This window comes from Triticum aestivum, chromosome 3B (assembly GCF_018294505.1).
Source record: "Triticum aestivum cultivar Chinese Spring chromosome 3B, IWGSC CS RefSeq v2.1, whole genome shotgun sequence".
Taxonomy (NCBI): domain Eukaryota; kingdom Viridiplantae; phylum Streptophyta; class Magnoliopsida; order Poales; family Poaceae; genus Triticum; species Triticum aestivum.
In genome coordinates this window covers 248,029,500-248,173,678 of record NC_057801.1, presented here as the reverse complement: position 1 = coordinate 248,173,678, position 144,179 = coordinate 248,029,500, and positions in this window count along the sequence as shown.

The following is a 144,179-nucleotide window of genomic DNA, read 5'->3' as shown; positions in this document are numbered from 1 at the left end:
GAAGGACCCCCCTATCGCCCACACTCACTTGGCGATGGTTCCAAATGCCGTCACGGAAAGGGGTTGAAAACCGTTTGTATAGCACCGACGCATACCAGTGGTGGCCTTTTAAATTATCCAGAATATATAAGACAATTATTATCTGCGCCATTGTAAATTTGTCGTCGCACTATCCATTGCCATTTTATTTGTCGTCGTATTATCTGTTGCCCTATGTGGCAATTTAAATTAGGCTGGAATACGAGTTGAAAACACAAACAAAGCAAATGCTGCCATGGGATCACAAGCTAACACCGGATGCAGGCACTTTAATTAACCCACTAATGGAGAAGTTGTGAGCGAGGTAGGCGGCGGCTGGTGCATGGAGGTCAAAGAGCTTGCTTCCCGGTGAGCATGGGCGGCCTTGCTGCTCGTACGTGTCCCGTCCAGCCTGCGAGGTGGACAGGATGCACGCGTCCCGTCAAGCCTGCGCGAAGGACTGCTCGCACGTGTCCCGTCGAGCCTGCACGGCGGACTTCTTGTGATCATCCCATCTAATCAAACAACTACACGCACGCCACTGAGTATGGTTAAATTTTGACACAGTTCATATAATACAACCGTTTGCGACATTAACGTGTCAACTTTTTGTTTCAAAAAGGACTCCGCTGGCTACTAATGTGTGTGCCTCTTCTCAAACTGGATGAATTTTTTACCACGGCATATATGTGCCATGTCATGAAACCATGCCAATTTTCATGTTTTTTGGGTGAGTTTTTATTACTAGGATTTAAAAACCAAGATTCTCAATGTTTCAGGACGACGACAAGTTTGTAATTCATGCTCCTTCCTTAAATGAGACCTAAACATGCACCCGATGACACATGTACGATTTCCCACCCATTTTACTTCACTTGAGCATGTGCTTGTAGTTCAAATTTGAATTATGGACTACATTAAATGCATAAAAATTTAATTATTGGTAATAATATATACAATGGCCAAACGAACCTTAAACAGTTTCAAATTTTGGCACAACACTCCTGTTATTCTATGTTACCGGTAGAAATCAAAGTTCAAGGTTTGAAGAGGCAACGATTATCATTTCGCCCACCGAAACCACGAGGGTTGCGAGAAGCTTCGGTTTATAAGAGGCTTGTAATATAGCTTCGCCCAAATTGTACAATTATATGTACCATGTAGTGACACCCTGCCAAGTTTCATGATTTCCTGGTAAGTTTTGGATATATATAGAGATTTATAAACCAAGATTCTCAATGTTTGTGGCCAAGGCAGGATGGCGAGACGGTTGAATTCATTCCCATTTTGTTCCATGGGACCTAAACATGCATCCCAGTGACACATGTACATTTTTCTAGCCATTTTGGTGCACTGGAGCATGTATTTGTAGTTCGGATTTGAATTATGGACATTAAATGCCTACAAAACTCAATTAATGAATAAAAAGGGTCAAATGAACCCTGAATAATTTCAAAGTTCAGCGCGAATCTCCCGTTGTTCCGTGTTGCATGTAGAAAAAAATATGAGGCTAGAAGAGGGAGCAGTTATCATTTGGCCCAAAAGGGGACACGTTTCCCTATTGAAACCACGAGGGTTCTTGCGACAGGCTCCGGTTTGTAAGAGGTTTGTAATAAAGCTTGGCCCAAATTGGCAATGTTTTTACCACAACATATATGTGCCATGATGTGACACCATGCCACCTTTAGTGACTTTCTGGTGAGTTTTGGAATTATATGAGGATTTAAAAACCGAGATTCCAAATGTTTGAGGACGAGCCAGGACACCGGCCAGGTTGTAATTCGTTCCCATTCCTTGCATGGAACCTACGCTTGCACCCAAGCTCGAATGCATGTATAATTTTTCTAGCCATTTTCTTGAACTGGAGCATGTATTTGTCGTTCAGATTTGAATTATGGACATTAAAAGCCAACCTAGGAAACTCAATTAGTGTATAAAAGGCCAAATGAACCGTGAATAAGTATAAATCTTAGCATAGATATGATGTCGTTCCATGTTGCCCGTAGAAGAAAATAAAAGGCGAAAAGAGGGAGCGACTACGTTTCGCCACAAGGGGAACACGTTTCCCTATCGGAACCATCAGGCTTCCTTGAGAGAAGCTCTGGTTTGTAAGAGGTTTATAATAAAGCTTGGCCAGAATTGCCAATGTTTTTACCATGACATATATGTGCCATGACGTGACACCATGCCACCTTTGATGACTTTCTGGTGAGTTTTGGATTTTATGGGGATTTAAAAACTGAGATTCCAAATGTTGGAGGACGAGCCAGGACGCCGGTACAGTTGTAATTCGTTCCCAGTCCTCGCATGGGACCTAATTAAACATGCACCCAAGGACACATGCATGTACAATTTTTCTAGCCACTTTAGTGAACTTGAGCTTGTATTTGTAGTTCATATTTGAATTATGGACATTAAATGCCTAGGAAACTCAATTAGTGTATAAAAAGGCCAAATGAATCCTGAATAAGTTTAAATTTCAGCATGGATATCATGTCGTACCATGTTGCCCGTAGAAGAAAATACAAGGCGAAAAGAGGCAGTGATTATGTTTCGACAGCAAGCGGAACATGTTTCCCTATCGGGGCCAGAAGGCTTCTTATTGAGAGAAGCTTCGGTGTGTAAGAGGTTTGTAATAAAGCTTGGCCCAAATTGGACAATGTTTTTACCACGACATATATGCACCATGACGTGACACCATGCCAACTTTCAAGACTTTTTGGTGAGTTTTGGATTTACGGAAATTTAAAAACCGAGATTCCAAATGTTTGAGGACGAGCCAGGACGCTGGTACGGTTGTAATTCGTTACCATTCCTGGCATGCATGGGACCTAAACATACACCCACGGACACATGCATGTATATTTTTTCTAGCCATTATGGTGAACTGGAGCATGTATTTGAGGTTCAGATTTGAATTACGGACATTGAATGCTTACGAAACTCAATTAGTGTATAAAAAGGCCAAACGAACCTTGAATAACTTTAGATTTCTTCACAGATAGCATGTCGTTCCATGTTGCCCGTAGAAGAAAATACAAGGCGAAAAGACGCAGTGATTACGTTTCGCCACGAGGGGAACACATTTCCCTATCGGAACCACGAGGCTTCTTTGAGAGAAGCTCCGGTTTGTAAGAGGTTTGCGATAATGCTTGGCCCAAATTGGACAATGTTTTTACCATGACATATATGTGCCATGACGTGACACCATGCCAACTTTCATGACTTTTTGGTGAGTTTTAGATTTACGGGAATTTAAAAACCGAGATTCCAAATGTTTGAGGACGAGCCAGGACGCTGGTATGGTTCTAATTCGTTCCCATTCCTGGCATGCATGGGACCTAAACATGCGTCCATGGACACATGCATGTATATTTTTTCTAGCCATTTTTGTGAATTGGAGCATGTATTTGAGGTTTAGATTTGAATTATGGACATTAAATGCCTATGAAACTCAATTAGTGTATAAAAAGGCCAGATGAACCCTAACTAAGTTTAAATTTCAACATGGATCCCGTCGTTCCATGTTACCCGTAGAAGAAAATACAAGGCGAAAAGAGGCAGTGATTATGTTTCGCCACAAGGGGGACACGTTTCCCTATCAGAACCACGAGGCTTCTTTGAGAGAAGCTCCGGTTTGTAAGAGGTTTGTAATAAAGCTTGGCCCAAATTGGACAATCTTTTTACCACGACATATATGTGCCATGATGTGACACCATGCCAACTTTCATGACTTTCTGGTTAGTTTATGAAATAAGTGAATTCCTACTTTCAAATTCAAAACATTTGATTTTTAAATTAGGGATTAATTAGGGATTACACTACACACGGTTTGCAAAAGCGAAACATCTGCGATAGACGTGAAGATCAAACACGTTTCTAGGATTCGCTACGTGTGCGATCAATCTCCACCGCACACATGATGAGCCAGGAAAAAATGTGTGCGATCAATCTCCATTGCACACACGATCTGCCAAGAAAAAACATGTGCGACTAACAACAGCATCTCACACAGTTCTTTCTTATTAAATGTTTCCGATAGTCACTTTATCACACACGCTTCAAAATTATTGACTGTTTGTGATGTTGTGCACATCGCAAATGTTTGGTACTTCTTGGATTAACTGTGTGGGATGTACATACTAACGGAAATGTATTCCTTGGATGGACTGTGTGGAATGTACATACGAACGGAAACGTTTAGCGGGGGCTGACTGTGTGGGATGTACAACGACCGGTAACGATTTCGCCTGTATAATTGTACTTTTTTAGCACTAATGTATGTATAACCGTATTTGAGCGCTCGCCGGTTGCACACGACCTCATTTGCCAAGCATTTGTGCCAGGAGGGAATATCACAAATGGTTTCTGGGTCGTGTGGGAAGGACCCCCCTATCGCAGTCACTCACTTGGCGACAGTTCCAAACACCGTCACGGAAAGGGGTTAAAAACCGTTTGTATAGCACCGACGCGTACCAATGTTACCACCTTACGTTCCGCAAGTTCGGCTAAGGTAGTAAAGGGAGAACTACTGTGATTGTATTTCTGGTTCGTCTGGTCAATTACCTCAGTAGATAAAGCCAAAACCGATTGTCATGATATGCGAGAGCTGGTCAGCGATCTGGTGACTTATACGAGGGGCTGGGACTTGACCAAGCCGTGTTGCAAAGGCGCGTACTCCGGATTGTCGTTCATGGAACAGGGGCTAGTACTTAGCCCCATCGATAGACTCCTATGGCTAAGTGGGGATAATAAAGCTGTATAGTCTGATTGCCTAGTTCATCTAGTGGACGCCTCCTCCACGGACCAAGACGTTGGATAAAGAGCAGACACGCGTTTGTGAACATCCCAGACATAATTTCACGGGCGCAGAAGCCGACGACTGGCAATCTTCAGAAATAAAACGGCCAAATAGGACGATATTGACATAAGTATAAATATGTCATAAGGCGCAAGCATAAATATTTAACATCATGAGTTCATTACATGGTCTTTACAAACCGAACTCCACTACTCAATATGATATCTGATACGTCTGCAACGTATCTATAATTTTTGATTGTTCCACGCTATTATATTACCCGTTTTGGATGTTTATGGGCTTTACTATACACTTTTATATCATTTTTGGGACTAACCTACTAACCAGAGGCCCAGCCCAAATTGCTGTTTTTTTGCCTATTTTAGTGTTTCGAAGAAAAGGAATAACAAACGGAGTCCAAACGGAATGAAACCTTTGGGAGCGATATTTTTGGAACAAACGCAATCCAGGAGACTTGGAGTGGACGTCAAGAAGCACCCGAGGCGGCCACGAGGGTGCTAGGCGCGCCCCAGGGGAGGGCCTGCCTCGTGGGCCCCACGTGGCTCCCCTGACCGACCTCCTTCGCCTATATATATCTACGTACCCCGAAAACATCCAGGAGCACGACGAAACTCTATTTCCACCGCCGCAACCTTCTGTTCTCGTGAGATCCCATCTTGGAGCCTTTTCTGGCGCTCTGCTGTAGGGGGAATCGATCACGTAGGGCTTCTACATCATCGCCAAGGCCTCTCCGATGAGTTGTGAGTAGTTTACCACAGACCTTTGGGTCCATAGTTATTAGCTAGATGTCTTCTTCTCTCTCTTTGGATCTCAATACAATGTTCTCCTCGATCTTCTTGGAGATCTATTTGATGTAACTCTTTTTGCGGTGTGTTTGTCGAGATCCGATGAATTGTGGGTTTATGATCAAGTTTATCTATGAGAAATATTTGAATCTCCTCTGAATTCTTTTATGTATGATTGGTTATCTTTGCAAGTCTTTTCGAATTATCAGTTTGGTTTGGTCTACTAGATTGATCTTTCTTGCAATGGGAGAAGTGCTTAGCTTTGGGTTCAATCTTGCGGTGTCCTTTCCCAGTGACAGTAGGGGCAGCAAGGCACGTATTGTATTGTTGCCATCGAGGATAAAAAGACGGGATTTATATCATATTGTTTGAGTTTATCCCTCTACATCATGTCATCTTGCTTAATGCGTTACTATGTTCTTGTGAACTTAATACTCTAGATGCATGCTGGATAGCGGTCGATATGTGGAGTAATAGTAGTAGATGCAGAATCATTTCGATCTACTTGTCGCGGACGTGATGCCTATATACATGATAATGCCTAGATATTCTCATAACTATGCACTTTTCTATCAATTGCTCGACAGTAATTTGTTCACCCACCGTAATACTTATGCTATCTTGAGAGAAGCCACTAGTGAAACCTATGGCCCCCGGGTCTATTTTCCATCATATAAGTTTCCTATCTACTTTATTTTGCAATCTTTACTTTTCAATATATATCATAAAAATACCAAAAATATTTATCTTATCTTATTATCTCTATTAGATCTCACTTTCGCAAGTGGCCGTGAAGGGATTGACAACCCCTTTATCGTGTTGTTCATGAGGTTCTTGTTTGTTTGTGTAGGTACGTGGGACTTGCGTGGAGCCTCCTACTGGATTGATACCTTGGTTCTCAAAAATTGAGGGAAATACTTACGCTACTTTGCTGCATCACCCTTTCCTCTTCAAGGGAAAAACCAACACATGCTCAAGAGGTAGCAAGAAGGATTTTTGGCGCCGTTGCCGGGGAGGTCTTCGCTCAAGTCAAGACATACCAAGTACCCATCACAAACTCATCTCCCTCGCATTACATTATCTGCCATTTGCCTCTCGTTTTCCTCTCCCCACTTCACCCTTGCCATTTTATTCGCCCTCTCTTTTCCGTTCGCCTCTTTTTTGCTTGTCTCTTGTGTGCTTGTAGGTTGGATTGCTTGCGATGGCTCAAGATAATACTAAATTGTGTGACTTTTCCAATACCAATAATAATGATTTACTTAGCACTCCGATTACTCCTCTTAATGATGTTGAATCTTGTGAAATCACTGCTGCTTTGTTGAATCTTGTTATGAAAGATCAATTCTCCGGCCTTCCTAGTGAAGATGCCGCTACTCATCTAAACAACTTTGTTGATTTGTGTGATATGCAAAAGAAAAAAGACATGGATAATGATATTTTTAAATTGAAGTTATTTTCATTTTCGCTTAGAGATCATGCTAAAACTTGGTTTTCTTCTTTGCCTAAAAATAGTACTGATTCATGGAATAAGTGTGAAGATTCTTTTATCTCTAAGTATTTTCCTCCCACTAAGATCATATGTCTTAGAAACGATATTATGAATTTTAAGCAACTTGATCATGAACATGTTGCACAATCTTGGGAGAGGATGAAATTAATGATACGTAATTGCCCTACACATGGTTTGAATTTATGGATGATCATACAAAATTTTTATGCCAGATTGAATTTTGCTTGAAGAAATCTTTTAGATTCGGCCGCGGGAGGCACTTTTATGGAAATCACTTTAGGAGAAGCTACTGAACTCCTAGATAATATTATGGTTAATTATTCTCAATGGCACACCGAAAGATCTACTAGTAAAAAGGTTCATGCGATAGAAGAAATTAATGTTTTGAGTTGAAAGATGGATGAACTTATGTAATTGTTCGCTACTAATAGTGCTCCTATTGATCCTAATGATATGCCTTTTTCTACTTTTATTGAGAATAATAATGAATCTATGGATGTGAATTTTGTAGGTAGGAATAATTTTGGTAACAACGCGTATAGAGGAAACTTTAATCCTAGGCCGTTTCCTAGTAATTCCTCTAATAATTATGGTAATTCCTACAACAACTCTTATGGAAATTTTAATAAGATGCTCTCTGATTTTGAGATTAGTGTTAAAGAATTTATGAATTCTCAAAAGAATTTCAATGCTTTGCTTGAAGAAAAATTGCTTAAAGTTGATGAATTGGCTAGGAACATGGATAGAATTTCTCTTTATGTTGATTCTTTGAAACTTAGATCTATTCAACCTAAGCATGATATCAATAAGTCTCTCAAAGCCATGAGAATTTCCATTGATGAGTGCAAAGAAAGAACCGCTAGGATGCGTGCTAAGAAAGATTGCTTTGTAAGAGCATGTTCTTCTAGTTTTCATGAAAATAATGATGAAGATCTGAAAGTGATTGATGTGTCTCCTATTAAATCTTTGTTTTGCAATATGAATTTTGATAATTATGGGACTGGAGATGAGTCAACTTTATTTAAAAGGCGTCCCAATGATTAGGAGTTTTTAGATCTTGATGCTAAAATTGGTAAAAGTGGGATTGGAGAAGTCAAAACTTTACATAGCAATGAACCCACTATTTTGGATATCAAGGAATTTAATTATGATAATAGCTCTTTAATAGATTGTATTTCCTTGTTGCAATCCGTGTTGAATTCTCCTCATGCTTATAGCCAAATTAAAGCTTTTACTAAACATACCGTTGATGCTTTGATGCAATCTTATGAAGAAAAACTTGAATTAGAAGTTTCTATCCCTAGAAAACTTTATGATGAGTGGGAACCTACTATTAAAATTAAAATTAAAGATCGTGAATGCTATGCTTTGTGTGATTTGGGTGCTAGTGTTTCCACGATTGCAAAAACTTTATGTAATGTGCTAGGTTTCCATGAATTTGATGATTGCTCTTTAAACTTGCGCCTTGCGGATTCCACCATTAAGAAACCTATGGGAAGGATTAATGATGTTCTTATTGTTGCAAATAGGAATTATGTGCCCGTAGATTTTATCGTTGTTGATATAGATTGCAATCTTTCATGTCCTATTATTCTTGGTAGACCTTTCTTTAGAACGATTGGTGCAATTATTGATATGAAGGAAAGGAAATATTAGATTCCAATTTACAATAAGGAAAGGCATGGAACACTTTCCTACAAAGAAAATCAAATTACCTTACGAATCTATAATTAGAGCCACTTATGAATTGAATACCAAAGATGGCAAGACTTAGATCTATTCTCGCTTTTATGCCTAGCTAGGGGCGTTAAACGATAGCGCTTGTTGGGAGGCAACCCAATTTTATTTTTGTTCCTTGCTTTTTGTTCCTGTTTAGTAATAAATAATTAATATAGCTTCTGTTTAGATGTGGTTTTATGTTTTAATTAGTGTTTGTGCCAAGTAGAACCTATAGGATCATCTTGGGTGATAGTTGATTTGATCTTGCAGAAAAACAGAAACTTTTGCACGCACGAGAATAATTTTATTAAATCACAGAAACGTGATTTTGAGTTGATTCGTTTTGAAGTTGATCAATAGACAAATTTCCTAGGACTTCCTATTTTGGTAGGATTTTTAGAGTTCCAGAAGTATTAGGAAGTTATAGATTGCTACAGACAGTTCTGTTTTTGACAGATTCTGTTTTTCGTGTGTTGTTTGCTTATTTTGGTGAATCTATGACTAGTATCGGGGGGTATGAACCATAGAGAAGTTGGAATACAGTAGGTTTAACACCAATATAAATAAATAATGAGTTCATTACAGTACCTTGAGTGGTGGTTTTTCTTTCTTGCACTAACGGAGCTCACGAGATTTCCTGTTGAGTTTTGTGTTGTGAAGTTTTCAAGTTTTGGGTAAAGATTTGATGGACTATGGAATAAGGTGTGGCAAGAGCCTAAGCTTGGGGATGCCCATGGCACCCCAAGATAATTCAAGGACAACCAAAAGCCTAAGCTTGGATATGCCCTGGAAGGCATCCCCTCTTTCGTCTTCGTCTATCTGTAACTTTACTTGGAGCTATATTTTTATTCACCACATGATATGTGTTTTGCTTGGAGCGTCTTGTATAATATGAGTCTTTTGTTTTTAGTTTACCACAATCATCCTTGTTGTACACACGTTTTGGGAGAGACAGACATGATTCGGAATTTATTAGAATACTCTATGTGCTTCACTTATACCTTTTGAGCTAGACAGTTTTGCTCTATGTGCTTCACTTATATCTTTTAGAGCACGGCGGTGGTTTTATTTTGTAGGAAGTATTGATCTCTCATGCTTCACTTATATTATTTTGAGAGCCTTTTAGAACAACATGGTATTTGCTATGGTTATAAAATTGGTCCTAGAATAATGAGCATCCAAGTTGGGTATAATAAAAACTATCATATAGAGTGCATTAAACACTGTGATCAAATTGATGCTTGATAATTGTTGTGAGATATAAAGGTGGTAATGTTAGAGTCATGCTAGTTGGGTAATTATGAAATTGAGAAATACTTGTGTTAAAGTTGGGAAGTCCCGTAGCATGCACATATGGTAAAAGTTATGTAACAAATTTGTTGCATGGGGTGCTCTTTTGATTGCCTTCCTTATGTGTGGAGGTCGGGATCGCGCGATGGTTAACTCCTACCAAACCTTCCCCTAGGAGCATGCATAGTAGTACTTTGCTTCGAGGGCTAATAAACTTTTGCAATAAGTATATGAGTTCTTTATGACTAATGTGAGTTCATGGATTATACGCACTCTTACCCTTCCATCATTGCCAGCCTCTACGGTACCGTGCATTGCCCTTTCTCACCTTGAGAGTTGGTGCAAACTTCGCCGGTGCATCCAAACCCCGTTATACGATACGCTCTATCACACATAAACCTCCTTATATCTTCCTCAAAACAGCCACCATACCTACCTATTATGGCATTTCCATAGCCATTCCGAGATATATTGCCATGCAACTTTCCACCGTTCCATTTATTATGACACGCTCCATCATTGTCATATTGCTTTTTGCATGATCATGTAGTTGACATCGTATTTGTGGCAAAGCCACCATGCATAATTCTTTCATACATGTCACTCTTGATTCATTACATATCCCGGTACACTGCCAGAGGCATTCACATAGAGTCATATTTTGTTCTAAGTATTGAGTTGTAATTGTTGAGTTGTAAATCAATAGAAGTGTGATGATCTTCATTATTAGAGCATTGTACCAAGTGAGGAAAGGATGATGAAGACTATGATTCCCCCACAAGTCGGGATGAGACTTCGGACTTTATGAAAAATAAAAGAGGCCAAATAAGCCCAAATGAAAAAAAGAGGCCAAAGAAGCCCACCAAAAAAATAAAAAATAAAAAAAGAGATATGGGACAATGTTACTATCCTTTTTCCACACATGTGCTTCAAAGTAGCACCATGATCTTCATGATAGAGAGTCTCCCATGTTGTCATACGAGTGGGAATTTTTCATTATAGAACTTCGCTGTATATTCGACGGGCTTCCTCAAAATGCCCTAGGTCTTCATGAGCAAGCAAGTTGGATGCACACCCACTTAGTTTCTTTTGTTGAGCTTTCATATATTGATAGCTCTAGTGCATCCGTTGCATGGCAATCCCTACTCCTCATGTTGGCATCAATTGATGGGCATCTCCATAGCCCGTTGATTAGCCTCGTCAATCTGAGACTTTCTCCTTTTTTGTCTTCTCCACACAACCTCCATCATCATATTCTATTCCACCCATAGTGCTATATCCATTGCTTACGCTCATGTATTGCATAAGAGTTGAAAAAAAAGCTGAAGCGCATTAAAAAGTATGAACCAATTGCTTGGCTGAAACCGGGGTTGTGTATGATGGGAGTATTTTGTGTGATGAAAATGAAGCATAGCCTAACTATATGATTTTGTAGGGATAAGCTTTCTTTGGCTATGTTATTTTGATAAGATATGATTACTTGTTAGTATGCTTGAATCATTTGGATCTGAACATTCATGCCACAATAAAGAAAATTACATTGAGAAATATGCTAGGTAGCATTCCACATCAAAAATTCTGTTTTTATCATTTACCTACTCGAGGACGAGCAGGAATTAAGCTTGGGGATGCTTGATACGTCTCCAACGTATCTATCATTTTTTATTGTTCCATGCTATTATATTACCCATTTTGGATGTTTATGGGCTTTACTATACACTTTTATATCATTTTTGGGACTAACCTACTAACCGGAGGCCCAGCCCAAATTGCTGTTTTTTTGCCTATTTCATTGTTTCGAAGAAAAGGAATATCAAACGGAGTCCAAACGGAATGAAACCTTCGGGAGCGATCTTTTTGGATCAAACGCAATCCAGGAGACTTGGAGTGGACGCCAAGAAGCAGTCGAGGCAGCCACGAGGGTGCTAGGCGCGCCCCAGGGGAGGGCCTGCCTCGTGGGCCCCACGTGGCTCCCCTGACCGACCTCCTTCGCCTATATATATCTACGTACCCCGAAAACATCCAGGAGCACGACGAAACCCTATTTCCACCGCCGCAACCTTCTGTTCTCGTGAGATCCCATCTTGGAGCCTTTTCTGGCGCTCTGCTGTAGGGGGAATCGATCACTTAGGGCTTCTACATCATCGCCAAGGCCTCTCCGATGAGTTGTTAGTAGTTTACCACAGACCTTTGGGTCCATAGTTATTAGCTAGATGTCTTCTTCTCTCTCTTTGGATCTCAATACAATGTTCTCCTCAATCTTCTTTGAGATCTATTTGATGTAACTCTTTTTGCGGTGTGTTTGTCGAGATCTGATGAATTGTGGGTTTATGATCAAGTTTATCTATGAGAAATATTTGAATCTCCTCTGAATTCTTTTATGTATGATTGGTTATCTTTGCAGGTCTCTTTGAATTATCAGTTTGGTTTGGCCTACTAGATTGATGTTTCTTTCAATGGGAGAAGTGCTTAGCTTTGGGTTCAATCTTGCGGTCTCCTTTCCTAGTGACAGCAGGGGTAGCATGGCACGTATTGTATTGTTGCCATCAAGGATAAAAAGATGGGGTTTATATCATATTGCTTGAGTTTATCCCTCTACATCATGTCATCTTGCTTAATGCGTTACTCTGTTGTTATGAACTTAATACACTAGATGCATGCTAGATAGCGGTCGATGTGTGGAGTAATTGTAGTAGATGCAGAATCATTTCGATCTACTTGTCGTGGATGTGATGCCTATATACATTATCATGCCTAGATATTCTCATAACTATGCACTTTTCTATCAATTGCTCGACAGTAATTTGTTCACCTATCATAATACCTATGCTATCTTGAGAGAAGCCTAGTGAAACCTATGGCCCCCGGGTCTATTTTCCAGCATATAAGTTTCCTATCTACTTTATTTTGCAATCTGTACTTTTCAATCTATATCACAAAAATACCAAAAATATTTATCTTATCTTATTATCTCTATCAGATATGACTTTCGCAAGTGGCCGTGAAGGGATTGACAACCCCTTTATCGCGTTGGTTGCGAGGTTCTTGTTTGTTTGTGTAGGTACGTGGGACTTGCATGGAGCCTCCTACTGGATTGATACCTTGGTTCTCAAAAACTTAGGGAAATACTTATGCTACTTTGCTGCATCACCCTTTGCTCTTCAAGGGAAAAACCAACGCATGCTCAAGAGGTAGCAATATCCTCTAAGCACTGACCCTGTACAATCCCGGCTCCCTCGAGGACCTCGCTGAAGTACCTCTCCGGCCTCCGGTAATCCTTGCCTTCGGGCGGCTCTGCAGTGGCAATTTCGATGGCTTTCATGTTCACCCATTGCACCTTGACGCGGGCGAAGGCCATCTGGGCACCTTCTATGCATGCTGACCGCTTTATGGTGTCGATCCGAGGACGCGCATCGACCAAACGCTTGACGAGTATGAAGTAGCTACAGGGTATGGGCTCGGCTAGCCAAAGACGGACTATTACATCCTTCATGGCCAATCCAGCCACCCTATGTAGCTCGGTTAGCTGCTTCAGCTGATCAGTGAGGGGCGTCGGATGCTCTGGCGCAAGGTACTACAACCAGAACAGCTTCTCAATCGATCTCCCCTCTTGGGCTTGGAAGAACTCTGCAGCATCAGAAACACTCCTCGGTAGATCCGCAAACGTGCCTGAAGAACTCCAAATCCGGGTCAGCAAGATGTACCTTCTACTAGTAAATTTACTCTGCAGAAGAAAGGCCTTACCAGCTGCTATCTGCCTTGCCTCTTGGATCTCCTGGCGAGCGCCCTGGGCCTCAACCTGGGCCTCCTTCACGTTTTGGAGAGCTTTGGCGAGTTCGGAGGCTTGATCCAAAGTCTTCTGCTCGAAGGACTCGCACTTGGTAAGGGCGTCCTTGAGCTCTTGCTCGACTTCACCCACCCATGCCTCATGTTTTCGATGGGTAGTCTGCTCCGCCTCAGCTCCTTCACTGCCTTGTCAGCGGCCGCCCTGCTCACCTCCGCCTCTTTTTATGCTTGGGCAAGCGCGCTCTTGAGGGACTCAGCCTCGGCTGCGCCCACTATAAGTATAACCATAAAACTCAATAAATTAAAAGAATTCGCACATATATCACTTACGGTATGTAAAAGTGCCGCATAACTTGCGTTTCGTCAAACCTCTTGTTGACGCAGTCGGGCTCCTCATCGACTAGTCGAAGCTTTCGGTTGAGCTCGTAAAGCTCTGCGGCCTGAGCAGTAGCCGCCAACATGGATGCCTGTCTCACACATTAACACAATATGTTAATAATTTGACTGGGGTTCCTCTGTCCGGATTGTTCTAATCTAGATAGCGTCTCAGGGGCTACTATCTATACATGGGTTCAACCTTTTATATTAAAAACTTGTTAGAGAATTATATCGCATACTTAAAATCCCGTCAGTAGGCTGTTGAAGGCACCGTTCGGTCCGCTTTTCGCATACTGAATCTTTTCCATAACCGCACCTTGTAGGTGTGGTGCTCTTCCACAATGGAAGCACGTTGCAGCGCTTCCTCCAGAGCATGAGCGGCATTCGGATTGATGGAGGCTGCCAATGAAGCTTCCGCACCTCCCCCTCTGTTGAAAGGGAATGCTGATTGCTACGTCTTGAGCTTGTGTTGGTTTTCCTTGAAGAGGAAAGGGTGATGCAACAATAGTAGCGTAAGTATTTCCCTCAGTTTTTGAGAACCAAGGTATCAATCCAGTAGGAGGCTCCTCAAAAGTCCCACACACCTACACAAACAAACAAGCAACCAACGCAATAAAGGGGTTGTCAATCCCTTCAAGGCCACTTGCAAAAGTGAGATCTGATAGAGATAATATGATAAGATAAATATTTTTGGTATTTTTATGATATAAATAGGAAAAGTAAAGGTGCAAATAAAAGTAGATTGAAAGCTTATATGATAAGAGATAGACCCGGGGGCCGTAGGTTTCACTAGTGGCTTCTCTCAAGATAGCATAAGTATTACGGTGGGTGAACAAATTACTGTCGAGCAATTGATAGAAAAGTGAATAATTATGAGATTATCTAGGCATTATCATGTATATAGGCATCACGTCCGTGACGAGTAGACCGACTCCTGCCTGCATCTACTACCATTACTCCACACATCGACCGCTATCCATCATGCATCTACAGTATTAAGTTCATGAAGAATAGAGTAACGCATTAAGAAAGATGACATGATGTAGAGGGATAAACTCATGCAATATGATATAAACCCCATCTTTTGTTCCTCGATGGCAACAATACAATACTTGCCTTGCTGCCCCTGCTGTCACTGGGAAAGGTCACCGCTAGATTGAACCCAAAGCTAAGCACTTCTCCCATTGCAAGAAAGATCAATCTAGTAGGCCAAACCAAACTGATAATTCGAAGAGACTTGCAAAGCTAACTTAATCACACATAAGAGAATTCAGAGGAGATTCAAATATTTCACATAGATAAACTTGATCATAAACCCACAATTCATCGGATCTCGACAAACACACCGCAAAAAGAGTTACATCGAATAGATCTCCAAGAAGATCGAGGAGAACTTGGTATTGAGATTCAAAGAGAGAGAAGAAACCATCTAGCTAATAACTATGGACCCGAAGGTCTGTGGTAAACTACTCACAACTCATCAGAGAGGCCATGGTGTTGATGTAGAAGCCCTCCATGGTCGATTCCCCCTCCGGCGGAGCGCCGGCGAAGGCTCCAAGATGGGATCTCGCGGATACAGAAGGTTATGGTGGTGGAAATAGTTTTTCGTGGTCGCTCCTGATGTTTTCGGGGTACATGGGTATATATAGGAGGAAGAAGTAGGCCGGTGGACGCTCGAGGGGCCCAGGAGGGTGGGGGCGCGCCCAGCCCTAGGGGGCGCGCCGGGCACCCTCGTGGCCGCCTTGCTTGTTTCTTGACTTCCACTCCAAGTCCTCTGGATCACGTTTGTTGCAAAAAGATCGCTCCCGAAGGTTTCATTCCGTTTGGACTCCCTTTGATATTCCTTTTCTTAGAAACACTGAAATTGGGAAAAAAATAGCAATTCGGGCTGGGCTTCCGGTTAGTAGGTTAGTCCCAAAAATGATAAAAATGTGTAAAGTAAAGCCCATAAACATCCAAAACGGGTAATATAATAGCATGGAAAAATCAAAAATTATAGATACATTGGAGACGTATCACTGATCCGAACCCGGAGCCACATTGGTCTTTGGGACGGTGTTTGGCGGGGGGCCGAACTATTGAGACACTCCACCCTCGATGTTCGTGGGGCTCGCCATCCCCCGGTGTGCGGCGTCTGAGGTGTTAACCTCGGGCGCCTTTTGGACAGCCTCGTCCGCCCCTCCTCGTCCAGGAGAGGTCCTTTGGGACGACACCTTGGTGTCCTCCATGGTGATGGGGGAGGGGGTGAGGGAGTCATGGATTAGGGGGTCCTCGGACAGCCGGACTATATACTTTAGCCGGACTATTGGACTGTGAAGATACAAGATTGAAGACTTCGTCCCATGTCCGGGTGGGACTCTCCTTTGTGTGGAAGGCAAGCTTGGCAATTCGGATATGTAGATCTCCTTCTCTGTAACCGACTCTGTGTAACCCTAGCCCCTCCGGTGTCTATATAAACCGGAGGGTTAGTCCGTAGGACAACAACAATCATAATCATAGGCTAGCTTCTAGGGTTTAGCCTCTATGATCTCGTGCCGGATCAACTCTTGTAATACTCATATCATCAAGATCAATCAAGCACGAAGTAGGGTATTACCACCATCGAGAGGGCCTGAACCTGGGTAAACATCGTGTCCCCCGCCTCCTGTTACCATTAGCCTTAGACGCACAGTTTGGGACCCCCTACCCGAGATCCGTCGGGTTTGACACCGACATTGGTACTTTCATTGAGAGTTCTATTGTGTCGTCACGATAAGGCTTGATGGCTCCTTCAATCATCTTCAACGATGCGGTCCAGGGTGAGGTTTTCCTCCCCGGACAGATCTTCGTATTCGGCAAATTCATACTGCGGGCCAACTCGCTTGGCTATCTGGAGCATATCGATAGCTACGCCCCTGGCCATCAGGTCAGATTTGGAAGCTTGAACCATACTGCCAACATCCGCAGAGACTTGGTCTTCGACGGATTCGAGCCCATGTCAGGTGCACCGAACAGTCACGACGAGCATGACTTAGATCTGCCATCGGACAGTGTTCGGGAGATCGCGCCTGGGGCGGCCCCGGGAATCAATCCGGAGCAGACCGTGCCATCCGAGGACGGGTGGATGGACCCAGCCAAGGAGGCCGCACCCTCAGCGGCGCTAGAGCCGAACACTGACCTCACCTCCTATGAGGCCGGTGCCATCGGACCCCCGGACTCGTCTCCGGCTACAGGCTCCGAACCGCGCGCATCCGTGCCTATCGAATCAGATTGGGCACCGATCATGGAGTTCACCTCCGCGGATATCTTTCAGCACTCATCCTTGGGCGACATGCTAAATTCATTAAGGTCTCTCTATTTAGCGGGAGACTCCTGGCCGAACTATGTCTGGCTTGAGTGGGAAGCGGACGACGAAGAAATTCGTTCCCCACCCACCACCCACTTCATAGCCACTGTCGATGACTTAACCGACACGCTCGACTTCGATTCCGAAGACATCGACGGTATGGACGACGATGCATAAGAACAAGAACCACTGCCTAAAGGGCGTTGGACAGCCACCTCATCATACGATATATACATGGTGGACACCCCAAAAGAAAGAAATGGAGGACAATCCCAGCAAGCAGCAACCAAAGCGACGACGTAGGCGCCGCTCTAAATCCCGCCACAGTAAAAACAGCGATAATAGCGCAAGAAAGAACAACACCCCGGTCGACTCCAAAGGAAACGACGACCCCATGGACCCAGCGATGGAGCAGGATGAGCCAGGGGACAGTGAACATAGTCCGGAGCAGATGTCCGATGACAGCGATCCCGAGGGTAAAATTCATCAACCTGTCTCCGAAGAGGAGAACTGTCCGGACGACGATGCACTCATCATCCCGAAAAAACACTTGGAGCAAGAGAACCTCTAGAGAAGGTGTATTGCCACCGTGAGGAGCTTGAAGAATCAGAAGCAAAGGCTTAAGGCCGCATAGGATACGCTCAACTACAGATGGAACAAAGTGCTTGACACTTAAGAAGAATATGGTGGCGATCGCCACACAAAGAGCTATCCAAAGCGCAAGCTGCTGCCCGAATTCGACGACGAGGCCATCGAGCCCATTCCGCCGAAAAATAATTCGACCGATCAGCCGGACCGACCACCCCGTGGCCGCGACAGGGCGGCTAATGACGCTGCACACAAGTCAGCACACGATTTACGTGAGCTCCTGGACAAAAAATCCGGTATGGCCAGGTCCATCTATGGATCTAGGAAGCGTGCCCCAGCGCAGGATCACAGCCACCAAAACGATCATATTGATCGAATACAGCTCGGAATCAACACCGAACACAACAACCATCGACATCATGCCATGATACATCCAAATACAAGGGTGCCGCACACCCCCTGTGCTTCACCGATGAAGTGCTGGATCATGAATTTCCAAAAGGATTTAAACTCGTGAATATAGAGGCATACAACGGAACAACAGACCCTGGGGTCTGGATTGAGGACTTTATCCTTCACATCCACATGGCTCGTGGAGATGATCTCCACGCCATAAGAGACCTGCCCCTCAAGTTGAAAGTACCAGCTGGGCACTGGTTGAAAAGCCTGAAAACTCAATTGGAAGTTGGGAGGAACTTGAGGATGCTTTCAGGGCCAATTTTCAAGGGACCTATGTCCTACTTCCAGATGTAGACGATTTAAGTCACATAATTCAACTGCCTAGAGAGTCAGCCCGAAAGCTTTGGAACAGGTTTCTCACTAAGAAGAATCAAATCATCGACTACCCGGATGCTGAAGCCTTAGCGGCTTTTAAGCATAGTGTCCGGGATGAATGGCTTGCCAGACACCTCGGACAGGAAAAGCCAAGGACAATGGCAACCCTAACAAGCCTTATGACCTGCTTTTGCGCGAGCGAGGACAGTTGGTTGGCCCGTAGCGGCACCAGCGACCCAGGCACATCTGAAGTTAGGGATGGCAATGGGATGCCATGATGCAATAAAAACAAGCGTCGAAACAATGAAGACAGCCCAGATAACACGGCGGTCAATGCTGGATTCAGGGGCTCTTGACCCGGTCAATGGAAAAAGCCATTTAAAGGCAACAAAGATGGACCGCTAGCCTAAATAAGATTCTAGACAGATTATATCAGATTCATGGCACCCCTGAAAAACCTGCAAATCACACCCACATAGATGCTGGGTTTTCAAGCAGGCCGACAAGCTAAACTCCAAACACAAAGGGAGGAAGACGCCAAGTGAAGACGAGGATGAGCCTCGCCAGCCGAACACTGGGGACAGAAAAAATTCCCACCAGATGTCAAAATAGTGAACATGAGTTACGCAACTCACATACCAAAGATAAGGCGCAAGCACGCACCCGAGACATATACGTTGTAGAGCCCATCGCCCCCAAATTCAATCCTTGGTCGGCCTGCCCGATCACTTTCGATCGCAGGGATCATCCGACTAGTATCCGACATGGAGGATCGGCTGCCTTGGTGCTCGACCCAATAATTGACGGATACCATCTCACCCGAGTCCTTATGGACGGCGGCGGTAGTCTTAATCTTATATATCAGGACACTGTCCGCAAAATGGGGATAGACCCATCAAGAATCAGCCAAAGTAATACTACCTTTAAAGGAGTAATACCAGGCGCTGCACAGGCTCTGTAGTACTAGAGGTTGTATTCGGTTCTCCCGACAACTTCCGAAGCGAAGAACTAATCTTCGACATCACTCCATTCCGAAGCAGCTATCACGCACTACTCGGAAGAACGGCCTTCGCTCGTTTCAATGCAGTACCGCACTATGCTTATCTTAAACTTAAGATGCCCGGTCCACGTGGCGTCATCATAGTTAGTGGAAATACAGAGCGTTCCTTACGAGCGGAAGAATATGTGGCGGCTCTAGCAGCCGAACACTGAGCGGCCTCTCCAACCAGAATAAATGATCGGTCGTCAAGACCACGGACACGGTTAGACGAGTCCGTCGCACCACCTGATGTAACAACCCAGATAATCCTAAGCTTGGGACAATGAATATACCCCCATAGGTGGCGCTAGGGGCTGCACGCATGTAAAAAAGCCCATAATTTCGGCGTGACCCTATTAATACAATAACAGATTGCATTTTCATGATCGGCTCAGAATAACTAATTTCTCGCACGAAGTCTTTCACCTGGGTTTTTCGTTTTTTCAGATGATCATCATGCTACAGCCTTCCAGGATACGGCACAACGGAGATAAAGGCGCAGACGTGCAGCAGGGCCCCGCTCAAAGGTTTCTTTTTAGATTAAGACCCTGCGTAAACCTTTTTTAATGTCTCTTGTTGCATCTTCCCCTCTGGACACTTAACACAACTGGGAGGAATACTGGCGTTATTGGCATTTCGTCATGCCAGACTAATGCATGTACCTAGAAACTCAGGGCTCATTATCAATGGCGTTACTCAGCCTAGTATATGTTGTAAAGTCCGAATACCTTAGGGAGTGTTCGGCGTCGCGAGTTTGGCCTCATATGCATCATCTCCGAATCATGTATTTGGTCAATAGTTGGGTTTGCCCGGCTCCCGTGTTTTGCTACCTTACGTTCCGCTCTATCGGCTAAGGTGGCACCGGGAGAACTACTGCAATTGTGCCCTGGTTCATCTGGATGAGCACCTCAGTAGAGAAAGCCAAAAACTGATTGTCATGATATAGCGCGAGACTGGTCAACCACTCGATGACTCAAGGGAATCTTTGCGATTCCTCCGCATAAACGAGGGACTAGTTTCCCGGTCATGTACGTATGCGCACCGTATTCGGATAAACACGCAAATACCAGGGGCTATATAGTAGCCCCACCGTCAACTCCTATGGCTAAGTGAAAGTGTTAAAGCTATATAGTCCGATTGCCTGGTTCGCCGCGCTATCACCTCGTTAACGGACCAAGACGCTGGATCAAGTGTGATTACGCGCTTTTTTGAACACCCCCGCATTATAAGCGTGGGGGCTGAAGCCGACGACTGCAAAATTTCAAGTTATATACATACATAAACAGCCGCACAGGAGGCACTATAATACTTTCGGGCAAAAGTATAAACACAGCCTTTATGATCAAAATAGCATTGTTTTTACAATTCAGATACATGTCACTCGAACATGGTAATCTTCGAGCACTGGGCCTCTATTAAACGGGCGCCTTCTAGGACTTCTTCAAAATAGTGCCCGGCCGGATCCTGGCCTCCCGCTGGACCCCGGGTTGCAATAGCGGTGGCCTCCATCCGTGCCCAGTATGATTTAACACGGGCAAGAGCAATCCGGGCATCCTCTATGCACGCTGACCTCTTCACAGCATCGATATGCGACACAACACCAAGGAATTATTGCACTGAACCAAAATAGCTGTCCAGCCTTGGTCCCTTCGGCCAAAGATGATCCACGACAGACCTCATAGCAAGCCCGGACAACCTATGGAGCTCGGCACATGCGACCATCTTTTCATTCAACAGTAGTGGACGCGTCGGGGCACTAAACTGCGACCAGAACAACTTTCCACCTCATGATCTTTCTGATCCTTGAAAAACTCAGTCGCATCAGCGGCACTCTTTGCCAAGTCCGCATACGCGTCTGCAGCACTCCACAACTGATCCAGAGGGGCATATTTCGGATCTTTGAACTTCATCCGCAACAAAAAGGGCCTCCCAGCCGTGATATCTCCGGCTTCACGAAGCTCCTCCCTTATCCCTCTAATTTCAGAGCAAGTTTCCTTGGCTGCCTCCAGGGCCTTCTTCAGGCCAGCCACTTTCGCTTGGCTTTCCTTTTCAAGGAGCTCATAGGGGCAGGCGGCATCTTTCAGATCAACAACCATCTTGGCTATCTTATCTTCACTCTAGCGATGAGCATCCTATTCGGCTTTTAACTCCTCGGCCGCCTTTAGGGCAGCCGCATCACTTCTCCTTGCTTGCTCCTTGGCTCTGGCAAGCTCCGCCCAAAGGGTCTTGATGGCAGCAGCTCCCTCTGCAGTCACAACATATTATAGATACTAGCATCATGCTCCTCTTAATATTTGCTAACAAGCCGAAAATACATACCCTGGGCCTCGTCAAGCCGCTTGTTCACAAGCGCGATGTCGGCATCCGCCACGTCAAGCTGCCGCTTTAGTTCGGCAAAATCAGCAGTCCGGTCAGCCACCGGACCCTCAGCCGCCTGCACATAAAAGCAGCGTGATCTTTACCTAGGACTATGATCCTCTGTTCGCCGCCCCTGGACGGCAACCAGAGTCTCAGGGGCTACTACCTATACAGAGCACACCTAGCGTGTGCGGTACCGTCCAAAATACACATATATTACTTGGCGTACTGCAAAGCCTCTTAACAGGCTAGTAAAAGCTTCATTCAACCCGCTTTTGGCGGATGAAATCCTCTCAACCACCGTACCCATTAGGGTATGATGTGCCTCTGAGATAGCCGCTTGCCCCAGAAGACCCATCCGTGTATCCGGCTATGCACCGGACGGTCCCAGACACTTTCTGTTGCTGTCCTTGGGAGCTGAATACTCCGGACTTCGGGCGGCCGAAGAGTTAACTTCCGGCCTTGGTGGATTAGGAGAGATCCTCCGTGACGGCACCTCAGGGTCGTTCGCCCCATGAGGCGGGGAGGCAGGAGGAGGCGTTTCGCTCTCCATCATCTCCGGAAGAAGATCCCCCGAAGACGAACTCTGTTGAGAAGGGCTGCGAGCCGGACTGCAAGATATACGTCTTGGTTATTATTCTCAGAAGATGATGCATGATATATTGACCAAATTACTTTTAGATCCACTTACAGCTCGATTGAGGACTGGCCCCCTCGCGGGCACTGTGCGGTAACAACGCCCTTCGGCCAGGGTACCCGTGCGAAGGGGTATCTTCTGTCATTTGGAAGCCTCCGTTTCCAAGTCTTCGGAGGCGGCCCTTTTCTTTCCTTGGGGAGAGGGGATTCTAGATTCACCTCCTCGGTTATCCTCCATCGAGCAGGCACTTACTCCCCCGGTTTGGATGTCTAAGGTATGAAGCCCGCCTTTGGCTTCTCTATTCCTCCCTTCATCTTCTCCTGATGGCACCTGATAGGGTGCGCGCTCAAGCCTCCTTGTTAATAAAGGATCTGGTGAGCCTTCGGGAAGGGGGGCCGAACACCTGATCCTCTCCGCCTTTCTTATCCAGTCCTGGCAGAGAGCAATTTTCAGAATGATATTGTGACAACTAAAAAGACAGCATGTTCGGTCATGGAAATACTTACTTGGGTATCTAGACGGTTGCAGTTGAGACCCGCATCCTCGATGGTGTCCGGACACTTTATTCGTGATCTGAAGAACAATCCATACATCCCTTCGAGTGTCATGCCAAAGAATTGTTGAATAGTTTGCGGTCCTTCCGGGTTGAACTCCCACATACGGAGAGATCGACGTTGGCATGGCAGGATCCGACGAACTAGCATAACTTGCATTACCTTGACAAGACTGACATCCCTCTTGAGAAGATCTCAGATGCGGCTTTGCAGTGTCAGCACGTCATTTACTAGCCCCCAGTCCAGCCCCTTGTTGACCCATGATGCCAATTGAGGCGGAGGGCCCGAGCGGAAGGCGGGAACGGCTGCTTGCTTTGTAGCTCGGGGAGCTGTGATGTAGAACCACTCCCGTTGCCACAAGTCAGATACCTCCGGGAAGGAACCCTTTGGCCATAGGGCATCAGTGCCTTTGCTTATTATAGCACCTCCGCACTCTGCGTGTCGCCCATCGATCATCTTCGGCTTCACATTGAAGGTCTTGAGCCATAAGCCGAAGTGTGGGGTGATGCGGAGGAAGGCCTCACACACGACGATAGACGACGAGATGTGAAGGATGGAATCTGGAGCTAGATCATGGAAATCTAGCCTGTAATAGAACATGATCCCCCTCACAAAGGGATCAAGACTAAAACCTAGCCCTCCGAGGAAGTAGGAAACAAATACGACACTCTCATTGGGTTCGGGAGTGGAGATGACCTGCCCTTGAGCAGGCAGCCTATGCGGGATTTTGGCGGTGAGATACCTGGCCTCCCTAAGCTTCTTGATGTCCTCCTCTGTGACAGAGGAGGCCATCCACCTGCCTTGAAGGTTGGATCCGGACATGGTTGAAGGTCCGAAGCGCTTAGCTTGAGCCTTGGGTGTTGGAACTCTAGGTGGAGGAAGAGAAGGATCGAGCGTGGGGAGAAAAGGACATGCCTTGGCCCCTTTATAAAGAGGGTGAATAACAAGCGTCCCCTGCGTGGCCATTTGGAACCTGCCTAAAATCGAGGAGTCATACTAACAAGCACAGTTGGGTTACCCACACCCGTATTGATGAGAATCAAGTGATAAGGGGAACACGATCTCTGCTTCGACAAGACGTGCCAATAAAACCGCCTCGCGACACGTGTAGTGGCACGCTGGGAAAAACGGTTCGTAATAACCGGGCCACGGCATGATGTCACACTATGAATTATCAGCAGATTAGATTTGTGGAATATTGTACTCTCTATGGTGGTATGTGGAATTATTTTTGCAGAGCCAGACACGATCCTTGTGTTTAAAATCTTCTATGGAGTATTCGGAGAGGGAACCCGCCTTGCAATGCCGAAGACAATCTACGCGCTGGACTCATCGTCATTGAAGCTTGGTTCAGGGGCTACTGAGGGAGTCCCGAATTAGGGGGTCCTCGGACAGCCGGACTATATACTTTAGTCGGACTGTTGGACTGTGAGGATACAAGATTGAAGACTTCGTCCCGTGTCCGGGTGGGACTCTCCTTTGCGTGGAAGGCAAGCTTGGCAATTCGGATATGTAGATGTCCTTCTCTGTAACCGACTCTGTGTAACTCCAGCCCCCTCCGGTGTCTATATAAACTGAAGGGTTTAGTCCGCAGGACAACAACAATCATAATCATAGGCTAGCTTCTAGGGTTTAGCCTCTATGATCTCGTGGTAGATCAACTCTTGTAATACTCATATCATCAAGATCAATCAAGCAGGAAGTAGGGTATTACCTCCATCGAGAGGGCCCAAACCTGGGTAAACATCATGTCCCCCGCCCCCTGTTACCATTAGCCTTAGACGCACAGTTCGGGACCCCCTACCCGAGGTCCGCCGGTTTTGACACCGATGGGGGGCTTGCGATGGTCCGTCGCTCTCCGCCTCTTCAGGCGCTAGAGAGTTCCCGGGCGAAGTCGAGGTGTTTGGGATATCGCGTGGAGGGCTGAAATGCAAGCAAAGATACAATTTATATAACGGAGGCGGGTAAGCTGAAATTGAAATAAGTAAGGTTTTTGATACTTACAATTCGGCTAGGGGCTTCACCCTGGAAGCTCTCCTTGGACTTTGTTCGGACTCCGAGTCCAAACTGACCGAGAAGGTGATCTTCTTCTTCTTCTTCGGCATCGCCCCCTTCGGATTCTCGGAGGCCGCCCTCTTCTTCCTCCTCGTCTTGCAAGGAGAGACGCTCTCCACTCCTCTCCTCCTCTTCATCCTCGTCTTCCTCATGAGACGAGACGATCTCGGTCCCTCTTGACATAGCATCCGAAGGACCTCTGCGGGGGGCACGCCCTTGGGCTCCTTGCCCTTCTTCTCCGGCGCCTGGTAGGGCACCGAGACCAGCATATCCGTTAGCGGGGGAGTGACTGGGTCTTCGGGCAACGGAGCCGGACTCTTGATCCGCTCCGCCTTCTTGGTCCAGCCCTGTAAAGAGGTGGGCTGATAAGATCCATATTGATCGAAAATACAGACCGAACATATCTTCAGAAAGCTAATACTTACCGGCATGGCTGGATTCTCGGCGTCGAGTCTGACGTCTTCAGTCTCCATAGGCCAGCCCTTCTGGGCCTTGAAGAGCAGCTTCCATATTCCTTCATGCGTCATGCCGAAGAAGTGCTCCAGGGTCAACGACTCCTCCGGATTGAACTCCCACGTGGGGGAGGCCCGACATTGGCAGGGGAGGATGTGGCGGAAGAGCATGATCTGCACCACATTGAAGAGACCAACATTCTTGCCCAACATGTTGGTGATGCGCGTCTGCAGCATCTGCACCTTCGTCTGGGACCCCCAGTCGAGGCTCTTAGCAGTCCATGAAGTGAGCCTCGTGGGGGGTCTGGATCTGAACTCCAGAATTGCCTCCCATTTGGTGCGGCGCGACTCGGTGATGTAGAACCACTCTTGCCGCCATACCTTGACAGTCTCAATGAAGGCCCCCTTGGGCCATGTGGCGTTGGGAAGCTTACTAATCATGGCCCCACCACAGTCTGCATGCTATCCGGTCGACCACCTTTTGCTTCACATTGAAGATTTTTAGCCATAGGCCGAAGTGTGGGGGGATGCGGGGTAAAGCCTCGCACACGACGATGAACGCCGAGATGTGGAGGAAAGATTTCGGGGCTAGATCATGGAAATCCAGCCCGTAATAGAACATGAGTCCCCGGACGAAGGGGTGGAGTGGAAAACCTAACCCTCTAAGGAAATGGGGAAGGAAAACGACCCTTTCACCGGCCGCCAGAGTGGGGATGATTTGGCCCTCGTCGAGCAGCCTGTGAGCAATGTTTGCGGCTAGGTACCCCGCGCTCCAGAGATCCTTTATCTCCTTCTCTGCGATGGAGGATTCCTCCCACTTGCCCTTGGAATTGGATCCGGCCATGGTCGGAGGAGGTGGTGGTGGTGAGGAAGACGAAAGCTTTCTTTCGGGCGCTGGAGCTTGGGAGATTGGTAGGCTGAGGCGGGAAGAAGGCATGGGGAAGAAAGGAGGAATCTATTGCCCTCTTATAGGCGGTAAAAATGCCAACCGTCCCCCACTTAAGCCTTGAAACTCGCTTGTTCCCAACATAAGCGTGCACCATAAACGGTTGGGTTACCCAAATCTTATTGATGATCAATCCCGTAATAAATGGGCACGATCTCTATTTTGACAAGACGGGGCAAGGGGGCTCGACATCGAAACACGAAATGTGGAGTGTAAAAACGGTTCAAAACATTGAAGGGTCAAGTCTGACGCTTCGCCAAAAAAAGTTGTTAGTAAAGACACTATTCTTATTTTTTATATCCTGCCTTCGCGGCTAAGGGTTGTGTTAATTATACAAAGCCGAATACAGTCCTTTTGTGAAGGAAAGTTGATATTACTCAAGGAGAGGAACCTGCCTCGCAATGCCAAAGACAACCTATGCGCCGAACACGTTGTCATTGAAGACTAGTTCAGGGGCTACTAGGGAGTCCTGGACTAAGGGGTCCTCGGGCGTTCGGTCTATTCAATATGAGCCGGGCTAATGGGTTGTCAAGATACAAGGAATAAGATCACTTCTCGTGTCCGGTTGGGACTCCCGTATACGTGAATAGAAAGTTTAGGTGTCCGGACATATTATTTCCTTTCTGTATAACCGACTTTGTACAACTCTAGGCCCCTCCGATATCTATATAAATCGGAGGGTTTAGACCGAAGGCAGGATCATAACATTGATAGGATAGCCAAGCTAGGGTTTAGCCACTATGATCTTGAGGTAGATCAACTCTTGTAACCACTATACCCATCAAATATAATCAAGCAGGAGTAGGGTTCTACCTCCATTAAGAGGGCCCAAACCTGGGTAAACCTGTGAAAGTGCATTCCATCGACTAGAGGGGGGGTGAATACACTACAAAAAAAAGACACATCCGTGACATTTTGGGCCGAACGAATTTTTTTCTGTCATACATATGACACTTCTATGACGATAATTGTGATAAAACCCGGTATCATCATAGATGTGGTGGGCTCCTACTTCTATGACAAAAAATCATGACAGAAAATGGGCTTTTCGTCCTGGGCGGGCCGGAGACGCAGCTGCATGACATTCTTTGGGCCATCCTTGACGGAAAAAACCATGGTAGAAGCGAGGGGGAGGAAAATTTCGGGGAGTTCCCAGTTATGGTGGGAGGTCGGGGGCTGAGCGATGCATGTTTCTCTCGTACACGTACGCGCGTGTGTGCGAGGAGTTGGCTCTAACTGAACCCGACTGAGGCGTTGGGCTCCAACTGAACCCGAGCGATTGCACTGCAGGCTACGCGTTACTGAACCCGAGCTATCGATCGATGGCTGTTAACTGAACCCGATCGAGCGATTCCTTCGCTACTGCTACTAACTGAAGTCGATCGATTGGATGAACAGTGATCGTTGCGGGGGGGGGGGGGGGGTTGGATGAATAGTGAGCAGTGGCGTTGCCTCTGGATGAACAGGACCCCGTGGTGTGGAGGGCTGGATGAACAGTAGACGGTGGAGGGGTGCCCGTGGAGGGGCGGTTGAACAGGACCCCGTGGTGTGGAGGGCTGGATGAATAGTAGATGGTGGAGGGGTGCCCGTGGAGGGGTGGTTGAATAGTAGCCGGTGGAGTAGCACGCGGTGGAGGCTGGATGAACAGGAGCCCGTGGAGGCTGGAGGAGGTCGACGGTGGAGATGAACAGTATCCCGTGGAGTCCCGTTTTGCGGTAGGCCACACCCTTCCCGATGAACAGGACCCTCGTTTTGACCGTAGGAGGTCTGTTTCGTTCATTTTGCGGTACGCCACACCCAAGGTTGTCAGAATCGTGATTCTGAATTGGATCGGAGCTCCAATGGCAGGATCGCAAATCGTAGAATCTTCACTATCAGGATCGTAAAAACGTAGATTCTATAAACCAAAATCGTAGAATTAGAGGGGCTAGTTTGGATCGTAAAGTCATAGAATCGTACAATAGAATCGCGATTCTGACAACCTTGGCCACACCCCTCCCGATCAACAGGAACCCCGTTTCGGCCGTAGGAGGTTCATTTCCTCCTTTTTGTGATACGCCACACCCCTCCCGATCAACAGGACCCCCGTTTCGACCATAGGAGGTCCGTTTCCTCCGTTTTGCGGTACGCCGGACCCCTCCCGATGAACAGGATCCCGTTTCGAACATGGCCAGTCGAATACAAGGCCGTTTCCTCCGTTGTGTGGTACGCCAGGCCTCGTTTCCATCGCCTGTTCTGTCCAAGCCCTCTCGATGAACATGACCATGCATTCCGTTCCAACCCAGCCGGTTGGCTCCCATGCGTTCCGTTGCCTCCCAATGAAAACGACGCATTCCTTTGCCTCCCCATGAACACGACGATGACGCTGCTTCTCCGTTCCGACCCAGCCATGTACACAAGCCCTGGCCGTACGTATGCGTGAGTAGGCGTTCGAGACCCTCCCCGTATGTATGTACGTGGCCGTATTTTCTTTCTTGCACCCTGGCCGATGAACGTACGTGTACACGCTACGTGTACGCCTCTACTACTACACGTGCGCACCTCTACATCCTCCAATATATATGTACGTACACGTTCGCGACCAGAATGACAACGATACGTACACTTCGACCAGGTGGGTCTCGACTGTCAGGCACTTCCTTGCGTGCGAAGATGTAGCTGGTGGGTCCCAGTAGTCAGGGGGCGAATCGTTTTTTTTTGCTCGGACGCACTTCCTTGCATGCGAAGATGTAGCTGGTGGGTCCCAGCAGTCAGGGGGGTGAATGGTTTTTTTTTGCCTGGACGCACTTCCTTGCGTGCGAAGGTGTAGCTGGTGGGTCCCAGCAGTCAGGGGGGAAACATTTTTTTCGTGAAATACGGTGGCCCTCTGGTGTGTCCCCGCTGTCAGGTGGAGGAATAATTATTTTGCGCGTAATAAGGAGGCACTTCCTTGCTGCGGCTGTGGACCCAGCTGTTAGCATCTCCACGCACAGTACTCTTCCCATGAAAGTCGGTCGTTGACCACATTGACCATGCCGTGCCGACATCACCACGGCGGTGGACGACGGCGAGGCCTAGGTAGGGGACGACATGGAGGCAGGGAAGACTCGACAGTTGTTTCCCACGCGGAGGGGAGTACGACTATACGAGGGTTTACTGGTTCGTCTGCCGTCGCCGAAGAATAACAGCAGGTGTGGGTGAGTAGAGGGATGGCTAGGCCAGTGATGGGAATACGATGGGGCGGTGAGGCCTGCATGGCAGCACAGCCGGCCGCGGAGAAGAGGGAGCAGGCAGTCCCGCCGGCGCTTGTTTGAGCGGCTGGAGCAGGAAGAGGAGAGATTGAAGAAGCACGACGGCCGTTGGATGGACATCCAACAGTCACTGCTTGTGCGTCAACCTTTTTTAGGAAAGCCTCAAATCTATGGAAAACAGCATACAACCCTTCTGCCATTATTTCTAATAATTTACAGCCCATTTACTAACTTTTAAGGTTTTTTTGGAGCCCATATTCTTTTTGTCAGCATTACAGCCCATATTGTGGCCACGGTTAAAAAACTATATGAAATTTTTCATATTTCGGTGCGGTCCGAACTGTTTTTAATCCTGAAATTTTGACTCACATTCAAACTGATGTTAAAAATAAATGTATATCAATATAAAATCCAACAAATTCTCCATGCATAAAAATTAATGTAATTTAAAATCTTGAAATGATAAAAAAGGTATTTGAAACCAATTGCCGGTTTGATGTGTTTTAAAAATGTACAGCCCATTTCTCATTACTGATGGGCCATTTTCTCGGCCAGCCGAATGAAAGCTCTCCTCGTCTTGAAAGATTTGCAGCCCAACAGGCCTGACAAAGCGACTTACTTGGCAAATCACAAAAAAACTGGGTTGTGGCCGTGGACCCAGCTGTCAGCCTCTCCACGTACAGTACTCTTCCGATGGAAGTCGTTCCTTGACCACGTTGACCACGCCGCTGGAGAGCACCACGGCGGTGGACGACGGCGAGGCCTAGGAAGGGGACGACGCGGAGCCGGGGAAGACGCGGCAGTGGAAGCCCGCGCGGAGAGGAGTACGAGGGTTCACTGGTTCGGCTGCGGTGTGAGGCTGCCGTCGCCGCAGGGCCTGGCCAGCGGTGGGAATAGTAGGGGGCGGTGAGGCCTCTGCGGCAGCACAGCCGGCCACGGGAGGCAGGAGCATGCGGCACGACCGGCGCTGCTTTGGGCGGCTGGAGCAAGAAGACCAGAGGTTGAAGAAGCACTACGGCCGTTGGATGGACATCGTACGGTCACTGGAGCTAGAATCGTTCATATTGACTAAGTTGACAAAGCCCTTCGTCCCCGTCAACTTAGTAGGCCCACAAGTCAGCCTCCCACCAAGGTGGGTCCCAGCTAGCCGGGGGAGTATTCATTTTTTTGTGCGTAATAAGGAGGCACTTCCGGTGGGTCCGAGCTGACAGCGGGGGGAACGTTTTTTTCGCGAAATACGGTGGCCCGTCCGGTGGGTCCCAGCAGTCAGGGGGAAACGATTTTTTTCGCAAAATACTGGTGGCCCGTCCGGTGGGTCCCCGCTGTCAGGTGGAGGAATAATTATTTTCCGCGTAATAAGGAGGCACTTCCTTGCGGCTGCCGTGGACCCAGCTGTCAGCCTCTCCACGTACAGTACTCTTCCGATGGAAGTCGGTCGTTGACCACATTGACCACGCCGCGCCGAGAGCACCACGGCGGTGGACGACGGCGAGGCCTAGGAAGGGGACGACGCGGAGCCGGGCAAGACGCGGCAGTGGATGCCCACGCGGAGAGGAGTACGAGCGTTCACTGGTTCGGCTGCGGTGTGAGGCTGCCGTCGCCGCAGAATAACAGGGGGTGTGGGTGAGTGGAGGGATGGCCTGGCCAGTGGTGGGAGTAGTATGGGGGCGGTGAGGCCTCCGCGGTAGCACAGCCGGCCACGGGAGGCAGGAGCAGGCGGCACGACCGGCGCTGCTTTGGGCGGCTGGAGCAAGAAGACCAGAGGTTGAAGAAGCACTATGGCCGTTGGATGGACATCATACGGTCACTGGAGTATTGACTAAGTTGACAAAGCCCTCCGTCCCCGTCAACTTAGTAGGCCCACAAGTCAGCCCAACAATATGGTGGGTCCCAGCTAGCAGGGGGTATTCATTTTTTTGGGCGTAATAAGGAGGCACTTCCTTGCGTGCGAAGATATAGCTGGTGGGTCCGACCTGTCAGCGGGGGGAACGTTTTTTTCGCGAAATACAGAGGCCCTTCCTGTGGGTCCTAGCTGTCAGGTGGAGGAATCATTATTTTGCGCGTAATAAGGAGGCATTTCCTTGCGTGCGGCCGTGGACCCAGCTGTCAGCCTCTCCACGTACAGTCCACTTCCGATGGATGTCGTTCATTGACCACGTTGACCAGGCCGCGCCGAGAGCACCAGGGCGGTGGACGACGGCGAGGCCTAGGAAGGGAACGACACGGAGCCAGGGAATACTCGGCAGTTGTTTCCCACGCGGAGGAGTACGAGGGTTTACTGGTTCGTCTGCCGTCGCCGGAGAATAACAGCATGTGTGGGTGAGTAGAGGGATGGCTAGGCCAGCGATGGGAGTACGGTGGGGCCGTGAGGCCTGCGCGGCAGCATAGCCGGCCGCGGGAGGAGGGAGCAGGCAGTCCCGCCGGCGCTTGTTTGAGCGGCTGGAGCATGAAGAGCAGAGATTGAAGAAGCACGACAGCCGTTGGATGGACATCCAACAGTCACTGCTCTCGTGTGTTGACTAAGTTGACAGGGCGTTGCGTGTGCGTCAACCTTTTTTTATGAAAGCATACGCGTCAACCTGTAGTAGGCGCACAAGTCAGCCTCAAATCTGTGGAAAACAGCATACAGCCCATCTGCCATTATTTCTAATAATGTACAGCCCATTTGCTAATTCTTAAGAATTTTTTTGGAGCCCATCTTCTTTTTGTTAGCATTACACCCCATATTGTGGCCACGGTTAAAAAGTATACGAAATTTTGCATATTTCGGTGCGGTCAACTGTTTTTAATCCAGAAATATCGATTCACATTCAAACTATTTTGAAAAATAATTTATATAAATATAAAATCCAAATAATTGTCCACGCATAAAAATCAATGGAATTTAAGATCTTGTAATGAAAAAAATTGAAACTAATTCCCGGTTTGATGTGTTTTAAAAATGTACAGCCCATTTCTGGGCAAACCGAATGAAACTCTCCTCGTCTTGAAAGATTTGCAGCCCAGCAGGGCCGATAAAGCAAGTAGGCCTTGTTTGGGTATTTCTTTAAAAAAATAGAACTGGGCTAGCCATTTTCAGCAAGAAAAAAACACAACTGGGCTCATGATGTGGTAAACATAAATAAAACCCTGGCTAGACGGGCCACAGCCCCCGCACAGCCCCGTTGTTACCCTGATCCGTCGCTAAAACTAGTATAAATAACAACTGCTTGTTCCTCAAAAAAAACTGCGCGACTTGCTGGGTCCCTGGTGTCAGCCGCTCGTAGTGTAATTCTCTCGTTTATTGACTACGTTGACAATGGCGTGAGCCCCAGATGTCCAACCATTAGGAGGAACCATATTTTTGGGCTTGTACTATAGAGGCACTTGCTTGCGTACTGCCATGACGCTGGTGGGTCCCTACTGTCATCCTCTCCACGTACAGTCATCTCCTTGTTCCTCTCGGTTGTTGACGACGTTGACAACGCAAGAGGGCGGCGCACCGCGCACGGCGAGCGAACCAAGGCCGCAAGGCGGAGGACGACGGCGAGGCCTCGGACGGAACGAACAGGAGCCGTTGAAGATGCGCCGGTCCAGTCGCAGGCGGAGGGGAGTACGAGGGTTGACTGGTTCGGGCGCGGGTGCGTGTTGGGGCTGACGTCGCCGGAGAATAACAGGACGTGTGGGGGAATAGAGGGAGGGACTGGCCAACGTTGGAGGGTACGTACGGTAGGGCGGCGGAGGCGCAGCCAGCCATGGGAGGCGGGAGCAGGCGGAGCCGACGGGGTGGTTTGGTTTGGGCGGCTGGAGGAAGAAGAAGACAAGAGATAGAAGATACACGACAGATGTTGGATGTCAATCCAACGGCTGGTAGGCAGAATCGTTTGTTGACTGGCTAGTAAGTCGACACCACCTTGGATAGGCTATTTCCTCGCGGGTCCCAAATGTCAGAATCCAAATCTGTCACGGTCATGCAGCCTTTCCTATGAAAATTTACAGCCCATTTGATGTGCTAGTTCGAAATAAGTTTGTGGGTGCTGGTGGGGGCTAATCACTTGGCTTCTGTAATGCACAGTGAGCTCAAGCAGCCGGCGAGAGTGATGTTATTTCCCTTGGTTGGGATTTGTTACAATATTTCACTCTAAATTAAACGAATGGCAAGCCATTTGCCTTGTTTCAAAGAAAATATGACAGTCACAGCCGAGTTGAAAAGGGCAGGAACATCTAACTCCAGCTTACAAACTGTACAAAAGCACGAGGGTTAATTGTTCATCAGGTTTACAAAAAAACCAGATTGAAAAGGGCAACAACATCTAACTCCAGCACTGTTTTCGGCAGTCACAGTCAAATGGATCGGTCAGGTCCATAGAATGAACATCCTGGGTCGTAAAATTTACTGGATTATGACCACAATATGTTGTAAATAGAAGCCCGGCACGTTCAGAAGCTCTTTTGCCCACCTGAAACTCCTTTTTTTGCTCTTCGACATACCCATCCGTCAAAACCATGCTGCTGATAAACTTAAGCCTGATGGACAATAGTAACCTCGCATTCAGCAGGAAGAATGTGACAAATCTTGTGTTTGCACGGTTGGCTACATATCGTTCTAGCGTTATTGTCTTCAATCGAATCTCATGAGAAGTGAGAAAATCCCGATGCTTACGAATCCACCGATTGGTTATAACTTTCTTACCCCGTCCTGTTGCCTAAATAGACATGAAGATTGAAAACAGTTAAGGTCTAAAAGAAGAGTGTCGAAAGAGCAACAGCTGAACGGTTAATTCTAGTACACTATATGCGGGCTTCCAATGTGCGTGAAATTATCACCTTTATATACAACTTCTCCAGACATGGAAAGCATTGCAGCAAGCCAATAATCTTGTTCAGATCAAAACTATTCATTTGGATATATAAGATCTTGACAGAATCCAGCACCATTGATAGGCCATCCATGGAGAAACTCTTCATTGAGCATAGAACATAATATTAGTACAAAATGTGTACTCCAAGATGATATATAAATTATGCGCAGAAATTTAAAATGCAGCTTATGGTTACAAGTGTAGATGATAATATAAAGTACCTGAAGAACTGTGGAGCCAAACACCATATTGAAATGAGCACAGAGATCATGTATTACACCCAAGGTCTCCAGTTTAGGCGCAGAGAGGACGGTTATTTGCAACGGTGAATAACTAGAATCAAGGATCAACCTTTGAAGTGAAGGGGCATCTTGGATGATGAGCTGCCTTCCGTCAAAAGAAATTCCAATTCTTACAAGGTTAGGCGACTTTATTTGGAGACAACCGATTCTAACTGTGAAAACAAGCACCAAGCACTCCAGCGCAGGGCAACTGGAGTGGATGATGCTGTGCAATGAGGCCTCCGATATACGAACCCGCACAAGTGAAAGTTTCTTGAGAAATGGGAGTCGAAGGTTTAGTACCAGATTGTCTGGTAGGTAGCACAGCGCAAAGGTGGCGGTGTGGAGAGAGGACGAAAACCGCGAGATGGACATCGGTGCTGAGGGCACAAGTTCATGGCGTTCGGTATGTGGTATGTGATTTCCAGGGGAATAGTAGAACTCAAGCAGCTGTAGTTCTGTGAATTCAGGGGATTTCAGCCAGGCGTCCACCATGCAGGGCATGGTATGCTTGCTCAGGTAGCATGACGGGATGCAGAGGCTTTGAACGGAGCCCTGGTGGGAGGAGATGATGGCTCTGGGGATTTCAAAATCATTGAAGAGAGATAGCTGACGACAGTCGAGATTAAGGGGCACGACGCGCCATAGAGGGCGCCACCGAATTGAGAGGACTTGGGTGCGGCAGCAATCCTTGGTGGGGAGAAGCGAGATGATCTCCCCAAGGACGGCGTCCGGGAGATCGCTGATGCGGTCCACCCGAGATTCTACGGGTTCCTGGGATCCGGTGGGGGCGGGGTCGCCGCTTCTCCCCGCGCTGCCGGGTGCGGGATCTACAACAGGCGTCGCCGCTGGCGGGAGCCTCATCTTCTTGGCGCTGGGGTCAGCCGACTCCATTTTCCTCGAGGGCGTCACGTCGCGCTCACGGATTTGAGCAGAGTAACGAATGACGAGCCTAGTTGTAGTGCGAGCGAAGAAGAAGGGGAGCTGGGGGTTTTCTGTAGGAGTGAGGAAGAAGGGGAGCTGGGGTTTTCTGTAGGAGTGAGGTGAGGAATTTGGGGGTACGAGTGGAGCGAGCTGACGTGAGGTGGGTGGGAGCGAGGAGGAAGAAGAGCACCCAGGTTTTTTGGGGGGGGGTCGGTGTGCTGGGTGTGGGTAGCGCCTCTCATTCAGTAAATATATGGGCTTTTGAATTGATTTTACTATTTACTAGTGTGGATGGGCTGTTTTGTCTTGGGCCCAGAGAAACAATTACTACTAGTACAGTGGAGACACTCTACAGCTACCCAGAAAAACAATTACTACTAGTACAGTGGAGACACTCTACCGCTTCTGGCTCCTCCTAGGTCATTGAAACGTCTCCCTCTACTGAATGCCGTTATACTTTTGTTCACCGACATGCGGGCCATGCAGCGCGCGGGCCCAAATGCCATCCACCAAATTAGAAGGCAGTATGCAGGCGGAGAGTCACCCCGGTCGTAGCGCGGCAGTAACGAGCCGTCGTATCACAAAACCCCACCTCCCCGCAGTCTAAGTTTGACGGACGAAGCAACCATCATTTCACTCTTCGCTGAATCCCCTTCTCCCTCACCGTCTTCAAGAAAGGCAACACTCGCATCTGCCACTGTTCTTCTCTCCGAACGAAGGGAAGGTAAGCGGATCCGTGATGTTGGTATATTTTCGTTCAGAGAAAAAAAAGAACTTTTGCAAAGCAGTAACCGATCCTCACTCTCTTTTTTGTTTCATTGTCATTGCGATTGTGTTTTCCTTTCAGTGGTCTCCTAGTATTCGTCAGTTTCATGATGGACCAAGGAGAACCAGGCAAAGATCTGCCGATATTGGAGCAGACGCGGGAGGCTGATCCCCACGAGACAGAGAGCTCCAAGAAGATGGAGGCAACCACCGAGCCGACCCCAGATACGCTCACGGCCACTACTGAGATGGTCAACGCCCCGTTTGAGGTTACAGCCCCCGTGGCACTGCAGGAGCAGTTTTCCCCCTTCGAGGATGTGTCCCCCCCCCCCGCTGAGCTGCCCAAGGTGATTTCCTTCTTTGCCGATCTCGATTGTGGTTTTTCATCTAAGTATGTGGTGATTTTTTAGAAAAGGAAGTATGTGGTGATTAATAATGCAAAATTTTATTAGCTTCGATGCCATGCTATACATAGTGGTTTAAATAACTTGTGTTTCTTATACTGAAAAGTAATTCAGAATTTGTTTCTGTTTCAATTAGAGCCCTGATGCAGACAAGGATTGTGTGGTTGTACATGTCACTCGCTATGAGGCGGACGACCTGAATATACGCACTGGGAAAACAGAGTTCTTAGGCTGTTGGATCCTGGAAGCCATTTGCGGTTATACCAATGAAGAGTTGTATTCCAGCCTCACTGTTGTCAGGCGTGTTGTCCAGGGTGTACTGAAGCACAAGAAGTTCAAAGCTACTCCTTCGTTTGTGAGGCATACTGTTCTTGTCAAGCTTACGCAGGAAGATGACGTGGCATGCCTCCACAAACAAGTTTATCAGTGGCAAGGCCACAAGGTTGTCTTCATGAAGGTTCACAGGATTGAGCTGCTGCGGGACGTCCTCGATGATGTTCATGGCAAGGTCCGTCTTGTGTCCAGCCCAAATTAGATCGAGGCATGAAATAGTTGCCCCAGCTAGTGTTTAATAGTAGTTTGGATTGTGTCTAATTATCCGAACCTTGCCTGTTATCGACCCCTCTGGGGCTAGTACTCTGTTTGAATCCGTCTATGGGAACTGCTGCTACTTTTGTGTGCCCGTGAATCATGTGAGAACCATCGTAATTGTTGCCGAAACAGATGCGTCCTCACTAGTTTTTTCATGAATATGGCATGGTAAGACATAAGTTGTCACGGTTTATCATACGAGCAGTGTGTGTTTTGATGAAATAGAGCACTCGTTCGAGAACCGTGCGCCGACGTATACATAAGTACTTGTAAACACTGTTGGTGCTACCCCACTTGTAAGCAGTTGTGCAAAACACGGCACATTGGCTCAGCTCGCTTCAACACTAGGCTATCGACCAGCTAACAATCAACAATCTGCTGTCTGACATATAAGCAACTATGTATCTTGTTACAGTGGTTCATGCAGTTAATTGAGGCCACAATGTAATAAATTCCAAACGTTCACACGCTAGTCCAGCGCTCATGTGGAACACTCACATTAAACTCGTCTTCATAAAAAACTTGAAAAGCATAAGTTAAGCAATTTTATGCATCTTGGTGATTCATAGAACATAACAAACATATACTAGTTCACAGCAAAAGACAAAGTTGTGAGAAGGTTTACAAATCAGGAAAAAACAAGCAAGGCTTCTCTGAGCAAAGGGCCTCCCGGCAGGCTTAAATTTCCTGGAGTTCACTCTGGTTTTTTCTTGTTGCCACCATCCAGGGTTAGGTTCTCTCATTCCAGAATAACCAATTATAATTTTGGTCTCAGTTGGAATGCTGAACTGAACCATGCAGTGTACTGACCAGCTGAAATGCTTGTGCATTCCACTAAATTTAAGCACCGCTATTTGCAGAAATAAGCAGACCACAATGCCTCTTGTCCGCGCACCTGTCCAAAAAACCATCGTGCAGCCGTGCCAGCTAGTCCTTGGTCCATGGATGAACTGGTAGAAAGTGCATTCCGGACTAGGATGCAATTGTTTTCGCTCGTCCCTGCACTGCAATCAGGAAGTAAAACGTACGAATCAGCTTCTTTTAGATTGCGTTGGTCATTCTACCTTAGTTACTACCAATGTAGGGATACCTTGAAGACGGGAGGTTAGACGACGGCAACGAGGGATAGCCATCTCATTTTGCGCAGTTGTACTAAAACTGAGGTGTGTGCTTTTGATTGCGCGGATAGAAACGATACGGAGACAGACATCCCGAAACGATATGGAGACAGACATCCCTGTTTGCGCAAATACGAAATACAGTTATTTAAACAGTGACAGATATTACTACTTTCCCCCGTTTCCTCTTAGAACCAAGTCCTAGATTCATGCTACAGCTTTCCCACTTTCTTCCCTGTTTGAACCAACGCTTTGAGTCGACTGTATGAACTAGCTTTACTTCTAATAATAGTAGAAGTCTAGGTGGCTTTGGAACAGCGGACAGAAGTAGAAAAGGATCCACACGAAGGGAGCTGGGGCAGTAGAGCAAGGCAGGTTTCCAAGGAATATATACCTGAGGGTCATCGGCATGTGGCAAAGATGGCGTCGGGATGCCGCATCTTGGCCACAATACCGCATGGAGGAAGAAGGGGTCGGAGGCCCTCCCGAGCCGGCGCTCTCTCGGAGAGAACGGCACGGCCGCCGATCGGGACGCGCAGGCAGCCGTTGGTCTCCTCCCTCGCCGCCGACGACAGCGTGAACGATGCACCTACACCCCTACCCTGGTCGAGGTTGTCCGGCCGGATTTGTGACTAGTCGTGAGCTGACAGAGTGTGTGGCCACCTATGTCTTGCTTAGATCTAGAGAGCATGAGAGAGTGAATGAGAGAAACCCTAGTAAAGCAAGCGTTGAGGCTCCTGCTTTTATATATAGTGGAGTGATTTTGTTGTACCAGCTTCAAAAAATTGCGCTACTACATGTACCCACGAGTGGGTGTGAGAGAACTAGTGCGTGCGTGCACCACTTCTCTTCGTGAGAGTACAATATACTATGCCCAAATAACGTTCGCCGCAAGAGTAATAGTATAAGTGTGTGACGTGTGAGCTAAAATAAAATGTGCGCACCGTCTTTTGTTTTTTAGAAGTTCTGAGGGTAGGGTGTGAAGAGCACATATGTGCGTGACGTCTACCTGCAGATAGACGGTGGGTGCGATGTGCGAGTCTGCGAGAGGACTCGGGAGAGTCGTGACTCGTGAGGGTGTGTGTGCGTGAGAGAGAGGGGGGCACGTATCAATGCAAATCATTATCCGATAAACGTTCGCAACAAGCCTTTTCCTGACGAACACCGTAAGAACCGTTAGATCGGCATCTGATAGTGTCAGTTTTGCCATGTCATTTAACAGAACAGCCACTCCTCCTACACACAAATCTTCCACGTGAGTGTTAGAAACTACCGTATGCTCCCTCCGTTCCGAAATCCAGTGCATATAGCTTTATTGAAAATTCTAACCTCACAAACTTTTACCGAGTTTTCGTGTACCAAATTGCACGTGTAGAATACCCTGTATATATCATTTCATTCATCTTCGAGAGGTAACTATAAAGATGGGTGAGGAGTCTACAAAGAAAGACCATCGTATCACCCGCAACAATTTCAACCATCCTTTAGTGTCGAGGAATATCATAGGAACTCTATATGATATGATTTTTATAGGATTATTTCCTTTAGAGCCAATTGGTTCATAGGAATAGATTCATAAACTCCATATTTCAAAGGAAATAAACATGATATCATTTCTATAGCTTTAGAGCCACTTGGTTCATATGAATGGATTCCTATACTCCCTTAATTTCAAAGGAAAATAAACATTAGCATATATTCAATAGAAAAGTTCCTATGATATGAACCAAATTACATCTCTTTTCTAATCCCTCCTCATAGGAATTGAGATACATGTCATCTCTAGATTCAATAGAAAAGTTCCTATGATATGAACCAAATGACATCTCTTTTCCAATCGCTACTCATAGGAATTGAGATGCTCCATGTCATCTCTTTCCCTACAACTTCCATGTATACATCTTCTATTCCTAAATAGATAGTACAACCCACCAGTAGCTTTTTTCCAAAACATGCAACTATGGCACAAGAACTATATAGTGTGCCAATAACTTTGAAAGATGGTCGCTGGATGAAGCTAACCCGACAGTGCAGAGATAGGCAAATCCGAGCACTACTGGCCGTTGGATATCATCAACATTCCACCAGATCTGCCACATGTACAATTTAGAAGACTCCATGGTTGAACTTAAGCATAATGCACAAACCTCAAAACACAAGCACTTCTCCTTTGTTCTAGAATCTTCTATATCATAATTGATTATTTTTTTCTAAATGAATTTCCATTATTTGTTTTTTACTTTATGATTTACAATGCGCAGCCCCATGAATCTTAACATTTTCATAAAACTAATTGATTTTGAATGAGATGAACTATAATAACTAAACGAACATCTAGATCATGCATATATGACTCAAAGCTTTACATGCTATAGTGTGTATTTATTCATAATTTGGTTTCGAAATCTCATGCGTTCCATACATGTGTACCTTACTAGTTTTGAGGAGAGTAGAAAATTTCACGCGGCCCCGGGTATATCAAAATGCAGGGCCCATGCATCATTGCCTTTCGGTCGAACCTACGTCCACAATTTTTTGTACGTACTATATCTCCACTGGTTCGCAAACCCAAAATGATGCCTCGTTACCGTAAAACCAAGCGGCCCACACATATTTAAGGCGTCGACTCGAACCTGTTTACTACAACGTGGCCCCGCACGCCGTAGTACTCCTACAAACCCTACCGCCGCACTCGTCATTAGTTTTCTTCAAGAGGACGAGGGAGAAGCCGATTTGTAGTGGAGTCGCTTTCAAAAAAAAGGATTTGTAGTGGAGACCCCTACCCTAGGGTGCCCTAGGTAGCTGCCGCATGCATCATTGGTTTCTCTTTTCTTTATGCTCTTGCACCCTAGAGTGAAATGATGGTTGCTTCATTCGTCCAGCTTAATGCAGGAAAGGTGGGGCTTTGTGATTTGACCCCTCATTGCTCATTTTCTACTACTGCAGCGCTACGACCGGGGTGCCTCCAATTCCAACCACTGCTCCGAACTGTAATTTGGTGCATCACATGTGGAACAAGACGGTGGATGAGCCACATGTCGGCCAAAGGGGTCCTGTTAAGTGTGTTGCCATTTCGTGTGTGGACTGACCCTGCTTGAGTTGCTACGCCAACACGACAGGAGCAGCCTACCACTTGGTTTTGCTCCTTGGTGAATCCCGACTATATTGATCTAAAAAGATATGTGCTGAACTACCCTCTCCGTCTCAGTTTTTTATTTTTAGGCGTCTCGGTTTATAGGGCCTGCACGTAGTTCTAGGTCATCCATTTGACTAATTAATATGAGTTACTATGTCACAAAAATTATATCATTGGATTCTTAAGCGGATGTACTCCCTCCGTCTAGGTGTGTAAGTCATCTTATGAAAACCAATAATCCCAAAATACTAAGGCGCGGTGCATTAACTTCTACCTCGTTTCTTGTTTCTTCACATATCAACCAATAAGAGACAAGGGGTGTGCATGCTTTTAATGACTTGAGACTACCAAACACGACATGCAGTGGTTAGTTCATCGCATGCAATACTATTAATTAGCAAATAAACATTAATGTCTCTTGTTTTCCCCTCCTCCTTGGTCACGGTGCACAATCTAAGATGACTTACTCACCTACACGGAGGGAGTACTCCCTCCTTTCCGGTTTATAGGGCTTATCTCAAAATTTTAGTTTTTCCATTTTATAAGGCTCAATTTGGTTGTTCCCCATCACAAGTTCAGATTTCAAGGTGCATTAAATCATTGCATGCAAGTATTAAGAGAAAATTGACCAATGCATGTACTTTATGCATGCATGCATTGCAATTAATGCATTGGTAAAAATAATTTTTTGAGGAAATAAGAGCATTAATTGGATGCTTTTGCAAACTACAAAAAGTATTCCACCACTCACCATCTACCTTGGTTGGTGAGATTTTTGAATTGAGCCCTATAAACCGGAAAGGTGGGAGTAGTTGTATATAAAAGTCAAGGGCGAGGCTTTTTCCTGCGCGGTAGGCGGGGCAGTTCTGCCTAGTCGGTTCGACAAAGATGCGAGAAGACGAGGGAGTAGGCTGCTGCAAACATAGGGCTGTGTGATTTGACAGCGAGTTACTGCTGGACAGGTGGGGCCCCGCGATTTGACTCGCCATTATCATTTTAACTGCGGCGCTATGACCGGCGTGAGTCTCCCGATTCCTGGCCACCTCCATGCAAGTGCCTCTCCCAATGCTCCAGCATGTAGTAGAGGCTGGCTCTTGCATGAGAGCCCACTTCTCCACTTTTTCCTTGCCTCTCTTTCCTCCACATATGAAAAAATGCCATGTAAAGTGCACTATTGTACTTACTTGTTCCTACAGGTGCTTAAGCTTGCCACATAGGCATAAAGTCTGATGTGGCAAGTTAATCAAGAAGAGAGAGACTAGTTTGGTGACCCAAGGAAGAAATGATGCTAAGCGCGTGTACCTAGGTGAAAAGACAATTTTGAGTCTATAGCTAATTAAATGAAGCAAACTTAGCAACACCATTTCATTGGAAGAGGTCACTCCTTGGCAAATGCAATAAATACTAGTACTCCCTGTGTCCCATAATATAAGAACATTTTTGGCACTACACTAGTGTCAAAAACATTCTTATATTATGGGACAGAGGGAGTACGAAGAAAGAGATAGAGAGGAGTAAAAAAATACACTTATAGCCAACCTTATAGCCAACCTTGTTGTAGTATGAGTGACTAAGTGATGACTATGTATGACATGCCAACATCAGATAGCCTAATGCACCATGTTAAATCTCCAAGGGCGCGACCGTGCGAGCGACGCGACGATCGTGGTAGGTGCGACCATGATACGGGCTGCTGGCAGTCCTTGGATCTGAGATCAAACGGTCGCATGCTAAGTTGCTGAAAATTTGCAGAATAACCCTCTAGGATAGGATATTCACCCATAGGTCTAGGATCACACCATGCAACCGTTCGATCTCAGATCCAAGGGCTCTCGGAAGCCCGTATCATGGGAGAATGGAAAGCCACTACCCTGCCGTTCGCACGATGGCAGTTCGCTCCTACTCGTCCCCGCACGTCCTTCAATACTACGGTGGTTCGCTCCTAGTCGTCCCGTCTATTCACATTACGGTAGTTCCACTAATCCTAACCCTCCTCCTAAATCCATGGCGTCCCAAATCTCCACGATTGGCGATGAGTACAAGCTAAGAACCATCATCGGCGATGAGTTCGACGTCATCTACACCCGTTCTTCCGCGACGGTGAAAGGATGCCTTTCTCGCTTCAGACGCATGTTCGAAAACTCAGATGATGAGTGGGTCGTTGGGCTAGATGTTGAGTACACCACAGTCCTGGGACGAGAGAAGGATCTAAAGGACAAAGAGAGGAAGAACGTTTGCTTGGTCTACCACATATGCCATGCCGACGTTGAGTGCCAGGATTTTAAGAACTTCCTCAAGGACAAAACAGTGAAATTCGTTACTGTAGACTTTAAGAACGACAAAGAAGTCCTGGGTCGGATAGGCCTCATTGTAGGCAACCCCTTCGACCTCCAGAAGAATCGGCTGGTGCCCTCTCGTCAGCCTTCAATGCTGACCTTGGCAGGAGCCATGGTTCATCCTTCATACCGTAAACTGGAGAAACCTCATTACACGTTTCATCGTCATGCATGGCAGCGGAATGTACTAGATATAGACCACATCCACTACGCTGCAATGGATGGCTACCTTTGTTTCAATATCTACAAGGGTTGGATGAAGAGCAACAGCCAAGTGTGTGGTTCAAGCAAAGAAGTATCGGCCAAGAGGAAGAGGGACAAGGACGAAGTAGACGACGTGGACGAGGACTCCGAGTAAGGTGGCAGTGTCGTTGCTCATGGTGGTTCTAAACTTCTAATGCAGTGTCTACCAGATTAGTTGCATAGTTTAATTTCATGTGTGCTTAGTTTAATTTGAGGGGTGTGTTGTGCTGAGCCCCCAGCAGAACTATGTTATGTTTCTTCTCGTTACTTTAACTCTTCAGTATGTACATACTACTAGTATTTTTTTAATAGAATTTAGCACCCCAATTAAGCACGTACTAGCTTTTTAATAGTACTATATGCATAATTTGGCGACGAGCGCTCTCTATATGTACCACCTTTTTTCAAATTTCAATTTTTGCTCCATGGCGCAATCCATCGATAGTACTACTGTACAAAAGTATACATTTTTAAAAAGGCTAGAGTACTGTTCATCACATATATAGCCAGTTAAATTCTCAACCTAGAACGACGTGCATGTCATGTAGTAAACCGATACGGAGGAAGTATAGTAAAAATGAGGTGATTTTACCGAGCGATCGGCGGGGGAGCATGGCCTGTCATACGGTCCCACGTGTCATGATGTACTAAGGCGATGCGCGTGTCTCTCTTGAGGCAGAAGTAATACTATGTGGTTTGAGATGATGGCAAACCGAAGTGTGAAATAATGGTTGCTTCGTCCGTCTGGGAAGGTGCGGCATTGTGATTTGATGTCTCATTGCTCATTACTACTACTGGGCCGGTACGAGTGGGGTGCGTCACCCCTGCTGTTCTGCACTGTTATTTGGTGCTTGATACGTCGACCCGGATGCTATATGTCTCACATGTCCCCGCGCACCCGGCTTCGGTCGCTGCTTGCATGGCATGGCCGCCGGCATGGGAGTCTCGGCCACAGAAACGGGAGACGAGGTATGAGGCGGCGGCGTGGACGGCAGCAATGACGCCCGTGCGCCGCTCCTCGTCAAGCTGGCCTAGACCGGCGAGTTGCTGAACCGCGCGCCGGCATGGGGCGGCAACTGGCTCTGTCGGGCTAGGGGAGGGAGGTGGATCAGCGAGCTGCATAGCTCGTACCCGGCGGGCTACCCAGCCGGCTTGGATGCGGAATAACTACTCTTCGTAAGCCATTGTAAGAGTGGACAAAATGGTGGAGGAGATAGGGGAGCGGCGGAGGTGTGCGATTCTTGGCCAGTGTTTGGCCTCGTTTAAATAGGAGATTGAATAGATGGTGGACGAGAGGAGCTCGGCCGGCATTGCGTTTAACGCCGGCCCGGTCATGAACGGACGTGTGTCCAGAGTGGGTTTCTCGGCTTCCACATGGGCGGGTTTCATGGAGGCGTTTGAATGCGGCACGGAGGCGTGTTCAGCCGGGCGTGCCGCGAGTGGCGCCCTCGACTATGACCTAGGACACCGTGTCGTTCTTCCACTGACGTGTGGGCTCTTTGGGTGCATGGCCTGCATGTCAGTGACCCAACGCAGGCAGCGCACATCAGAGGAACCTTTGGTGGGCCAAGGCGGTCAGAAGCGGGCATTTCATAAACCGATGATTGTTCATTGAGTGTGATGTCATCTTTTTCATGTAGATAAGCCTACTATGTTGATATTCCATTCGATACATTGTGATTCATAAAGACCGCTGCAAACATCAATGTTCTTCTTATCACAGATAAGATTGATTAATACCCATAATAATCCATGTCCTTAACAAAGGGTGCATGCACGTATAGGTTGAGCGTGTGTCTTGCGTCGTGTGCTGTGTGCATGCAGGCGTGCAAGTGTTGCATGCGTGCAAGGGTGCGTATCAGTGTTGCATGCATGGGTGCGTACGTGCGTGTGTTCGTGAGTGCATGTGTACGTGTCAGTGTTGCACGCCAGCATGCATGCGTGTGTACGTTATGTGTACGTGTCAGTGTTGCACGCCTACATGCATGCGTGTCTTGCGTGCGTGCATGTGCATGTGCAGGGTGAGGCTACACGTCAGTCGACTGACTTTTTGATCTCTCGTCATTAGATTTTCCAGCCGTTGGATACGAAATCAAGGGCCTCCAGTTTATCATCAAACTCCACCCCCCCCTGAGCTGCCAGCCACCACCGGCCGAACCGCCAGCCCCCGCCGGCCGCGGCCGGCCCGCCCTCCCCAAAACCACTCCCCACCGCCGGTCCGCCGCCGCACCGACCATCCCTCTAGCCCCCACCCCCCCACCCCCCCCCCCGCGCCGAGCTTTTTCTCCAAGGATCCCCACCCCACCGCCCAATGAATGCCCCTCCCAACCGCCGGTGACTATCAACCAGAGGTCTCACGACTTCGAATACCCACCGACCACTAGTTTATTACCATTTATGTCCTTCATATACATGCTGGCAGGTGGGCCCTATGGTAATGTGCGCTGCTGAATGTGGACCGTTTGACTGGTCAATTGATTGTGTTATCAACAAATTACGGAGTTGTATGGTGAGCCAGTGACCGTATGATCACCCTAAAATGTACTCCTATTTTATTAACACAGTACAGACTCAAACTACCATTTCTTTCTTTCATATACGGGCTGACAGGTGGGCCCCACGGTTACGCCCCCCGATGGTGCAACACTAGTTGCGCCGCGTGGAACGTTTGACTGGTCAATTGATTGTGTCATCAACAAAATATGGAGTTGTACGGGTGAGCCAGTGACCATATAATCATGACATGTATTTGTTTAACACGGTACAGACGCAAGGGCTCATATATACGCGCAAGCACTCACCGCTATAAGTGCACACACACGAACCCTACCCCTATGAGCACCTTCGAGAGAGTGGGCCAGCATATATGATCTTGATATTTTATGAAGTCACCATAGGTGCCTCGTAGTCGAGTGGAACGTCTCCTCCCACTGAACGTACATCACTGGAAAATACTAAAATTAACACAAGATAAATGTGAGCACCGGGACTTTAACCTTGGTGGGCTCGAGAAACCACTGTCCTCTAACCATCCAACCACATGTTGGTTAGCACGACAAAATGTATGTGGTGACCATGATGAGCTTATTCTGAAGTCCAGTGACCATATCGTGCTTTCGCTTCAAATACAATGACCGTAAGTGTCGTCAACAAAATACGGAGCACGCATCAAATGCATAGTCCGTCAGTGTCATCAACAAAATATGGAGACGTATCATGAGCTAGATACCGTTGTACTATTGTATATGCTTATTTTCTTAGTGGCCGATTGCGTGTGTGGTGTGGTGGGCACATCATTTCTAGTTGTGGTGGGTAAACATGAAGACTCATGGGTCGGTTCCATCTTGTGCCACATATAGGTTGGACCGAGACGTGTTATATGAAGACGCATGTGGAGGACTCGGCGTACAACACGAAGCTACCAGAGTCGCGGAGGACTCTATCCCCACTGATGATAAGCCGACTATATATGATTTGTAACCCTAGCCCTTAGTATGTTATACAAGCTTGGGGACTAGTTCGTCGATAGTATACACACACGCACAATGCCTGGTATTCACGTGTACTTTGTACACACCCCTATCACTAATATACAGTACCAGGAGTAGGCTCTTTCTTCAACTACAAGGGTCTGATCCGAACTAGGGTAAAACTTTGCCTCGTATTACCATCCAGCCTAACAGCCAGGGATATCCTACAGAATGATATGATGAAATCATATCTGCCAACTACTAAGAGAGAGCTGTGTCGGGGGGCGGGGCAATGTGTGCGAGAGAGGCCTAAAGATAATGTGCGTGTGGGAGACACGTAGGCACATATATGTGCGTATAGAGGGCTAGTAGAGATCGTGCATGTGTATATATGCATGTGAGAGAAATAGTGTTTTCCAACTGAGATTAGTGAAAAGAGTGGTACATAGTAGTCAGAAAGAGAGAGAGAGAGAGAAACAGAGAGAGCATGTGCGTGAGACACCCCATCACCCTGAGAGAGATTGTGAGCATGTGTGAAAGATAAATGCCGATGCATATAAAGTGTGTGCACTTATGCGTTAGATAGAGAGAGATATAACACGTTTGTGAGAACGGGGCGAGGCATAGTGCATCTATGTGTAAAAGGCGGCTCTACGCATTAAATTAAAATATAAATGGCATTATTATTTTTGGATGAGATCATGAATTTTGGAAAATTGCGTATGGACGAAAATCGGTCTATCAGACACCCATACTCTATTGAATTCTAGCATGTGCATGTGTTTATTTCATATTATCGATCCATAGAGTGAGAGCGGTTTAAAATACAGGCAATGGATGCTTTTGCAATTCATATATAAACATTAATTAGTGCACTCCATGTTGTTAGTGTGAAGCACTTTATACATTTGTCACTTGCATGGATACATTCCAAATTGCTAGCTACGAAATAGAATACATGTCGAATTCAACATAAAGGGGGTTTCGAAGATTCGAATTCATAGGAAGTGCATTCATCTATTTGAACCCGAGATAATGGCATTTGTAAATCAGATTTAAAAGGGGGCATCAATCTTTGTTGTGAGTTTGAACATGCTATATATATTCATACGCATATCTAACTTTTTTTTCAACCAAGGAGATTATATCTGGAACCATTCATGAACTGAGGTAAGTTGCATATTTTTTAATATATACTCATGTACAATGTATATTCAAATGTACCCCCTCCATTCCAAAATAATCATACCTTTAGGATTTTCAAGAGTAAAGATTTGTGAAGTTTGACAAATCCTGAAAGTTCAATTCAAGAGAACCGAAAACGTTAATGCTTCTGCTCCCAAATATTGAACGAAGCACCAAATAGGCCTCTAGTCACCCGAAACCGCGCGAGACTAATGTTTTGGTGGTAGGAAATTAATGTCCTGACTCTGGCCCGTGTAGCCTATCGGCCCGATGTCCAAAGGTCTAAACCGGGGTAGGTTTGTAAGTTCACCAAGACGCTAGTCTCAACCGCCTCCGAGAAGCATTCATGCGCCTAAACACCCATGCGCTCGGCCGAAATCTATCCCGCCCACATTTGGGACACCTGACATGACTGTCCTACCCCCAACCCGCAATATGTCCGAAATTTTAGATGGGGGCAAAGTTTGTAACTTTCCCCAAATTTCAAACAAGCGCGTCTCAAACCGAAACATTGTTCCCCCTTAGTTCCCCGCCTCCCTCCGTTTCCCCATTCATACTCCATGGGCGCGAAAATGCCCTCTCCACCAACCGTGAAACCCCAGCCTCCTCCGTCCTCCACCCCATAGCGGCCAATCCACCGCCGCCCTCCTCCATCACGCCGGAGCCGGTACCCCGACGTCGTCGTCCAACACAACCGCAACCGCAACGCCCTCAAGGACATAGTAGCTGAAGCCGAGGCAGAGCTGCCTCCACGACGCCGACGCTGACGTGCGCCGTAGCAGAAGCACTCCGACCACGCCGTCCTGCGCCTCACTGTTGTGGCTCCACTTTCACAACCGTCCACCGCACCAGAGCTGTTCCCGCTACGCCATCGTTCGCCGCCTCGGATCTGCTTCCCCACCGTCGACAGACGGCCACCGCACCACACTCGACAACTTGGCCATGGGTTCGTCCAAGGCTGCACCATCCTCCACAACTTCTGGTTTCCGGCGAACAAAAAGAAGATCGTCATAAAAACAGAAGGAGGACACAGCACTGCCAGCAGAAAGAGGTACTCCTCTTCCCTTATTCATGCAAATCTTACGTCTCCGCTCACACTGTATTCATCCCACGAAAGAAACTAGTTGAGCGCTTCTTACTGCATCTTCTTTGTGATACTAAATGCACAAGGTTTCCTCCCTTTTACTATTTCACCTTTGCTAGAGGTCAGTAGCCCGCCTAGATTTCAATTCAGGGTCAGTCGAACCAAAATAAAAGAAGCAGCACCCGCTTACGCGCGCGGAGCACCTAGTCCGCCTGTTCCCCGGGGAAGCGGCGCATCGGTGTCTATCATAGGGGTATGGGGTGAAGGAGCTGCTTGTGCCCGATCTGGAGGTCGGCGGGGCTCGAATGGATGACCGGGGGGGGCGTTGCCAAGCACGGCAGTGCGGTGAGGTCGAGGGGAGGGCGCAGGCAGGGGAGGAATATTGGGCCGGTGGTTGCTGGCTTGAGGCAGATGAAGGCAATCTGCCCGTTCTTTGTACATCAGACGGTGCAGAAAAAATGGACTGACCTATTTGCCTTCAGTCGACTGTTATTTTCACAGAATCCTATAGTAATTTAGTGTGCCATGCATGTTGTAGGGCTATCATATGTCTCCCGTTATTTATTTCTCACCGACCTGCTATCTGCTACCTTCACACTATACTTATTGTGCACACACTTCACCCATACTCACACTATTGTTTTTTTATGCATGGGTATTTCAAACTCTAACGCAGTGTTGATGAATGCAGAAAAGAAAAGATAGAAGTCACTCCAGTGTAATTCGAAGATAATCACTAAGCGTTTCAGCGCTCTAATGGGTGCAGTGTCAGCAGTTGTAGACAGTAAACGTAGCTCTGCAGTTGATGATCTCAATTTCCACACACAACCATCCCAGGTGCTTGCTTTAACTTCGCGCTGTCAAATGTGGTTGCATGTTGCATATGGTGTCTAGCTTGTATTGCTTCCAATTTGGTTAAATTGCATCTGCTTACTTTACACATTATACCTTTGATAATGACATGCCTTCCTGTTTTTGATACGTACTACATATGTCTATTAACCATGTTCGTACATCAAACTAATGCTCTTTTGTATGCCTCGTCAATCACTTATGATGTGACAGTCACCCGAGTGGGTTACTGTGAGACGCCCTACTCGTTTATAGAGTGCAGTGTCATCCTCCCCACATGATTCTCAAGAAACAGCAAGGCTAAATGAAGATAGTCAACGTAGCTCTCTAGTTGATCACCACAATTCCCCCACACCACCATCGCAGGTGCTTGCTCTTACTTGGCAGTGTGATATGTGGTTGCATGTTGCATATGGTGTCTGCCTTGTAATGCTTCTAATTAGGGTAAATTTCATCTGCTTAGTTAACACATTATACCTGTGAATATGACATGCCTTCCTGTTTTTGGTACATACTACGTCTTTCTATTAATGATGTTCTTACATCAAACTACTTTTCTTGTGCATCCCTCATCAATGCTCCTAATTTGTTAAATTGCATTTCCTTAGCTTACACATTATACATGTGAATATGACACGCCTTCCTGTTTTTGGTACATACTACATCTTCCTATCACACCATGTTCTTACATCAAACTATTGTTCTTGTGTATCCTGCGTCTATCGCTTATGATGAGGCATTCACGCGCATGGGTTAATATGAGACGCAATACTCTTATAAAGAATGCAATTTCATCCTCTCCACATGATTCTAAAGAAACATCAAGCCTAAATGAAGATATTGAACGTAGCTCTGTACCTGAAGACCGCACTTACCCTACACCACCATCTCAGGTGTTTGCTCTAACTTCGCACTGTGATATGTGGTTGCATGTTGCATACGGTGTCTAGCTTGTAATGCTTATAATTAGGGTAAATTGCATCTGCTTAGTTTACACACTATACCTGTGAATATGACATGCCTTCCTATTTTTGGTACACATTACATCTATGTGTTAACCTTGTTCTTACATGAAACTACCTCTCTTCTGTATCCTGCATCAATCACTTACAATGAGTCACCTTTATTCGTTGCATATTGCATATTATTTCTAGCCTGTTGCCACATATTGCTTCTAATTTGGTCAAATGCATTTGTTAGGGCACCCTTTTAATTTGGCAGAGTGATATTGGTTTCATCTTTAATTTTTTCGAAAAGGGGGATCTCCCCGGCCTCTGCATCAGAACGATGCATACGGCCATCTTATTAAACCAAATAAATAAGTTCCAACAAGGTCTCAAAGTCTCCAACTGGAAAAAAGTGACAAAAGCTCACACAGAGCCAAAATGGGCTAGAAACACAAACTAGCCAAAAAAAGGACGCCACAACCGGCTGGCTAAAGAGAGATAGGAAAACTAATTGCCTATCCTATTACATGACCGCCATCCAAACCGGTTGAAGATATCCCGAGCTACCATCTCCCATCGGATAGATCCAGTAACCAAACGCTCCCTGGCCTCCGTCGGAGTGAATAGCGACCACGAACGGATCAACGTCGTGGCTCTGAAAATAACCTGCAAAAAATGAATGTGTGTTGTCCTGTTAAAAACCAAATCATTTCATCTTTCATTTGGTTTCTAGCTTGCATCGATTCTAACAAGTTCAAGCACCTTGTGCTTAGTTTACACTTTATACATCATACATGTCAATATGCCACGCCGTCCTGTTTTTCATACATATTCCATCCTCCTATCATGCGGCTCCCTTACATGAAAGTAGTGTTCGTCAGTATCATGCATCAATGAGTTCTGAAGAGCAAATTTTATTCCTTTTTCTTGTGGGTTTGACTTGACAAGGCAAAATCAAGAAAGAGGAAGGAAAAGAGTAAGGAAGGCGATGATGGTGGTCCTCTGCAGCAACGTAAACGGAGCATCTGTACCGATTCTCCTTGTACTGATAGTGCATTACAAGGTCCAAGTCTCCGCTCCCCTACACCACCATCCAATGTGCTTGCTCTAACTTGGCAGTGTGATATCTGGTTGCATGTTGCATATGGTGTCTAGCTCGTATTTCTCCTAATTAGTGTAAACTGCATCTGTTTAGCTTACACATGATACATGTGAATATGACACGCTTTCCTGTTTTTGGTACATACTATATCTGTCTATCACACCATGTTCTTACATGAAACTACTCTTCTTGTGTATCTTGCATCAGTCACTTATGATGGGACACCTTTAAGTTGGCAGTGTGATATTGGTTTGCGTCTTGAATATGATTTCTAGCATGTATTGCTTCTAGTTTGATGAACGCCACCTATGACGAGAGAATTTTAACTTGGCAGAGTGATATTGATTGCACCTTCCATATGGTGTCTTGCAGTGTTTCTAATTTGTTGAAGTGCCTTCTGCTTAGTTACCACATCATAGGTGTGAATATGTCAAGCCATCCATTTTTTCGTACATATTCCATCCTCGTATCATGAGTTTGCCTTTCATCAGAGTAGTGTTCGCCAGTATCATGCATGAATGAGTTCTGAAGAGCGAATGATATTCCTTTTTCTTGTCGGTATGACCTCACAATGCAAAATCAATAAAGCTAAAGGAAATTGGCAAGGCATTGGATGATGGTGGTCCTTCCGAGCAACTGAAACGGAGGTTCTCTACAGATTCTACTCTGCCATCCTCCCAACAAGATTCGCAAGACAACGCAAGGCTAGACAGTCAACGTAGCTGTGTAGATGATGAGCACATCTCCCCTACTCCACCATCACAGGTGCTTGCTCTAACTTGGCACTATTATATGTGGTTGCATGTTGCGTATGATGTCTAGCTTGTATTGCTTCCTTTGTTGAATTGCATCTGCTTACTTTACACATAATGCCTGTGAATATGACAAATGTTCATGTTTCTACATTGGACTACTATTCTTGCATATCCCGCATCAGTCACTTATGATAAGGCACCTTTAAGTCGCCACTGTGATATTGGTTGTGTCTTGCATATGATTTCTAGCATGTATTGCTTCTAATTTGTTGAAACGCCATACAGTTTGAACTTGGCAGAGTGATATTGGTTGCATCTTTCATATGGTGTCTAGCTTGTAGTGCTTCTAATTTGTTGAAATGTCTTCTGCTTAGTTACCACATCATAGGTGTGAATATGTTACACCATCCTGTTTTTCATACATATTCCATCCTCGCATCATGTGTTTGCCTTTCATCCGAGTAGTGTTCGTCAGTATCATGCATGAATGAGTTCTGAAGAGCAAATTTTATTCCTTTTTCTTATCGGTTTTAATTCACAATGCAAAATCATTACTGAAGGAAATTAGTCCGGCAGTGGATGATGGTGGTCCTTCGGAGCAACTCAAACAGGGGGTCTCTACAGATTCTACACCACCATCCTCCCAACAAGATTTGCAAGACAACACAAGGCTGGACAGTCAACGTAGCTATATAGATGATGAGCACATCTCCCCTACTCCACCATCACGGGTGCTTGCTCTAACTTGACACTATTATATGTGGTTGCATGTTGCGTATGATGTCTAGCTTGTATTGCTTCTAACTTGAATTGCATCTTCTTACTTTACACATAATGCCTGTGAATATGACACGTGTTCCTGTTTCTAGAACATACGTGTACATGATGAGCACATCTCCCCTACTCCACCATCACAGGTGCTTTCTCTTACTTGGAACTGTTATACGTGGTTGCATTTTCCGTATGATGTCTAGTTTGTATTGCTTCTGATTATGTTGAATTGCATCTGTGTAGCTTACCACTTATACCTGCAACGATCACTTACCCATAAGACACATTTATCTTGGGACTGTGATGTAGGTTGCATCTTGCATTGTCTTCTAGCTGTACTGCTTCTAATTTCTTGAAATGGCACTTAGGACGAGACACTTTTTACCTGATAGAGTGATATTGGTTGCATGTTCATATGGTGCCTAGCTTTCATTTCTTCTAATTTTGTTGAAATGCCTTCCGCTTATTGTTTTTTCATACATATTCCATCCTCCTATCGTACGTGTGAATATGAAATGCTGTCTTTTTTTGTATATATTCCATCCTCCTATCCTGCGCTTGCCTTACATCAAAGTAGTGTTCGTCTGTATCATGCATCAACCAGTTATGCAGAGCTAATTTTATTCATCTTCTTGTGGTTTTGACTTCATAAGGAAATATCATAAAATAGGAAGGAAAAGAGTAAGTTATGGGATGTTGGTGGTCCTCCGCACCGACGCAAACAGAGACTCTCTAGATTTGCCACATCTACTACTAATGAAGTTGAAGTCCCAAGTCTACATGATGAGTTCATCTCCCGTACTCCACCATCGCAGGTGCTTGCTCTAAGTTGACAGCGTGATAATTGGTTTCATGTTGCATATGTTGTCTAGCCTGTATTTCTTCTATTTTGTTTAAATTGCACCTGCTGAGTTTATGAGTTATACATGTGCATATGACATGGCTTTCTGTGTGTAGAATACACTGCATCTATCTATGATACCATGTTCTTACATCAAAGTACTACTGTTGTGTATCCCGCATCAGTCACTCATGATTGGACGCTTTTAACATGGCAGTTTGATAGTGGTTGCATCTTGCATTGATTTCTACATTGTACTGCTTCTAATTTTTCGAATTGCCACTTATGACAAGACACTTTTAACTTGGCAGAGTAATATTGGTTGCATCTTTCATATGGTGTCTAGCTTGCATTACTTCTATTTTCTTGAAAATCCTTTTGCTTAGTTTGCACATCATAGCTGTGAATATGTCATGCCATCCTATTTTTCTTACATATTCCATCCTCATACGATTGTCTTACATCAAAGTATTGCTTGTCTGTATCATGCATCAATGAATTCTGAAGAGTGATTTTATTCTTTTGTGTTGTGGGTACAGCTTGACATGGCAAATTCAAAAAAGAGCAAGGAAAATAATATAGTAGGGAGTGTTGTTACTCGTCGGGTGAAATGGAAAAGGTTCTGCCGTCGAGATTCTGCTGGTACTTATAGTGCAGTGGAAGGTCCAAGTCCACCGGCTAAATCTACAAACACAGTATCACCTGCTCCACCAGCTGCAACATCCGCTTCAACTGTACCAGCATCTCAACCAGTTACTCGTTCGTTTGCTCCGGAACTGGCCAGTTCCCAAGCTGCCTTCACACCTAACACTACTTCCGAAGCACTGCCGACACAACAGGACTTGGCAAGATCAGATCAACCTCATGAGCATCAACACCAAGACGGTACCTGACCTAGTCAAGTTGCAGTTGCATGCTCCTTTATATGTACTCTCTAACACTTTCCATATTCGTTGTTGAACTAGCACCACGGCGCAAGCGGAAACAGACATCTGGGATAATGCTTGACAGATTAAGAAAATCTAAAGGAGGAAGAATGGAGATCCATTTTGAGGAAGGTTTAAAAAGGCCACGTGATGCTACAGAGTCAGCCAAGTTAGTATCAGAGGCAGCCGTTGCCGTTAGGTGTCATGCACGTATCCTCCCAACGTGGATCCAGTACAGGAATGAGAAATACAATACCCAGTTTAACACCTTCCTTGACCATTTATCCGTAAGTAATGTTATTCATCACAATTAGTAACATTGTCCTGCTCTATCCCATACTTTCTAGCTTCCTCCTAATAAGACTCACATGCTTTTTTGAACAGATGAGGTTCAAGTTGGATCCAAAAGATGATGCAACTAAACAAGCATGCAGTCATGTTTTTCAGTCTGCTCTGCGACAATATCGGTACCACCTTAGAAAATCTCACTTTGAAGGCAAGGCTAACAATGAAATCGCCCAAACACCTCTAGTGGAATATATTACAGATGAAGACTGGACAACCCTCGTTAAACACTGGTCTGATCCAAAGTATCATGTAGGCTATATGTATTTGATCAGACCACATATTGAACTTGTATTTATGTATGTGCCTTACAAGTGTATCTTCTTCTAGGCTAACTGTGTGAAGAACAAAACCAACCGTTCTAAAGTGAAATTCCTACGGACAACAGGATCTCGTAGCTATATTGCACACTGCAAGGCTCTTGTAAATAGCTGCTACTTCCTTCTTTTTTTGTGCCATATTATCGTATCTATATTGACTTGTTCCAAATATAGAGGAAAGCCCGTGTGGACCAAAAAGAACTTGAACCGAATGTAGTGCAAATCTTCAAGGATTGCCACACCAGCAAGATGAAGGGCATGAGCACACCAGTTCAAGCAGCTGTTGTAAGTCCTTACTCCTCCTGCCTTGAACTGATTGGTACTGTGATATGTTCATTTAACTACTTGGTTTGCAGCCAATGTCAGTTACCCTGTTCACTTTTATACACAGTTGTCTTAACGTATCATTTCACCTTACATGGTTTAAAAGAGATGAAGGATATTCTTTTGGTCTTGATCTGTAATCTAGTTGTTATGTTCACGTGCACACACAATGATAAAATAGCATGTTTGTTTTATATCTGTTTGCCCATGATATGAATGATGTCATACTATGTTCATCCTACTTTAAACCATGTCTCTTTATCCTTAGTTGTCAATGAATGTGAGGAAATAGACAATACAGTAGGCATGCTACATGGACATATGTTCCAAAAGTGATTTTATTATGTAGTTGGCACTACAATGCATGCTAATGTATTACAATAGTTCACCAAAATAAGTTATGTATAAAAGTTTAACCTACTTTGTTTCTTTTTGTCTCATTAGTAACTTATCTGGTACACTAATCTACAAGTTCAAACTTTCAGGAAGCTATGGAACAAATGATTGAACAACCACAACCACTTGAAGGTGACGAGGCTACTACAAGCACAATGTCACCTCTTGCTGCAGTGCATCAGTATCTCTCCACTAACAGTGCAAAAAGCACCTTCCTGTGTAATTCTAGGTTGGTTGTCAAGGTAACCTCGTCCAAATCGCCTGCTGAACAAAATCTTCCTGCTAGACAGAGTGATATATCTGTGCTCCAGACACAAGTCCAATCCCTAATGACGTTGTTTCGGAAACAAGAATAGTGGTTGAGAAATGTCGTCAAGATATGAATGGTTTTGAAACAAGACTATCAGACATTCGCTTCGTTGTTCAAGAGCAATGGCGGAAAAAAGGTGGAGATCATGCTGCTCCATCAGATTCTACAGCCTGAAACATTAGCACTCAGGTCAAATGATTTGTGCTTCTATACATCTGATGGTGCTTTTATCTGGAAGGACTGTAAACTTTATGCCAACAGGCCTTTTGTTGTATGGTTGGAATTTATTTTGTTGTGATACAACATTTATGATGCTGCCACAGGCTGCAGTAATTACGACGCTATTTTTGTATAGTGTAGGTTTATCTTAGTAATGTATTCGGCCGAAAGCTTCGTAGGATCCCAACATGCCAACATTCGTCGGGCCCATTCCAATTGGGCTAAAAATGATTACGGGCCAAAATTGGCATGTAGCCCACTAAAAATATATGGGCCTAAATCAGCATAAGCTTTCATATTTTTCTGGTAGGCCTGTGCCCATAGTGGGCCTTTAACAGGCCTAAACATAATTTGGGCCCTCAGAAAAAATAGGCCGTTTACAGGTGTAAATATCTCGAGCCCATAAAAAACATGGGCCTTTAATAGACCGAAAGTGAGATTGGGCCCTGATTGTGCCAAATAACCCACTGAACTTAGCAGGCCGAAATGGCGGCCCATTTACGATGTGGATATTTGACAGGCCGAAATTCGGATGGGCCGCGCCGACCTAATACACGGACCTTTAACAGGACAGAACTTCGGTCGGGCTAGATTATCGTCATTTTTATATGGGCCGTTAATGGGCCCGATATGACGTTGGGCCACATATGGCCCATGGTTTACATCCGGCGTTAACAGGCCGAAAATGACAACAGGCCGAAAGTGGCCCAAATCTATAGTGGGCCTCTAACAGGCTGAATGTCAGACATGGACGAATATGACCCAAATCCTTCACGGTCGTTTATGGGCCAAAAGTTTTGATGGCCTGTAAATGGGCCCAAATGAAGTCGGACCTTTAATAGGCCGGAAATACACTGGGCCGTAATTCGGCCCAATTACTTAGCGGACTGTTAACGGGCCAGAAGTGACCATGGGCCGCATTGATGATAAGTTTAGGACAAGCCGTTGATGGTCCAATTTGACAGAGAATGTTGGTCCTTTAGCTGGGCCGACCCATTATGGTCTGTAGAATCTTGTGGGCCTTTAGCTGGGCCCGCCCATTGTGGTCCGCAAAATCTTGTGGGCCTTTAGCTGGGCCGGCCCATTATGGTCTGCAAAATCGTGTGGGCCTTAGCTGCGCCGACCCATTATGGTCCGCTAAATTTTGTGGGCCTTTAGCTGGGCCGGCCCATTATGGTCCGCTAAATCTTATGGGCCTTCGGTTGGGCCGGCCCATTTAAACTTTGTGGGCCACTTTTGGGCCGGTCCACGTGTCAACATATCATAGGCCCATCTCGACCGTTGGATGAGTGACACCTGTGCCAACGCGGAGCTGATGCGTGGATCCGTCAGCCAATGAGAATTTTACACGTGGAAAATCGGCATTGGTCGTTGATGTTAACGGGTTATCAAATCCAAAATTCGACCCGGTAGCTTAACGGCGTTCCGTTACGATGGATGCCACGTGTCGGTCACCCTTGACGAAAGCACTTCTGTGACGTGTGATTTATCCTCATGGAAGTGGACACTTCCGTGATGATAATTTTGGTAATGTCATGGAACACTTCTACGACAGCACAGGTATGACTATCTTGATTCTTTCATAAAATCGTCATGGATGTATATGCATGACAGAAAACACGACCTACTGTGACAAACACGTATCATCACAGAAGTGTATTTTTTTGTAGTGATAGGCGATTTTTATGAAATCTTCACTGAGGAATTCCAGGGTGAGGAAATTCCTAAGTGAAGAACTACTTGCAGCGGAATAAGTACTCAGGTATAAGCATAGCAGAGCAACACCATAGTCATCATGATGAATTGAAAGACAAACACAGAGTACAAAAAGTGTAAACACATGATAAGCTGGATGAAGACAAAATAGACTGAAGAAATATGATTGAGGAATTAGAGAAAGTCTTAGGTCAAAGTCTTCAAACAGTAATGATCAGGTTCATCAACACATAACTGAGGAAATGAAAGGGTTGAGGAAATAGAACCATATGGCTTGGTGAATACAATGATTTGCGTAGACCAGTTCCAACTGTTCTGACAGTTGTACGTCTGGTTGGAGCGGCTAAGTATTTACTCAAGGACACACAGTCCTCACCGTATTCTCCTTGAGCTAAGATCACACAGACCTCACCCAACAGTAGTGGTAAGTCTTCACAGGTGACTTCCAAACCTTCACAGACTTGGTCACTCGACAATCCACAATTCCTTCACTTTCAAAGTCTTCAGGAGAACCAAAGTCTTCAGCCGAAGACATTCATTTTTACGGGTCGACTTATACTGTAAAATATCAAACTCCTCATTGACTTATAGGGCATGTGTACACTCACAAACATATTAGTCCCTTAACCTATAAGTCTTCAATACACCAAAATCACTAAGGGGCACTAGATGCACTTACAATCTCCCCCTTTTTGGTGATTGATGACAGTATAGGTTAAGTTTTCAACAGGGATAAACATATGAATTGAAAGTACTCAATACTGAGGAATTTGATTGCAAGATATAGAAGAACTCCCCTGAAGATGTGTATAGTGAGGAATTTGCTGTTGAAGCAATGCACATTTGAAGAGTAGAATCATGGAGATCTCCCCCTATATCTTGTAATTCATACATGCATTTAACATATGGAATGAAGAATTTGAAATGCATGATGAAGTATGGTGACCGATGTAATTCAGCATGCGTGCATAACATTAATGAGGAAATACCATGCAGAAAAAAGAACAAAAGTATCAGGTCACCATCGGACTTAAGTTTACAACTCAATCAACAAAAGCTTCAGAAGAGCGAGAGTTGCAACTTAACAAAAAAACGCCCATATATATAGAGACCCGCTGGAAGACTAACTCAAATTTCTCCCCCTTTGTCATCAGATACCAAAAGGGACGAAAAGTGAGGACTAACGCCCCTGAAGAATTTCTTCACGAAGTCGATGGAGGAGCGGCAGCGTTGTCGGGGTCGGTTGTTTGAGTAGGGCCTGTCGCAGTGTCGTCTAGATCTTCATTTTTGTCAGTATCGTGGGATGAAGAATATGAGCTGGGCACCAGAGGAGGAACTTCAACTTTCTTGAATTTCTTCGGTGGAGGCTTAGACCAGCCAAAGTCCTGCTTGAAACCCATCTGCTTGAGATCTTCATCACCGTAAAGGTGAGACAGTATAGCCCAGGTGCGATCAAACACTTCATTAAGGTAGTAATGGTTCTTCTTCACTGAATTATATGTGGTAGTCATGTTGTGAAGAATAGAACCAAACTGACGTTTTACTCATTTGTGATTGCGATCCACCTTTTGATGAAGACTGAGGAGAAGCTCATGATCAGTCATCACCCTTGGAGCTATTGCCTGAGGACTTTGCTTGGATGTATTGGCGGCAGAATCATGAGTAGCAGAGTCAACATTGGTGGAGTATGAAGCAGCTTTGCGAAACTGTCCACCCAATGGTCGAATGCCCTCATCAATAACAGCAGTGGCCTTGCCCTTTTCATCAGCTGAGGAAAATGTCCGTTTGAGGACTTCAATTGGGGGCAAGAAGCTGCCATGGTTGAGTGTATCAGCTTTGTAGTTGAGTGAAGACCTTGATCTGAGGAATCTCATGATCAATGAAGCGTAAGGCTTCAACTCAAATGGCGACATTGCAACATTTGCCAAAGTCCTCATGAAGAAATCATGATAGTTCACGGGAATACCGTGCATGATGTTGAAAAGTATATTCTTCATGATGCCAATGACTTCTTCATCATTCGAGTCGTGGCCTTTGATAGGAGTCAATGTCTTCGTCAGAATGCGATAGACTGTCCTGGGCACATATTGCAATTCCTTCACAAGGAATTTGCTCCTTGAGGCTTGACTAGGCTTCAATGGCTTCATCAGCACTTGCATGAATGATCTGACAGCTCGGTTTCTAAGTAGATGAGACATGCACCTTCTGGGGGAGGACTGACAGGCATGGCATGAAGCAATTCAGTAGCCGGTGCCTTGTAGTGTGTGTTCTCTATCATCCAGTCCAACACCAATGAGTTCACATCTTCAGCATTGCCCGTGATGTGGAGCGTCGCATAGAATTGAAGATTGAGTTCTTCATTCCAATCACAAATGTCTGTGCAGAAATTGAGCAGGCCAGCATCATGAATGGCAGCGAGGACTGGCGTGAAGCAAGGCAGTGATTCAATATCCAAGTGAGGAATATGCTCATGGTTGAAGACTTTGTCCTTGTTGAAGAGCACTGAAGCATAGATATTTGCTTGGCTCGTAGTCTAGAATCTCTTCCTTCGCAAATGAGCAGAGTCATAGGGATTGTAATCAGTGAAGAACACATGCTCATTGAAGAAGGCATCAACCTTGAATTTCGGAATCTTTGAGAAGGGGTTCTTTAGCTTGGGCTGAGGAGTGTCAGTGATTTGAAGAATAACTTCTGGAATGTCAATCTCTGGAGCTGCAGGCTGAGGAATTTTAGCTTCTGCTTCAGTAGCAGCCTGGGCCTCCATTTCTTCAGCAGCATTGTCATCAGCACTAGTGGCTGGAATCTCTTCATGAGTGGAAGGGGCATTATGGATTTCATCAGAACCCATCTGAACTTCAGTTGGAGCTGGGGACTGAGGAATTTGCTGTAGTGGTGTGAACAGAGGAGAGTTGGGGTGTAGACTATCCCAAAAATCATTGTTCATCACAGTAGTGGTGCAGCCAATGTCCACATCCTCATCCACATCCATTTCTTCAACGCCGGCCTCTTCAGCAGTAAACTGAGGCGTTGGCGATGATACCTGGGGAGTTGAAGTGAAAGTCTGAACTTCAGTTTCTTCATTCATCTGCTCTGTGGAAGCAGCAGAGGTATCTTCATCAGCAGATTCTTCAGGAATCTGGTATTCTTCACCATAAGGAACAAGTTTCTTTGATGGCATGCTTGCAAGAGGAACATCATCAATGGGATTGTCAATTGAACTTGTCAAAATCTTCACCTTCTTGGGGGCAGAAGATTCTGAGGCAGCTGAGGCTTACCTCTTCTTCAGAGCAGCTCGCTCCGCTGCTTTGGTTTTCTTCACTCCCAGAGCAGAAGGAACAACTGGTCTTGGTGTTGGTGCAGGCGGAGTAGTGGGAGTAGGATCAATTTCTTCAGGCACAACTGATGCAGTTGGCCTGTCTTGAGAAATTTCTTCAGGCGCAGCAACAGAGTCTTTAGCTGGCCTCGCAGATTCTTCAGGCGCAACACTAGAGGTTGTCCTGGCAGTTTCTTCAGAGGCTGGAATTTCTTCAGCAGCCTTGGTACTTGCAGTTTCATCAGCAGCCTGATTTTCATCAGCGGTGCTAGCATTTCCTTCAATGGATTAAGTAGATGCTTCAGCCGGAATGACTTCAATGTGCACAGGAGCAGCAACACTTGAAGTGTATTTCTTTGCCAGCTTGACGAATCGGACCTTGGCACCCTGCCATTCTGCCTTGTAGGCTTCAAATTCATCGCTAAGCTTTTTGATGTCAGCTTGCAGTGCAATGAGCTTCTCAGGCGAAAGACTGAGGACATTGTCCTTTAGGTAGCACTGCTTCTTGTACTATGCTTTCTTCACTGTCCTGGCTTGGTCATACTTCCATTTTTCTTCAGCTATGAACGCCGTCACCATGTGACTTTGTCCAGGAGTGAGGCCCAACTCTAGCATTGGAGCATTTGGATCTTTGTGCGAGAGATCGATGAAATACATGATCTTCTTTGGATCCAGTAGAAGGGGCACAACACTTCCTTTGGCTCTAGCGACCCACTGCTATCTGTCCTTGATGATATCATCTAGTTCATCATCAGCAGCCTCATCATCAGATGGAATTTGGAAGACCACCTGCTTCTTGTGAGGACTTGGTCTAGTGCCTCGTCCTGCAATGGCCTTGGTCTTCAGCAGCATGGGACCGGTTGATGAAGGGTGAGCTGAAGAACTTGCTGAAGCTCCTGAGGCAATTGATATGCCAGTGGTCCTTTGGCACGTGGCGAGATGCATAGGTGCTGAGGACTTTGCCAGAGGAGCTGAGGACTTTGAAGCCCGAGGAAGTTGAGCAGCTTGAGGAACTTGAGCAGCTTGAGGAATTTTCCTTGGTGGCACTGAGGAGATTGGCCGTGAGGGCATTGAAGAAGAACTTGGGCGTGAGGGCATTGCTGAGGAAGGTGGTTTCTTGGCTGGCTTCTTTGGCATAGCCTTCTTGCTTGAAGAAGCCTCAGCAGCGGCAGCAGCAGCAGTAGAATCCTCATCAAATTTCTTCAATGCTTCTTTGGCCTGCTTGGCCAACGTAGCTTGCCGCCTGGCACATTCATCAGCATAATCCTCACCACATTTAAGGCTTGTTGGATCAGCTCTTTGGCTAGGTGCCAGAGGAGGTCTTGAGCATGGAGGGTTAAGAGCAAATTTCTTCATGTATTTGGGAGTGACATATCTGTACTCCCTCCACTCTCTTGCCCATCTTATTTCAATCCTCTGTATGCGCACTTTGCGCTCATTCTTTGTCTCCTTGCCATGAGTTGCCTCATCAGGTGTGCAGTACCCTGCATAGATGTCCGCAGGGATCTCAAAGACAGTATTGACTTCAATCTTCTTTCCTCCTTTCTGAGGCCTTTTATCATCTGCCATTTTCTTCAGCTGAGGAATTTGCACAATTGAGTTCTCTGAAGAAGTATGCAGCTTTTCTTTGAGGAACGCTGCAAATGAGTTAAGTTGATGAGAACCTAGTGATTCAGTAGCAGATATGTGTACCTGTGAACAAAGTATATGTGTGAAGAATTTGGAGAGGTCATATGCGTTCTCGGAAGTTTTTGCAAAATTGAACAAGTTTGAGGAAATTGACCCGATATGTCTTGAAGAATTTCACTAAGCATTCTTTGTCTTAGGTTCCAGAGTAGTGCGGATCATGAGATTCACACAATTGAGGAATCATGAAGAATAACGTCACTTAGAGAAACAGATCAAGAACTGAAGATTTGCGCTAGGTGTTTAGATATGGAGGTTGAAGAATAAACACCTTTTGAAGATTTGATGAAAATCATCAGTAGAATAAATGCGGTAAAAAGTAACTTTTAATTACCCTTGATGAAGAACATGATGAACAAGGGGTGTAGATTTACAAGTTCTCCGGCTCGGATCTTCCATGCCCTAACTTGGCGGAGGAAGACAACTACAGCGGCGGCGGAGGGAAGATTTCTGCGGCCGGTGCGAGTACGACGGCGATGAGGTCGAGGCAGTGAAGCTCTTCTTCACTGGCTATGATGGAGATAGCGGTGGCGCTACGGCTTGAGAAGCTTGAGCGATGGAATGAGTTCAAGCAGAGTAAAAACAAAATGAGGAAGGGAAGGGGTATTTATAGATGAGGTGAAAAACTGTTCGCCCGAAGAATTTGGATGAACGTGCCTGTCGGTGTCAAAACCGGCGGATCTCGGGTAGGGGGTCCCGATCGGTGCATCAAGGCTGATGGTAACAGGAAGCAAGGGACACATATGTTTACCCAGGTTCGGGCCCCCTCGATGGAGGTAAAACCCTACTTTCTGCTTGATTAATATTGATGATATGGGTAGTACAAGAGTAGATCTACCACGAGATCATAGAGGCTAAACCCTAGGAGCTAGCCTATGATGCTATGAATGTAATTGTGATCGGCCTTCTAAGGACCAACCTCTCCGGTTTATATAGACACCAGAGAGGGCTAGGGTTTACATGGAGTCGGTTACAGGGAAGGAAATATAGTATCCGGATCGCCAAGCTTTCCTTCCACTCCAAGGAAAGTCCCATCCGGACACGAGCCGAAGTCTTGAGTCTTGTATCTTCACGCTTCAATAGTCCGGACGCTGTACACAGTCCGGCTGTCTGGATACCCCCTAATCCAGGACTCCCTCAGTAGCCCCTGAACCAGGCTTCAATGACGATGAGTCCGGCGCGCAGTATTCTCTTCGGCATTGCAAGGCGGGTTCCTCCTTCGAATACTCCAAAGTAATTATCGAACACTCAAATCGTGTCCGGACTTGAAAAACGGTCTTCGCATACCACCGTAGAGAGAACGATATTTCACAAATGCAATCTGTTGACAATTTTTCCTGATGACGTGACACGTTATTATGATCGGATCCATTATTCGAACCGTTTCCACACAACCAGCTACAACGCATATTACGAGGCGGTTTCTGTGACACGTCTTGTCAAAGCAGAGATCGTGTCCCGTTATTACGGGATTCTCATTAATACGGGTATGGGTAATCTAACCGTGCCGCTAATCGCGGCGAGTGGGAGGCCGACGGGCTCCACCAGGCAAGTGGGGAAGCACAAAAAGCCTTTATCGCCTTTATAAGGAGGTCAGGTTCCTTTCTCCTTTACCCACGCCTTCTTCTCCCGCTGGCTCATTCCCCTCTGTGCGAGCCCTAACGCCCAAGCACTCTTCTTCCCCGTTGAAAGGAAGTCTCCCGAAGATGTCTGGGTCCGGAGCAGGAGGTAAATGGATGGCGTCAACTTTCCAGGAGAAGGACATCAAGAAGCTCCGGGCAGCCGGGTATCTGGCCCAGAAGATCGGCCACCGTCTTACCCCGGAGGGACAGGTCGTCCCCACTCCGAAATCTCATGAGAGAGTCGTGTTCCTTCCCCATTTCGTCCTGGGCTCGGGTTTCCCCTTCACCCGTTCGTTCAGGGAGTTATGTATTACTATGGGATCGATTTTCATGATCTTTCCCCCAACTCCTTCCTCAATATCTCGACGTTCATCGTCGTGTGCGAGGCATTTCTCCGGATCCCACCTCACTTCGGCCTATGGCTGAAGATCTTCAATGTGAAGCCCAAGGTGGTGAGTGGCGAACACGCCGAGTGCGGCGGCGCCATGGTAAGCAAGATGCCCAAGGCCGTTTGGCCAAAAGGCGCTTTCAACGACTCCGTCAAGGAATGGTAGCAACAGTGGTTCTATATCACCGAACCACGCGGCAAGAAATGGGCGGCAACTCCAGAGTTCAGATCCGGAGCTCCACTGTGCTCACGTCCTGGCCCGAGAAGGGCCCGAACTGGTGCTTGTCCGACGAGCTGTTACTGCTCCAGACATGCATTCTGGGTGTGGTCGATAGGGACGTCAAACTCGTCGACATAGTCCAGGTGATGCTAGTTCGCCTGGTTCTCCCTTGTCAGCGCCAAGCTTGTACCCTATGGGAGTTCGATCCGGCCGAGCACCAAACCCTTCGGGAGCTTTATGATTCCTCCCACAAGGATATCTGGAAGGTGCTCTTAAAGTCCGGCAAATCGTGGCCGGGCCCCGCCGAGGACCGTGGGTATCAATCATCCCATTCTCCAAGCTCGGTAAGTCACAGCCACACCCTGTCTATTCATGCTTTAATTGGTATGTTATGCGGGATACACCTTAATCGTGTTTCATTGCAACCTCAGGGATGGGTAAAGAAGGTGGAGCGGCTACATTGTCCAGCCTCCTGCCGGAGGAACCGGCCGGACCTCTTCTGACGAAGATGTTGGTCCCCGCGCCTTACATGGCACCAAGGAAAGAGGCCTCCAAGAAGGTCAAGAAGACTCGGGGTGGCCTTCGCCGTTGTGAGGCTTCGGACGCCAAATCCGAAGACTCCAGCGACGATCCTTCATCCGAGGATGAAGAGGAGGAAGCAGAGGAGGATGAGCCTCACTCTGATGGTGGGAGGTAGAGGACGGCCTCCACATCTCTAGAGGCCGGATCGCGCAAGAGGGGGAAACATTCCCACCCAGGGGCATCCCCCACGGCTGCCGATAGCAGCCCGGAGTGGGATCCCAGGGCCCAGCCCCTGGAGAAGTCGTATGTATCCGGACATGCATATGTGTTCGGGATTGTTTTTGGGTGCAGTAGTTTTGACTGTTGCTTGTATATTGCACAGTCCAGCATGGTCTTGCGCCGGCCAGTCCTCCTCGGAGGATTCACTGGACTCGGACGCTTTGGCGAGCGAGACGCCTCCGCAGGCCCCTTCCCCCAAGTCTGGGCGCGACACTAAGGTGTCGCCTCAACAAGACCCGGACCAGGGAGGACATATCCCTGGTGCCGAACACGCAGGGATGGATACGACCCCCGGGACCTCTAGGGTTATGGGATCGAGCAAGCAGCCACCCCTGATGGCGGGGGGCCTGCCTACGCCACCGGCGTCCTCTGTTCAAGCAGAGCTGCCTGGTGGTCTATCGACAGCGTTGGAGAACGCGTCTATTGTAGATGAGCATCGGGCCCTTATGGGCGAGGTGGTTGAAAGGATTCAGCCAGCCGAGAGCGGGCTGAACGCGTCCTGCCTTAGTCTTATAAAGGCTTTTGAGGTATGTTTCCTAGGAAACCCTTAAGGAATTGTCATAATATAAGTAGTAGCCCCTGATGCACTGTCCGGTGAAGGAGATAGAGCCGGGCAGGGGATCAAACCCCCTGCCTTCGCAGGAGCCTATGTAAATAACGTATACCCTTTGGTGTGAAAACAGGCATCCGCTGAGAGGACGTCTGCTTTCAATGCGGAAGTGTCCGAACTGAAGCAGAGCCTTGCACGGTCCAAGGAAGAACTCGGCCGTGTGCGGAAGCAACTGGAAGACAAGGAAGGTATGTTGAAAACATTTGTCTTGGAGTTGGCACGAACGAATGGTTGTGCAGAATAAAAAGTTTTAGTATTGTGTGCTCTAGGAGAGGGTGCCGAATACGAGGCACTAAAGAAAGCTTTGGCTGATGCCAACAAGAACGCTGAGGCCGAACAGGCGCTTCGTGAAAAACACGAGGCCAGGGTTATCACAGCTGAGCGAGAGCTCCAGGAAGCTGTGAAGAAAAGCAAGGGCTTGGAGCAAAGTCTAAAAGGGAAAGAATCCGAGCTCGCCCAAGCTCTCGAGGATGTAGAAGGTGCTCAGGAAGAAGCCCGAGGTGCTGCGCAGGACATTCAGGAGGCCCAAAAAGTGGCGGCTGGTAAGGCCATCTGTATTCTTAGCTTCGTATATGTTAGAATGTGAAGAATCCAAGCGGCAGGCTGATATCTTATTTTTCCAGGGGCTTTTGCGGATCTTCCTTGCAGCATATCAGATGCTGCTCAATTCTACCGCACCAAGGAGAAGAAGACTGCGGAGAGGGATTTCTGGTCGCAGTATCTGGTGCCGAACTATCCGATGCCATTTATCGATCAGATGAAGCAGCTGGTTGAACTGCACCAGGCGGCCGAACTAGCCATGAAGGACTTAGTTGTCCGGCTGTGGCCTGCGGAGCCGATTCCAAGCAGCTACTTCGCACTCGTTAAGCGGATCGTGGGCGCCAGTCCTCGGCTTGATGCTATCAAGCGATCAGTCTGCATAGAAGGCGCGCGTATGGCGTTTGCCCATGCGAAAGTGCATTGGGGGAGGCTTGACGCGGAAAAGCTGATCACTAAGGGGCCGCCGGAGGGTAAGGAACACATCAAGCCCGACCTGTATTATGAAGGTGCGATGAAAGGGGCCCGCCTTGTGGCGGACAAGTGTTCTAAAGATATCATATTTCCCTGAGGGCATCTGTGCCGCTTGTTGTAATATGGGATAATGGCATGATTGTTATATATTGCCTATTTTATTTGAACATATGTTCTTCCTGTGCGGCTGTTTATTGTATGCAAATTCTGGGAGTTGGTCAGTCGTCGGCTTCTGCCCCCTCGTAAAAAGGATACGGGGGTGTTCGGCATATATCTGAACGCTCTTTATCCCATAGTTGGGTCCTTTTAAGGAGGTGTATCTTTCCATGAACCAGGCAATCGGACTATAGGGATTTATTACTCTCACTTAGCCATAGGAATTCGAGTATGGTCGGCGCAGCCCCTAGTGTTCGAAAGGCCGAACTAGGGGCTCTATTGGCGCCTGATCAGAAGACCGATCCGTCGCACTTAGCATTTATAATGGCGTTATGCGAAATAAATCTTTAAGGATTTTATGACCTCTCGAATAGCGGACCGGCTCTCGCTTCATCATGACAGTCGGTTTTTGGCTTTCTCTACTGAGGTGCTCATCCGGCTGAACCGGGACACAATCGCAGTAGTTCTCCCAGCGTTACCTTAGATGATAGAACGGAACGTAAGGTACCAAAACATGGGAGCCGGGCAAACCCAACCAATAACCCAAGACATGATTCGGAGCAGATGCATACAGTGCTATAAGTTCGGGGTGCCGAACGACCGAAAAGGTGGTCGGACTTGATTGTCGTACTGTGGAGCCCCTGGTACAACTAGGCGAACGCGGAGTGTGGCTTTCATTTTCGGCAAAGAGGCGTCGGCGATAAACGACAGCGGGTAATTGCTATTTAAGTCTACGCATTGTAGTAGAATGATATGCCTATGCATATTAGTATGATGTATGGAAAGAGGTGTTATTTGGCGGAACCTATTATGGCCGGACTAGAATTAATTGACTAGATTTAATCATAGGAAACATGGCTAGCAACGATGAAGGACAGGGTTCTGGTGATTGCGACGACGTCTACCGGGCGGCAGACGAATTTTTTAGCCTTACCGACGATCAACAGATGTTGTTGCTGGGCCCACCAGTGGCATCGGGGACTGAGACCGACACGCAGACCGGTGCTGAGACCGACACGCAGACCGGTGCTGAGACTGAGACCGGCGCTGAGATTCAGACCGGCATCGAGACTGGCGCTGAGACCGGTGCTGCCTCGGGGAGGAGCCGATGTAGAGTCGAAAGCAAAGAGGCAACGGCTTCCTAACAAACTCAGGACTACTAGACTGGTGGTCACGGAGGTGGACGACGGCAATTTTGAGCCAAAGGCGCCCGAGGAAGCGCGCGCGTGCTACGGCAATCAAATAGGCTGCATCATACGGACAACTGCCACCATCAACGATGAGAATCTAAAGAAGATAGAAAATATGAGGAGCTCCCTCCTAAAGAAGTTTCACCAGATATTCTTGTTCCCGGGCCGGAATGAGAAGGATTATGAAGATCCAGACAAGGACCCGGCAATGAAGAAGATAAACAAACACGCCATGACCAAGTTTAGCAACGCGTTTGCCGCCTGGAAAAATCGAGTGAAAGCAAAGATCAACGACGGGGAACCCTACTCCGAGATTGTAAAGGATAGTCCGACAATCACGGAAGAGCAGTTTCAAATATTCAAGGAGGCTTGCGAGGCCGAAGCTGCCAAACAAAAGTCTAAGTACATGAAGGGGCTTCAAAAGAGGAACATTGGAACCCACCACCTCGAAAGCCGTGGTTACGGCGGAAAGAGGTCCAAATGGGCCAAGGAGGACGCGGAAGCCGTGAGTCTGGGCATCCCAGACCCCTTGGCGGATTTCACCGTCCCGCAGGAGCGTGACATCCTGAGGGCCCGGCACCGTTGGGACCCAGTGAAGAAGGTTTACGAGACAACACCGGTCATTACGGAGTTCATGAGACTGCTGGTAATTTTAGTTTCTGATCAATTCGACTGCACACGTTAGTCATATTTGTAAATGATCCTTGTGCCTTTTGCAGAGAGAGCAGCACTGGATTGCGGCCGAAAGCAACTCGCCATCTGAGGCATTGGCGAGGCCCAAGTGGGACACTCCATTCAACCGGGCGTTGAACATACTGAAACAACAACCGGTGGATACTCGACCGTCGTATGGACGCGTGCACGGTGTCGGAGACGGCGCCACGTGGAAGAAGTACTACCGTGAGACCACATAGGAGAAAAAGGAAAGATGGAGGTTAACTGAAGAAAGCATCAACAAGAAGGTTGAGATTGCAGTTGAGAAGAAATCATCTCAGACAGCGGTAGCTGCCGCAAAACAGGCGATTGCAGATATATCTACTTCCTTGGTGACGGGCGTTTACACTTGGACAAGGCAAAATCTAGAAAAAAATGCAGAGGACTTTCCCCTTGCTGACTTCTTGGGAGCACCTGCTCTCGCACCAGCTCCCGTACCTACTCCCACACTGGCTCCCGCACCGGCTCCCGTACCTGCTCCCGCACCGGCTCCCGCACCGGACGTGCTCGGTGGTGCCTCCTCTTTGGCTGAGCTCGATGCCCTCACGGTATCTGCCACACCGGCCCCCTTCAATATAAATGTATAATCTCCCATTTTCGTTGCCTTTCGGATGTCTCACGTCGCAGACTTTTCTTTGCAGACCGACGAAACCCCGTGCACCATATTGTACACCATCGGCGAACAAAAGGTGGACGTGGGGAAGGGGACGATAATGGAGCCGAAGGAACCATTGTTCCACAGCCGGTCGACCCCCCCGAACGTCTTCAAGGTTTCCGTGGCCAGTGTCAAACCGGGCCACGAGAATTTTCCTCCTCTAATACTAGTGGGGGATGACGACGAGACCCCGCGGCGGCTTGGTGATTGTTGCAATGGGTGGGTCCTGTTGTGGCCAAAGAGTCTGCTTCATCTGGAGGCGGCCGGGAGCACACCCACGAGCACGCAGCTTCAGCAAGGTATGAACATCAACACCCCACCTACCCAATTAGCGTCGGGTGTCGGGTTGGGTGATAGCGAACGGGGTAAGCAGGTGGCTCCTCAGGGTGAGGATGAGGATGAGGATAGCGGACGGGGTAAGCAGGTCGCCATGGATGAGGATGAGGATGATGATGGCGCTGAAAAGTATGTCTATACTGGCGCCTTCTCAGGGTTTGAGCATCATGAGTCGGTGCCTGAATTACCGTCTCAACGTATTATTGACGACCATCCGATGGTAAAGAAGTCTAGGAAGAGAGCGAGGAAAGGCAAAAAAGCTGATTCTATGATCCAGCCGCCTCAGCAGCCTCGGCTTCAGGACCGTGTAGATATCCCCGATGCGGATAAATGGCATATCCCCGGTCGACCAATCCTACCTGAAACAGTGCTACGGGCCAGATTCGGCGATCTAAGGAGACTTCATGACAATGTGCTGCGGGTAGAGAAAGGCCTCATCGCCTCGAAAGATCCAGGATACCCACTCTACGTGGTTAACGTTCCACGGCAAATGTCATACGTCGACGGCTTCCCCGCGGATAAGTTCTTCCTCCGATTCGATTACATATTCGACATGTTTCACATGAAGAAGCTGGATTTTACGTTTGTCCGCCTTTATGCCTTGCACATGAACTACATCATTGGGGTTGAGCAGATACGTTTTATCTGTGTCGCTGACCCGTACTACATACACGAGGGCTTCTTGGGAGTCTGTGCATAGCATCATGAATACGCGAGGGATTACATCGTCAGTTTCATGCTCGCCAATAAGGACAAGGAGGCAATTCTCGTGCCTTGTCATCCCGTGTAAGTCATCCGCGCTGCTATCCTTCCTTCGATTTCAATAATTCATTTGCACGGTGGAGGCTAATTAATTTGAGGTGTACTTATTTTGCGCAGCGGCGGGCGCGCCGTCCTCATCATCCTCTACCCCTGATTCTCCCATGCTCTTTACTTGGACTCATCGAAGAACATTCACAAAAAGGATTACACCCACATCAAAGATGTTCTCAACAGTGCTATGTTTTACTACCAAGAAAGGGGTGGAGAGGTTAGGGACAAGAAGAGAAGGGGCGGCAGGGCCGCCTTCACCCATAAGACCGACTTCTGCTGCATCCAGCAACCGAACGATTCTCTTAATGATGGATTCTATGTCCTACACCACATGCTGGAGTACAGACGGGATCACCAGAACCTTCACATGGCACCTAGATCTGGCGATGCCCATATTCTGCAATGGGCAAAGGACATAGGAGATATCGAGGATCATCAACTTCGAGCTGAGTTCTATAACATCCAGCGCGAACTTGCCCAAATCATTATGAATGGGGTTGTCGGAAAAACAGGGATGTTCCATGCAGAAGGACAAATGTCGCGGGAAGACGTCCGAACATGGATAGCCTCTCAGCGTCTCGACATGGAGCCTTTCACTAAGCTCGATGACTATCTCCCTGACATGGATGGATGGCACGACATGATGGAGTGATTGTTGACATATGACAATGTGTCTGTTTAGTCCATACTTTCTTTTATGACAAAACTTTGAGTTATGCACGGTGAAACTTTATTTGTGATGTAATTAAACCGTCCTCCTCCTCGACTAGCGAAAATCACTCTAGTTAGGTCATGTTGGGTACGATGAACTTTGTTATTTATGCTTATGATATGTTGTTTCTATTTTTGCCAAGTCTGTCTCTTTCTGTTGCTCAACTATATATGTTGCATATCATCGACTCATGTGACGATGCAGGTGCATAGATCATATATGGCGAAGAAGTGCTACGCCAGGAGTATATATACGACAAGTGGCCGGAGTGTCAGGCCCAGGTGTACCGGTTTTCGGTTTCCAAGCGACACGCAGTACTTAGTTTAGGTTCACGCTAATGCGAGAGAGGGATATGAACTCATGTACTCAAAGTGATATCTATTCTCGCGTATATCATTGTTTAGATGGATGACGATGTATTTGCTAGTAATCGAGACTTGTATCACTATTTTCGAGATTGATGACGAGAGACCACTTTGTGTTGGATGATGATTATGATGATGACATGATTTAATGAGACTAATTGTATGTATATGCTATGATTACATTTGTATGTGGATGATATGCTAAGGATTACTGTATAAAGCCTATTCAAATACAAAACAAATAAAAAACAAATATGCAGGAAAAAAAACTAATAAAACTAGTAGTAGCGAGGGGGGGAAATTTAGCAGTAGCACCGACTTACCAGTAGCGCTTCCTGCTGAAAAGCGCTGCAGGTAATATCAGTAGCACCCTTTTCCAAAGAGCGCTACAGCTATTCATCAGTAGCAGTAGCGTGGGTCAACAGGCGCTACTGCTATACGTTAGCTGTAGCGCCTTATTAGTAGCGCCGGTACCCGCGCTACTGAGAGGGCCAAAACCCGCGCTGCTGCTAGGCTTTTCCTTAGTAGTGGGAGGGGGTTGTGAGTGGGTCAAGAATGAATCCGAACTGCCTTCTACCTGCATGTTCCTTCCTTTGTGTGTCCGGGATAGTTCCATGCCGCCAGTTCTGTTCTGCATCAATCGTTAGTTTGCAAATGCGAAATGCTTGAAGACAACTAGGTGTCCTCTTGTTGTTGCTCCCAGGGTCCCTAATCGGGCCCTGGTGTGCCCAGCCGTTAGACCGTGAGGTGGTACGGACTCCGCAGTGGATGTCCGCATGGTTAGCCTGGGTAATTTACCACGTAGAATCTAGTTGACGTGGTTTTACCCGTTAGCATACGGTAAGCTATCGTATGGGAAGGTGTCGAGGATTTATTCTTTGGCGTAGCATTTTTGGATGGTCCGAAGACAACCGTTTAGAGTGGTAGGCCAACAGAACTTGGCCTTTGCGCCTTACATCTTTTAGGAGATGTTTTCCATGGCGTCATACCCTTGTGGGCTTCGTGTGTTATGGAGCCCCCGGACTACTAGGTCTAGAGGCACTGCAATTGACTTGCCGTGGTTTATGTGGTCCTGGGCGGTCGGCCATACTGTTACGCTCTGGGGGGGTCTTGATGAGGCATCTCCCCTTTATTGCTTCCGGCATGCGACCAACCGCTTTGTTTTGAGCATTCTGCATTCTCTACTGGTATGCTTTGTCGTCCTTCTCGGGGTACCGTGAATTTCACACGGCTGATCCAGCGTGTGTCTTCGGTCGAGTAGGCTTGTGCTGCTCTTTGTCCGTTTATCAGACTGAGTGTTGCCGGACTTGGCGCCAGCTTCCTTGTCTTGATGTTTATGACCTTTATGCCGAGGCCTGAGGGTGCCTCTTCATGTCTGCTTCTTGGCGCCTTGGACCATAGTGATGCGTGGGTGTCTGTGTGCATGCTCGTGGTTTTCCTGCTCGAGTTGAGGTAGCCAGTTCTGTCGTGTGTGCCCTTTATTGGGGCTCCCGAGTTCGTACTCTTCGGCGGCCAGTATCTTGGTCCACCTATCCTCTAGCGCATCTTGGTTAGATGTAAGCTGCTCTTGCTTCCTTTGCAGGCTCCTTGCCGTAGCCATGAGTTGTTGCTTGTAGCGAACTTGTTCCACTGGGTCTTCCGGTACGCCGAATTCGTCGTTACCGAGGCTTGCCTCGTCGTCGGAGGGGGGGTGTGATTGTCCCTCTCCCTGCATCCCGTCGTCATTGGTCCGGCCTGCTTAAGTGTAGGCTGACTAGGGTTGTATTCCTTTTTGGCACCGTCCGGACTGCTCTCGTTTCCAGGACCATTTTTGGTGTGGCGGGGCTTGGGGTGGTGCCGATAACGCACATGTTTTGCTTTTCTCCTTGAGGGGTTATCCTCCATTGCCTCGCCGCCACTGGTTTCCATTGGGGTGTCCACTGCCCTATACGCGGTGGTCCCTGTAGTCCTCCTGCATCGTCGTCCATACTGTCGACGTCTTCGGAGTCGAAGTCAAGCACGTCGGTTAAATCATCGATCGTGGCAATGAAGTGGGTGGTCAGTGGGCAACGAATTCGGTCGTTGTCTGCTTCCCACTCGAGCCGGACATAGTTCATGCTAGAATCTCCTGACAAGGAGAGAAACTTCAATAAGTCTAGCATGTCGCCAAAGGGCGAGTGCTGAAAGACGTCCGCCGTGGTGAACTCCATCACCGGAGTCCAACCAGGATTGGCGGGCTCAGGGACGTGCGGACTGGAGCCTACAACCGGACACGAGTCCGGAGGTCCAGAGTCACAGTCTTCCTTAGAAGTGAGGCTTGTGTTTGGCGCCGTCGCCAATGAGGGTATGGCCTGCGGGGCGGGGTCCCGCCCTCCATCCTTAGGCAACGCAACCTGTCCCGGATTTAGATCTGAGGCTTCTACCGGGATGATATCCCGAGCAACGTCTGTCAGCAGGTCTAAGCCGTGCTCATCACGACTGTTCGGCGCTTCTGGCGCTGGCCCGAATCCGTCGAAGATCAAGTCTCCTCGGGTATCCATCGTGTGGTTCAGGTTTCCGAACCCGATTTGAGGGTAGGGGCATAGCTATCGATCTGCTCCAGGTGGCCAAGCGAATTGGCCCGCAGCGCGAAGCCGCCGAACACGAAGATCTATCCAGGGAGGAAAGTCTCACCCTGGGCAGCATCGTTGATGACGATTGAAGGAGCCATCGAGACTGACAGCGACAACACAGAGGAACTCTCAATGAAAGCACCAATGTCGGTGTCAAAACCGGCGGACCTCGGGTAGGGGGTCTCGATCTGTGCGTCAAGGCTGATGGTAATAGGAAGCAAGGGACACAGATGTTTACCCAGGTTCGAGCCCTCTCGATGGAGGTAAAACCCTACTTCCTGCTTGATTAATATTGATGATATGGGTAGTACAAGAGTAGATCTACCGCGAGATCGTAGAGGCTAAACCCTAGGTGCTAGCCTATGATGGTATGAATGTAATTGTGATCGGCCTTCTAAGGACCAACCTCTCTGGTTTATATAGACACTGGAGAGGGCTAGGGTTTACATGGAGTCGGTTACAAGGAAGGAAATATAGTATCCGGATTGCCAAGCTTGCCTTCCATGCCAAGGAAAGTCCCATCCGGACACGGGCCGAAGTCTTGAGTCTTGTATCTTCACGCTTCAATAGTCCAGATGTTGTACATAGTCCGGCTGCCCGGATACCCCCTAATCCAGGACTCCCTCAGTGCCCCTAACCCTTCTCATTCTCTATGTGTCACCCACATACTGAGAGGTGAAGATCGTGTGAGATCGTGGGTGAATAGATAAGTATATCATGGAATGAGTAACGGTTTGAGCGGCAAAAAGTCGATAATTCGGCTAAGAATATTTTAAAGTTTCATTCGCAATTTCTTCAGCTGGCAAGGACATGGTGAGGAATTTGAACGAGTTTCAAATAGAACACACATGAAGAATTTGTGAACAGACTGGGTTGAGTTTAGCATAAAGGGGGAAGGGTCTGATCACATTCACATAGCAGAAAAGTCAACTTGAAGAATTAGCAATAAGTGAATGCTGTAGGGGACATAAACTCAATATAGTCCATGAAGAAAACGACGCAGAGAGTGAAGACAATGCAAAGTTGAAGAATTTGAAAAACTGAGGAATTTCAAAAATGAGGAAAAACTCAAATCGAAGAATTTCAACTTTGGTTGGTGGCGTAACCCACCGTATAAGAAAGCTAATTTCAGACACCGCGTACAACTCTCGTAGGGTTCTGAGAATCAATTTCTTCATTAATTTCTTCGCACTTAGAGGGTTAGTCTTCATTGATTGAAGAAAAACTTTACTTCATGTGTTGTACATCTAAGTCATCAAGTTAGCATAAGTGTTAGGATGTGTGTCCTTTGTCTTCGAGTGCTGAACTGGGTTGTGTGCAATCTTGATGGCACTCTCATTGTCGCAGTAGAGTGGCTCATTCTTCACGTTGATGCCATAGTCCTTGAGTGTTTGCTTCATCCATAGTAATTGAGCACAGCAAGATCCAGCAGCAATGTACTCAGCTTCTGCAGTGGAGAGTGATATGCAGTTCTGCTTCTTCGAGGACCAACATACCAAGGATCATCCGAGGAAATGACATATGCCTGACATTGACTTGCGGTCCACCCGATCACCAGCATAGTCAGAGTCTGAATATCCAGTGAGATCAAAGAAAGAGCCCTAGGGATACCATAATCCAAGTGTTGGTGTGTGAGCTAGATATCGAAGAATATACTTCACAGCCTTATGGTGTGATTCCTTCGGTGTAGCTTGAAATCGGGCACACATGCAAACACTAAGCATAATATCCGGCCTAGATGCACATAGGTCCAATAAAGAGCCAATCATGGAGCGGTATACCTTTTGATCGAAGTCATTACCATTTTCATCAGTGCATAGATGGCCATTAGTGGGTGAGGGAGTCCTGGACTAGGGGGTGTCCGGACAGCCGGACTATCACCATCCGCCGGACTCCAAGACTACGAAGATACAAGATTGAAGACTCCGTCCGTGTCCGGATGGGACTTTCCTTGGCGTGGAAGGCAAGCTTGGCAATACGGATATGTAGATCTCCTACCATTGTAACCGACTCTGTGTAACCCTAGCCTCCTCCGGTGTCTATATAAACCGGAGGGCTTTAGTCCGTAGGACACAACGTACATCACAACAATCATACCATAGGCTAGCTTTAGGGTTTAGCCTCCTTGATCTCGTGGTAGATCCACTCTTGTACTATCAATATCATCAATATTAATCAAGCAGGACGTAGGGTTTTACCATCAAGAGGGCCCGAACCTGGGTAAAACATCGTGTCCCTTGTCTCCTGTTACCATCCGCCTAGACGCACAGTTCGGGACCCCCTACCCGAGATCCGCCGGTTTTGACACCGACATTGGTGCTTTCATTGAGAGTTCGTCTGTGTCGTCACCGATAGGAAGGATGCCTCCACCCGTCTTCAAAGACGGTATTTTCGCCAAAGGGGCCTTGGCCGCTGGCCAAACTATACGGCTAGGCGGTTTTCTTATGACCGCCTGTCCGGCCACTGCTTCGACAATGACTTCCCAAGTCGTCAAAAGCAATCTCCGTGTCAGCTCGGAATTCGTCGAGTGGCTGGATCCAATGGAGCTCTCGTCTGTCAACGAGCTCTTGGATCGCATCGCCGCCCTGGGAGTCGCTACAGACTACAATCAGATTGGGCTTAAAACCGATCTGAGAGAGATTAACTCTCCCCAGGCCACCCACCACGTCGCAGTGGTAGAGGAGCAATGCGGCGACTCTTCGCCTATATTGAAAACTAGTCACATCCGGATTCCCGAACCCTCCATGCCGGATTTCCGCGGAGCGACGGACTCCGACCGAGCATTGAACTTAAAATCATGCATCGTTCCGGACTCGCTAGATCGTGTCCAGCAATCCAAGCTTCCGAATTCGGAAACTCATCGGCCTTTAAGCCCCAAGATGGGCCGGGATCCGGATTTTAGTCCACCCACCCGCCCAAACATATGCGATCTATCTCTAATACGGCAAGAGCCCGCTGAAACAGTACATCACTACTGGGCCATATTCCTCCTGGTTATGGACAGGATAAAGGACTGCCGAGAGGAAAACGCAATCTCAATCTTTTGCAATAATTGCACGGACAAGGGAATATTGAACGCCATCGGCCGTCGTAAAATTATACGCTTCACCGATCTGGCGTCCATAGTACGAAAGTACTGTGCGATGGAGTGTTTCCGGAAAACCAAAAACCAATTTTGGGATAATCCGGCCCCGAACACAACCCCAGTCCGCAACAAAAGGGTGCATCACACTTAGGCCCCAAATGCAAAAACCAAAAAGCAAAAACCCCATAAAGGGCACGGAACCGTACTAGAGGGATGGCTCAATGGACCCTGTAAGCTTCATAGTACAGAGGGAGCCGTCCCAACACATAGCCTTCGAGCATGTTGGATATTACGGCAGGTGCCCAAAAGTGGCAAGGAGCTCCAACAATACCGGTACGGTATCAACAGTCTTCGAGACCTTCACATCAAACAATATGCGAAAACGAACAATCCGCGGCCTCGCCGAAGTCTACCAAGTAGCAACAGCAAATCCATGGAGCGACACAGCTATTACCTTCAACGCCAGCGACGAACCTAAATTCAGAACAGCCCGAGCACCAGCCGCACTGGTGCTTAGTTCCATAGTGGACGGCTTTCGACTTACAAAGGTCCTCATGGATGGCGGCAGCGGACTAAACCTCATCTATGAGGAAACTCTTCAAAAAATGGAAATCAATTGGAGCCGTATTGAGCGAAGCAGCACAACCTTCAGAGGAATAATCCCTAGCCGGGAAGCGCGCTGCACCGGAAAAATCACACTCGATGTGGTGTTCGGCTCGCCGGATAATTACAGATCCGAATAAGTCACGTTCCAAGTGGCCCCGTTCAACAGCAGATATCACGCTATATTAGGACGAGAGGCATTCACAATTTTTCAAGCCGTACCCCATTACGGGTATATGAAGCTCAAAATGCCTGGGCCCGGCGGAATAATCACTCTCGCTAGTGATCCGGACATAGCACTCCGCGCCGAAAACAAGACAGCCGCACTAGCCCTGGAGGCACTATCCGAGGCCCTAGCGGCAGAAGAACTCACCACGCTGCACTCTATGGTAAACAGGGACAATGTGATACTTGATAAAAGATCCAAGTCCACCTCCTTCAAACCAGCAGATGAAATAGTGAAATTCCAGGTCCATCCAACGGACCCAACAAAGACGGCCTCCATTGGGGCACAATTAAACCCTAAGGTAGACGCCGCACTGCGCGAATTCCTTTGGGAAAATTGGGACATTTTCGCCTGGCATCCTTCGGACATTCCCGGAATCCCACGCAGATTGGCAGAACACAGCCTAAACATCCTAAAAGGATTCAAGCCGGTCAAACAGGCTCTTCGACGATTTTCTGAACCCAAAAGACAGGCAATGGGAGAAGAGCTAGCCAAACTATTGGAAGCCGGATTCATTAGAGATATCAAACATCCGGATTGGCTAGCAAATCTGGTAATGGTACCAAAGAAGGACAAATCCTGGCGCCTATGCGTCGATTTTAAAGACCTCAATAAGGCTTGCCCAAAGGATCCCTTCCCCCTCCCCCGCATCGACCAAATTATCGATGCTACCGCAGGGCACGATTCATTGTGCTTCCTCGACGCATACTCTGGTTACCATCAAATCAAGATGGCGGAAGCAGACCAAGCCGCAACGGCATTCATCACTCCATACAGACCATTCTGCTTCAACACGATGCCCTTCGGACTTAAAAATGCCGGCGCAACATATCAGCGCATGATTCAAACATGTCTGGCTACCCAGATCGGCAAAACAGTCGAGGCATACGTAGACGACGTAGTCGTCAAAACAAAACACGTGGAAACTCTAGTAGACGATTTGAGGCTCACATTCGACAACCTCAGAGCATATGACATCAAGCTGAATCCGGAAAAATGCGTTTTCGGCGTACCAGTCGGAAAGCTGCTGGGCTTCATTGTATCCGGTAGAGGAATTGAAGCAAACCCGGCTAAAATCCGAGCTCTGTCACAGTTGGATATCCCAAAAGACCTCAAACAGATACAAAAATTAACAGGATGTGTGGCAGCTTTAAGCCGCTTTATCTCCCGTCTAGGAGAAAAGGCATTGCCCCTCTATCGCCTCCTCAGGCGCACCGAACACTTCGAGTGAACGGATGCTGCCACTGCCGGACTCAAAGAAATAAAGGCCATATTGGCAACAAATCCGGTCCTGGCTGCGCCCAATCTGGGCGAACCAATGTTGCTATACATCGCAGCAACGCATCAAGTTGTAAGCGCGGTACTCGTCGTCGAACGAGAGACAGAAGGGCATAAATTCCCTCTTCAAAAACCAGTGTATTATGTATCCACTGTGTTAACTCCCTGCAAATCCCGTTACCCACACTATCAGAAGATAGCGTATGCGGTGTTCATGGCATCCCGGAAGCTCCGACACTACTTTCAAGAGTGTTCGATAACAGTGGCCTCCGAAGTACCACTCAATGACATCATAAATAACTGCGACGCAACGGGCAGGATTGCAAAATGGGCCATTGAGCTCTTACCATTCGATATAACTTACAAACCTCGGCAAGCTATAAAATCACAAGTTTTGGCTGACTTTGTCGCTGAATGGACCGAAGCCGAACTCCCTAAAGAGTATAGCGCATACTCCAATTGGATTATGCATTTCGACGGCTCTAAAATGTTGGCCGGACTGGGGGCTGGCGTCATACTAACGTCCCCGACCGGGGATACAGTCCAATACGTACTTCAAATAATGTACACGGACTCCAACAACGCAGCCGAATATGAGGCCCTTTTACATGGTCTCCGGATAGCAATCTCCATGGGCATTCAACGCCTAGAGGTGCGCGGGGATCAAACCTTGTAATATCCCAAATAAATGGATATTTCGATGCCAAGGATCCAAAAATGGCAGCATATCGCAACGCTGTCTTAAAAATGTCAGCTTGGTTCAAAGGACTCGAATTCCATCACGTAGCCCGAGATAATAACCAAGCGGCCGACGTACTGGCACGCATCGGCGCAAAACATGATGTTGTCCCTCCAAACATCTTCCTGGAACGGCTCTTCAAGCCATCCGTACTATGGGAAGAGGAGCCCGGAAATGACAAACCCGAAACAACCGCGCCAACCGGCGGTTCAGCCGATGACATAACACCTTCAGCCCACGACATAATGGCGGTAATCGCCCCGTGGACAGAGCCTTTCCTAGCCTATTTGCTTAGACATGAACTTCCCGAAGACCAAAATGAGGCCCGCTGCATAGTCCGGCGATCGAAAGCCTACAAGGTCCATGAGGGAGAACTTTATAAGAAAAGTACAACCGAAGTCCTTCAAAGGTGTATCTCCGAAGAGGAAGGTCGAAACCTCCTGGCTGAAATTCATGCCGGACTAGGCGGACACCATGCAGCAGCCCGGGCCCTTGTAGGAAAGGCATTCCGCACAGGATTTTATTGGCCGACAGCCCGAGCAGATGCCTAGGACTTAGTCCAGAGATGCGTAGGTTGTCAGCTCTTTGCTAATCAGAGCCATATGCCGCCCACCGCCCTCAAAACTATACCCATTACCTGGCCGTTCGCGGTCTGGGGGCTTGATATGGTTGGACCCCTTAAAGGGGGAACCCACAAGCAAAGGTACCTATTGGTCATGGTGGATAAATTCACCAAATGCATAGAGGCCAAACCGGTCAAAACGGCAGAGTCCGGACCAGTGATAGACTTTATATCCGGGGTGGTACACCGTTACGGAGTCCCCCACAGCATCATCACCGACAACGGCACGAACTTCACGGCCGACGAGGTTAAGTCATGGTGCAAAAATATGGGCATCAAGCTCGACTACGCTTCAGTCTATCACCCTCAAACCAACGGTCAAGTGGAATGAGCAAATGGTCTAATAATGAGCGGCATTAAACCCAGACTAGTGCGGTCACTTACTAAATCTGACACGCACTGGGTTGAGGAGCTCGACTCCGTACTCTGGGGGCTGCGGACAACGCCTAACCGTACTACTGGATTCACACCATTTTTTATGGTATACGGCGCAGAGGCAGTCCTGCCCTGCGACATTATTCATGACTCACCTCGAGTGCGCATGTATGAAGAAAGAGAGGTCGAGCTGGATCGGCAGGACAGCTTGGATACACTGGAGGAAGAATGCGATGTCGCCAAGGCTCGTTCCGCATTCTATCAGCAGCAGGCCCGATGATATCAAAGCAGAGAAGTACAGGCCAAGACTTACAACGTTGGCGAACTAGTTCTACGCCTGCCGGACAAGAAAAAGGACAAGCTTAAGTCCAAATGGGAGGGGCCCTTCATTATCGATCAAGTCCTGACCGGCGGAGCGTACCGTCTACGAAATGCGTCGGATAACCGACTCGAGCCGAACCCATGGAACGCAGCCTGCCTCCGAAGATTCTATGCCTAGTGCCGGACTAAGAGTTCGTCCCCTTCCTCCGTTCAAATTTTTACACTTCAGCTGTCTTTTGTTTCTCTTTCTTCCCCTAACCTTTTTACTGAAAAGCCCCTATGGGCCTACTTCCGCATTATTCGCATACACTTGATGTGCCATCCGCACTCATTATACCTGGGGGCTTCTTTTCCAGAAGCTTAATTCTAAGGGCTTCATGCCCAGCACATGTGTCAAGCTTCCACATGTACCTTTTACTCACCATTATATGCATCGATATGACTTAAGTTTTGGCCAAGCTGGGTTGCCTGGCTCCTGTGCTTACCCCTACATTCCTGATTGTTCGGCTAGGAGGTAAAGGGAGCACCTCTGCGATTGTTACTGCTGGGTCAGCCGGATGTGTACCTCAGACTGGGTGAAGCCGAAAGCTAGCGTTCTTAAGGGAATATTTGGTCGGTGACTTGAAAGATGATTTTTTACCTACTTATTTATCTGCCCCCAGATGTTTTCCTGCTCTTTTCGCAGTCCGGACATGCACTTTAGGGCATGCCTCCCAGGGAAAGGAACCCTTAACGGAACTATTCTCCCTGGAAGATGTTTCTTCCTAACCATGTAATATAACATAACTAGTTGGGCACTTGTCTGATAAAGCACTAATGACCCCTACGCCTGGTCTCCATGCATACCCCGGTTGTTCCTTAACCAAGAAGGTATTCGGACACACTCCAGACTCTAGGGTCCCGAGGTTGAAGCGAAAAGGTCTGCAAAGACAAACGATCTACAATCCGGCTAGAAGGCATTTCACATGTCATTTTAAAATACGTTGTCAAATTTACTGATTGTATTCCTCCTCAATCCCGTCTAACAGGCTGTCTAATTTACAGTCCCGTTGGGAAAATTTAGCAGCCAACTCTACCTGGCTGTATACTAAACTCACAGGGATCTCCTTCCCATCGGGCCCCACCGGTCCAACTTTGGCCATGTGGTTGGGATCCGCCTTCTTGTAACGCGTCTTCACCATGGCCCAAGCCTCCTTGGCACCTTGACGGCAAGCCGAAATATCCCACAAAAGGAAGCGCTGCCGCACTCCCTGAAGCTTCTCCGCAAGCTCCCCAAGGCCCTCGGGTAGGGAGAGGGCTGGCCATAAAGCCTGGATGACGCCGCTCATTGCCTGCCGAACTCGTTCGAGCAGTTGCAATAGCTCGGGAAGTTGATCACCCGTTGATATGGGCATCTCCTCCGCAGGGCGACCTGTGAGTATACCTACAAGACATATCATGTAAATTTACTTCCTCGCCGAACTCTTCTTTTCAAAGGAGTCCGCTCAAGCACTTACTATAAATGCCGCGACGAAGCCGCTGATTCTCCTTAACGGAGCCGGACAGCCAGGCTCGAGCGCCTTTCAGCTCTTCTCCGAGCTTGGCGTGGGCATCCTGGAGTTTGTTCCTCTCTTGCTGCACCCTATTCAGCACCCTCTCGCCGGCCTTCAGCTGGCGCAGTAATTCTTGCCTGTCCGGATCTTGTCCGGCTGCACCTGCAATGTCATTATTAGACTTGCGCGCACGCCGCACAACGCTTATATTTATTAATAAAAACGTGTTACCAGGAGGGGTCTCTGTGTTTCCTCCTGCGGCAGCAAGTGCGGCCTCAAGTTGGGCCTTGCATGCTTGCAGCTCCTGAGACAGCTGGGCATTCTTCTCGGTAAGAGCCCGCATTTCAAATGATCCTTAAATCAGTTAACATAACTACTTTAAGTCTCGGGGGCTACTGGCATATATAACCATTAAATTCCCTTACCCGTATGTCTTTTACATACTGTTCCGTGGCTCGGGTAAAACCGTCTTGAGCAGCACGGAGGTGCGCATCCCCTGTGTTAAAGGCGTCCAATGCCTCAGGGGAGAAGCACGCTTCACGAAACACTGTCCGGCGGCGCCTGTGGTTCATGGCGCTCTCCACCTCAGACTTGGTGGCAGACAGTCTGTCGGCATCCTCCGGTGGAGGAGTATCCGGCCCGCGCCTTGCGCTTGCCTCCCCCTCCAGGCCAGGCGCTGGAGCCTGGCTGGTATGGGTCGGATCGGCAACCTCTACGCCCGCAGTCCGGCGGGCGCTTTTTCTCCTACAAAGATCATGAGCACTCAGACGCTTCCTAGGAACGTTGCTCTGAAAATTTAAATACGAGCTATACCTTTGCGGCGACGTTTCAGTCCATGCCGCGCTCCTTTTCCGCCTGCTGGTCCGGACTGACCTTTGTTGGTTAGCCGTCGCGGGCTCGGCTTCCTGCCTTGAAGGCGCTTCCTGTAAAACACCATCGTTCGCGAAGGTCAGAAATGGGCAAGGAAGAGATAATGGTGTCCGGACCTCGGTCACAGTCACCTGGGAAGCCGGATACAGTCCGGGGTAGTCCGCCGTAATGGCAACTAAAGCGTTATCCATGCTGAGTTGGTGGAACACCCCGTCGATCAGCTCCACCTTGATATCCGGGTCCTCTTCAGAGGCCGGATCCAGGGATCTTTCTGGATCCTCGGGCTGCGGAGCGGGACTTACCATGTCCTCCACAGTCCGGCGTAGTTCCTGCGCCGAAGACATAATGTAAGAAGCCTAAACTTCGAAAGCATGGGTTGAGCCCTTAAAAATGTTCGCTTACCCAGCTTCTAGGGTTGTTCATGGAAAACCCATTCAAAGGGTTCGTTCAAAGGAAATCCTCCTTTTCCCCCTTGTATAGGCCGGACAGGATCTGCACCAGGTCCTCGGTCGAATCCGGTCCTTTGCGGCCGTGGCGGGTGGCGTCGTCCTCCCCGTTGAAATCCCAAATGGGGTGGCCCCTGTATTGCAGTGGCTGTACTCCCCGCATGATGCATATTGCCATGATTCCGATCATGGTCAATCCGGAATGGGCCAGTAATCTTATTCGGCCCATCAGGTAATGGACGCTCTTGTCTTCCTCCAAACGCGGGCTCCGCGGGCGCCAGCTGAGGCGTTTCTTCAGAGGAGCAGCACTAAACTCCGGGAGGCCAATCCGGACTGGGTCCGGCAGCGGAGCGTCTTGTATGTAAAACCACTCCGAAGGCCAGTCTTCGGACGCCTTCTTAGGGGTACCGGATGGGTATCCGGTCCCGGCAATGCGCCATATTTCGGCGCCACCCACTTGATATATAGATCCCTCGTGAGAACGGGGTACGAGGCAGAACAGCCTCTTCCACAGTGCAAAATGGGGCTCGATGCCCAGGAATAGCTCGCAAAGAGCTACGTAGCCCGCGATATGCAGGACAGAGGTGGGTGTGAGGTGATGGAGCTGGAGTCCGTAGAACTCCAGGAGCCCGCGGAGAAACGGATGTATTGGAAATCCGAGTCCCCTTATCAGATAGGGGACGAAGCATACCCGCTCCCCTTTGTTGGGACTTGGGGTAGCCTCCGCTTGCTTCCCACCTTGGTATGTGGCCAGCCCGGCTCGAACCGGGACCATGAAGGCCGGAGGGAGATATCCCCCCGCTTGGAGCTTCACTAGCTCGTTGTGTGGAACAGAGCACCTCCTCCAATCCCCTGGCGGTGGGCTAGGAGCACGAGAAGAAGAGCCGCGTCGACGGTCCATGATGGAATGGATTTTTAGGTCAAGGGCGCTCCGATGAAGTATTCGCGGAAGGAAGATGGTGTGGTTTGGATCTGGATTTTTGCCTCTTTTGTAGGCGGATGACTCGCACGACTAGGGGGTAAAACATAAAAGACACCCTGGCTTTTCGCATTCGTGCGACGCGTGGAAGAAGGCCATTATTGGGCATAGAAGCCAAGAAGCACAGTATTTATGATGAAGCCGGACACTGTTCGGCAGGTACATGGAACTTGAAGGGAGAACCTGCCTTGCAACGCCGAAGACTATATACGCGCTGGACTTATCGTCATTGAAGCCTGGTTCGGGGGCTACTGAGGGAGTCCTGGACTAGGGGGTGTCCGGACAGCCGGACTATCATCATCCGCCAGACTCCAAGACTACGAAGATACAAGATTGAAGACTCCGTCCCGTGTCCGGATGGGACTTTCCTTGGCATGGAAGGCAAGCTTGGCAATACGGATATGTAGATCTCCTACCATTGTAACCGACTCTGTGTAACCCTAGCCTCCTCCGGTGTCTATATAAACCGGAGGGCTTTAGTCCGTAGGACACAACGTACATCACAACAATCATACCATAGGCTAGCTTTAGGGTTTAGCCTCCTTGATCTCGTGGTAGATCCACTCTTGTACTACCAATATCATCAATATTAATCAAGCATGACGTAGGGTTTTACCTCCATCAAGAGGGCCCGAACCTGGGTAAAACATCGTGTCCCTTGTCTCCTGTTACCATCCGCCTAGACGCATAGTTCGGGACCCCCTACCCGAGATCCGCCGGTTTTGACACCGACAGTGGGCATAGGAATTTTGATGCCTTCGCAATCTTGCATGCCGAATTTCCTCAACACATCCTTGAGGTATTTCTCCTGAGATATGAATATGCCATTGTATTGTTGACGAATCTGAAGACCCAAGAAGAATTTCAATTCTCCCATCATAGACATTTGATATTCTTCACTCATCATATAGGCAAATTCATCACTGTAACGTTGTTTAGTACAGCAAAAGATAATATCCTCAACATATATTTGGCACACGAGTAATTCATCATCATATGTTTTGGTGAAAAGAGTTGGATCAAGTGAACCGGGTTTGAAGCGTTTCTTCATGAGGAATTCCTTTAGTGTGTCATACCATGCCCGAGGTGCTTGCTTCAGGCCATAGAGGGCCTTGTTGAGTCTGTAGACGTGATGTGGAAATGTTGGATTCTCAAAACCTGGTGGTTGAGCAACATATACTTCTTCCTCAAGCTTACCATTGAGGAATGCACTTTTCACATCCATTTGATGTAAGATGATATTATGATGGTTAGCGTAAGCAAGCAATATGCGAATAGTCTCAAGTCTAGCAACATGTGCAAAAGTTCCATCGAAATCAATTCCTTCAACCTGTGTGTAGCCTTGAGCTACAAGACGAGCCTTATTCCTCACCACGAGGCCATTTTCGTCTTGTTTGTTGCGGTAGATCCATTTGGTACCGATGATGTTGTGCTTGCGTGGGTCTGGTCGCTTGACAAGCTCCCACACATTGTTGAGCTTGAATTGATGCAATTCATCTTGCATGGCTTGAATCCACTCGGATTCCATGAATGCTTCATCTACTTTAGTGGGTTCTGTGATAGAGACAAATGCAAAATGCCCACAAAAGTTAGATAAATGTGAAGCTTTTGAGCGTCTGAGGGGACCTGGTGCACGAATGTCATTGATGATCTTCTTGATCTGCACTTCGTTTGCTATCTGAGGATGTGCGGGTTGACGACTTTACTTAGGCCCAACATTTTCTTCAGGACCAGTTTCTTCAGCAGCACTAGCATGATTTTCTTCACCATCCGGAATGACTTCTTCAGCAGATTCTTCGGTAGGGATGACATCCTCAGTAGCTTTGAACTTTATGGATTCCTCAGGTGACATTTCATCTAGCACAGGAGGTAGGTTCTCTCTTTGCGAGCCATTAGTTTCATCGAACCGCACATCTACAGTTTCAACAACCTTGTGATGATTGATGTTGAAGACCCTGTAGGTGTGCAAGACCTTTCCGTAACCAAGCATAAAACCCTCATGTGCTTTTGGTGCAAATTTAGAGTGATGGTGAGGATCTCTAATCCAGCATTTAGCACCGAAGACTTTGAAATAACTTACATTGGGTTTCTTGTCAGCGAGGAGTTCATATGAGGTCTATTTGAAGAATTTGTGAAGATATACCCTGTTGATGATGTGGCATGCAGTATCAATTGCTTCAGGCCAGAAGTGCTGAGGTGTCTTGTATTAATCAAGCATAATGCGGGCCATCTCAACAAGAGTCCTGTTCTTGCGCTCCATGACGCCATTCTGCTGAGGAGTATAAGGAGCAGACAATTCGTGAGTAATACCAAGCATATCGAGATATTCATCGAGGCCAGTGTTCTTGAACTTAGTTCCATTATCACTCCTGATATGCTTGATCTTCACACCGAAGTTAGTGGAAGCCCTTGAGGAAAATCATCTAAAGACTTCCTGCACTTCATTTTTGTAAGTGATGATATGCACCCATGTGTAACGAGAATAGTCATCAACTATGACAAAGCCATATAATGATGCAGAACTAGTGAACGTGGCATAATGAGTAGGGCCGAACAGATCCATATGAAGTCATTCAAAGGGACGAGAAGTGGTCATGATAGTCTTTGAGGGATGCTTGGCTCTGGTGATCTTTCCAGCCTCACAAGCCCCACAAAGATGATCTTTGAGGAATTTGACACCCTCGATGGCAATTACATGCTTCTTCTTCGCGAGTGTATGCAAGTCTTCGATGCCATAGCCAGCATTCTGAAGCTTTTGCAAGTAGACATGTGGCAGGCTGTGGTCCTATAGAGAAATCAACAATATACAAGTCTCCTTTCCTAAAGCCTTCAAAGACTTTGGAGTTGTCAGATTCCATTAGCACAAGGCAATGAAATTTGCCAAAGACAACAACCATATCAAGATCACAAAGCATTGAGACAAACATAAGACTGAATCCTAAGGACTCAACAAGCATGACCTTGTCTATGTGTTTATCCTTTGAGATTGCAACCTTAACTAGACCCAATACCTTGCTTTTGCCTTTGTCATCGTAGGTGATATGCTTTAGATGAGATGGTGACAAATCAGTGTCCATCAACAAGCTCCTGTCAGCAGTCATGTGATTTGTACATCCACTGTCGAGGACCCACTCAGTAGCTTAGGGTTGTTCATCCTGCAGATGAATTAGTGTAACTTACGAACCCATATACTTCATCAGTGAAGAATATAATATCAATTTCATCAACAGTAACAGATATAACAATATGAGGACGTGAGAAATGAATGATTCATTTCTTCATGATTAGCTTGCGTCCTTTCAAGCACATTTAGGTCTCCAGTAAATACTTCAGATGAGCAAGTTCGTCTAGAGACATGACCCTGCATAAGAGATTAATTCCTTTTCTGCACCACCCACATTTGGACGGGTGGCAAAGAGTTCATCATTCTGCGAGCTCCATAAGAAAACAATGGCATTGAAGCCAGTGCACTTCGTTTCACAGAAGAGTGGTTAGGATAAGCATATGCATAAGCAGAGAAATTCTTCTTGGACTTATGAACATAATAGTTTGAAGAATAATGCACATAATCATAGCCTTTAGACTTTCCCTGCGAAACAGAAGTGTTAGCACGATGATGTTCATATGAGGATTTTGATCCACGTGAGGAATTTGGTCCATATGAAGAATTTGGTCCATATGAGGACTTGGATCCATATGAAGATTTTGATCCATATGAAGAATATGATCTGGGCTTCCTATTCTTCATGGGGGTGTCATGATGACATTCACCTGAAGATTTTCAAGTCACCTTTTAGGAACCCAGATTTTCTTCATAGGGGACCATTCCTGTAGTTAGTTCCAACATATCGAGCAAATACTTCACCGTTCTGATTCTTAAACAGTTCATAGTTGGAGTCAAATGACTCATCAGAGGTATATGAAGAATCAGAGGTAAAACCAGATAAAGTGCATGGATCTACAGGAGGTCCTTTCGCAGCAACCCATGAGGTTTTGGGGTACTGCTCAGGTTTCCAGTAGGTCCCATCAACATTGAGTTTCCTCTCAAAGGCAATACCCTCTTTCCTAGGGTTCCTGTTCAAGATCTGCTTTTTGAGCACATCACATAGAGTCTGATGCCCTTTGAGGCTTTTGTAAATGCCTGTCACATACAATTCCTTCAGCCCTGCATTATCGTCAGTGATACATGTGGTATCCTCAGATGAGGAATTTGTAACCACAGAGACAGTTGAAGAATTTGCAGCAATAGAAGCATTTGAACATTCAGGTGATGAATTAGTAGATTCATGCTCAATGCATTTCAGACATGGTGGAATAAATTCTTCCTGACCGGAACTGAACTGTTGAGCAAGCAGTGAATCGTTTTCCTTCTGAAGATCTTCATAACACGCTTTTAACCTCTCAAGATCTTGCTTTCTCTGAAGAAATTCATAAGAAAGCTTTTCATGATCAGTTAAGAGAGTGTTATGATGATTTTGAAGGTTGTCAAACTTTGACTGAAGTTTTTGCAAACTATCAATCAAAGCCATAGTTCGATACAATTCCTCACCCAACATATCATCGCTTTCATCTAGCATGTTTTGAACTTTTTCAAGAGCTCTTTGTTGTTTAGTAGCAAGTGAGGGAGTCCTGGATTAGGGGGTATCCGGACAGCCGGACTGTGTACAACGTCCGAACTATTGAAGCGTGAAGATACAAGACTCAAGACTTCGGCCCGTATCCGGATGGGACTTTCCTTGGCGTGGAAGGCAAGCTTGGTGATCCGGATATTATATTTCCTTCCTTGTAACCGACTCCATGTAAACCCTAGCCCTCTCCGGTGTCTATATAAACCAGAGAGGTTGGTCCTTAGAAGGCCGATCACAATTACAATTATACCATCATAGGCTAGCTCCTAGGGTTTAGCCTCTACGATCTCGTGGTAGATCTACCCTTGTACTACCCATATCATCAATATTAATCAAGCAGGAAGTAGGGTTTTACCTCCATCGAGAGGGCCCAAACGTGGGTAAACATCTGTGTCCCTTACTTCTTGTTACCATCAGCCTTGACGCACAGATTGGGACCCCCTACCCGAGATCCGCCAGTTTTGACACCGATTGGTGCTTTCATTGAGAGTTCCTCTATATCGTCGCTGTTAGGCTCAATGGCTCCTTCAATCGTTATCAACGACGCTGTCCAAGGTGAGACTTTCCTCCCCGGACAGATCCGTGTTTGGCGGCTTCGCGCTGCGGGCAAATTTGCTTGGCCGCCTGGAGCAGATCGACAGCTATGCCCCCGGCCATCAAATTAGGTTCAGAAACCTGAACTACACGGCGGATATACGCGGAGACTTGATCCTCGATGGATTCGGACCGGCGCCAGAAGCGCTGGACAGTCACGATGAGCACGGCTTAGACCTGCTGTCAAACGTTGCTCGGGATATCACCCCGGCAAAAGCCTCAGATCTAAATCTAGGGCACGTTGCTTCACCTAAGGACGGAGGGCTGGATCCTGCCCCGCAGGCCATACCCTCATCGGCTATGGAGCCGAACACAGGTCTCACCTCTGAGGGAGCATGTGACTCCGGACCCTCGGATTCATATCCGGATGTAGGTCCCAGTCCGTGCGCCACCGAGCCCGCCGATCCTGGTTGGGCTCCGGTGATGGAGTTCACCGCGGCGGACGTCTTTCAGCACTCGCCCTTCGGCGACATGCTGGACTTATTGAAGTCTCTCTCCTAGTCAGGAGACTCCGGGTCGAACTATGTCTGGCTCGAGTGGGAAGCAGACAACGACGGAATTCGTTGCCTACCCACCACCCACTTCATTGCCACGATCGACGATTTAACCGACGTGCTTGACTTTGACTCCGAAGACATCGACGGTATGGACGACGATGCAGGAGGACTACAGAGACCACCGCGTACAGGGCGGTGGGAGGCCACCTCATACAATATATATATGGTGGACACCCCAACGGAAACCAGTGGTGGTGAGGCAACGGAGGATAACCCCTCAGGGAGAAAAGCAAAACATGTGCGTTATCGGCACCACTCCAAGCCCCGCCACATCAAAAATGACCCCGGAAACGAGAGCAGTCCGGATGGTGCCAAAGAGGAATACAACCCTAGTCAGCCTACACTTAAGCAGGCTGGACCAATGACGATGGGATGCTTGGAGAGGGACAATCACACACACCCCTCCGACGACGAGGCAAGCCTCGGCAATGATGAATTCGGCGTACCGGAAGACCCAGTGGAACAAGTTCGCTTCAAGCGACGGCTCATGGCTACCGCAAGGAGCCTGCAAAGGAAGCAAGAGCAGTATACAGCTGACCAAGATGTGCTAGAGGATAGGTGGACCAAGATACTGGCCGCCAAAAAGTACGAACTCGACAGCCCCAATAAAGGGCACCCACGGCACAACGGGCTACCTCAACTCGAGTAGGAAAACCACGGGCACGCACACAGACGCCCACGCATCACTATGATCCAAGGCGGGAAGAAGCAGACACAAAGAGGCACCCTCAGGCCTCGACACAAAGGTCATAAACATCAATACAAGGAAGCTGGTGCCAAGTCTGGCAACACTCAGTCCGCTAAACGGACAAAGAACAGCACAAGCCTACTCGACCGAAGCCACACGCTGGATCAACCGTGTGAAATTCACGGTACCCCTAGAAGGACGGCAAAGCATACCAATAGAGAATGCAGGATCCTCAAAACAAAGCGGCTGGTCGCACGCCGGAAGAAATAAGGGGAGATGCCTCGTCAAGACCCCCCCCCCAGAGCGTAACAGTATGGCCGACCGCCCAGGACCACATAAACCACGGCAAGTCAATTGCAGTGCCTCTAGACCTAGTAGTCCGGGGGCTCCATAACACACAAAGCCCACAAGGGTATGACGCCACGGAAAACATCTCCTAAAAGATGTAAGGCGCAAAGGCCAAGTTTTATTGGCCCACCACTCTAAATGGTTGTCTTCGGATCACCCAAAAAATGCTACGTCAAAGAATAAATCCTCAGCACCTTCCCACCATACGACAGTTTACCGTATGATAACGGGAAAAACCATGTCGACTACATTCCACGTGGTAAATTAACCAGGCCAACCATCTGGACATCCGTCGCGGAGTCCGCACTACCTCACAGTCTAACGGCTGGGCACACTAGGGCCCGATTAGGGACCCTGGGAGCAACAACAAGAGGACACCTAGCTGCCTTCAAGCATTTCGCATTTGCAAACTAACGATTAACGCAGAACAGAACTGGCGGCATGGAATTATCCCGGACACACAAAGGAAGGAACATGCAGGTAGAAGGCAGTTCAGATTCATTCTCGATCCACTCACAACCCCCTCCAGTCTGGCCACAACAGGTTCCGCCAAATAACACCTCTTTCCATACATCATACTCATATGCATAGACATATCATCCTACTACAATGCATAGACTTAAATAGCAATTACCGGCTGTCGTTTATCGCCGACGCCTCTTTGCCGAAAATAACAGCCACGCTTCGCGTTCACCTGGTTGTACCAGGGGCTCCACAGTACGGCAATAAAGTCCGACCACCTTTTCGGTCGTCCGGCACCCCGAACTTATAGCACTATATGCATCTGCTCCGAATCATGTCTTGGGTCATTGGTTGGGTTTGCCCGGCTCCCATGTTTTGGTACCTTATGTTCCGTTCTATCGGCTAAGGTAGTGCTGGGAGAACTACTGCGATTGTGTCCCGGTTCAGCCGGATGAGCACCTCAGTAGAGAAAGCCGAAAACTGACTGTCATGATGAAGCGAGAGTCGGTCCGCTATTCGAGAGGTTATAACATCCTTAAAGATTTATTCCGCACAACGCCATTATAAATGCTATGTGCGACGGATCGGTCTTCTAATCAGGCGCCAATAGAGCCCCTAGTTCGGCCTTCCGAACACTAGGGGCTGCGCCGACCATACTCGAATTCCTATGGCTAAGTGAGAGTAATAAAGCCTTATAGTCCGATTGCCTGGTTCGTGGAAAGATACACCTCCTTAAAAGGACCCAACTATGGGTAAAGAGCGTTCAGATATATCCCGAACACCCCCCGTATCCTTTTTACGAGGGGGCAGAAGCCGACGACTGGCCAACTCCTAGAATTAGCATACAACAAAACAGCCGCACAGGAAGAACATATGTTCAAATAAAACAGGCAATATATAATAAACATGCCATTATCCCATTTTACAACAAGCGGCACAAATGCCCTCAGGGAAATACGATGTCCTTAGCACACTTGTCCGCCACAAGGCAGGCCCCTTTCATCACACCTTCATAATACAACTCGGGCTTGCGGTGCTCCTTACCCTCCGGCGGCCCCTCAGTCATCAGCTTCTCCGCATCAAGCCTCCCCCAATGCACTTTCGCATGGGCAAACGCCATACGCGCGCCTTCTATCCAGACTGATCGCTTGATAGCATCAAGCCGAGGACAGGCTCCCACAATCCGCTTGACGAGTGGAAAGTAGCTGCTTGGAATCGGCTCCGCAGGCCACAGCCGGACAACTAAGTCCTTCATGGCTAGTCCGGCCGCCTGGTGCAGTTCGACCAGCTGTTTCATCTGATCGATAAATTGCATCGGATAGTTTGGCACGAGATACTGCGACCAGAAATCCCTCTCTGCAGTCTTCTTCTCCTTGGTGTGGTAGAATTGAGCAGCATCTGATATGCTATGAGGAAGATCCGCAAAAGCCCCTGGAAAAATAAGAATTCAGCTTGCCGCTTGGATTCTTCACATTCTAACATGTACAAAGCTAAGAATACAGAAGGACTTACCAGCCGCCACTTTTCGGGCCTCCTGAATGTCCTGCGCAGCACCTCGGGCTTCTTCCCGAGCACCTTCTGCATCCTCGAGAGCTTGGGCGAGCTCGGATTCCTTCCCTTCTAGACTCTGCTCCAAACCCTCGCTTTTCTTCACAGCTTCCTGGAGCTCTCACTCAGCTATGATAACCCTGGCCTCGTGTTTTTCATGAAGCGCCTGTTCGGCCTCAGCCTTCTTGTTGGCATCAGCCAAAGCTTTCTTTAGTGCCTCGTATTCGGCACCCGCTCCTAGAGCACACAATACTAAAACTTTTTATTCTGCACAACCATTCGTTCGTGCCAACTCCAAGACAAATGTTTTCAACATACCTTGGTTGTCTTCCAGTTGCTTCTGCACACGGCCGAGTTCTTCCTTGGACCGTGCAAGGCTCTGCTTCAGTTCGGACACTTCCGCATTGAAAGCGGATGTCCTCTCAGCGGATGCCTGTTTTCACACCAAAGGGTATACGTTATTTACATAGGCTCCGGCGAAGGCAGGGGGTTTGATCCCCTGCCCGGCTCTGTCTCCTTCACCGGACAGTGCATCAGGGGCTACTACTTATATTATGACAATTCCTTAAGGGTTTCCTAGGAAACATACCTCAAAAGCCGTTATAAGACTAAGGCAGGACGCGTTCAACCCGCTCTCGGCTGGCTGAATCCTTTCAACCACCTCGCCCATAAGGGCCCGATGCTCATCGACAATAGACGCGTTCTCCAACGCTGTCGATAGACCGCCAGGCAGCTCTGCTTGAACAGAGGACGCCGGCGGCGTAGGCAGGACCCCCGCCATCAGGGGTGGCTGCTTGCTCGATCCCAGAACCCTAGAGGTCCCGGGGGCCGTATCCATCCCTGCGTGTTCGGCACCAGGGATATGTCCTCCCTGGTCCGGGTCTTGTCGAGGCGACACCTCAGTGTCGCGCCCAGACTTGGGGGAAGGGGCCTGCGGAGGCGCCTCGCTCGCCAAAGCGTCTGAGTCCAGTGAATCCTCCGACGAGGACTGGCCGGCGCAGGACCTTGCCGGACTGTGCAATATACAGGCAACAGTCAAAACTACTGCACCCAAAAACAATCCCGAACGCATATGCATGTCCGGATACTTACGACTTCTCCAGGGGCTGGGCCCTGGGATCCCACTCCGGGCTGCTATCGGCAGCCGTGGGGGATGCCCCTGGGAGGGATTTTTTCGCTCTCTTGGGCGATCCGGCCTCCAGAGAGGTGGAGGCCGTCCTCTCCCTCCCACCGTCAGAGTGAGGCTCATCCTCCTCTGCTTCCTCCTCCTTGCCCTCGGACGAAGGATCGTCGCTGGAGTCTTCGGATTTGGCGTCCGAAGCCTCGCGATGGCGAAGGCCACCCGGATCTTCTTGACCTTCTTGGAGGCCTCTTTCTTTAGCGCCTTGTAAGCCGCGGGGACCAGCATCTTTGTCAGAAGAGGTCCGGCCGGTTCCTCCAGCAGGGGGGCTGGACAATGTATCCGCTCCACCTTCTTTATCCATCCCTGAGGTCGCAATGAAACACGATTAAGGTGTCTCCCGCATAACATGCCAGCTGAGGCATGAATAGACAGAGTGCGGCTGTGACTTACCGAGCTTGGAGAATGGGATGATCGATACCCACGGTCCTCAGCGGGGCCGAGCCATGATTTGCCGGACTTAAAGAGAACCTTCCAGATATCCTTGTGGGAGGAATCATAAAGCTCCCGAAGGGTTTGGTGCTCAACCGGGTCAAATTCCCATAGGGTACAAGCTCGATGCTGACAAGGGAGAACTAGGCGAACTAGCATCACCTGGACTACGTCAACGAGTTTGACGTCCCTATCGACCACACCCTAGATGCGCGTCTGGAGCAGTAACAGCTCATCGGACGAGCACCAGTTCGGGCCCTTCTTGGGCCAGGACGTGAGCCGCAGTGGAGCTTCGGATCTAAACTCTGGAGCTACCGCCCACTTCTTGCCGTGTGGTTCGGTGATATAGAACCACTGCTGCTGCCACTCCTTGACGGAGTCATTGAAAGCGCCTTTCAGCCAAACGACTTTGGGCATCTTGCTTACCATGGCGCCGCCACACTCGGCGTGTTCGCCACTCACCACCTTGGGATTCACATTGAAGATCTTCAGCCATAGGCCGAAGTGAGGTGGGATCCGGAGAAAAGCCTCACACGACGATGAACGTCGAGATGTTGAGGAAGGAGTTGGGGGAAGATCGCGAAAATCGATCCCGTAGTAATACATGACTCCCCGAATGAACGGGTGAAGGGGAAACCCGAGCCCATGGATGAAATGGGGAAAACACGACTCTCTCATGAGATTCCAGAGTAGGGACGACCTGTCCCGCCGGTGGAAGACGGTGACCGATCTTCTGGGCCAGATACCCGGCTCCCCGGAGCTTCTTGATGTCCTTCTCCTAGACAGTTGAGGCCATCCATCTACCTCCTGCTCTGGATCCGGACATCTTCGGGAAACTTCCCTTCAATGGAGGGGAATGAGCTAGCGGGAGAAGAAGGCGTGGGTAAAAGAGAAAGGAATCTGACCTCCTTATAAAGGCAATAGCCCCCACTTGCCTGGTGGAACCCATCTGCCTCCCACTCACCGCGGTTAGTGGCACGGTTAGATTACCCATACCGTATTGATGAGGATCCCATGATAAGGGGACACAATCTTTGCTTTGACGAGACATGTCAAAGAAACCACCTCGCAATACATGATGTAGCTGGTTGTGGGATAACAGATCGAATAATGATCCGACCGTAATAACATATCACGTCATTAGGAAAAAATTGTCAGCAGATGGCCTTTGTGAAATATCATTCCCTCTATGGTGGCATATGAAGACCATCTCGTAGATCCGGACACGGTCTACGTGTTTGAAAACCACTTTGGAGTTCGGAGGAGGAACCCGCCTTGCAATGCCGAAGACAATACTGCGCGCCGGACTCATCATCATTGAAGCCTGGTTCATGGGCTACTGAGGGAGTCCTGGATTAGGGGGTATCCGGACAGCCGGACTGTGTACAACGTCCGGGCTATTGAAGCGTGAAGATACAAGACTCAAGACTTCGGCCCATGTCCGGATGGGACTTTCCTTGGCGTGGAAGGCAAGCTTGGCGATCCGGATATTACATTTCCTTCCATGTAACCGACTCCATGTAAACCCTAGCCCTCTCCGGTGTCTATATAAATCGGAGAGGTTGGTCCTTAGAAGGCCGATCACAATTACAATCATACCATCATAGGCTAGCTCCTAGGGTTTAGCCTCTATGATCTCGTGGTAGATCTACTCTTGTACTACCCATATCATCAATATTAATCAAGCAGGAAGTAGGGTTTTACCTCCATCGAGAGGGTTCGAACCTGGGTAAACATCTGTGTCCCTTACTTCTTGTTACCATCAGCCTTGGCGCACAGATCGGGACCCCCTACCCGAGATCCGCCGGTTTTGACACCGATAGCAAGGGAAGCAAGTTTGACATAGTTGGGGCCAAATTCATCACCCGATTCATCATCACTAGATTTGGAAAGGTAGCATTCAATTACCTTGGCACCCTTTGCTATAAGGCATGGTGCATTGGATGATGATTCAGGTGCGAAAGTCATCTCCTTGAGTGATACCTTGAAATCCTCAAACCAAGGATCATGACGAGTGAGATGGCCTTCGTAGACCTCAGAGAGTCGGTCCCAGATGAGCTTCGCATGATTGGGATGCATGATGTTTCTGGACTGATTTTGGGACAAACAGGAGCAGATGACATCCTTCGCCATGAGGTTGAGTAGAGTGTACTTGCGAATATCATCAGCCCACGCCATCTTGTAGAGATTGGTTAGACCAATCTCAGTGATGGTCCACAGTTCGCTGTTCATCGCCATGAGTCGCTTCTTCATCATGGCCTTCCACTTGGGATACTCATGACCGTCAAACAAGGGACATGTCACTTTCTTCATTCCTGCAGTCGACATAACTAAAAACTCCAGGTGGTTAAACCAAAATCACACAGAACAAGGGAGTACCTTGCTCTGATACCAATTGAAAGTGTGTTACGTCGACTAGAGGGGGGTGAATAGGCAATTTTTATGAAATCTTCACTGAGGAATTTCAGGGTGAGAAAATTCCTAAGCGAAGAACTACTTGCAGCGGAATAAGTACTCAGGTATAAGCATAACGGAGCAACATCATAGTCATCATGATGAAATAAAAGGCAAACACAGAGTACAAAAAGCGTAAACACGGGATAAGCAGTATGAAGACAAAACATACTGAAGAAATATGATTGAGGAATTAGAGAAAGTCTTCAGTCAAAGTCTTCAAACAGTAATGATCAGGTTCATCAACACATAACTGAGGAAATGAAAGGGTTGAGGAAATAGAACCAGTTGGCTTGGTGAAGACAATGATTTGGTAGACCAGTTCCAACTACTATGACAGTTGTACGTCTGGTTGGAGCGGCTGAGTATTTAAACTCGAGGACACACAGTCCTCACCGTATTCTCCTTGAGCTAAATCACACAGACCTCGCCCAACAGTAGTGCTAAGTCTTCACAGGTGACTTCCAAACCTTCATAGACTTGGTCACTCGGCAATCCACAATTCCTCTTGGATACACAGTCCTCAAAGATAACAAGCATCGGTTCCACATAGGAACAATCTCTTCAGTGATGCTCAATCACTTTGGGATTTGTCGGTTTGGGTTTGGGATTTGGGTTTTCCTCACTTGATGATTTTTTCTCAAAGTCCTCGGAGGATGGGATGCTCTCAAATGACAAGTGTCAGTTTCTTTCGGAGCAGCCAACCAGCTAGTGGTTGTAGGGGGTTGCTATTTATAGCCTAGGGAGCAGCCCAACATGATAAGACATAAATGCCGTTAGCTGATATGACTGTTAGGTGGTAGGATATTTTGGGACAGCTGGCGCGCGGCTCTGCAACGGTCGGATATTTGAGGTTCGAATTCCTCAGGGCTATCATGTTCCTCACTGTGTAGGCAATCTGCACTGGTGAATTCCTAACTCCTCAGCCAGAACAAATTCCTCTGAGACTAGAAGATCTTCATCTCTGTCACTGAAGAAATTGACTGAACTGATATGAGATTTCCAATGGCTTCACTCGAAGGATTGGGTAGGTGTAGGATTTTGAGATGAGCATCACTTGGAAATCAGTTTCCTTAGTATTACCTCGACCCCCTTTAACAGTATGGTGTTTCCTATGACTCAAGAAAGAGAAAATGAAACTACGAAAACAAAAGTCTTCATGCTTCAGATTCCTCGCATGAATATCGAAGTCTTCAAGGTCACACCAACTTCTTCACTTTCAAAGTCTTCAGGAGAACCAAAGTCTTCAGCCGAAGACATTCATTTTTAGGGGTCGACTTTTACTGTAAATATCAAACTCCTCATTGACTTATAGGGCCTGTGTACACTCACAAACATATTAGTACCTTAACCTATAAGTCTTCAATACACCAAAATCACTAAGGGGCACTAGATGCACTTACACAGTATGTCCCATTGATTATTGTTACCATTGATCCGCAGACATACAGCTTGGGCCCCCTACCCAAGATCTGCCGGTTTTGACACCGACAGTGACCCATCGTGGGTACCCTGTAGATCCACACCCGAGCGGCGTACATGCATTTTCGAAACAAAATAAGGAACATTTAGCTGACCAATTAAACGACTCTGTTTTAATAATATCATATTCCTATTTGAACAACTAAGGTTGTTTACCTTCATGGGCGGTGCTATTATGACACAAAGCACATATGCTGATCGTATAGTTATCATAAAAGGGGTAACCCGAAGCACGATCAATTAAACACTATTATGACTGTGCCATGGCAGATTTGAAGCTGCAAATCACAGAAATGCTATTTAGCAAACATTGTTTGCTTCGAACTAAGAACTAAATTCTTAGAGCTGAAAAGAAAGTATAGTAACCAAGCTACGATCTATTTTCTGGTTGAGATCAAAAAGTTGAGCAGATATAAAGTACCACCTCTCTTGCGGCGCAGTGTAGGCATTGGGGATGTGATGGCTGTCGGTGGCATTGAAGCAGATCTACGACAGTGGATGGGTGCATCGGGGGATATGTCCCGTTACAGTGGACGAGAAGGTCGTGGGAGTGGCCCCGACCAGGAGGACGACGGCGCTGATGAAGCGAGAGGACGTGATGCAAGGCTCCTGGTCCGTTGTCGTGGATGAGAAATGTCCATCTCTACCAGTGGACGACGCGGTCTTGGTAGGCCCTCCGACATGGTGGAGGACAGAGGCGATGGATGGGGTGGAGGACGACATTTGTGGATGGGGTGGCGGACGGAGGAGGCTGGTGTGGGGATGGTGTTCTAGCCGGTGTATGAATGGAAAAATGGAGGGAGAGGGTACGGGGAACCATGTTTTTGGGACGCCCATGTCTGAAATATGGGAAAGTTATGAACTTAGCCCCCGTTTAAAATTTGGACGTCTCGTTGGTTGGGGATAGGACGGTAATCTCACATCTCCCCAATATTTGCCCAGAGCGATTTCAGGCGAGGAGAGGGTGTTTTGGCACCCACATTGAGCACCCACGGTAGGGCAGTTGTGTCACGTCTGAGTGAAGTTACAAACCTTCCCCTATTGAAAATATTTGCCTACATCAATTTTGGCCAAGTCGAGTTTGTTTTGCCGCCCATCGTGTATGAATGGGGAAATGGAGGGAGAGACAAACGTCTTTCGGAGGAGCTTCAATAAAATATATTTTGCCGCCCACGCTTGGTGCCCACCGTGTCTGAATGGTCTCAGAGGCGGTCATGTCACGTCTAATTGAGAGCGGTGGAAATCAGGCCGATGGATTGTCCATGAAAGGGGTAGACAGTAATTTCAATCTCGCAAACACTGGCTTCGGGTAGCCGACGTGGGAGTGGATATTTTTCCGCTTCTTTCGAATTTTGGGACAATAGGCATCCATGTTTACCCTAACAACTAAATTCGAATCCATTTTGTATTCTTATACGGATCTTTGTAACTCATTCTATGTGTTTTTATATATCTTCAAAAGCACAACAGAGATGTATTGCACTATCATATATGAATATGATTTACAAATGCCGATACACGAATTCAGGAGCTAGAATCCAGTTTAAGGTGAATTCAAATATTTGAAACCACTTTATGTCCAACTCAAGGGTCACACGCATCATAATGTGTACTCCCATTTAGATATGTACACAAGCGATGTCTCAAGATTCAAAATACCGAGCCAACCAACCAATAATGTACAAAACTAACAGACATATAAACACTTATAGAAGATATGGATCAACAATGTCAACTAACATACATAAGCCAGGCTGTTGTACTTTTTTTTGCTAGAAGAGCATCATTTCTTTAGAGAAGCTAGTACAACATCTTGGACCTTTCAGTTGCGTGCCATTTCAGGACCATCTATACTACTATTATGGTTGAATGCACATTCAACCCAATTGGCATATTTTAGGTCTGGCACAACAATCAAAATGAAATGTCTCAGAGTCTTATCAACTAATCTATACTCATGCTAAAAACAATTACAAACCAAAAACCAAAAAACAATTATTACATGATCTCTAAAACAAATGGTTTGATCAATTACATGAACAAACAACACAAAGGTTATTCAATGATGGAAAAACATTTTACCTATGATTTACCAGGTGGGAATTTAATTTCCTTTTTTCCTTCAGGGCCTTAACAATTTGGTTAGTCTCAGCTTGCTTTGTTTTGAAATCCACCAAATATTTAAGGGTTGACTTGAGTACTGCTTGTGATTGTGTTGTTTGGTTCCTCAACATGTCAACTTCATCAAGTGCAAAAGCAGAATCTCTTTCTACCAATAGTTTATCCTCTAGAGCATCAGCAGTTAGTAATTCATGATGCACGATTGGGCTGGTGCCACTGTTGTGGGATGATACAACGTCCATGGGGACCTCGCTCTTTGATCTTAGGCTAACCTATTTTGCCAGTAAAGTTCCGATTGGAATCCAAAAAGTTGAAGTGAGCAAAACATCTCAACTGGGAGTTCGAACAGCAAACCAGTTAAACAAACAAGGAACTAAAGAGTTTCAATTGGATGCTGAAAAGTAGTTATTAACATCATTGTAACCGGTTGTAACAACAAAGCAGTTAAACAAACAAGTTTTGCAAAAGGTACATGTTGTGGCATTGGAGTTTCTCTTGGATCCAGAGAAGTTTAGTAGCCAGTAATGTGATTAGAGCAACCGGTTGCAACAGGAAAGCAGTTAAACAAGCAAGTTTTGCAAAAGGAACCTGTTGTGGCATTGGAGTTTCTCTTGGATCTTGAAAAGTTGAGCAGTCAGTAACTTGATTAGAGGAACAAGTTATAGCAACAAACCTATTACACAAATATATTTTGAAAATGTACTTGTTGTCCAATTGGACTTCCAATTGGATCCTGAAAACTTGAAGTTGGTAAGATGATTACAGCAACAAGTTACAATAGCAAACCAGGTAAACAAGGAAGTTTCTGAAAACATACATGTTGTGCCAACGGAGCTTCAGTTGGATCCTGCAAACTTGAATGTTAGCAATCATAAATAAAGTATTGCAAGATCTATAAGAAACTAACATCAAACTAGTAAAACTAACTAGTTTTGGCAACATATTTAATTACACATGAACTAGTAAAACTAACAGGTTCTTAGCAACGTATTAAAGTAACAAGTCGGTACCGTTTACCAGCAAGACAGACATCTGTAAATTTCTTTGATGTAAGCAAAATGATTCCAACACACACATATATATAAGTTAAAAAGATGGTGTCCCTCATATAAACCTGACAGTTGTCTATCTATGAACATGCAAACTTTACTAGTGATACAAGTGATAACAACAAACCATTTAAACAAACAGGGTATCTTAACATAAATTACACGTGAATCTGCTGCACCCTAGAAGTACATATGACCAGTTATCTACGTGCTTAAGTAGCTATTTAAGTTCAGGCAAACATGTAATTCTTAACAATAAGTATCAAACATGTAGATATGCGCAATCTATAATACAATTAACAGGCTATGTCATTATGTAATCAGTAGCAAACTAAACCAAGCCAAGCAACACAATTGAACAATTTTGCAATAAGTGGCTAACTAAAATTCTGAGAAGCAGGTAACTGAACTTACGCTAGCTCTTTGTACAGGCACACTACAACTTGTTTTTCGCTTACAAGGTTCTACGAATGAGTCCATGGCATCGATTACTTGCATACACAATTCTAATAGTTCTTTACTCCCACACTGCATTGGTAAGTGAAATGGTTAATCTGATAAGATGGTGCGTCCTTGATATGTTATATGAGGACGTTGTCAGACTAGTTGTAGCAACACACATCACACTGGCTTTTAATGTATATTTCATGCAATTACATTTGGCATATCGAGATCTAAGCAATCTACAATAGGATGAAAAGACTGGCATCCTTCACATTATTGGCAAACTCAGTTAATAGAAACAAGCAATTCAACCATTGTGGGTAAATCAAAAGCGCCATTGCAACATTATTCACTACCCCAATCATACATGCAAAAAGGGGCGACGCCACCATAGGGGCTGGTATGGGCAGCCGCCTCGGGTGGCTGGAAAGTGTGCACCTAGTTTGAGTCGTCTAGGTTGGCCCAGGCTAGTTTTGTTTGTCCCAGCGCATGAGCAAGCAATGTAAAAAATGAAGAAAAATGTTTCAATTTGGATGGGCCAATAACGTAAGTGCAAGAGGCAGGCCCTATAGAAGGCTCGCGGCACGAACTCCTCCCATATCGATCGACAGCAGAAAAAATCCCAATTCGTTCGCTCCATCCTCCAGTCTGGTTCATTCCTAACCTAGCCGCCGCTGGACTGACCAACAACACTTCCTCACACCCTTGTTTGTGCCGGTCACCAGGATTCAAGCGAATGGAAGGACAAGAAGATGAAGATCCAACCCTAGGTGTAGCCCACGAGGGAGACAACGGCAGCAGCACAGGCATGGCATCGAGCTTGCGCAAACGGACAACCACAACTTGCAAGAGTAGCATGCGCAACAAGAAGGTACATCACATACCCGATTATATCTAATTCAACTGTTTAATTTCGGCCAATAGTTAAACCTGATGGTGTTGTAAAACTTCCTGTATGTAGGGAATCTATAAGAAAATGAAACCAATTTATGCTTATTTTATAACTCCCCCAATCAATACTGAACTGACTGAACCTGGTGTGCATACAAGCTCGTGTTCTTCTTGAGCCTGAACTGTCTAATGAACAGACCACTAATGAAGAATTTGATGCAAACATTTTACATGCTTCTGGTGATGAACATAGAGTGTCTAATGAGGGATCTAATGCAAGCATTTTGCAAGGTCCCATTAAAGTATTTAGTGTCTAATGATGATCTGCTATGTTGAGAGAGAGATAGAGATTTGCAGGAATTGATGACAAGCAAATTATAGTACATTTTCATGACTTGAGGAAACATTGAGGCCATCTACCAGAAAGTCCCTGTATCATGACAACATAGCATAAATACTTTTCTAATCTGTTGCTTGAAACTATTGGCATACTTTTGCAAGATAGATATATTGATATGCAGTTTGCGCCCTGGTTATAGGTGCAATTACACTTCAGTATTTTCAACAGAAGAACGAATAATTCAAGAAGGTACAGTCTGTGTTAGTAGTCCTTGTACACCATGTTGCATTTTGTGTTTTTTGGTGCTTACATCATTTAGTGTTTTATAATCTGGAACTACTTTGGATCATTAGCTTGTAGTGTATTGTGACAGCCCGGATTTGCCTTCTCTCTTTTTCTAGACTTTCTTTTGCCTTTGCTTTGGATTTGTAGTTTTGAATATTTTCAAATGGACTTGAACACTTGGGCCTAGCTTTGATTTTCACCCAAGTGACCCATCCATCCCTAACTCAACTTTGTTTCTCTGAAAAATCCCAAAAATGACCCAAGAAATATTTTTCATAAAGGAAAAATATTCATTTTCTTCTCTGAAACTCACTTCAGAAAAGTATGCTCCAAAGCAACACTCATTTTTATTGCTCCTATAATCTTGAGAAAATTCCCAAATATTCTTTGAACCCTAGGGCACCTATATGAGCAAAAATATTGCATAACTTTTGGAATATTTTGCTACAGAAAATCAATTCTGTTCTGGATAGAATGGCCACTTTACACAGCAAGTATGTTTTTCCTTGATCCAATTAGGCTGTTCTTTTATGAGCGTCATTACCTTCCTAAGATATTGCCGAACCCCTAAGCCCAGCCGTTAACTCTTGCTAAATCACTCTCAGTTAACCTCACAAGTTACTGTCCAGAAACTTACCAGGTAGTAAACCACGCACACACATCTCCTGGGTTCAACTCAAATCGTTGGAACCACTCAAACCAACAAGGACTACACGCCAGACATGGAGTTTGAGCTTAGCGCGGCCTGATGTCATAGTTCATGTGGTGACCATGTTCGTCCAGGGGTGTTGGCATGCTACCGACGTGCTCTGCGACGCGCCCGAGCTACTGTTGCACTCGTTCTCGCTTCCCCGACCGCCGCACCTTGCCAAACCTCGCCACCATCATCGACTTGACCCGCTTAACTCCTCCCCGGCGCTCGCTGACGCCGGAGCTTGCCGCAGAGAGCACGGGCATGGTGCAGCCAAGCCAACAGTGCGCCCGTGCCACTGTGCTCGTTGACTTTCTGGCTCCTGTGCTCGTCTTCGCCCTCCCATAGTGCCCGTGTGAGCTGCGCGCCTTCTCCCCCTCTCGCTGATGCCATTCTTCGCCGAGCGCCATGTCCAGAGCCTTCCGGCGGAGCCCCGATCCCCACCTCTCGCTCACCTATAAATGCTTCCCCCTCCCGACTCCTTGAGCATCACCTCTCACTTGCACAACCTCCACAAGCTCGTAGGTAAGCCGAAGCCCGACCGGGTAGGCCTCTGGCCGCGGCCCCGACCCGAGCTCCCTGGCGATTCCCTATAGCCCCTCCACCTCACTCCACTCCCTCCCGAGCTCAACCCACTCCTTAGGCAACTTGTTGGTGGCTCACTGGTGCCGTCCGACCCCCTTGGAGCCCCTGGTGCAGCCCCACGATGCCGCCATCTCCAACTTCGCCGACCTCTGCTTCCTGCTGCCGCTGGAGAGGCCCGTTCCGACCCCGTCCGACCACCCCTAGCCATGCTACGAGTACGGGCAGGTGCACCTCGACCTCCTCTCTCTTTCTATTCCTCTTGATCTAGCCGTCGGGCACTCCTCACCGGAGAATGCATCGCCGACAAGCTGCCCGCCTTTGTTTCTCTCTCCCTCTCCCTCTGACCTGACCAGTGGGGCCTGCTGTCAGCCTCTCAGCCGCGCGCGAAGCGGTATGAGTGGTGGCGCATTCCTGAAGTGCGCCATTGACGTCACCCCCTGGTTTTCTTTTATTTCAAATTTAAATCAAATTTGACCAGAAACTTTGATTGGCTATAACTCCTAACCCACAAGTCCAAATGAGTTGATTCTTTTTGCATTGTGTTCTTACTGGAAAGCTCTAGCAGCACACCCAAGATGAGATTTTTCTCTACTATCTATATTTTCTGGTAATTTTCAGAAGTGTCCTTGATGTTTTCTTTTTGTCATTTTAATTATTTTCAGAGGGAGAAGCTTGTCTTGAAAAGATCCAGGAGGAGTGTGAAGCTCCTCTGAACTAAGGCAAGCCACACACGCATTTTCATGGTGTCTTTGCAATATCCATGATTTTCCAGCTTGAATAAAAGTTATTTCATGCATGTAGTTTTTTAATGAATAATGCTTGTGTTAGTTATTTTGTCATGAGCAAGATTCTTAGTTTACAGAAGTGAGTACTTGAAACTAGTGTGATCTAGCATGAGTACTTTGACTATGTGATTTTGCTATGACTAGCATCGGTATTATTTTTCGTATGTGCATGATGGATTTCATATGGTAATGATAATCTAAAAATGATGAGTGTAAATAACCAGTGAGAAAAAAAATCAGTAAGGTCTAGTGATGATTTGTGCAAGTAGAACTTTTGATGAGGTTGATCTGTTATTTCTAAGTGATATGTGATGCATGTCATATGGTTGCATGAGCATGGAATATGGTGACTCGAGCATTTTATTTTAAGTTAAACCTGATTCTAATTGAACTTGAACATAAAGTTGATCGGGTCATGGTGCCACTGAATCGAGCTGACCAGTGCAACCACATTTGCCTTTATGGGAAGGCCTTTATTAGTCGGTCCGTTGTCATGCCTCTTGTCGGTGCCTCCAACGAGGGAAGGTTATGGGCGTGCGTTACCCTGGCCTGGTAAGCAGACATAACCTTGTGTGCCCGTTGTCGTTGAGATGGTACGTTTTTTTGACCTGAAACTGTAGGGCTTGGGCCCCACATCAATTTTATTACTCCCAAAACAAAGATTACATATGTGCAGAACTTACAAGGTCCAAGAGACCCAAAAAGAAAAAAGAAGAAAAAACAACATGCTAACCTCAAGGTGGCAAAAAAGAGATCCATCTAAGCAGATCCTCTTTGAACTTAGGCTTAATTCTATGAACCAAAAGTGAAATGTCCAAAATAAAAGAAGACCTCCACCTACGAAAAGAAGGTCTAATATTCCTGAAAACCCTGTCATTTCTAACATTCCATATGTTCCAGCATGACAGAAAAACCACTTCAGAGAAGAAAGGTTTGCCAAAATCCTTTCTAGCTTGATAAGCAACGGCAATCATATCATCTCCAGCAATCCAATTGATTTGAAGATAATTCCAAACCCTGCAACTAAAGTTACATTGAAAGAAGAGGTGATCTTTATCCTCCTTGGAGTGTATGGGACATAGCACACAAAGGTTTGAATCAGATAAATTCTAGTGCCTTCTTTCTAGCATATCATGTGTATTCAACCGATCCATGATCAACATCCAAGCAAAGAACTTGATTCTCATAGTGCAACAACTAGCCCAGATCCAAGACAGAATTGGGTTGGACACAACGTGCTTATGCAAGAAAGAATAGTATTTCTTGGCAGAATAACCCTTGCCATTCTCTTTCCAAACCCATGTATCATTCAACTGACTATTATGCTTGGAATGCAGGAGCAGGGTTTGTAAAGACTGTAGCTCTCCAAAGGCTCTCTCCTAGAGAGGTAAATGAAATAAGGAAGTGAGCTCAGTCGAGTCAAAAACCTCGGCAGCAAAAATAAGAGGATCAATGGCAAAAGAGAAAAGCCTAGCAAACCTTTGTTCAAGGGGGATACTAGAGTCCCCCAAGGACCAAGAATCAGACCAGAACAAGACAGTGTCACCCTTATTAACATGCACATCACAAACCATCCTGAACTTATCCATTAACTTGCATATATCCCTCCACCAGAAGGAGCCACAAATGATTGTAGCATGAGGAACTCTGCCATGGTAGTAAGTAGTCCAAATTAGTTGTACCCAGGGCACATCAACTTTATTGTAAAAATTGCTAGCATGTTTGAGAAGCAGAGCCTCATTCTGCAGCTTCAGATTCCAAATACCCAGGCCAGCTTTGTTTTTGGGCCTGCAAACCAATCCCCAAGCAGCCTAAGACTGACCAGAATCTTGCCCATACTTCCTCCAAAGGCACTGCCTCTATATTCTCTCCAACTGCTTTAATATACCAGGAGGCAGGTCCAGGCTACACAGGAAAAAAATTGGCGCAGAAGAAATGGCAGAGATCAGATACTGCAGCCTTCCTCCATGAGCAAGGAAAGAAGAGCTAAAAGAAAGTATCCTCTCCATACTATCAACCAGAGGCATTAAGTCCAAGATCTTGGATTTGGTAATTCCCACAGGGAGCCCAAGACAAGTAAAGGGAAGGGTGCCAACCACATAACCAAAGACTGCAGCCAGCCTAGCAATCTCCACTGAATCCACATTGATAGGTAGCATAGATGACTTATGATAGTTGACATGCAACCAGTGGACTTTGAGAACAGAAGCAACATTTTCTTCAAGGCAAGCAATTGGGATTCCTCAGTAGGCAAAATAATGAGGGTGTCATCAGCATACTGGATAATTGGGTAATCCTTAACATGGCAGGGAATAGGAATCTATAACAGCCCTTTATGATGCATATCATTCACAACTGACTGCAACAAATCTGCAGCAATGGGAAACAGAAGGGGTGAAAGAGGGTCACCCTACCTAACCCCTTTCTTGCAATTAAATTTCTTCCCGCGTACTCCATTAAGAAGTACAGAACAGGTTCCAGAGGCCAAGAACTATTCAACCCAGGAGATCCATTTCTCATTAAAACCCTTCTGCCTCAAAATTTGAAAAATAGCCTCATGCTCAATTGAGTCAAAAGCTTTCTCAAAATCCAGCTTGAGAATGACAATAGGCCTTTTTGACTGATGGCATTGGTGCAGGTACTCTAAGGTCCAAGCAACATAGTCCTGAATGGTTCTAGATTTAATAAAACCATATTGGTTTTTATGCAAACATCTCATAATATCCAACTGCAATCTGTTGGTAGCCATCTTAGAAAGGAACTTTACACCCATACCAGTGAGAGAGATAGGTCGAAAATCATTAATAGATTCAAGAGATCTTTTCTTAGGGACCAGGGTGATATATGAGTAGTTGATGTTCTCCAGATTAGCAGTCCCCTCATGAAAAGCAGAAGCCAACTCATAGAAATCCTTACTGATTATGGGCCAACACCTTTTGAAAAACAGCCCATTAAAGCCATCTGGCCCAGGGGACTTGTCAATGGGCATGCTCTTGACAGTATTATCCATCTCCTCCTTGGAGAACCATTTAGTCAGGGAATCCAGGCCCTCCACTCTATCCAGGATTGAGGAGAGATCAAAAGAAATTTCGACACCATGACTAGTGCCCATCCTATTTTTGAAATTTTTCCAGAGAGCAGCAGCCATTTGCTCATGACCAGAGACAACAGTACCATCTTCCAACCTGAAAGAAGCAATGGAATTATGCCTATATCTTTCAGAAGCCAGAGCATGAAAAAATTTAGTGTTCTCCTCACCCACTTTAATGGATCTTATAGTGCACCTCTTTTTCCAATACAAAAACCGAAGGTGCAGAAGATACTCCAAATGCAGCTTGACCAGATTACGAAAGTTGAACTCATGCCTGTAAAGAGGCCTCAACTCCTCCAAGCAATCCAAAATGAGTACCACCCTGTTACATTTAGCAATTAAGGATTTCATTTTGGAGACGTTCATGTGCCAACTCTTGAGATCCCTCCTCAAGGATTTGAACTTGTCAGCAATTTTGGCCGTGCAGAAGGCCCAGCAGACGCTCTCCTGACGGAGATGCTAGTCCCAGTGCCCTACAAGGCACCGGAGAAGAACGCCGAAAAGAAGGCCCCGGGGACCAGGAAGGGTCTCCGGCGTAAGGTTGTACCAAATGCCTCGTCCAAAGATGACGAGGCGCACTCCTCCCCTGAAGGGGAGGAGGAAAAGGAAGGGGCCGTCCCACCTAAGGAAGCCGAAGGGCCCCAGAGGGCGACCTGGGGGACCAGGAAAGGTCCCCGGCGCAACGCCGTCATAAGATCGTCGTCCGAAGACGACGAGGCAGATTCCTCCCGTGGAGGCGGGTGGAAACACGTAGAAACTCCGCCTCCCTGCACTGGGGAGGAGAAGAAAAGGAAAGCCGCCCCAGAGGGGGAGGCTAGGACACCAAAGAAGGGGAAGGCGTCCCTTCCGGACTACTCCGCCACGGCTGCCTACAGCGAGGAGGAGTGGCTGCCCAGGGGGAAACCCCTAGCACAATTGTAAGTATCCGCACTTTGCAATACTTTTAATGCGGCTTAGCTTCATAGTTTGTTGTAACACCGAACACGTATGTGCGGTCCGGCCAGGGCCCATCCCGAGGTATCTTCTTCGGATGGGTCTTTGAGCGATTCGGAAATGAATTCGCTCTCGACGGCCACCTCCCATCGGCCTGCGGATGATACAGAGGTGTTCTCCCAAAGGGTCCCCGAGCAGGGGGAGGCAACTCTGGAGACGCCCCAAGGCGGAATTCCAGACGCCGAGCATACGGGGCATAAGATCCCCACGGATTAGGCCGACGAGAGCCGCAGCAAGTTGGGCTCTCAGCCGGACATTGTTCCGAAACCTTCGAGGGTTCTGGACTTGGGCAGGCAGCCCCTCGCTAAGGAGGGCGAGCCGGCCATGCCGATGACTCCTGTCGCGCCAGAAGCACCGGATAGTCTGCTGGAAGTGCTTCGCAGCGCTTCCATGGACGAAGAACACCGTACTCTTATGAGTGCGGCGATTCAGAAGGTTCGGTCTGCCAAGAGCGGATTGACCGAAGCCTGCACCAGTCTCCTGACAGGCTTTGAGGTAAGTAAAAAAGTGTGTGAAATTATCACCCAATAGACAGTAGCCCCTGATACTCTGTTTGGTGTTCGGAAAGAAAAGCCAAACGGAGGGTCAAGTTTAATCCGCGGGAGTCTAATAATAGGTGTTTGTGTGAATAAGCAGGCAGTGTTGCTTGCCGCTGCCGCCCGTACAGCCGAGGTCACCGAACTCAAACGGGACTTGGAGCAGGCCTAGGGAGAGCTTGACCTCATGAAGAGGCAGCTCAAAGAGAACAAAGGTGAGTGATACCCCGTTCACATATCAAAAGAGTATACAAATTTGGTGATTCTAACGACAAAGCGTCCTGATTTTGTAATAGGGGCCACGACTGTAGTGGCGTCCCTGAAGAAAGCGTTGTCCGAGGTCGAAGACAAGGCGGCCATGGAGCGCATTGAGCGTGAAAAGCAGAGTGCTAGGGTGGGCGAGGTATAGCAAGAGCTCCAGGAGCTCGGCAAGAAGTTCGAGTCCTTGGAGCGTGACCTCAAGATGAAGGAGTCTGAGCTTGCGAAGGCCCTTGCGAGTATGAAAGACGCCAAGGCCGAAGCCGAAAAGGCCCAGCAGGAAATCCAGGCGGCCAAGAAGATAGTGGTGGGTAAGACATTCTTTATGCAAAGCAAGCATGTGGAGGAGACATTTTTGTTACTTACCCGAATTCGGAGCTCTCCAGGGGCACTCGCAGATCTTCCATGCATCATATCAGATGCGGCGGAGTTCTACCATGCCGAAGAGGGGAGCTCAACGGAGAAGCTGTTCTGGTCCCAGTATGCTGGAGCCGAACACGCGATGCCTCTGAGTGACCAATTGAAGCAATTGGTGGAACTCCACAGGGCGGCCGAAGTGGCTATGAAGGATTTCATAGTCCCGATGTGGCCTGGTGAGCCCCTGCCCGCCAGCTACTTTGGCCTTATAAAGTGGATGGTGAATGCATGTCCGAGGCTTGAAGTGATCAAGCGATCCGTTTGCATTGAGGGTGCCTGCCGGGCTTTTCCCCGTGCGAAGGTGCAATGGGGCAAGCTGGACGCGGAGAGGCTGGTGAAGGATGGACCACCAAAGGGCAAGGCACATCGCTGTCCCAAAAATATTATGATGGCGTGATGAAAGGCGCTCGTCTCGTGGCCGATGAATGTACCAAGGACACCATTTTTGAGTGAATGTACTCCTGTTGTTTTTGTAATATGAAAACGAATTTGTTTGCACTATATGGCGCTTTGATGATTTAAAATATTACCTTCTGTGCGGCTGTTTATAAAATTCTGAAAGTAGGCCAGTCGTCGGCTTCCGCCCCCACGTAACTAGTACCGGGGTGTTCGTGGAAAACCCAAAACACTCTTTTATCCAAATTTTTGGTCCGTGAAGGAGGTGTTTGGCGCAGCAAACAAGGCAATCGGACTATGCGGCTTTATAACTCTCACTTAGCCATAGAAGTCTACAATTTTAAATTGCGGCGAAGCCCCTAGAATTCGGAAGGCCGAATTGGGGCGCTATACACTCCTAAATCGGACGAGGCCGACTCCTCGCCTAAAGCGGAAAAAATCTTTAAGGATTTCAAGACCTCTCGAACAGCGACCAGCTCTCGCCGCATCATGACAGTCAGTTTTCGGCTTTCTCTACTGAGGTGCTCGTCCGGAAGAACCGGGACACAATCGCAGTAGTTCTCCCTGCGCTACCTTAGCCGATATAACGGAACGTAAGGTACCAAAACAAGGGAGCCGGGCTAACCCAACTATTGACCCAAGACATGATTCGGAGCTGATGCATATAATGATATAAGTTCGGGGTGCCGCACTGTCCAAAGTGTTCGGACTTATCTTGCCGTATTAAGGGGCGCCATAAGAAGCCCCTGGCAAACTGAACGTACCAAGGTGTACGGATGCAATATGAAATAAACATTTATAGAAAAAATGTGTAGATAATAGTAATAAGCTGACGCTATATATTATCTCCCATTGATAAATAATACGTCCAAGCGTATGTTTACAATGAATGCGTTAAGCAGAAGTAAAGAGGACTATTTGACATGTCCTTTCCAAGGGCGGGCCGCATTTAGGTATATAAAACAGGTATAACGATCGTGAATAGATTCCACCTGGGTATTACCTTTGTGCGTAGAGCCTTTTGCCTCCTTGGTTTTCTCTCCTGTGAAAGTCCGACAATCCGGCTCTTCTGAAGAGGCCGCCCAAAAGCAGGGTCCTGAAAGATAAAGTGGGTTATTAAAGTATGTTGCGGCTGTACCGCATTGTTGACTGAGTCACTATTGCGCCTCCGCCTATGCCCATGGTATTTTGAGTGTGTAATTGTGTACGCGCAGCAAGAATGCTGCATTGATGGGGCTGGAGCGGAGGCCGGACTGCTAGTCGCGCCCTTGGCGTGCCTGGCAATCCTGTTGCGAGGTACTCTGGATTCGCGCCGGATTGGTGGTTTGCCGGAAAAGGCTTCTTTGTACTTCTGCCGCGAGGGCTGCAGTATGCTCTTCTATACGTAGAGAGCGGTCCATGTTTCCGTTAACTGTTATGACCCCGCGAGGTCCTGGCATCTTGAGCTTGAGGTATGCATAGTGTGGTACCGCATTGAACCGAGCAAATGCGGTTTGTCCGAGCAGTGCATGATAGCCACTACGGAAAGGGACGATATCGAAGATTAAGTCCTCGCTTCGGAAGTTATCCGGAGATCCGAAGACCACTTCCAGTGTTATGGATCCCGTGCAACAGGCCTCTACTCCTAGAATTACACCTTTAAAGGTGGTTTTGGTGGGCTTGATCCTTGAAGGGTCGATGCCCGTTTTGCGCACTGTGTCTTGATAAAGCAGGTTCAGGTTGTTGCCGCCATCCATAAGGACTCGCGTGAGGTGGAATCCATCGATGATTGGGTCTAGGACCAATGCGGCTGAACCGCCATGACGGATACTGGTAGGATGATCCCTACGATCAAAGGTGATCGGACAGGCTGACCATGGGTTGAATTTTGGGGCGACTGGCTCCATCGCATAGACGTCCCACAGTGCTTGCTTCCAATCCCGTTTGGGAATGTGGGTGGCATAGATCATGTTGACCATTTTCACCTGGGGAGGAAATTTCTTCTGTCCCCCCGTGTTCGGACGCCAGGGCTCCTCGTCATCGTCGTGTGCAGCCCCATGTCCTTGTTTTCAGCATTTATTTTACCGGCCTGTTTGAACACCCAACAGTCTCTATTAGTGTGGTTTGCTGGCTTATTCGGGGTGCCATGAATTTGGCACGAGCGATCAAGTATGCGGTCCAGACTGGACAGACCCTGATTGTTTCTTTTGAACGGCTTTTTCCGCTGACCGGATTTTGAGCCACTGAATCCGGCGTTGACTGTCGTGTCTTCAGTGTTGTCGCCATTGTTCCATCTCTTATGTCTGTTGCGCCGTGGCTTGCCGTTATTGTCGCGAACATCTGGAGTGTCGGAGTTCATTGGTGTGGTGCTACTGCGAGCCAGCCAGCTGTCCTCGCCCGCGCAAAAGCAGGTCATGAGTGTCGTGAGGGCCACCATGGACTTTGGTTTTTCCTAGCCGAGGTGTAACGCGAGCCACTCGTCGCGGATATTATGCTTAAAGGCCGCCAGGGCTTCGGTGTCCAGGCAATCGATGATTTGGTTCTTTTTAGTTAAGAACCGAGTCCAGAATTTCCTGGCTGACTCTCCGGGCTGTTGGGTAATGTGACTCAAGTCATCAGCATCCGGTGGTCGCACGTATGTGCCCTGAAAGTTCTCGAGGAATGCGTCCTCCAGGTTTTCTCAGCTGCAGATTGAGTTTGCAGGTAGGCTATTTAGCCAGTGCCGGGCTGGTCCTTTGAGCTTAAGGGGAAGATACTTGATGGCGTGCAGATCGTCGCCACGGGCCATGTGGATATGGAGAAGGAAATCTTCGATCCATACTGCGGGGTCTATGGTGCCATCGTATGATTCGATGTTTACGGGTTTAAACCCTTCTGGGAATTCATGGTCCATTACTTCGTCAGTGAAGCAGAGGGGGTGTGCTGCGCCTCTATGCCGGGCTATGTGGCTACGCAGTTCGGATGAGTCTGGTTGGCTATGTTCGGCCCGGCCGGACTTGTCAATAATGTGTCCAGCGTGATGATCGTCGTCACGTGTTGGGGCGCGCCCCCGCGATCCATAGATCGATCTTGGTGGTCCTGCCTTCAGTGTATCTTGCAGGTCCTACCTATTTCCCCGGGACATAGTGTATTGGCGTAGGTGTGCGGGCTGGTATTCGGGTTGATACGCCGTTTTATCCCGGCCACGAGGTGGTCGGTCAGCCGCGTGGCGCTCGAGTCCATATTCCTCGGCTGCCAGGACTTCGGTCCATCTATCTGTGAGTAGGTCTTGATCAGCCTGTAGCTGCTGTTGCTTCTTTTCCAGGCTCCTTGTAGTGGCCATAAGCCTGCACTTGAAGCTCTCCTGCTCTACGGGGTCCTCAGGCACGCCGAACTCGTCGTCGCCGAGGCTAATCTCGTCTTCGGAGGGGAGCATGTAGTTGTCCTCCTCTGGGTATCCGTCTGTTGCCTGTTCATCTGGGCTGACCTGCCCGTCTTCTTGTTCGGCCTATTCGACGGCAGGCTGATTGGGGTTGTATTCGTCTTCGGCACCATCCGGACTGTTTTCATCTCCAGTGCCGGTATTGCTGTGGCGGGGCTTGGAGCGGCGCCGACGACGCCCATGCTTTGTTTTCTTCCTTGAGGGGTTATCCTCCATTGCCTCATCGCCATTGGTTTCTTTTGGAGTGTCCACCATATATATATATCATATGAGGAGGTGGCTGTCCACCGCCCCATGGGCGGTGGTTCCTGTTCTTCTCCTGCATCGTCGTCCAAACCGTCGATGTCTTCGGAGCCGAAGTCAAGCAAGTCGGTTAAATCATCGACCGTGGCAATGAAGTGGGTGGTGGGTGGGCAACGAATTCCTTCGTAGCCTGCTTCCCACTCGAGCCGGACATAGTTCGGCCAAGAGTCTCCTGACAAAGAGAGAGACTTTAACAAATTCAACACGTCGCCAAAGGGCGAGTGCTGGAAGATATCCGCAGCGATGAACTCCATTACCGGAGCCCAACCAGATTCGGCAAGCTCGGGAGTGCGCGGACTGGAACCTACAACCGGATACAAGTCCAGGGGTCCAGTGTCACAGGCTTCCTTGGGGGTGAGGCCTGTGTTCAGCTCTACCGCCAATAAGTGTGCGGCCTCTGGGGCGGGGTCCATCCACCCGTCCTCGGGCAACGCAATCTGCTCCAGATTTAGGTTCGGGGCTCCTGCAGGGGCGATATCCCGAGCATTGTCCGACATCAGGTCTAAGTCATGCTCATCGCGATTGTTTGGTGCTCCTGGCGCAGGCCCGAACCCGTTGAAGATCAAGTCGCCGCGGATATCGGCCGTGTAGTTTAGGTTTCCAAATCTGACCTGGTGGCCAGGGGCGTAGCTGTCGATCTGCTCCAGATGGCCAAGCGAATTGGCCCGCAGTGCGAAGCCGCTAAACCCAAAGATCTGTCCGGGGAGGAAAGTCTCACCCTAGACTGTGTTGTTGACGATTGACGGAGCCATCAAGCCTTGAAGCAACGACAGAGAGGAACTCTCAATGAAAGCACCAATGTCGGTGTCAAAACCGGCGGATCTCGGGTAGGGGGTCCCGATCTGTGCGTCTAAGGCTAATGGTAATAGGAGGTAGGGAACACGATGTTTTACCCAGGTTCGGGCCCTCTCGATGGAGATAAAACCCTACTTCCTGCTTGATTGATCTTGATGATACGAGTATTACAAGAGTTGATCTACCACGAGATCATAGAGGCTAAACCCTAGGAGCTCGCCTATGATGATTATGATTCTGTCTCTAAGGACTAAACTCTCCGGTTTATATAGACATCGGAGAGGGCTAGGGTTTACATGGAGTTGGTTACAAAGAAGGAAATCTATTATTCGATCGCCAAGCTTGTCTTCCACACAAAGGAGAGTCCCATCCGGACACGGGGCGAAGTCTTGAGTCTTGTGTCTTCACGCTTCAATAGTCCGGCCGAAGCATATAGTCTGGCTGTCCGGATACCCCCTAATCTGGGACTCCCTCACCTCGGCCACTCTCCCCTTCCCGGGGATACGCCCTCCTCAAACAAAGGGTTCCTGAATAAGAAGGATGACCCCTGCCATATTTAACGGAGAGGTAAGGAAAAAGGGGGGGAGAGAAGGAAGTGGGAATCCTAATCCACACTTGCCTTTTTCCCTTCCCATTTAATTTTCCATCCTTGGCTGGCCCATATGTGGGGCGCACTAGCCCCTTGTGGCTGGTGCGTTCCCCTCTTGGCCATAAGGCCCATATCTTTTGCCGGGGGTGCCCGAAACCCCTTCCGGTGACCCGATAAGTACCTGGTACCCCTCGGAACACTTCCGGTGTCCGAATACCATTGTACTATATATAAATTTTTACCTCTTCACCATTTCGAGACTCTTCATCATGTTTGTGATCTCATCCGGGACTTCGAACAACATTCGGTCACCAAATCACATAACTCATATAATACAATATTGTCATTGAACATTAAGTGTGCAGACCCTACGGGTTTGAGAACTATGTAGACATGACCGAGACACCTCTCTGGTCAACAACCAATAGTAGAACCTGGATGCTCATATTGGCTCCTACATATTCTACAAAGATCTTTATCATTCGAACCGTTATGACAACATACATAATTCCCTTTGTCCATCAGTATGTTACTTGCCCAAGATTCGATAGTCGATATCTTCATACCTAGTTCAATCTCATTGCCCGCAAGTATCTTTTACTCATTCTGTAATACATCATCATGCAACTAACTCATTAGTCACTTTTCTTGCAAGGCTTCTTATGATGTGTATTACCAAGAGGGCCCAGAGATACCTCTCCAATACTCGGAGTGACAAATCCTAATCTTGATCTATGCCAACTGAACAAACACCTTCAGAGATACCTATAGAGCATCTTTATAATCACCCAGTTACGTTGTGACATTTGATAGTACACAAGGCATTCCTCCGATATCCGGGAGTTGCATAATCTCATAGTCGAAGGAATATGTATTTGACATGAATAAAGCAATAGCAATAAAACTGAATGATCATTATGCTAAGCTAACGGATGGGTCTTGTCCATCACATCATTCTCCTAATGATGTGATCCCCTTATCAAATGACAACTCATGTCCATGGTTAGGAAACCTTAACCATCTTTGATCAACGAGCTAGTCAAGTAGAGTCTCACTAGGGACACATTGTTTGTCTATGTATTCACACATGTAATTTAGGTTTCCGATCAACACAACTATAGCATGAATAATAAACATTTATCATGAATAAGGAAATGTAAAATAACAACTTCATTATTGCCTCTAGGGCATATTTCCTTCATGTGGGCCAGTAGAAACCTTGCCGGAAAGCTTTTCCAACCAAGGCCCTAGATCCAATATGGGAGCCACACACCCCTTTGTGTATTTCTGCCAACAGTTCCCGCCCCTCTTCCCGGCAAATGCACCTCAACTTCACACCGTTGGGCCTTCTTCTGTATAAAGTGTCATCGACAAACTGATACATACTGGCCCTCCGGGCTACTCTTTAGGCTTCTACTTGCTCCTCGGGAAGTTCTCCTGTTTGGAGGTAGTGGACTATGTGCCACGCCAAAGTTGGAGCCTGAGGCTTGGCAACAAGGACAAATGGCACCTCCTCGTTCATGGGAGCACATATCTCTACCGCAAGAACTTGTAGTTCGGCGGGAGAGTGTTGCTCACCAAGCGAAGTGGAGTTATTCTAGGCAACTTCTCTACCGGGGACCTCTGGAGGCCCTACCGAGAAATGCTTGCCAGATTCCAACTTCCTCCTTTTTCTGGCCATCGTTGCCGGGGATACTAAAGGTTGGGTCAGGTGGAGAACAAAAGTCCCTGGTTCCATAGGAAGCTTCTGTGCAGCACATTTTGACAGATTATCAACAAAGTTGTTTTTCGCATGTGGCATGTGCTCTGTTTGTAACCCATCAAAATGCTCCTCCAGCTTCCTCACCTCTTCAAAATATGGTTCCATCAACAGGCTTTGGTAATCCTTGTTTACTTATCTCACTGCGAGTTGCGAGTCTCCACGGATGATCAACTTCTTGATCCCTAATTCTATTGCAATTCTGAGCCCGGCAAGGAGCCCTTCTTTTTCAGCGGTGTTATTAGTGGCTTTCTCCCAGGGGAAATGCATTTAGACCGCATATTTGAGGTGTTCTCCAGTGGGCGTGACAAGGAGCACACCAGCCCCTGCGCCTTGTAACAAGAAGGCATCATTGAAATACATAATCCTTTCTTGATACGCCTCCTTGTCGGGGATAACTGTTCCTGGTGTCTCTTTATCTGGAGTGGGCGTCCATTCTGCAATGAACTCCACCAGTGCCCTGCTTTGAATGGTTGTGGTACTCTCATAGTTCAGACCAAAACTCGATAACTCGAGTGCCCATTCAACTATTCTGTCGGTGGCCTTAGGGTTCCTTAGTATGCATTGCAAAGAGAAACGAGTGACAACTGTCATTTCATGGGCTTGGAAGTAGTGGCGCAGTTTCCTCGTGGCTATGATGAGGCCGAAAATTAACTTCTGCACTTTAGAGTACCTTGACCTAGCCCCCTACAACAGGGAGCTAACAAAGTACACTGGCCACTGCACTATCTTCTTCTTTGTCGTGGCTTCAGAACTGCTACTGTCAGCTTGCCCTGCTTCTCCCTGATCTGTACACAACGTTGTCATGAATGGCTCAGTTCCTCCTCCGGGGAGGAAAGTAGCTACGACTGCTTCTTCACCTACTTCCCGATGCGCCTCCAGTACTGCACTAGCCACTAGATTGGTTGCCGCTAAGTATAGCAGCGACGACTCTTGTGGTTTAGGAGTGACCAAGGTGGAAGCAAAGGAAAGATAGGCTTTCAAGTCCTGCAGCATCGCTTCTGCCTCCGGGGTCCATTTCATTGGTCCTGCCTTCTTCAAGACTATGAAGAATGGCAAAGCACGCTCGGCAGACTTGGAAATGAACCTACTCAGTGCGGCAACACATCCAGTTAAACGCCTCATGTCCTTGACTGTCTTGGGTGCTTGAATCTGCTTGATTGCTCTGATCTTGTCGGGGTTGGCCTCTATCCCTCGGTGGGACACAAAGAAGCTAAGTAGCTTGCCGGAGTGAACGCCAAACACACATTTCTCAGGGTTTAACTTCAAGTTAATCTTGTGCAGGTTTGCAAAGGTCTCCTACAAATCCTGAATTAGCGTTTATCTGTCCTTGGTCTTGACCACTATATCATCCATGTAAGCTTTAATATTCCTATGCAGCTGAGGCTCAAACCCAATTTGCACAACCCTTGCAAAAGTAGATCCAGCGCTCTTTAACCCAAAGGGCATTCGTACAAAGCAGTATGTGCCACATGGGGTTATGAACGCAGTCTTCTCCTCGTCTTCCTTGGACATGAATATCTGATGGTATCCTGAGTACGCATCCAAAAAGGAAAGAAAATCACACCCGGAGGTGGAATCCACAATCTGATCAATGCGCGGCAAGGGGAAAGGATCCTTTGGGCAGGCCTTGTTTAGGTGTGTGAAGTCTATGCAAAGCATCCATTTCCCATTCGCCTTGCGCACCACCACTGGGTTTGCCAACCACGTTGGATGCAACACTCCTCTGACCAAACTAGCCGCTTCAAGTTTCTTGATCCCTTCAGCAATGAATTGCTGCCACTACAAAGGTTTCTTTCCGACCTTCTTCTTGACGGGATGAGCATGAGGGCAGACATCAACGTGGTGCTCGATTACCTCCCTGGGAACACCGGGGATGTCAGACGGTTGCCAAGCAAACACATCGACATTCGGCCGTAGGAAGGCAACGAGCGAGCTTTCCTATTTGTCATCAAGGGTGGAGTTGATGGTGAACGTACCATCAGCGCCATCCAACCCTGTCGGGACCTTCTTTACAGCAGGTGAAGCAACCTTGGATCTCTTTCGAGTGGAACTCTTTGGCAAATCATCGACGGGCGTAGCGCACTCCAGAGAGGCGAGCTTCCCGGATTCCTTGCCGGCATCTCTGCTAGTCTTCTTTCCTTTTTCGTTTTCCTTGGAGGGCGCTGCAGCTTTAGCGGCCTAGGCAGCTACCGCATCCCGGTACATCTTATTCACGCATATGATTGTGTCTTTCTTATCCGACGGTATGGAAATGACGCCCATTGGCCCTAGCATTTTCAGAGTGTTGTAGGCATAGTGGGAAGCCGCCATGAATTTTGCAAGAGCTGGACGACCAAGAATCCCATTGTATGGCAAGGGAAGCTCGACCACGTCAAACATAACCCTCTCAGTCCGGTAGTTCAATTCTCTACCAAATGTTACTGGCAGTGTAATCTTCCCCTTAGGACGACTCCTGCCGGGGTTGATTCCTTGGAACGTGCCAGTATTATTGAGCTCTTCATCCGATATCTGTAATTTGCTAATCACCTTGGAGGAAATCAGATTCAACCCTGCTGACGGTGTCCTGGGCTAGGGGGTACTCACCACGTCGTCTCCTGACCAGCTGGATTGGGCCGACGACCCCCATGACGATTCACTAATGAGCCACTTTAGGCAGCCCATGCCACATACAAGGAAGACTCCACAATACTTGGCACTCAAGACAAGGACTCTCCTAAAAACCCTAGGCCTCCGGTATGTCACATAAACCGAGGCCAGGCTAGTCGATAGATCAACTTATATTCATTAGAACAATCTCGTGGTAGACACATGTACTATGTACTGCCCCTCATAAGAATACAATCAAAAGCAGGACATAGGGTATTATCTCTTCAAGAGAGCCTGAACTTGGGTAAAATCTTGTGTCTATGTTACCATTGCTCTAAGACGCCTAGCTTAGGACCCCTACTATGAGATATGCTGGATTTGACACCGACATTGGTGCTTTCATTGAGAGCCTGCTAGGTGATCGTCACTGTTCGGTGGGATAATCAGTTGATATTTTTTCAGTAAAGATATGTTTCATGTAAATTATCTCTTTTACAAAATCATTGCGATCGCATCATATTATTGCTTATAGATAGTTCGGGATCGAAACAATAATAATGGCGGAGGCGGCGTGTGTCTATCGTAGGGCAGTACGTCGGATCCCGATAGCAGTTTGCAGATGCGATGTCAACGCGAAAAAAAATTGTCGATCTGACCAGTGGCATTTCAGCCGAGGAGACCACACAAGCAGGGTAACAGGGCTGACTAGACTTCAGCTCGGTGGAGCATATAACAGGAAGATTCCATTCCTTTCCTTTTTTAATCCAGCTCCTAGTTCGGCTGCGGCTCCTTTGCAATCTTTTTCGTGATAAGTGCAAACCAACAGTACCATGACTAACACATTTAAATACTTCTTTTCTAAGCACGGTCTTCAAGACCTAGACTGCAAACACCACTTCACGAATTGGTGAATACTACTAGATTGATTAGTACTACTTCTTGGAGAGAGTGTCAAAGCAATCTGCTACTAATTCAATGGGAATCTCTTTTCTTTTATTTGGTTTGATCTGCTACAACCCTGGTCTGTTACAGTCATCAGGATTTAACAGGTTCTATTTTTCTTAGCTATTATTTAGCACATAAATTGTTACACGCAGAATGTTTTTCTGCTGGTTTGTACTGTATAAGTTTTGCAGAGATATTTTGTTTACGCTTCCACAAAGGTTTTCCGTTTGTGTCAGTCAGGCGAGCCGACCTGTGCGTCAGAACCTTCGCCAGACCAACCTTCGCGTTTAGATCGGTTGTTTCGTATATTGTTCGGCCCGACACAGACTTGAGGCACTCCGGCCAGGACGTCCCACGAGCATAATCGCCTCATATGCCATCAGTTTGGACGTTGGTGGATGAATCCTCAGGTGCAATTGTTTTAGTTATTCGCGTTGTGCATATTTATAATACTTCAAAGAGTATTTCTGCTCGCCAGCAATTTTTGGTACGGTGGGTTTTGCAGTCTAGTCCACATTGAGGCCGTCATTTTAGGGTGATATGCCATCGCTGTCCCGCGCGCATCGTGTCCGTAACTCAGGCGACCCTGCGAATTCGGATTTTGTCACCTCGTTGTGCTGACGCCCTATGTCGCCATCGGCCTCGCGCTAGGCGAAAACTCTTTCAATAATTTATTTTGCATTAGTAACTCTGTAAGAAAATCATTTAATCACTTTTATTATTATTATTTGTCTTGTGCTACTTCATGCATATAGACAATGTCATGGCGAGCTGACATCATCATTCTGCCTGCGTCGACCAAGTTCCGGTGTCACCTCGGCACGCATCCCTTTGCCAACATCTCCGTGCAGCCACTCCGCCGTGTCGACCTCGACGCTCAGGCCATCTTTATTTAATTATTTACTTCGCTTAAGTTAATTAAGGAGAAGAACTTTTTTAAAGGTATGTTATTATTGTCATTACTTGTTATTACTTTTGTCCAGCACTATTTTATGTGCACAGGTGAACCAACTTTGGTTGGTCTATCTCACCATCTCGGCGAACTAACATCGTCGTCCCTCCAACATGCCATATTTCTTTTATTACTCACTTTGCATAAATTATTAATTATGCAACGAATTCTTTTAATTTATTATTATTACTATTATCTCCAACTTGCACTATTTTCTTGCACAGGTAAATGATCTAGGTTGGGCAGCGCTGTCACCTCGGCGTACCGACGTACCACGTCACCTCAGCTGGACCGAGGGTTTCGTCAACACTTCATTAACCCACGCTAGGGACTTCGGCATCATACTGTCGGCCTGCTCCATCGCCTCGGTCGGACTGGGAGTTACACCTCGCCAAGTCGTGCTATGTCGCCATTTCGGAGTGCCGAGCTCTTTGCTCCACCACCTCGAGAGCGGCTTGGGGGCTAGGACCTCGTCCCGCCATAAGCTCGAGCCGCGCATCGACATCGAGCACATTAACCAGCTAAGTCGCTTCCATGCTCAATTTTTTTTCTTAATTCTTGTTCGGTTCAACCAAACATTATATTTGTGTTAAAAACTTAGTTTGTCAACAAACATTGTTTGTTAAAAACACTTCCTTTCCAATGTTAACTGGGGGCTCTTATATTTATATGTGATGATTTATAAAAAGTTTTCTTCTTCTTAGTCGTTGCAAAGTCTTTTTCTATCACTCCTTTTTCCACGCGAGTGTGTGGTCAATAGCCGGGGAGCCTAGTTTCTCTCTCAAAGTCGCTCAAGTTCAGTTTGCTAAACTGGCCTAACGAGAAGTACTCTGCCTTTGGGATAGGAGGTTGAAGCCGTAGGATGACCCACTTGAAGTATTGAGATCGAATGTGTCATGTTAAAGCACAACTGAATCACAAAATTTTCTAAGACAATTTCACATTGGCACAAAAAACTTGATTTCATTTGGACGTAAACTTTTTACTGAAGTTTTTTGGTTTTCCAAGCTTATGGCACTTTAACCAATCTGTGTGTTTCCAGCATGAGTCTCACACTACAACGCCGGACACCTTCAAAGCTTTGGCAATATCAATGCTGGGTTGCCACTAAAGCCGAGCCCTCCAAAAGCTAAGGTACTCCATAGACTCCTCGGCAATATGTTCTTAGATATTGCTTTATATGCATCGGTTTCGAATTGTGACTTTGGTCAATAGTTGGGTTGCCCGGCTCCTGTGCTTGCTTCCTATGTTTCGCTTTGTTCGGCTAGGTGTGCAAAGGGAGAACCACTGTGAGGGAGTCCTGGACTAGGGGTGTCCGGACAGCCGGACTGTCATCGTCAGCCGGACTATCATCGTCAGCCGGACTCCAAGACTATGAAGATACAAGATTGAAGACTTCGTCCCGTGTCTGGATGGGACTTTCCTTGGCGTGGAAGGCAAGCTTGGCGATACGGATATGTAGATCTCCTACCATTGTAACCGACTCTGTGTAACCCTAGCCCTCTCCGGTGTCTATATAAACCGGAGGGCTTTAGTCCGTAGGGGACAACAACCATTACAACAATCATACCATAGGCTAGCTTCTAGGGTTTAGCCTCCTTGATCTCGTGGTAGATCCACTCTTGTACTACCCATATCATCAATATCAATCAAGCAGGAGTAGGGTTTTACCTCCATCGAGAGGGCCCGAACCTGGGTAAAAACATCGTGTCCCTTGTCTCCTGTTACCATCCGCCTAGACGCACAGTTCGGGACCCCCTACCCGAGATCCGCCGGTTTTGACACCGATATTGGTGCTTTCATTGAGAGTTCCTCTGTGTCATCACCGATAGGCTCGATAGCTTCTTCAATCAACAACAACGTCATCCAGGGTGAGACTTTTCTCCCCGGACAGATCTTTGTATTCGGCGGCTTCGCACTGCGGGCCAATTCACTTGGCCATCTGGAGCAGATCGAAAGCTACGCCCCTGCCCATCAGGTTAGGTTTGGAAGCCTAAACTTCACGACCGACATCCGCGGGGACTTGATCTTCGACGGACTCGAGCCACAGCCGAGCGTGCCGCACTGTCAATATGGGCATGATCTAACTCTGCCGCCGGACAGTACCTTGGGGGCCGCACACGAATCCGCTCCGACCTATAGTCCGGAGCCGATTGCGCAGATCGAGGACGGGTGGCTGGACACCGCCTCGGGGGCTGCGAATTCCACGGTGATGGAGCCGAACACTGACCTTGTCCCTTATAAAGCTCGTGACTCCGAGGTGCCGAACTCCCTGTTGGACTCCGAACCTCCTGCGCCCCTACCAATCGAATCCGATCGGGCGCCGATCATGGAGTTCACCGCTGCGGACATCTTTCAGCACTCACCCTTTAGCGACATCCTAAATTCGCTAAAGCATCTCTCGCTATCCGGAGAGCCCTGGCCGGACTATGGCCAGGATGGTTGGGATGCGGACGATGAAGAAATTCAAAACCCACCCACCACCCACTTTGTAGCCACTGTCGACGATCTAACCGACATGCTAGACTACGACTTCGAGGACATCGACGGTATGGACGACGATGCCGGAGACGATCAAGAACCAGCGCCTATAGGGCACTGGAAGACCACCTCGTCATACGATATATACATGGTGGACACCCCAAAGGATGGGGACGGCGAAGAAGTAGCGGAGGCAGATTCCTCAAAGAAACAGCCCAAGCGCCGACGTCAACGGCGCCGCCCTAAATCCCGCCACAGCAAGAATGGAGATTCCGGCACCGGAGATAATTACACCCCAGAGAGTGCCGAAGACAACCCCCTCCAGCAAGATTCAGCGCAGGAGGAGGCAGAAGCAAGCCCTCACAAGAGAGCAGCAGACGAAGAGGTCGAGGATGATAATTACATACCTCCCTCCAAAGACGAGGCAAGCCTCAACGACGACGAATTCGTCGTGCCGGAGGATCCCGTCGAACAAGAGCGTTTTAAACACAGGCTTATCGCCACGGCAAATAGCCTAAAGAAAAAGCAGCAGCAGCTTCAAGCTGATCAGGACCTGCTGGCTGACAGATGGACCAAGATCCTCGCGGCCGAAGAGTACGAACTCGAACGCCCCTCCAAGAGCTACCCAAAACGCAAGTTGCTCCCCCGATTAGAGGAGGAAGCATACATACCTTCATCACCAGCGCATAATACGCCAGACCGACCACCCCGTGGTCGCGATAGAGAGGCATCCAGGCCCTCCATCAAGACCGTACCCCGGCATCGCTCAAAAAGTACGAAGCCACGAGGGAACGCGCCGGACTTCCGGGATATATTGGAGGACAAGGCAAGACAATCCAGATCTATCTATGGATCACATGGGCGCCCCACGACCCACAACGAATACCGTCGCGCCGGATACAGCAACTACGGCCGGGCCGAACACAGCAGACAAAGCTCTCTTGAGCTATGTCGTGACATTGCTCAATACAGAAGCGCCGCACACCCACTATGCTTCACAGATGAAGTAATGGATCATCAAATCCCTGAAGGGTTTAAACCCGTCAACATTGAATCCTATGATGGCACAACAGACCCCGCAGTTTGGATCGAAGATTATCTCCTTCATATCCATATGGCCCGCGGAGACGATCTCCACGCCATCAAATATCTCCCGCTCAAGCTTAAAGGACCAGCTCGGGATTGGCTCAACAGCCTGCCCACAGAGTCAATTGGGTGTTGGGAAGACCTAGAAGCCGCAGTCCTCGACAACTTCCAGGGCACATATGTGCGACCACCAGACGCCGATGACCTAAGCCACATAATTCAGCAGCCAGATGAATCGGCTAGACAGTTCTGGACACGGTTCTTAACCAAGAAAAATCAAATCGTCGACTGTCCGGATGCAGAGGCCCTCGCAGCCTTCAAACATAACATCCGCGACGAGTGGCTAGCCCGGCACCTAGGACAGGAAAAGCCGAAATCCATGGCAGCCCTAACATCACTCATGACCCGCTTCTGTGAGGGAGAGGACAGCTGGCTGGCTCGAAGCAACAACCTCAGCAAAAATGCTGACAGTCCGGACACCAAGGACCACAACGGCAGGTCGCGTCGAAGCAAAAACAAACGCCGCGTTAACGGCGACAACAATGAGGATACGACGGTCAACGCCGAATTCCGAGGCTCTAAACCCGGTCAGCGGAAGAAGCCATTCAAAAGAACCACTCCGGGTCCGTCCAATTTGGACCGAATACTCGACCGCTTTTGCCAGATACATGGCACCCCTGAAAAGCCAGCCAACCACACCAACAGAGATTGTTCGGTATTTAAGCAGGCGGGCAAGTTAATCGCCGAAAACAGTGACAAGGGGCTGCACAGCGATGATGAGGAAGAGACCCGGCCGCCAAACAGTAGAGGACAGAAGGGTTTCCCCCCACAAGTGTGGATGGTAAACATGATACACGCAACCCATATACCCAAGAGGGAGCGGAAGCATGCACTAAGGGACGTATATGCGATGGAGCCAGTCGCCCCGAAGTTCAATCCATGGTCCTCTTGCCCGATCACTTTCGATCGAAGAGACCATCCGACCAGCATCCACCATGGCGGATTCGCCGCATTGGTTTTAGACCCAATCGTCGATGGATTTCACCTCACGAGAGTCCTGATGGACGGCGGCAGTAGCCTGAACCTGCTTTATCAGGATACAGTGCGCAAGATGGGCATAGACCCCTCAAGGATTAAACCTACGAAGACGACCTTTAAAGGCATCATACCAGGTGTTGAGGCCAATTGTACAGGCTCAGTCACACTGGAAGTGGTCTTCGGATCCCCGGATAATTTCCGGAGCGAGGAGTTAATCTTCGACATAGTCCCGTTCCGTAGCGGCTATCACGCTCTGCACGGACGAACCGCGTTCGCAAAGTTCAACGCGGTGCCGCATTACGCATACCTCAAGCTCAAGATGCCAGGCCCTCGTGGAGTCATCACGGTTAACGGAAATATGGAACGCTCCCTCCGAACGGAGGAACATATAGCGGCTCTCGCGGCAGAAGTACAGAGCAGCCTTCTAAGGCAATTTTCGAGTCCGGCCGTTAAACGACCGGACACAGCCAAACGCGCCCGGAGCAACATCAACCAAGACCACCTGGCACGTTCCGAGCACGCATAACAATGCGGCCCCAACCCCAGCCCTCGCATGATTGTAAGACCAGCTCTCCGCGTACATCATTACGCTCTGGAGATACCATGGGCATAGGGGGAGGGGCACGACCACAACAGACCCAGAGTGCGGCTCGACCACACCAGGGGCTCCCAAGTGTGTCACTCTTTTTATTTTCATTTTCCTTCTTTTTATATACAGGACTCCGTTCACCAGAGGCCCTGTCCTGCGGGGCGCCCGCCGAACTCACGATGCAACAGCCAGGGAGGGAAAAAGGCTGCGACGAACACTCAGGTGGTCTCCATTACGAGCATTAAATTTGATTATATACACCAGTCCGCAGCCCACCCCTGGAGGGGGACATGTTTAATTAGTCCAATCCCTTGCTTACCGCACTATTTGTATCATTCCGCACTCATAGGAGAATTCCTTGAATAAATAATACAGCACTTTTTGCTTATAAATGCATTACATTATATATATGTTCATCAATGACATCCTGCATCCGTATATTTTGGTACGGCCGAATACACCAGGGGCTTACGTTCCCCGCATTATGGTGTGATAAGTCCGAACACTTTCACAAGTGCGGCACCCTGAACTTATAGCATTATATGAATCGGCTCCGAATCATGTCTTGGGTAAATAGTTGGGTTTGCCCGGCTCCCATGTTTTGGTACCTTACGTTCCGTTCTGTCGGCTAAGGTAGCACTGGGAGAACCACTGCGATTGCGCCCTGGTTGAGCTGGGCGAGCGCCTCAGTGGAGAAAGCTAAAACTGACTGGCATGATAAGGTGAGAGACTGGTCACTGTTCGAGAGGTCTTTTCGGGTCCCTAAAGACTTATGCCGCTTCGAGCGAAGAACCGGATAATGTCCGACGAAGGCGTGGATAGCGCCCCGAATTCGGTCTTCCGAAAACTAGGGGCTTCACTGAAATTTAAAATTATAGAATTCTATGGCTAAGTGAGAGTGTTCAAGCAGTATAAGTCCGGTTGCCTTGTTCATTGTGTTGAGCGCCTCCCTAGATGGACCCAAAAATGGGAACAAGAGTGCTCAAGTTTATCCTAAACACCCCAGCACTAGTGGCATGGGGGATGAAGCCGACGACTTGCCATCTCTCAGATTTTATAAACGGCCGCACAAAAGGTAATATTTTAAATTAAACAAGCGTTGCTTAGCGCATATGAACAAAGTTTTCAGCGCATAGGATAACACATTGCGAGTCTACTCAATAATTACATCTCTGGGACACTCATCCGCAACCTTGCGGGCACCCTTCAGGACATTCTTATAGTACATCTCGGGCGTACGATACTCCTTGCCTGTTGGCGGCGCATCAGTGATAAGCCTCTCCGCATCCAGCCTGCCCCAATGCACCTTTGCGCGGGCAAGGGCCCGACGAACACCTTCAATACAGGTGGAGCGCTTGATGACCTCCACCCAGGGGCACGCATCCACCAGCCGCCGCACGAGGCCGAAGTAGCTCCCAGGCATGGCCTCTCCAGGCCACAGCCGGACTATGAGGCCCTTCATGGCCTGTTCGGCTACCTTGTGGAGCTCGACCAGCTGCTTCAGCTGGTCGCTAGGGGGCACCGGATGGCCGGCCTCAGCGTACTGAGACCAGAAGACCTTCTCCGTTGAGCTCCCCTCCTCGGCTCGGTAGAATGTGGCGGCATCGGACGTGCTGCGAGGCAGATCTGCAAATGCCCCTGGAGAGCTCCGAATTCGGGTAAGTGTTAGGAAGTTTACATTAACATGCTTGCTTTGCATGAAAAATGCCTTACCCGCCGCTATTTTCTTCACATCCTCAACCTCCTGAAGGGCCTTATGGGCCTCGGCCTTGGCGGCTTTGGCACTTTCGAGAGCCGAGGCAAGCTCGGACTCTCAAGTCTTTGAATCGCGCTCCAAACTCTCATGTTTTTCCATGAGAGCCTGGAGCTCTTGCCGCACCTCCGCCACCCGCGCCTCCTGCTTCTCTCGCTCTGCCCGTTCCGCAGCCGCATTGCGTTCGGCCGCGGACACAGCCTCCTTCAGGGTTGCCACCTCGTTCGTGGCCCCTGCAGTACCCACGTTATCCTTGTTATTTTTATTGCAACCTAAATCCTTTTCTGTAAGGTAACTATTCAAAGTGGTGTTACTCACCTTCTTTGTCCTCGAGCTACTTCTTGGCACGGCCGAGCTCTTGCTCGGACCGCTCGAGATCCTGCTTCAATGCACCGACCTCCGCAGTCAGTGCGGCAAAGGTCAGCAGCGCAGCCTGCAAACCCATATTGACATACTTTTTAGCAACCCTGCGTATATCTTTTTAGATCCTCAGTCCGGCTTTTCTTTCCGAACACCGAACCGAGCATCAGGGGCTACTGTCTATGCGGTATTACATTACATAATTTTAACTTCTTACCTCAAAGCCTATTAAAAGGCTACTGCAGGCTTCGGTCAGCCCGCTCTTGGCGAGCTGAACCTTCTGAATCACCGCACTCATTATAGTGCAGTGTTCTTCCTCGATGGAAGCGCCTTTGAGCGCCTCCAACAAGTTGTCCGGCGCCTCCGGTTGGACGGGGGCCGCCGGCGTCACGGTCTTGCCCTTCTTGCGAAGGGGCCGCCCGCCGGACTCCGGAACCACTGCGGGTTCCGGCGTGGAGTCCGGCGCAAAGTCCGGGAGGCTGCCTTGCGGCGCCTCCGGAGCCTCCTCCTGATGGGTCCCTTCCTGGGATCCCACCTCAGCGTCCTCAGCGGCGCGAGGGGTGGAGGCAGTCGAGATGGAATCTACACCCGACGGAGCCAATGACCCGCTCAACGAAGCGGGGAGATCATCATCGGCCGGACTGTAGGCAGTATGCGGCATTAGAAGGACGCTATATGACATAAAAAGAAATTATAAATCATTCAGGAATCCGGATACTTACGATCTTGCCGGAGGCCTGGCCTTTGAAGGCCACTCTTCGCCACCAACGTTGGCGTTGGCGGAGCTGTCCGGGGGAATAATTCTTCCCCTCTTGGACCCTTCGGCCTCCCCTGTTGGGGAAGCCTTCCTCTTCCTCTCTCCCTCCTTTGGGAGAGAGTCTTCTTCCTCCTCCTAACCTTCGGGGGAGGAGTCCGCCTCGGAGTCGTCGGACACCTGGAAGCGGGAACTCTTTCGAGTACCCGTGGCCACCTTCTTGGCCTTCTTCTCCGGCACCACATGCGGTGCCGGAACCAGCAGCCCCGCTAGACGGGCGTCTACTGGGTTTTCTGGCATGGGAGCCGGGCAGATGATCTGCTCGGCCTTCTTCATCCAGTCCTGTCAAAGGAAAAGGGAGATTGAAACCCGCTTAGAGTCAAACCATTAACAACAAGTGTCCCGTAAAGGGGTAGAATCACTTACCTCGTCAGCTGGACGCTGCGAGTGAAATCCGCGATCTTCAGTCGCGGATGCGGGAGCTTCGGCGCCCTTGAACAGCACCCTCCAGGCGCCTTCGTACGTCGTGTCGAAGAGCCCGCTCAACGCCTGGTGCTGTGCCGGATCGAACTCCCACAGGTTGAATGCCCGTTCTTGGCATGGGAGAATCCGGCGGACGAGCATGACTTGGACCACATTAACAAGCCTGAGCTTCTTGTTCACCAGCTTCTGGATACAGGCTTGGAGTCCCGTCAGCTCCTCCGAACTACCCCATAGCAAGCCCTTCTCTTTCCAGGAGGTGAGCTGCATAGGGATACCAGATCTGAACTCGGGGGCCGCCGCCCACGTAGGGTCGCGCGGCTCGGTGATGTAGAACCACCCCGATTGCCACCCCTTGACGGACTCCACGAAGGCCCCTTCGAACCAGAGGACGTTGGGCATCTTGCCCAACATGGCACCTCCGCACTCCGCCTGTGTGCCCTTCACTACCTTCGGCTTGACATTGAAGGTCTTGAGCCACAAGCTGAAGTGGGGCTGGATGCAGAGGAAGGCCTCGCACACGATGATAAATGCCGAGATGTTGAGGATGAAGTTCGGCGCCAGATCGTGGAAACCCAGGCCGTAGTAGAACATGAGCCCCCGGACAAAGGGGTGAAGTGGAAAGCCCAGTCCGCGGAGGAAGTGGGGAAGGAATACGACCCTCTCATGGGGCCTGGGGGTGGGGATGAGCTGCCCCTTGTCGGGCAGCCGGTGCGCGATGTCGCTGGAGAGGTATCCGGCGCCGCGCAGCTTTTCGATGTGCTCCTCCTTAATGGTGGAGGCCAACCATTTACCTCCCGCTCCGGACATGGTCGGAGAAGGTTGAGTCGAGATGCGCGAACTTGGGCGCTAGAGCTCGAGTGCGCGGAGATGGATAAGCAAAGGAGGAAGAAGGCGTAGGTGAAAAGGTGGATCCTTATCCCCGTACATATAGGAGGACGAAGACTATGCGTCCCCACCGGCCTAGTAAAACTCGCTTATCTCCCAAGCGCCACCATCAATGGCGCGGTTGGGTTACCCACGTCCGTATTGATGAGAATCCCGGAATAAGGGGAACACAATCTCTGCTTCGACAAGACGTGCCAAGGAAACCGCTTCGCTAAACGCGCTGAGGTGGTATAATAAAAAACGATTCAAGTAAAGGCTTGGTAGTGGTGTGACGTCATGCCACGAAATACGTCAGCAGATTGAACTTGTGCACATATTATTCTCTCTACGATGGAATGTGGAATTTATTTTGCAGAGCCGGACACTATCCTGGTGTTCACAATCTTCTATGGATTATTCGGAGGAGGAACCCGCCTTACAATGCCGAACATTATGCGCGCCGGACTCATCGTCATTGAAGCCAGGTTCAGGGGCTACTGAGGGAGTCCTGGACTAGGGGGTGTCCGGACAGCCGGACTGTCATCGTCAGCCGGACTATCATCGTCAGCCGGACTCCAAGACTATGAAGATACAAGATTGAAGACTTCGTCCCGTGTCCAGATGGGACTTTCCTTGGCGTGGAAGGCAAGCTTGGCGATACGGATATGTAGATCTCCTACCATTGTAACAGACTCTGTGTAACCCTAGCCCTCTCCGGTGTCTATATAAACCGGAGGGCTTTAGTCCGTAGGGGACAACAACCATTACAACAATCATACCATAGGCTAGCTTCTAGGGTTTAGCCTCCTTGATCTTGTGGTAGATCCACTCTTGTACTACCCATATCATCAATATCAATCAAGCAGGAGTAGGGTTTTACCTCCATCGAGAGGGCCCGAACCTGGGTAAAAACATCGTGTCCCTTGTCTCCTGTTACCATCCGCCTAGACGCACAGTTCGGGACCCCCTACCCGAGATCCGCCGGTTTTGACACCGACACACTGCGATTGTGCTTCCAACGTGAATGGTTAAGCACCTCACTAGAGAAAGCCAAAAACTGACTGTGACAATGGGCGTAAACTGGTCAGCGGTCCGATGATGGTATCAAACTATAGATAGATAGCGATCACCCCGTGTTAAACGACGGGCCTTTCATAACATTGGCCGATATAAAGCTCGGCTGCAAGCGGCTGGCTCCATAGAGAACTTTTCAGCGTTAAGCTTGGATAACCTCCTTCAAACTTTTTCAAGCCAAGGTGATCTATGACACCTCAGATATAGTCCAGCGTTGGAACTCGGATACGGTCCGCGTTGGTGCTCGGCTGCAAAAGATACCTCGAATGCAGTCTGGCGTTGGAGCTCAGATGCAAGAGGACACTGCCGCACGGGAACAACTTCAAACCTGAGGTGTGGTGTAAAAAATAACAAGGCATTGATAAAGGTCGGGGCTCCTCGGATACCCGACGTGTAAACTCTTCGGGTTCACTTCGGCAGTCCTCAAGATCAAAGATGAGAAGATTTGTTGAACCAGTTTTCTAGACCGACGACCGAAGATGAAGAATAGTTTGGAAGAATCGAGGAGCGTCCCTAACTTGAAGACCGGTTCAGGGGGCTACTGACGGTGTCCTGGACTAGGGGGTACTCACCACGCCGTCTCCCGACCAGCTGGATCAAGCCGAGGACCCCCATGGTGATTCACTAATGGGCCACTTTAGGCAGCCCATGCCGCATACAAGGAAGACTCCACAAGACTTGGCGCTCAAGCCAAGGACTCTCCTAAAAACCCTAGGCCTCCGGTGTGTTATATAAAACGAGGCCAGGCTAGTCGCTAGATCAACTTATATACATTAGAACAATCTCGTGGTAGACACATGTACTCTGTACTACCCCTCATATGAATACAATCAAAAGCAGGACGTAGGGTATTATCTCTTCGAGAGAGCCCGAACCTGGGTAAAATCTTGTGTCCATGTTACCATCGCTCCAAGACGCCTAGCTTAGGACCCCTACTACGAGATATGCCAGATTTGACACTAACACCTGCCCGCTGTCAACTAGCATCTTTGTGACTTGGAGGTTGCGGATTTTTGGTGAAACCAACAATGGCAAACACCCTACCACGATAGTGCGGTCAGGGTGATCCTCTTCATCAAAGATGATAGGCGTGCGGGACCATTTGAGAGGCTTCTGGGAATCTGCTGCCAGCTCCACGACATTGACTTCACGGGCCCATTGTTTGAGATGGTTGTGAGAGGAGTGCAAAGAAGCGCCTTTATCAATGCACAGGGCCTCCGTTTCTTTCTGGGATTCTTGCTCACAGGTTTCCTCTTCATGCCCTTCATCACTTTCATCATCACCTTCCTTCTTCTCATAACCTCTAGCAGGTTTTTCTTTCTGTTGCGGAGTCTTGCCGCGGCGGCCTCCTCTACCACCGCGGCCCTTCCCGCCAGCAGCTTCTTGGTCTCTCTCCTTGTCACGCTTCTCATACTCAGCATTCTATGTCTTGACAAGTTGCTCAAATCGATGACACTCTTGGAGATCATGGCCCTTGGTTCGGTGGATTTTGGAGTACGATTCATCAGTCTTCCCGGCTTTTTCGGCCGCTGCAGCCTCCAACAGTCAGTGCACGCAGCAACTTCCTTGCCGGGGGCTTTGGTCTTGGATTTCTTGCCGGTACTAGGGGTGCTAGAACCCTCAATAGCCAGTACTGACTTTTCTTTATGCTTCTTGTTGCGCTTCCGATTCTTCCTCCCCAGGTTAGTGGCATCATCATCATCCTCTGAATCAACTTCAATGTCGTCCTCTTCTTCGGGGGGTCGCCTCCCTTCCACTGTACGGGTGCATTTATCTGCCAAGGTGTATAGCTCATTCATAGTCTTGGGCAACCGAATGTTCATCTTGGAACGTATCCTCCCGTTGCGCATGTTCGATTGGAACGCGACAATCACAGCTGTCGGGTGTATCTCTGGAATGTAGCGGTGCACTCGACTAAACTTCTGCATGTACTTCCTCAAGCTCTCTCCTTCCTTCTGAGGAAGGGTTTGCAATCACTCGGACATCCTAGCTCTTGATGGCCGCCCGTGAAGGCACCAACGAACTCGTTGCACAGGTCAGCCCACGATGCGATGGAGTTCTCCGGCAGGTGCATTAGCCACAACCTCACATTTCGCTTGAGTGCCAAAGGGAAGTAGTTGGCAAACACTTTCTCATCCTTGCCCCTCGGCGGCTTGAACATCTATCATGTAGATGCTCAAAAACCCTGTCGAGTTCAACTTTCCATCATACTTCTCTAGTAACTCTGGTTTCAAAACGCGGGCAGATGGCCAACAGACTTTCCGCAGCTCGCAAGTGAAGGCTGGGCACCCAACCTCAAAAGGCAAGTACCAGCCCTCACAGGGCGCGGGTTCGTCGATGTCTGGGCCATTGCGCCTGCTAGATTGATGGTGGGTCTCCCTCCATTGTTCTATAGTGACGCGCTGCTACTTCTTGAGCTTGCGTTGGTTTGCCCGTTAAAGAGGAAAGGGTGATGCAGCACGGTAGAGATAACTATTTCCCTCAATTAAGAACCAAGGTATCAATCCAGTAGGAGAAACGCGCAAGTCCCCAATAGATGCACCTACACTAACAATCAAACACTTGCACCCAACGCGATAAAGGGGTTGTCAATCCCTTCACGGTCACTTGCAAAGGTGAGATCTGATAGAGATAGATAAAACTAAATAAAAGATAATTAAATATTTTTGGGTTTTTTGGTTTATAGATCTGAAAATAAAAGATTGCAAAATAGTAGATCAAAATCAAATATGATGGAAAATAGACCCGGCGGCCATAGGTTTCACTAGAGCCTTCTCTCTTGAAGGCAAACAATACAGTGGGTGAACAAATTACTGTGAAGCAATTGATAGAAAAGCGCAAAGTTATGATGATATCCAAGGCAATGATTATGCATATAGGCATCACGTCTATGTCAAGTAGACCGATTCCTGCCTGCATGTACTACTATTACTCCACACATAGACCGCTATCCAGCATGCATCTAGAGCATTAAGTTCATAAAGAACAGAGTAAAGCCTTAAGTAAGATGACATGATGTGGAGGAAAAAACTCAAGCAATATGATGAAAACCCCATCTTTTTATCCTCGATGGCAACAATTCAATACGTGACTTGCTACCTCTACTTTGTCAGTGGGTGAAATCACGCAAGATTGAACCCAAAGCTAAGCACCTCTCTCATTGCAAGAAAAACCAATCTAGTTGGCCAAAACAAACCGATAATTCGAAGAGAAATACAAAGATATCAAATCATGCATATAAGAATTCAGAGAAGATTCAAATAATATTCATAGATAAGCTGATCATAAATCCACAATTCATCGGATCTCAACAAACACACCGCAAAAGAAGATTACATTAGATAGATCTCCAAGAACATCGAGGAGAACATGGTATTGAGAATCAAAGAGAGAGAAGAAGCCATCTAGGTACTAGCTATCCCGTTGGTCTAAGGTAAACTACTCATGCTTCATCGGAGGGGCAATAGGGTTGATGTAGATGCCCTCCGTGATCGAATCCCCCTCCGGCAGGATGCCGGAAAAGGCCCCAAGATGGGATCTCACGGGAACAGAAGGTTGCGATGGCGGAAAAGTATTTTTGTGGCTTCCTTTGAGGGTGTTGGAATATATGTGAATATATAGGACGAAGAGGTAGGTTAGGGGATTCCCGAGGGGGGGCACAAGTCAGGGGGCGCCCCCTAGGGTACACCCTCCACCCTTGTCGCCTCCTCGTGGCTCTTCTAGCTTGGACTCCAAGTCCTCTAGGTGTCTTCTGGTCCAAGAAAAATCAACGTGAAGTTTTATTCCATTTGGACTCCGTTTGATATTCCTTTTCTGCGAAACTCAAAAACAAGGAAAAAACATAAACGGGCATTGGGCTCTAGGTTAATAAGTTAGTCTAAAAAATAATATAAAATAGCATAATAATGCATATAAAACATCCAAAAAAGATAATATAATAGCATGGAACAATCAAAAATTATAGATACGTTGGAGACGTATCACGCGCGCATCTTCCCTCCACCAATCTTCCAGGACCTACCGCTGATCTTGACAGGCTCGTTGATCAAATGAAGCCATCAAGGCTTCGCCGGGCTCGCGGTCGCGTTGCTCTTGTTGCTGCCTCCGGGTTTGCTGGCACGGAGGGGATTGCACCGTTAGTGTGGCCCCCTCAACGTGGCCAGTAGCCCTAGCTATTGTCATCGCCTGCGGGTGTCTTGATGGTTCTCCCTGCCGTGATCCTTCGGCTTCAGCAAAGCCGATCAAGCTCTGGATGGTGGCCCTCCATTCATCCATGTGATTAGCCGTCAGTGGAAATCTTAGTAAGAGTTGAGCCCGCGCCATGGCTTCCGTAGTCGTGCTTGGCATGGCTGATGAGGCAGATTGCGACGTCGCCTGGCTCCTAGTAGCACCAGCAGGGGCATCGCCATACCCATGCCATCGTGGATCGGTCACCAAGGCAGTCTGATGATGAGTGGGCTGCACTCGGGGACCGGTGGCCCCGTTCGGTACTTCGGTTTGCTCGCCTTGCTTTAGGTGAGGTACGTGCCCAGTGGTCGCGCCTGTAGCAAGCATGGCTAGAGGGTCGCGACTCGCGCCAGAGCGGGTGTCGTTGCTGCGGCTGCACCCGGTGGTGCGGCGGGGAGGTGGAGACTGGACACCCCTCCATCCACAGCTTGCTGATTGGGCCCTTCTGGGTTTGCTGATGTTGTCATCCCCTGACGCCTCCCGCTCCAGCTTCGTCCACGGGGGACACAACGACAGCGCCGCCCGTGCTGGTCATGCCTCCCGTGGTACCCGCCTCACCCAACGTTGCAGTGGCGCCTGTGGCGTCCGCGGCCGCGTAAGAGGGGGCCTTCAAAGTGGAAGCATGCGCGGTTGCGCCAGACTTCTTCTTAGGTGCCATGCACGAGGATGATGATGGTGACGGTCAACGATGGAGCTCGACGCGCTGGATATGGCTTCAGGTTCGCACCAGCGATTCCCCCTACCTGGCGCGCCAAAGATGTCATGGGAGATCACGATCACCTATGGGGCCATGAGTCCCTTGTGGTTCAGCAAGGGGGGATCACGTAGCACAAAGAGCAGAAGTCGTGGGACAACACGACGGTGATGACACTGGTGGTTTTTACCTAGGTTCGGGCCGCTGCATAGCGTAAAACCCTACTCCTGTTTGGTGGATTGAGTGGAAGAACACAATGAGCACACAATGCTCGAGCCCAGCAAGGGTGCCTCGGGGAGAGCAGCTACGCGCGTACAAGTGTGAGGGGGTCCGAATCCTTCTCTAGTTTGCCATGGCCCTCCTTTTATAGGCTAAGGGGTAACCACAGTGGCATAACAGTCATTATCCAATGATTAGATAGCTAACAGTGCTATCATACCTAACTCTGGCAGTTAGGGCAAAGCACATTAAATGCACTGCTAGGTGTCATGTGGAGGGCGAAGCTCGGCAGGCATGCCGAGCCGCTTAACCATCTCTTTTCTTATCATCTTGACACACCTCTGGGCGGGTGTCATTTGGATAAATCCAGTCTTCTAATGGGCCGCCATGTGCTTAACAGAGTCCACTTAATCACTTGGGGGCTCAACACCGCACTGGCAAGTGACTTGCGTCACTGTGCGGTGGAGCGGTGGTGTCTTGGCGGGGATCCTCGCCCCTGGCAGACCCGGTAAGCTTGCCAGGGAAATCTTGGACCTGCCCCTGGGACGGTCTTGACCGAGCCAGGCCCTCTTGCCCAGGAAGGGAGGCCCTCCTAAAGGTGATATTCTTCTGTCTTGGTCTTCTTGATCTGCTCTTTGATCTCATTAAGAGATGCTTCTCTGGCTTGGCCTTGATTTGGGTGTCGATGTAGCTGTTTGACGCCAAGACGCTGTGTATAAGTTAGGGCAACAAACATAAGTGTTTGTTGTACCAACAAGAAGTATGCCACTAAAAAGATTATCTCTCAATTTTAGCTTTGAGCTCTAGCATCTCGACAAATCTCTGCTTCCCTCTGCGAAGAGCCTTTCTATTTAATTTTATGCATTTTTTTGAGTCTCCATCTTCTCTTATAAAGCACCAACTAGGGATCACTATGATCATACTTAAGCATTGGATGTAGCTAATATGTGAGTGTGTTTCATGAATGGATCGAGGATTGAGCATGATGGGCTAGGATAACTTTCTTTAGTGTTGATATTTTGAAAGACATGGTTGCTTGTTATATGCTTGAGTATTGAAATCTTCATGTTAAAACTAGACTATTGCTTTGAACCATATAAAAGTCCAAATGTCCATGCTACAAAAGAAAACAATATGCGATGAACACGTTAGGCAGTAGTCGACACAAACATTTTGTTTCTATCATCTACCTACTTGAGGACGACTAGGAATTAAGCTTGGGGATGTTGATACGTGTCCAACG